Consider the following 135,368-nt stretch of genomic DNA (forward strand, 5'->3'; position numbering starts at 1 on the left):
TAAATGCCACCAAGTCAGAGGAGGACAAAGACCGGAGGTGCAGACGCAGTGATTCACTCAGTCACACTTGTTAACGTGTCATGAGGCATCAGTCTGGCTCTTCCACCTTCGACACAGAGAAAGTGAGCTCAGATGTATTTATATACTCATTAACTTGCTTTTAACTAGTTGCTTTTATGTTTAATGTTGAATACAAGAAGCCTTAAGCTCTGAAAACTTGTTGACCTTCAGGTTAATGAAGCTTTTTTAATACAGAGACTCCTCCCTGTTCAGAAGTGAATGCCAGTGTCAAGAAGCCTGATGTGTTTAAGGCTCGTCTTTAGTATTAGAAATTAAAAATAAATGTCTAGGTTCTACGATTACCTCTATGCAACTCAACAATATTTTTTATTCTCTACACACGTCTTAAGGGTGAAGTGTGTCACATCCTTGTTTCTGTCAGAAAGCACTTCAGAGTCACATTATACTACTACAAAGTGTTTTAGTCCTCAGATGACTAAACTAATAAATAAATTCATATGTTCAAGAGCTTCTTTTCAAATCTGCTTGTCAATTCACCATCACATTCTAGTCCATTTTTCTGCAGTCTGATGGCTCACAGTGAGTCAATATTGTGTGTATTGTATGTCCATTTTTCCCCTCAGTGCAGCCCGTCCACATTTTGTACCTACTGAACTGTTTAATAGAAGACCACAGCTGTGTGTGTGTGTGTGGGTGTGTTTGTGATCTGCTCCAAGAACTCATCAATAAGTGAATTCCTGCAGCATGATGGTGCCACCGGTAAATGTTTCCCTCTTTTATGTGAGTGTGCACGCCTCACACTCACACTGAAGCCAGTGCATTCTGTTCTTGGGTCGTTTCCAAGTCACACGGAGTGTAATTGATGATTTTGAGTGAGCGTTCCGTCCATATCTGTCTTTGTCGTGCTCGCTGTATTACAGTCCTTCTGTGCAAATCATCCAACCGGGGATTGATTTGAGTAATGGCTCGATGACACATTATATTCATGTTATCCATCCTTTCTCAATTGCTCATTGTGGCTCTATAGTGCTGTCCGTGCCAAGCACCCTACTGACCCCCGGTGGTAAGGAATTTATGGTGCAATGTTCAGGACCACGGACAGTGTCAGAGTTTATGAAACTTATCGGCGAGCTAATAGAGCATTGTAGGTGCTTGATGGGCAACGTTTTCCCGACACATATATTATCATGAACCACATATTTTAATAGGCTGTTGTATATTTCATTAAGCTTTCATCTGTTAATACGCTGCACTGTTCTTTAACAGCTTCATTACAGAAGTAACGGAACAAATCCTAACTTGAGAGGCCGCAGATTGTTCAAGCAAAACTAATAAGAGCTTTGATGACAGTTTAAAGTGTCTGTGAGGCTGATATCAACATTTAAAATCAGCTTATTAACTAGTGAATAATTTGTTTGTATGAAAGTGTCATTTTCACCTCTTCCTGCAGAGAAAAAAAAAGTCTTGCCCTTGAGAATGTGCAGCTGTTTGTGAGCAGAGGTGGTGCCAATAGCGGCGGCCTTTGCTGCAGCACACAGTCAGTAGAATATGTGAAGCGGAGAGTTTGATTAGCGCGGAGGCTCAGCGGGGGATTCATCTGCTGCCAACGATCAATAAGCAGGCTGCAAAGCATGCCAATCAGTTTTATTGGTTTCTCCTTGCTTTTGTGTTACCACATGCATCAGCGCCACCGATATAATATTCCCCTTTTGTGGGGTCTATAATCAGTCTGTGAGTCCAGCACTTTGATCCAAACTGAACAATCTCTACAACTGCTGGATTTATTACAATAAAGTGTTGTACAAGTGTTCCTGGACCCCAGAGGATGGATTGTACTAACTGAGGAGCAGCACAGAGGAACTCCTTTCCTCTTGTGCTACCATGAGGTTTTAGTTTTCGGACCTGACTGTACCGTGTTCTGCAGACTCCTGGTTTGTTAGTACAGTGCATGACACAGGGTGTTATTGAGCGGTGTAATTTAGTGTCTCGTCCTGTGTAATAAGGGTTTTACATCATTAGTTGGACGGTGTGTCCTCTCAGCGTCCTGCCCTGCGTCAGCAGTGCCCTGATCTTCACGTCCTGTGCTGTTAAGTGCTGTCTTGTCCTGAGCCATGTTTCAAACAATCATGTAGCATGTAACAAGATCCAGTGCTTAATGAGTCTTATCGTTAAAAAAGGTTATATAAAAATCAAGGATTCCAAGGTTAGGGGCTGTATAAGAATCACCTGACATGTGATAAGATGGAGGGGCAGCTAGAACAGCACACAAAGGACACACACACAGCGCACAGCAGCCACCTATTGGTGCAGTACAGTCATTACACAAACAAGCAGACTCAGGTATCCTGCCAAAAACTGAGACTGTTTAAGAAATACACAAGTGTAATCCAGCTACAAACTAATCTTTGGTTAAACAGCATGAACTGTGGAAAAAAAACACCCGCAGTACAGAGCAGCATGTGACAGAAGTAACATTAATACAGGGATCGCCACTGGTAAGCAGCTCAGCTGTGCAGAAGGCTCAGTGGGAAGAGAAATACAGACCCTGAGGGACAGTCTGACAGCCAGGCTGAAATCTATAACTCCACTACAATGCTTAAGAGCAATTTCATTTTCTGTTAAAAACACTTCAAGTCGGGACGGCAAAATAAATATATAACAAAACACATTTTAATGGTCTTCTTGTTCAGCTTGTGTATGTGGAGTGTGTGTGTGTGTGGGGGGGGGGGGGTCAACTTCAGTTGGACATCTCCTGATGTACATCCATTCATATTTACTTTTTTTCTTATTATTAGTGATTTATAGTTTTGAACATGTGTTTGTGCAGCAGCGTGTTAAATTAACAGGCCTATTGTGTCAATGCATGGCTTCATAATTTCAGTGGTTTAATTTGCAGCTGTAGGAGGAGCTGACAGCTTTTCATGCAGATTTGGCACTGATTAAATCTGGTGTTCAGCTGCCATTGTCTTGTTGCAGGAAGAAGGTGCAGGCAATAAGACAGGAGGACATGTTTTGTATAGGCAGACACTTGATTTCATCCTTCGACTGCCATCATCTATTAAATCCTTCAGCAGCAGCCAGAGAGACCAGTGGGTTCTCCATCCTCCACACTGCCGTACTTCATACAGCAGTGTCCTGTGCTGTGGTTCTCCAGGTGTTTTTGCTTGTTGCTCGATTTCTCTTTGAGCACTGAAAATCTCACACAGCATCACGCAAACACTGGCACACCTTTTACTAACACAACACAGCAGTTGGAGGAACAGCTGGTCCTCTGGTGTGGTCAGTCAGTGTGGAGGAGCCCCATCATCCACCTTCTCCCAACACCTGCTGTGAAATGGACACCCCACGTACACTCTGCCATCAGAAAGGCCCAACAGCAAAAGTACAACTGGTAAATGTTGGACTGTCGCAGTATCAGACTTGCTGTAAAGCTCCAGTACAGCTCAGCTCCAGCTCGCTTATCCAAACTTTGGGCAGCAACATGTAGTATGCTAACCATGTTCTGAGCCACTGACTGAACAAGTCTGTGAACACACAAACACAAACACGTACAGCGACACAACAGCTGACTGGCTATGGAGCGAGCACAGGTTGGTGTGCGTGCACCACAAAGCTGAACATCGCGACAATGATACTTGATGCACAAGCACAAGCAGCACACGAAAGGTGCCGAAGAAGCCGAGAATAAACTTCTGTTTTACCTCTGTTGTTCCTCCGTGCTTCATCCACGTGTCACTTTAAAATGAGTCCTGACAGTTTTAGGCCATCTTTAGTTCCCATACAAAAAGTGATGGCAGATAAGGGGACAGTTCAGTTGCCATTAAGATACTGCTATAGAGCAGATGCCTCCTTTTTATTTTTTATCGCGGTGTTTTCTACTTTCCTGCTTCTTTCTACATAATAATATAAAAAAGGAAAATACAATGTACATGTTGAAGTGCTGGATATAGATGTGCTAGTTTAGAGACTCTGCAGAAACAGTAGTAGTGTTTATTCCAAGACAAAGTCTTTGCAATCATCCATTATGTCCACCAGGGGGCGGTAGAGGAACAAATGTGGACCACAGTGCTTCAGGATGGTAAACTGATCGCTGACAGCTGGAGTTTTCTTTTAAGTTGAAAGTTCAATAAATAACAATGAATGTAGCAGATCTGAAATGAGACACAGTGAGAGTGCTTTTGGTAACTTTTATTTTACTAAAAAAAAAAAAAGAAGGGAAAGTTCACATTGACATGTAGCCTCAATATTACAGTATATTGAAATTCTTCTCAAAGGAAGTAAAATACAACATTTTTTATTTTATTTTAATCTTATATTAAAAATATCAAATAGTACTCATCTAGCAGTGCTTGCAGTATTTTAAGATATGTTGCAGGCTTGATAGCAGAAAGGTTGGCTTTGTACAGAGCAGAGTTTTTTTGTTTTTTTTTGTTATAGTCTTAGTGAGGGCCTTGCAGAGACAACCTACCTTTGTGTTACCCAGCCTGGTCTGATTGACAAGCTGAACATGCAATGAGGGCAACTACACAAATCATCCTACAGATTATACCGGTGCAGTAAGACACTTGGAACAGGCTTGCAATGCAACAACAAGAAAAAAAAAGCTAAATGTTCCATTCATTGTGTTTTTTTCCCCCCACCAACAACCCTCGTGAGTGCCCTTCACCTCTACAACGTGATCTGAAATTAAAGTGGCAGACTTTCAGGTGATCTTTTCAGTACAGCTTACCAACCATAGATCTGGTGAATAAGAAAATTAGACTAAAAATAACATCACTACCTAAATAAACTTCAAAAAACAGACTCCTTAGAGCATTTCTCTAGTTGCACAGAACTGTACAGGCACACATATTATATATATTTAAAATAAATAGGGCAAATTTGGCCAAGAAGACTCAGTGGGGAGAGCAGATCTCTCTAGTTTGTCAGTACAGAGAGACGCAGCCTTTTATTGGGATGGCTTCCCAGTCTTTACAGCTCTTATAGTCCCTTTAACACACACACACATTCACACGCATCAGTTACTCGTTCACACACTCCAGTCTCCTCCACCACATGCACAAAGCCAGAAAGACAGAGAAAGGAAACAAAAACAGCTGTTGGACATTTTTATAAAACATGTAAATGCCATTTGTCTGGAATGCCTCTGATCAAGAAGAAAAAGGTGAACTGGTTTCTGAGATCATCAGACCAGTGTCTGGAGAGGGCTCACTAGATGACACCACCACACACACGCCCTGGCAGGATCCTGTGCCGCCGCACCAGGCTGTGGCCTTGTGGACCTACGCCGCTCCCCCCTTTGCTTTGTCGTGTAGTTGATAGGGGGGCAGCTCCGCTTTCTTACATTACAAACAGGACGTGACACGTGACTACTAGATAACCAAGAAATCTCCTTCAGGACCTCGTGCTCGGCTCCGTCACAGGACGGGGTGGAGTTTTAACAATGGGGGTGGGAATGACAGGGTGGGGGCTGTACAGTCGAGACGAGCTGCCTGCTTGGAAAGATTACTTGAGTGGTGGGGACCAAGATTCTGACGGAGTCTCTCTTTCATCTCTAGGTGAAACCCTGAGGGAGTGGGCGGGGTTTAGACGTCAGTGGAAAAGTACAGCGTGTTACGTTTCAGTTCAGCAAAGGAGATGGGAGGATGCTGCAGGTAGTACAGCAACACCTGGACCTGAGAGGAGAGAAAACGAGGTTAGAATTCAGTCATGAATGGATCCCTTCATTATCTGATACCCTGCTGTTTGTTTGGAGATAAACAGGAAGCACCGTATTTGGTACAGCTTCATTTTTTGCCTGTTTTTGCTTACAACAAAAGAACTGTTTGCCAAATAAGCCATTAGCGCTTCCTGTTTGCACCATACGCAGGAAAATGCAAGAACATACTGAAACATGTCATACTAAAAAAATTCTCAGACAACTTTTGGAGTTCTTTTTATAAAATATATGATAAGATAAATGATAAACACCCTATTGATTTTTTTACTTTAGATCAGAAGCAGCTTAGTAATATGTCTGGCTCATAAAGAAGCAGTTCTAATTCAGCTCTTTGCTGTGTTTCCTGTCTGCTCAGCACTTGTTACACTCCCCTCCAGAAGTTTTAAAATTAGTTATTTGGCCTAGAGCACAGAAGCTTTGGATAAATTCACCTCTGATCATATAAAAACTCTTTTTACTGCAACATCTGCTCCATAAAAACAGGCAGGTAGCAGCCTACTGCAGAAGTCTCTTCTAAAGAAAAAGGCACTTTGTGAATTACTGGATGAGACTTCTGTTGTAAAAATGAGTGAATCCATCCACTCATAAAAAAACATCAGGGTTGTAGAAGGATCTTTCTCTGAAGTTAATAAACATTGAGACTTTAAATAAGCCATAATCCAAACACTTAGCTTCACTGTAATGGACCTCCTGCATGTGCATGCTGCCCCATTTATTAGGATTTACTCTAAATGTTGTTTATTCTGCCAAGAAAAAGTCATTGGTGCACAGGAAGCTTTCTCTCAGCACAGATGAATGATGGCCCCCGGCCTAAATACAGCTGGGAGAATAGACCACAGTGACACGGGTCACTTAATGACATGGGAGAGAAATTCATCCAGAAGACACGTGCAGCCCAAGAAACATGTACATATGCAATATTTACTGCACACACTCACATACAACTGACTTTGAATATGAGGATTAAAAAATAAATTCAAATGTTTGTCTATACCTGTGCCATGACGTCATGTGACCAGATGTCAGAGGCGGAGGTGATGTGCTGTCCCTTGGTGCTCTCTGACTCTGAAGGCCTGAGCAGGGTGGGGCCAAAGACAGTGGCCAGGTTATGGAGGGACATCTTGTTGATGGGCTCCTTTTCAGCCACCCTGCAGAAACAACAAACAACAGAATCAGCAGTCAGACAGGACGGGTTCATTGGTTTGTCAAGTGAGGAGAAGGAAGATGCAGTCAGTTAGATTTAGCCTAACATAACCTGTGTGTGTTTGTGTACCGTTTGAGGTGCTCAAGCAGAGTGAGGAAGGTCATGAGGTTGGGGTCGGGCAGGGAGCGCAGGAGGTGCATCATGCAGTTCTCCTTGGCTGCCGGGTCAGAGAGAGCTGCAAGGCAGAGAAAAAAAAAGATGTCAGATCCAATGACAGCATTTTTACATTCAGGTGATGACAAACAGACATTTTCAGGTTTAGGTGTGAGTGCTGAAAGGTCGCACCTATGCCCTCCATGAAGGCGGGGTAGAGGCGGTCGGTGAGCAGAGGCTCCGGCAGCTCCCTGAAGTACAGCTTCAGCGTCCCTGCGATGGCATTGATGTCCATGTCGCTCAGCATCACCAGGATGTCTTTGGTATCTAGGGGACAGACTCCGATTAGAAACCACTGCATTATTAAAGTCTCACAATAACAACACAGCTGCTGTCTCCTCGCTTTGTCTGCTGAGATAGACATGCTCAGTTTTAGAGTTGATACCGCTGCTCTCTGTGATCTGTAGTAAGAAAGTAAAAGCAGCTGTGACCAGACTGACTCTTATGCAACATAGAAGTTGAACACTGCTCCTCATTTGTCCTGGATTCCCTGACAGACCGGGTCTCTTCTCCCATAAATCGTGTTAAGAGAACTATCTTATCCACTTATATACTGCTATGAACTGCTGTACTGTCAGTAAACAATTTACATTATCTGAGTGTTAATAGGGGCATGTGTTATCTACCACTATGGAACAGAAGTGACAACAAGCATTAAACTGGATGATGACTGCAAAAAAAGTTAAGAGAAGCAGTGAGTGGAGTCTTACTGGTGTCGAATGCTAATTTGAGGGCCTGGATATCAGTGGCCACCCCTGAGATCCTGTAGATTCCCACTTCATCGATCCCTCTCTTCTCCACTTCCTCAATGCACTGACGGACTATGTAAGGCACCTTGGAGCGCTCGCGCCTGTGGACGTCAAACAGTCAATACATTTTGAATGACAGGAGTGAAGTTAGTTAGAACTCAAACTCAAACAAAAATCCCATTATTAACAAAACCACTTTGAAACAGTTTCACAGTACTCACAATGCGTCCACTGTTCATGAGCTTTGTTACACATTGGCTGTGATTTTTAGCTTAAATTTGGTATATTTTCTACTGACAACATACATCACACTTGAGGCATTCAAAGACCACTGAGACTGTGTACACTACACGCAGCTCCCCACTGAATGTGTTTAAATCTGCAATGACCCGTTTTGTTTTCAAGCAGCTGAGATTTAAGCCCGATGTCTCAGTACCATACTTACTTTGTAACCACGTTGATTTTGACTCCAAACACCCCACTCTGTTTTTTGGACGGCGTTCTCTTTAAGCTGAGGTCCCGACTTGTAAACTTCATGGAGAACTCCACTTTGATCTGATGATAAACAAATAACAGCTGAAACAGACTGCACTGCAGAACTGAGGCCTGTTGAAGTGATGTTCTGTCATTTACATCTTAAATAGAATTTTTTTTTTCCTTTTCATACGCTTGACTTTGACTGTAATGTTCCTTTGTCGAACATACACACTTTGCGTCATAATCTAAGCTAAAATTCCTTTTAGTTCCTCGTGTCTTACCCCATTCATCTCTATGACGTCCATGTGCCAGTTCTTGGACTGCACCGTCTGAGGATCCAGCTGAAGGACACAACACACAAACACACAGTGGTTAAGGCTTTTGCAAAGTTTCCAACCAAATAAGGACACAAGACTAAAATTCATACAGACATTTTTTTAGGAGGACAAAGCTTAATCCCATCATCAGATAGCAGTGCATTTCTGCATGACTGCATTATGGGAAAATAACCTTTTCAACCTGTACATTTTTCTCAAAAAGAGAAACAGGTCACAAAAACAGGTTTGACACAATACAATGCACAGCTGGCTTTTTCTTCCCAATGACAGCTTGAACTTCATACTAAAAAAAAATATTTTCAGGCAAAACCAACTCGCCCTTGAACTGTATCTCTGTGGCGATAGAATAAATTTATACGTTTGCGGTAAATAAACATTGTTCCCGCCCGGTTTCGAACCGAGGACCTTTCGCGTGTTAGGCGAACGTGATAACCACTACACTACGGGAACTAGATGGAGAAAAGTCAAGCCTTCCACAGGTCCAATCTACATTAGCTCAGTTAAGGAACACTTTATTAACCACAAGAACCATGTGAAGGTTGAGAGGGGTCATTTTGAAACTTCATATTCACTCTGCCCAGAGTTCTTCTTTGAGCTGCCTCGATTTTCAGATCAAAGTCTGACCATGTGCCTGAGTAAAGCTGCTTTACAACAACACAGTCACTGAGTCTACTTTGGTAAAGAATGATGCCTCCTCTGTTCCCCACACATGCCCTCAGCAGTTCTCTTAGGGGTCAAACGGGGCTCCAGACGGGTTTAGACTCTTGGCCTACTTCACAACACACATTCTTGAAGTCTGGATCACATATCCCATGATGCCCTCTGAGGCACCAAGAATGGTAGCTTGTTGTTGTTGTTTTAAGTCTCCTGGAGTCTGCAGCAGCTAATGCCTTTTTTATAGGCTGTTTCAGTGTCTGCTCTGCACAGCTATGTCATTACAAATCTGCACAGCTCAACTTAGAGGAAAATAATGTTTGTTGGGTGAGCACACTTCTCTTATTGTCAGCATTAGGCTGCACCATTAAAAGTTCTCAGTGAGTGTGTTTCATTACATCGTAAAAAGGCCATTTGGCACCAGTTTCACGCATTCCTATTATCATGAAAGCTTGCTTTCCCAGCATGGTTTGGGTTTGAGACAAGGGACAGGTAATCACTGCAACTAGGTCTTTACTCAGCTACTCCCAGGAACTGGGCTAAGATCCAGAACTAACTGTGTCCCCTAGAAGCACAGAAAAAAAAGAAATATCTTCCTTTATTTCCTCCCTATTACTCTCTACTAATTGTAAAAAAAAACCTGATTAAAAATGAATGTACTCAAATAGGGTTGTAAAAACAAAGAGGGTCCATTAAAGGCAGGCACAACACAAGCTGACCCCTCACAGACCTGCATCCTCAACAGGGCTCCCTCTTATTAAAAAACACTTAGCCCATTTCCCCTCTGTTTGCTTTCCTGGAAAATGACTCACTCTGGATAAAGGAGGTCTGCATGTACCAAACTCTGTTGGTTTGGACAAATATTACAGAACAAAATGTTACATGACAAAGCTTTGGTGGAAATGAATTGTGACTTATTGGAGGATATGTCGAGTCAGCTGGTTTAACAATGAGGAAGGAGGATTGTATCCAGAGTGACGGCTCAGTCAGGAGGCCAGCACAACAGAAATAAAGCTTGCTGTACTACTTGCATGAAAGATGTGAGGAGGAGAAGGTAGGAAATGGTGAGCTAGGAGTCCTCAAGGTAAATAAGAGGCATGGCATAGACTAGTTTCTCGCAGAATTACAGCATATTAAAAGCTTAAAGATCAGCATAGCTTGCTTTCCCTTTCATCCAAGTTCACAGAGATAAAAGACCCAGTGACTGATTTTCTTTTTTAAGAATGCTTGAAGGGGCTTTCAAGCACATGAGCATCCAAGCTACTAAATGTGTGCACATTGATGCATGTGTCTAGGAAGATATAAAAGCCAGAAACTGTCTCCTTTCTTTTTTCCCCCTCTGGTTTATATGGTTCTGATTAGGATCACATCACTCCAGAGTCAAAGCTGTCTTTGTTGGAACATATGATTGCCTAAACCAGACACACTGTAAATCTAACAGAGCGTTATGTACTCTGCTATTTCCCAAAATAGAAAACAATATGTACTTGTGTTTTCTAGGATGGAGCCAGTGTATTGCTTTGTTATAGTTCTGTAAGTGCACCAGATCTAGGGCTCAGCTGGATGCTGACTGGCCCATTTGCTCTCTCATATTCGTTAGTGTGGCCCACAAAACCTGACCTCTGTATGTATATGCTCACACACACATCTATGAGCTCTTCCATGTTTGACTTCAAGTGCAAAAAAAGAATCTTAAGTAGACTACTTAAGTAGAATCTTAAGTATAGAGAGTCACCTCGAGTTATTTATACTTCTTTCATTTATTATTATTTGTAGTTATAAGTACCTTTTTAGGTGAAAATTTATTTGGGTTGTTAGTTTGAAGACTTTTTTCCTCATAATCAAAATGCAAGACTTTTACAAATAATAACAAATGTGAGATAATTACTTAACTGTTTGCCTGTGATAAGAAATTAGGTTTTTCTTTAAAAGATATTAATAAATGCTGTTCCCGCCCGGTTTCGAACCGAGGACCTTTCGCGTGTTAGGCGAACGTGATAACCACTACACTACGGGAACTGACTGGCCCCACTCAGCCCCTCCTCCTTTCAAGTACTAATCTGTGCCCTCCTTTACCTCCAAGAGACATGAGCTATGCTACTAAAGCAGCTATCAAACTGAAAACAAAGAGTGTTGTGCCCCTCAGGAGCTGTTTACACTTCCTACAGTACACACACATTGGACACGTGTACTTCAGCACATGCAGCAGCACAGTAACAACTGTCAAGCTTCTAAATGTGAAAAAGCACAAGTGGTCAGTGCTGCATGAACACGTCGGCTGCAGCAGCCCCTCTGTGGCATAACTCATCCATTAGAATACTCTACATAACAGCATTTCTTTCCTGACAAGTACAAGACAAATGCACATATGCAGTATTAAGTGTTTTTAAGTCACAATGTAAATGGTTTAAATAGGACAGTTTGCAAATGAGACTGTGATCCTGCACACAGAGAATTTTAAAGTGAGAAATGTTCACACTTTCAGATAACGGTGTCTTGAAGCAGAAGAAGACATTGCGCCAGATAGTAACTGAACCAATGTATAAAGCCTTAATAACAAAATCCCTACACATTTAATCAGCCTATAGTAATTATTCCAAAAAGCACAACTTGATCTTTTGATATGCTAAATTAATGAATTGCTGTTTAATTTGTCCTTTGTGTTTCATTGCAGATTTCCACTGCTGCTCGCTAGCTGATTAAATATTCATTCAGCTGCAGAAAGCTTTTTATTAGTCCTTTAATTAGAACGTAGCTCAAACTGCACAGCTCCTTGGTTTTAGCAGGATTACAGGAGCTGTTTGTGCAGCGATTGAACCTCTTTTTTTAACCACCAGCTAACACATTGCACTGCAGCGTGTTTACTTCACAGAATACAAGCAGCACAACTATTTTTAGACTCATGAACCACATCAGCATAATGTTTACATGTTCACCAGTAGTGAGTCTCTTTACTCAACAGCTGTTGATGTCATCATGGCCACGGGAGGTCTTTGACTCGGTTACCATGTTGCCTTCTCCCTTTACGTCCCAGCCTGAACCAATCAGTGAGGATTTTTATCTGGACCAGAGCTGTGATTTGCAGAGTCGTCTAGCATCTCTGTTGGCAGTTTAAACAGTAACTCACAGACGAGTACTATGCTTACGCAACATGACCCTGCCTGCGGCTAGGATGAGTAAGAGTGTTGATGCACAGAGAACTGGAAGAAAAAGAGGGAAATATTCCTTTAATGTTTCTAACTTGAGCTGAAGAAGACGATCACTCCCTTCTTGTTTTTCCCTTAAAAAGTCACCTGGTTACTATTTCTACTACTATATCACTTGCTTGGGAAATTTCATACCAAGCCTAACAATGGACAGATGATGTTTTTTGCACATAAAAGAATAAAAGTGATTTAAGGAGCATGTTACTGATAACTGTTAAGTCTTTCAACCCCTACAGTACATAAAGACTACATGGTGAAGACCAAGAAAAACACTGTTCATGCTAACCACCAAATTCCTGATTTAATCTGGTGCAGCAAAGACAGAACTCACACACTGTATGTTATCAGGATCTAAGTGACATTTCAATCTGGTGATGAACCCTCATGTTGTTGCTTTTGGACAACTCTGCAGTGACGTCAGCCTCATACCAACACTGCATAGTTTAAAGACCATTACCTCACCATTCAGGTCATCTGTTATCTTTGCGAAAAAACAACATGTACCACACCTGATACATTACATCATCTCTATATATGTTTGCTCAGTGGAGTCCTGAAACTTTCACTGAAAAAGAAGTATGATGTGTCAGTTTTGGAGCACTAGCAGTGAGCACAGGGTCCTACTTCAGCAGTGATGTAACGCCACCACGGTTTTGCACACCACTCGAATGTGTCTCCTTGGTATCTGATTGGACTTCTGATAAATGCACCCAGTCCTCCTATACACATGGTATTTCATTTAAAGCATGTGAGGATTAGAGCCTTGTTGTGTCACCATAAAGAAATAAAAGCCAACCTACACGCTGCCTGCTGTACAGTCAGGACCAATGAGTTCATTATGAGTATCACCCTGAGAATGCTTTACTGACCTGCCGATCCCCTCCTGCAGCTCATTAACCAATCAGAGATCCAGCACGCGGGGGCATGAATTGGGGGCAATAAAGAGCTATGTCCTCCGGCGGGGACAGACGGAGATTTATGTGGCCCATATAAAAAGGCCATTAGGGGACTAGCTGGCATTTTAGGCACGAGCGAGGGTTGCAACCCTAATATCTCATTTGCACTCATCAACATCCTCAAATGGAGGAGTATAATTGTGCATGTGGGATAAAATGCTCCAGGTCGAGAGGTGGGATAAAGCGTGGTGGAGGGTGGATGATAATGGTTGAATCTCCTACTCTTCCACGGCTAAGCCGGCACGACAGCTCCATTGTTCTCCCTGCTAAGCTGGCTAAAATTCCCCAAAGAAAATAAAACCAAACGTGCCCAGAATACAGGTCATCAAACACACAAAAACAAAAACACCCACTCCAACCAGCTTAATCATCGTTTGTTCTTTTGCTGGGACGCATAAGATACATTATGTCTGGTACTTGTCCAATTAGTGTTCCCAGCCAGCCTCCCATCTCATCACAACATGTCTTAATTAGGTGCCGCTTTAGGCTGAAGGAGTGAGGACAATTCCCTGGTGTGCTTCCACAGCTTCATGCATCCTATAACATCACATTCCAGTAAACACCCCAGACGCACACAAACAAAAAGAGAAATATGCCCTTAAGTCTGTTTTCCTGGCCTATTTCAACTAGCGCAAAAAAAGGGGAATTTATTTTTTTGAGTTTTTGAACAATTTAAAAAACATTTAAAAACATGAAAATAGCTGAAAAAGCTGGATATCATGAGGGGAAAATGCTGTCCAAATGATTTTCATACCCTTTCATCTCTTATCATAAAAGCTGTGCATTTCAGCAACACCTTTCAGCCTTGGTATGTTATGGTTTCGATAACGACGCTGGTCTCCACTATCAAACAACCATCACCACAAAGCAGAGGCAAAGCTGCATGAAAGAAAGGGAGTATTGTAGACAGTCTGATTGGATCAAAAGACAACAAGCGCAGAGAAACTACAAGTTCACTCATAAAACCTCCTGTTCAAAGCCTCATTCACAAATGAATGAATAGGACTTCACAGAGCTGAGGAGATCCTGTGCAGTGTGAGGGCAAATTTAGACATCATGAAAACACAGCAACCTCCTTAATCACGTTCTTTGACATTAAGACATGAGGACAGGAATGAATCAATATAGGACCTACGGGTCGAATCAGTAAACTCTGGGCTTAGTGTGTAATCTTACTTTTATTTCACTCAGTATACCCAGTGGTCAGCTCTCCTCAGGCTTCTGTTGAATAATGGAAAGCACGGAAGCAAAGGTCAAGCCCAACTCTCAGCATGGATTCTTTGTTCTGACGCGGTTTATTATGCACACAAATTACAGCTCAAAATGCTGGCTGTGCACTTGTGATGAAGATGAGAAGGACTGCTGAATAAACATGTGCAAACACACAACATGTAGGGTTTATATCTCCATTAGTCATAGTTTTTACCGAGTGTGCACACAGTAGCTATGCATAGAATCAGAACCGGCCTTTGTGCTCCTTTGCTATCCTTCAACAAACAGAAAGCGTCTGGAGGGGGGAAAAAAAGCAAGTTTCCTATTCCTGCCAATGAGTCACAATCCAGAACAGGCATTTAAAGTATGCCACACACCAGACCTGTGTGTGTCTGCACCAATGTTTTAGTAACCCTTCAACATAATAACATATTCATTTTAACCTAAACTGACAGTAATGGCCTCAATCTTATACCAGCACACAGTGATCACTGTGCTTTCAATTTCTCAAAGACAGAGTGACTCTTTAACCCTTATTTGTCTACCTTTGTTACCCAACACTTCATTTTCATGCGTAAAACAAAAAACCCAGAACACATACCAAATGTTTTACACAAGATGCCCATTTTAGACTCATAATGTCTGTTGAAATAAATGTGATAGAAAAATGTGTGTCAGAGGCTATGTGGTATAATGTGACAGTTAATTAGTGGAAGAAAAAAATGCATCTGTGCTTTAAATGCCAAAGGGGCATTAGATCAGTTCACTCAGAGGATGGCACTACCTGAAAGGAACAGCAGAGGGAGCTGGGCTGATGGTGAAATAGCTCTGGTTAGTTAGAAGTGCCATTCAGTTATTGCTAGCAGCTTTAAATGGGGAAAAAAAGAATGGTGGATGTAGAAAGTCACAGTCAGGAGAAAACCAATTCTGTGGTTTCTATGGTGATTTCATTTCTAGATTGTATTACTGTGTCTTCCAGCATCCAAAGAAGCCTTCTCAGTTCTGCAATTTCTCTTAATATTAATATAATCTTCCCATACAAGCAAGTGTGCTAAATCCTCCTTCACACCTCACTGTAATGAAAATATATGAATATGAAATCTTTAAAGCTGTAATAGTAATACTGAGAAAAAAATGTAGATTTACTTTATTAGTAACAGCAGGTCACAGTTTAGCCAGAACTACATCACTGTCTCTACCGCAGTCAGTCAATAAACCTATCAGATAAGAACAATAGTCAACTCTGCACTGAAAGAAAGACACCCGTGGAGAGAGAGAGCGCACATATGGATGGAGATACACAGCATAAAAGAGAGGCAGAACAAACAGATGGAGCTGACACAGTGATAAATAGGAGAGAACAAATGCAATGCAGAGCAGATAAAAGACAGCAAACACAGCTTGTGTATGTATGTGACGTGTCTGTGTGTGTGTGTGTGCATATGTCAGCCAGAGACCTTTTGTCTGAGCAGCTTGCTGCGGACGCGGCCCCATAGCTTGGCCCCGGTGTTGGTGTGCCTCTTAAGCACAGGGGTCTGTGGCTGGCTGGACAGATTGTGCTGGTTCTGGTCCACGCAGCAGTGCTGCTCCAGGCGCTCGCAAACAGAGTTCAAGTTTACATCCGATACCAGGATCTCCGTCATCACAATGCCTCTGAACTCCCCTTCCACCAAAACACAGGTGGAGGAAGTGCGCTGCTTACAACTAAGAGGACGGATCCCCACGTAACCTCTGACTGATCACAGGACCAGGTGCTGCTTCAGGAATTCACCGGCACAAAAAGTCTCTGATATTCACTTCAAAAAAGGAATGAGTGCTGAATGAGTGGAGAACAAGAGGCTGCCATGGTTTCTTTGATAAGCCTGATAATAAATCCTCTTTCTGTGAGCTCATTCCAGAGTCAGCCGCCAGCATCTCCTCGCTGCTGTGCAATCTGACTTCCACAACGGCAAACACAGATACAGAGCAGTAGAGCGAGGAACAGAGAGGGAGAGAGAGAGAGAGAGAGAGAGAGAGAGAGAGAGGAAGAGAGAGGAGGGAGGGAGAGGTGGAGATCGGGGGAGTGAATGAGCTCCTGTTGTCACTGAGCAGCCTGCTTCTCCAGATGTTGATGGACACACCTCCAAAGAGAGGAGGGAGGGGAGCAATAAAGAGTCAAAGAGGAATGAGGAGAGAGGGAGAGTGAGAGGAGGGAGGGACTGCTAAATGCTGCACTGTGTTTAGTTCAGCGTTCTGACCCTTTGTCAACCTTTCCCAGAGCTGGTCAGCACACTCAGGAAGTGAGTGGCAACACAAATGTGATGAAGTGTGGAACTAAAACATGGAGGGGTTATGACAGAGATGTTTGCTTTTGAGAAAATGTAAAAAAAAGATGCAAATCTAAAAGGCTCTGCCATCTTTATCGCGCTGTATCACCAAGTCAAATCCCTGTGTCAGTTCTGTGTGTTTAGCAATTCAGATTTAAAAGCTTCTTCATGGTCATATCCTCTTAAAATCTGACAGGAACGTCTTCTCTGCTCTTTCCACCCTCCTCCTCCTCCTCTTTCTCACCACGCTCTTACAGTTCTTCAATTTCCACCATTTTCCCTCCTCTCGCTGAGAATGTGTGTATCTCTCCAACACAATGCTTAACTATTTTTTCACTAAGCCTGTCTGTTGACATTGGAAAGTCACTCAAAGACATTCACATGCGCTCACATCCTGGGAGACACACTGAGCGAAGCACCATGTTTATTCAACAGGACAGCCAGAGCTGGCTGCTCTTAAAAGGCGTATTCCTCTGTAATATGGATCGATATGTGCCAAGGAAGTCTGTGTATGGCTGTCAAACTCCATCTCTGTACACTGTGTCCCATCCCATTTGAATTAGAGTGGGGAAACATATTCTGATGGGGAAAGGTTACAGACACCAGGCTGAATTTTAAAACATGGTAAGACAGACTCTCTGCTGGGCTGAGTGGTGGTTGTGATTCAGAGTCGGTGTCTACTGATAAGCAGACGGCTGAGCCGGCTGATCGTACAGTGACTCATTAAGGATAAGAGAGGAGCATGTTACACGGTTCCCTTGATCTGCTGAGATAGTGGCAAACAGCTGTGTTTACTAGGATGATAAATAAATATGAGATCCAAAAAAGTCACTCTTCTTCCAGCTCTCTAAGATCACACTGAAGTGATCAAATATTTTTTGAATTAATGTGTTGTCTGTTTGTTATTCCTTTTTTAAATTCATCATGTCGCCACAAGGAGTCTGAGATAAGAGCAGGCAGTACGATACCATGGTGTAAAAACATGCGGGCTAAGTGTGGGTTCTGTGGTCACAATAAAACAGTGAGCACATAGGACGGGCGAGCCGGACGCCCTGTATGTCTGACTTCTGTGACAAAAAGTGCGGGTGGGGGGTATAGATGAGACCTCAGCCAACCCTCACCACAGAATATTTTTAACTCTCAGGGTTTGTAACTATGAGACGTACACACTTCATGCGTCACATCTGGGAAAGAATGTCTGGGAAAACCATGTTTTGAAAATGGGAGAGAGAGAAAAAAAACCAAGGGGAGACGGAGAGATATTTTTAGGGCAAGATGAGAGAGAAGGGGTATCACAGAAATAGATGGGTATATTTTAACTGTACATATGTTAACTGTTATATACTGTATGTTTCAGACATTTTTGTTGCCATGGGCTCCTGCTGTCATCTGTAACAAACTAACATGAGCAGAAAAAATAAATCAGGGACACTATAAGTAAAGGCCTGAAAGGAGCACTGCAGTATTTATATGAAGCAACCAAAAAAGTCATGTATCATTCAAACAGTAAACAGTAAGCATGACAAACTCCCATCATGTCAATAACAATGAGGTCATCTGATATCTTATTTACTGATCTAGTCCAACCAGTAACAATAAGCACACTTTTCTCAGCTCTTGTCTACAATCTGTCCTCAACCATCTCGTAACTATCAAAGGTGGCTGTTAGCTTCTCTTTCAAGTGCTGAAGTAGGACCCTGTGCTCACTGCTAGTGCTCTCTTTCAAGCCTGAACATTTCAAGGCATCCACCGTAGTGCATCAGCAGGCACCTACACAACCAGTTCAACCAGAGTCCAACACTTCACATCCCATCACATCAGCAGATCCATCGAGTGAACACACATGGATGTATGCACATGCAGGACACACACACTGTACATTCATATATCCAGAACTCATAGATTATTTATGGCATTAAAACATGCCTACATACATGCAGACATGTTAACCTAGAATCCTGTGGCTTTACACAAAACAAGGCTGCATGTAGGCTACAACCAAAGCATACATTTAGCCCACGTAACATTTTAATTCAAATAACTGTATACCAGCGTACCAGGATAATAATTGTCTGTATTAAACTATTTCAGTCCTGTAGCTCTGTTGGTTGAATGATTTTTTCCTCCGTGGAAGAAGAGCATAGACCTGCACAGACAAACTCTACTGCAGAAATAAATTAGCCATTTGAGATGATGAACAGTGTGGGGAGTGAGCTTGGAAGACATTTGGAATGATAAAAAGCAGAGAGATGTGCGTAGGGGAGATAAGATTAGAAGTTCCTGTGGGAATGTATGAAACAAATGAGTAAAAAGTAAAAGTGTCAATCCTTAAGATGTGTTTTTTTGTACATGGGTTGGCACTGCTGTAGCTTCAGGTCAACAGACAGCACAGTTATCAGCTTGACTTTTTTAATGCTAAGTATAATTTGCTGTGGGTAACACATTTGTTGATTTTTTTAACTGCAAAAAACTGTGTCAGACATCCAGGATTAACCTAGTTTACACCGGCTTATTTTAAAAGGGCATTTTCATTCAAATTTAATTAGATTTAATTTAAAAGATGTAGATGAAAACATTCCTGTAACTCTATGAAAGGTAAGAATAAACACAGGTTCTCAGCCCTGGCTCTTAATTATAGATGGTTTAGGTTGCACAGCCCCTTGTAAAGCCGCTGCATATGAGCAGACTGAGATGCTGGGGTGTGTAGAACTAGGTCCATGTGGGAGTGTAGTCTGCCTGATGAGCACCAGGATTCTGTTGATTCTGCGATTCTCTGGCCTGCACTCCTGCACTGCCCTGCCAGTCACTGAGACCTTCAAGAGCTGGAGATAAATTAATGATCAATTTAACAGACACGGTGCTCCAACATGAATATGGAGCAGCTCTGAATCCATGCTTGCCTAATGAACATGAAATAGCCTGACTGTCAGTCCAGTGTCTGCCATAACAAGCTGCTGTGGCTGTAGGTAGACATCCTGAGTTTTGTAGCTGACCTTCACTCAACAAACCTTGAGTGTGACAGTGAAGTGGTCCTTGACTACCTCTGTTAATATACAGTGAGTAAAAGCTGGAATAACTGACATTAACAAGACAGTGTGAGCTACAACAGCAGGTGTTTAAATGGGAAGTTGCATAGTGGCTCAGGAAGGAGGGCCTGGGATCAAATCCTGTCACAGCTTTACAGCCTTACTGTGTTTGCATGTTCTGTCCTACATGCCCGGAAGGATGGTATATTCCAATAAATGAATAATCTGGGAGGATCTGCATTCATGTACAGTATATGCATTAATTATAAAGCTAAAGATGGCAGCTAATTAGCTTAGCATAAAGACTAAAGGGGGAAGAGACTATTCTGGACTTCAAAGTGGATTAAACAAGATATAAATGAGTGAGTGTTAGCAAAAATAAAAATAGATTGCAAGCTATGCACTCAAGCAGCTCCATTCATGCTTCACCAGTTTGCCTGTAGTCAGAATAACCAGAATCTAGGTGAACTTAGGTGCTGTCAACATAGTGGTGAAACAAACTCTCTCAAACAAACTCTCTTTTTCTTCTTCTTCTTTTTTATTCTTCCGTACGTTTTTTGACGCAGCATATCTTCAGCATACATTGACCGATTTCAGCCATTCAACTATCAAAATGTTCATCTTACCGAGGACATTCCGAGTTTTTTAAAAAAATTAGTTTTTCAAATATTAAGCAATTTCATCAATGTCATCTGCCAAATGTATCTCCTCCTACAAATTTCAATCTACAGACTCCATTTTAGTCTTAAAACGCTCATTAGATGCTGCTCTATCAAAACTGTATTCAGAATTTTCTAATTCCGAATCATTTCCACATGCCAGGCTCTCAAAGTTGAAGTGGTTTTTGAGGTCTCCTCTGCTGTTACCATGGTGACAGGATGACACACAGAGGCATACAAAGCTCTGAATTGCTCTGATTCTCCAGCAATTTAGAGAAATCTAGCTTGTTTTTATTTTTACTAAAATAACTACATTCTTCAACAAAGCATGGTTCAGAGAGGTTTGTTGTTTATTTCAACCTTCTTTCAAGCTTCTGTGTGCATCCTCTGATGGCGGAACACAGGTGATCATTTAGGAGTTGGGAATTGAAAAATAATGAAATGAAAAACAAAGAGAACACAACTTTGAGCCTACTTGACTTTCTCATCAAAGATGACAAATTGCTGCATGTTAATCTTGTGCTTCTCTCTGAAGCTGTGTGAGCGACAGCGGCAAACAGAGCAGATAATTCAATCAGGTTTAATTCGATGGGTCTCTCTAAGCATGTTTACGGGATGACCCACTGCACCTCTTTGATCTTTCCTGCTGCTCTTACTGGAGCTTAGTCAGGAGGAAGGAGAAATAGGGCAAAAAAAGAGGTGTGCGTGTGTGAGAGAGGGCTTTTGAGGGAGGGTCCTTCAGGGTACAGTGAGAGTGCTAAGATGGGAGAGCAGAAAAGGGAGGAGGTTTGGCAGGGTGGGAAATCACAGCCTTAGGGTGCTCCACAGATTATTCCTGCTTCTCTTTCATCTGAGCCGTTGGGGGTGCATCTTCTTCCGATTAACCGCTCCATCACTTATTAAGCACTTTGGAAACAAAAGTAATGAAGGAGAGTGAGGAGGGAGGAAACAAGAAAGGGCTAGAAGAGGGTTTCATTAGCATGTAGCTTGTGTGTGTTGTGTGTGTTTTTGGGTGTGGTTAGGATGAAGAGAGGGGGACAGTGCATGCTCTTTTAGAGCCAGAGAGTAAATGGAGGAACATTCAGTGTGAATGAAGTGAGATACTAAGCTACACACAGGTAACTATACCCACAAACAAAGACATTTCTTGCTAGAGTCTCACTAGTAAATGTGGTCGCAGGTAAGGACAGACGGCAAGTGAAAAATAAGACGAGACAAAAGAGGCTAAGAAGCGGAGTGATGCAACAGCAAACGTTGGTGCAGTAATGCTGCTGGTTCTGCATGACAACCTCCATCCACACAATGAGGTCACACACTTCATGTATTTTAACCATAATGATTTACACTGTGTACACCCACTTCAACTGCTAATTTTCACGTTTATTGCACCCCTCTTTATTTATGCTAACGTCTATAGTGATAATCCTTCATTATGACATAAATCACTGGTGTCGGCCCACATGCAGAGGCAACACAGCTGACGCTCTATTCTTTTCACCTGATAATTACAGTAAGTCAGAGCTTTGCAATCAAGCTCATTCCTCTGCTTAAAAAAATCCTATAACATTCAGCTGACTATGTTGTTGCTTGGCTCACAGTGTATTTGTTCGCCAAACAATAGAAAAATCATTTTAGTCAAAAAGACAAACAACAGCCTCTTTGGTGGAGATAATTACATCTAAACAACACAGTGAACTTTCTTTAATTACAGCCAATCCACCCATCCCTGGCAAATATTACAGTGTACAGTCTGAGCTGAGCTGAAACTCGCTTTGAATAAACACTCATGGCTCAAAATAAAATTAAAGCTGCACGAGGCACATTTGCATTTGTTAAAACCCAGAATGGTGGTGCCAAAAAGTTTTTTCATATTTTTTTTTAAAAAAAGTTTGACTGCATTATTTATAATATATATACCATCAAGAGACTACATTAATCCTGAGTGTCTTTTTTATTATTACTGGAGGACACAGTGATAAGAAATCTTCCACAGCAGGTGGTCTGTGACCAGACTAGATTTACACTTGCTGTCATATCTGAAACAAGTTGAACATGTAAATAGGGCAAAACTAAGCGTGAGACATAAGTGAGGGATGACACATTCTTCTGTTTCAACAGTTATTTTTGTGATTCAGACTGGAGCTAGGTGTTTTTTTCATTAAAAAAAACAAAAACATGCTGCACTGCGGTGTGATAGGGATGTGAACTCTGATGTTGTGATCTCTGCTTGACTGGGACAGGTTGTGTGTTACATCTGAACAGTGTGACCCAGTTCCAGTGATGAAGAGAGTGTGGCCTCACAGGACGACGCCGCTGCTGACCTGCTTGAATTATTCACTCTTTTAAGTGTATACCAACGGCTGACTGGATGCAGCCACCTGGAAGGCTGCACGAACAGAGAGAGAGAAGGGCGATGGGAGAAACGCAGACGAAGAGGGGACGGGATGATTGTGAATGACATGAGAAGATGAGAAAGCAGAGATGAGAAAGTATTATGCAACTGTGGTTTGTAGTTAAGTGGGCTCATAGAAAAGAGTTTAAAAGTATGATTGTGTGAATGTTTATGGAAGGAAATGGATAAGAAAGTGTTCATAATTCCAACTGCCGCTGCCTTCTTTTAATACTGTTTTTCTCTGATCATTAATGAAGAGGAGGTGAGGGTTGTCATTTCACACTTTCATGGCCAAAACACCCACCACCTAACTGAACATCAATTCCATGTGGATTAGCATATTATCAGTGTGCTCATGCAACATTTTATTAATTTTTCAAAACAGTGACAGCATTCCCCAACCTTGAAGTACTGATACACCTGTCACACGTTCCACTCTAACACAGCAGAACCAGCATATTTATCTCACCCCAGTTTACAAAAGCAGACTTCTGCTTTCTAGCTGGTGTTTGTCTACTTTTTTCCCATTTAACGACATCTTATTGATGGTATCTATGGCAACCTATCATCTGAATTAATACGAATTGACATGACCTCTGTTTCTCTCTGACTTTAAAATGTGAAAATGTACAACATATTCTCATACATCACAGAATAAAAGACTCAGCTACCTCAGTCAGAGCCAGTTAGTGCTATCTAAGTATAAGACATAGCAGTGTAGACACAAACAGCTACTTAGCTTGCATACTTGTCCAAATTTCTAGCAGTTAATTAAGCACAATTATGCTAAAGACCTGTCCTGCAATTTCTCAAAATTATAATCAGCACAATTGTGGCCAGATGGTGCAAAAAAAAAAAAAGAAAAAAGAAAAGCTGATGACTGACGAGTGCAGCTTAATGAAGGGTGTAAAATCCTCCTCATCAAAGAATCAGCTTTGAAAGAGCTGACATTTTCTTGTTCCAGTAAAACCAGGTCAGCGATTCTGTCACAGAAACAACCACCCCCCCACCCCTTTACTTTACCAACAATCATTGAAAAAAAAAGATTTAAAAAAAATCATTTCGGGATCAAAGCCTTCTTGGTTGGTAAAGAAGCCATCAACGTGTGAGTAGAAAATCAATTACTCAATCAATGGGTAACCTGCCATCTTCAGCTCAGACAAATATCCCAGTGGCTAGTTTGTTATTATACCCAGTGTGTGTGACAGTGTTAGCAGAGCAAGAAAGAAGACAAATGTGTTTTCCCACTAACGACTGATAGCAACCAACCAGCGGCAGGATTAGTGATAGATCATGGTGGCATCTATCTAACCAGAGCTGACTTGCTTTCTTCATGCGTATTGAGAGAACCATCATCAGGTTTCTCTGGAGGGAGAGGACGAGATAAAAGTAGGCTGAGATGCAATCAACCCAAACAACTCCCCCACAGCTCCTGTAACACACACATACAGTACATATCCCTCTCTTGGCTATTATACAACACACATTACATAATTCAAACAATTTGTGACTCTGTTAAACAGACTTTTGAGGTGCCCTCGCTCATAAACACCCACACGGCTCTTTGAAAGCAGGACTAGCGGAGGGAACAGGTACACGCTCCAACCGGCGCCCCCGCCAGAGCAACACATTTTATGATTCTGCTAGGGACAATTTAAAAAAAATGCTCAGATGAATTCAGCACGACACGCTGGTTATGCAACAGGCTGCTTCAAGCACAGAGACAAATGCAGTAATCTGAGAAGCAGTGAGAGATGGTGAGACTGTGTTGTTCGCCAAGGTTATCTAAAGATGTACTGAAGTCAGGTAGCGTATTTCTCATTGTATCCAGTTTTGAACAACAACAGGGAAATTTAAATCTCACTCACTCACTTCAGAGACACATACAGGGAGTGAACCATATGCTGTTCTCCTCTGTAGAGAGTAACATATTTTCTGTGGATAAGGCAATAGATCAAGTTGAGGCTTTCATCCCTGTCATGTTACAAGTGGTGTCAGCCGGCTTTGCAGCACCAGAATCTGGTGCCATAAACAATAGATAACCACAAGAGTAATGACCTCATCTTTTACACTACTGACAAGTTCAAAACATCCTCACAAGGAGTCTGGGAGGCTTTAAAAACACTTCCTCCACATGAAAACAATTACATCATCATTAGTCTAATTAGTGTTAGCGAAGGCAGCCCAAAACTGAGCTCCTATAACAGCGCTGTGTTATTAAAGCTGTTAAAGGGTTAAAGAAAATGCCAAAGAACCTAATAGCCATTATCATTATATGTTTATATCATTTCAGCTCATTAGAGTGTAAAAATCTGGCAAGAAAGAAGGTAAACACCTGCTGGAGTGGCCAGCTGTCACTTGGCTGCACATTTCTACAGTAGGAATCGGAAAACAGCAGTATTAATAGCAATGGCGACAGCGAGACCACAGTTTTTAACGCTGCAACACCTGATAGTAGGTCTAATAAAGCCTATGCTTTAGATATGTTCAAGAGTAGGTAGAGTGTTTTGTCAAAAACAAAAAACAAAAAAAAATGTTGGAATTACCACACAGTACTAAAGCTCGTGTAGTCTACACAGTCCGGACAGGAAACGGGCAGTCTCCCTCCCTCGCCCTGGGACAGGAAGTCATAAAGCAGGATCAAACGCCTGGCAGTGCTCAAAGTCCTACCATATGAACAACATAATATCATGAGAGAATGTACCCTCAACAAAGAATTTGCAATAAGCAACTTTATGAAAAGTTGATCCATCGGGTAGCAGAGGATTTGCGGCATATAATCTGTAGATTAAACAAGAAGATTATTCACAAGTTAGCAGGACAGTAACCTACAGCTTCAACCTTTTACTTTTACATTAAACAAGCAGAAGCCTGCCCCATACTCTGACAACTGGAGTGGAATGTATATGAAAAGGTCATCAGAATGTGCTGAAATGTAAAGAAAGACAAAACACAAAAAATATGTAGCTTCAATTACTGATTTACAAAACGCCATGCAATGTTTAGCTACTCTATTTAATCAGTCAACACTAAAAATGTTTTCTGACTAATACATACAATACTATAATCAATGGTCAAGCTATTTTCTTGTGACCTACTGCTGCACTGTGTTCAGATATAAATCGGGATACGTCTCTACCACCGTACATCAACTCATGCTTACATGTGTTCAAAGGTCAATTTCTAGATAAGGCCACAGGCTAAAAGCTCTATTTCAGAGCCTTGCACTCACTTTAAATCTCCCTACAAGCCTGGGAAGATACTATTAATAAGTATTTTCCTCAGCCAGTAGATTACATGTCCACTTGTTTTCCTCTCTGTCTCACAGGCATATTCAATGTGTGTGTGTTTGTGGCTAGGGGCTTATGAACACGGCTGGATCACTACAGGAGCTGAGCAGATGCCTCTGCAACACTCTAGCATGCAAAAACTGCGTGCACTAACCCAAAAATAACAGCTGCAGTACCTCAAGCTACTGATTAAGAGTCAGCTACTGTTCCATCCTCATATGGTGCAGAGGAAACACAAGCTTAACACCAGGTATCAACCAGGCATCTATGAAGCTGACTAACTCACATTTTCATCACATTAGAAAGTAGACTTCTATTATATTACCAATATGCAACAATGAGAAGCACTATATACCTTTGTTTTTAGTCTGTAACAGTAGCTGTGTCAAAGGGGCTTCAAGGGCCAGGCAGAGTGTATAGATATACAGATGTGACAGTCTATTGAAGCATGCACACACACAGTTCCAGTTTGACTCTCTCAGGGATAAAGCTTTCACACAAAAGGTACTTTGACAAAGGGACTAGAACATGAGGAACTGGAATAAAGACACAGGCACACAGTTCTTGGTGGACAGCAGGGTTGAGGCCCATCCTTCCAAAAATCACTGGAATTTTCAATAAAATCAACTTGTGGAAAGTTCTGACAGACAATTTGAAAACCTGGTGACTAAGCCATTTGCCATTTTCCCTGCTGTTTCTCCCATCTTCATCCCTCACCTCCTCATCCTCCTTTGTCTAAACATCTCTACATCTGATCTGGTTCTGTTAATTCCAAATACAACAGGCGCTGTACATCTAAAGATTTTACTGAAGGTGTGGGATGGAAATCCAGGATGTCAGAAAGTCCTCTGACACTTTATACTATCTGACAGATTCATAAGGGACACTTCCTGGAGAAACACTTAGTGAGGTAGGTCAGGATGTAGTGGGGATTTGTGCAAAACAGGGAGCAACTGAAGCACCCACTAGTCTCTCCTAAGCATCTAAGTACATCCTCGACAAAGCCGTGAGCCTGAACTTTGACCTCTATGTAGTAAGGATGAAGTTCTCTGAAGAAATTATCAAATTTACCTTTAAGTTAGGTAACCTAGTTTTTTAGTTTTTAGTGTAAGTCCCTAAGTAGGTTTTTCAGTTTACTTAGGGAGGCTCATAGAGTTTCAGTCCTGAAATTAGTACATTCATCTACCCTGAAACAGCTCTGAAAAAAATCCTATGACAGAAGTTCCAGTAGCAAGAAATCACACAAAGGTATGGGTCAATCCAAAATGACCCTATAGTTCCTGCAGTTGAAAAACACCTACTGTCTCTGATTCAAAACAAAACAAAACATGATTGTAATTGTACTTTTTCTGATGCAGGCCGGTGCCACTGTCCTCTCCACCACTTCCTAGAATAGCCTCCCTGCATAATGAAGTGCAGAGCCACAGTGGGTAAACGCTTGCTCAATCTCAAACCCCAGCTCTGGCCATGTGGAAAGTATTGAAGTTCCTGCACAGTCTAAACAAAAAAACAGAAAGGAGCATTTGAACAAAGCAGCATTTGGGTATATGTTACAGCTTCATAACTGTCCAACCCCATCACCAGCTTCCACAGAGTGTGGTGTTCAAAATGCTGCCCAGAGCAAATGTCAGACACAGATGGTTATCCATCATAGCTAACCACTGCAGGAACAACTCTGGTCCCCTGACTGACCACTTGAAAGCCAGAACAGACTCTCCAAGCTGGGATACAGTGTGTTGCTAAGGCCCATTTACTTTAATATTGGCCAGACAGCTGCCAACAACAACAAGAGGAAAAAGGGAGAAAGTATTCTGGTCTCACTGGGGTTTGGGGGGGATAAAAAAACAAAAACAAAACAGTTGCATCTGGTGGTCAGAGACTTGGTCCTGCCAGGGATGTTAAATCTGATTAAGCAAGAAGGCAGAGAGACACTGAGGGGTGTCTCTGTAAAGCTGTCCCACCAATCAGTCAAGGACAAAGTAGGATAATGTGCGGGACAGAAGGGAATCTGCTTCACAGACAGAATCTTTACTCACTTTGATGTAGAAATTAAGATGAGAAAATTGATTCACAGTCTGGTTAGCATGGTATGTGATTTACATAATCCAGTACTACTTTATATTTTTTATGCAAGCCTAAAAAAGCAGGTACACTCTGGTAATAGATCAAAGAGGACAGCACAAACAAAGGGCATATCTCCAGGCTGATACATGACACTCATCCAGTGACCACAGAGGGATTTCACAGACACGCGGCCAAGGTGGGCCTTAGACAATCCACAGGGGTAGAGCCTCGCTGTGTGCTGGCAGGCATAGCCGGGAATGAAATGAGCTTTATCCCTCAGAGAGTGAAAGTGGGACTCTGATGAGAGGAATGAGGTGATTCTCTTCCCCCAATGTCATCTGTTGTCTATAATTCCACAGCTTGAGGACAGCCGGGGTATGTCAGGTTCATATGTGAAGAGGAAAGAGGAGAGCCCAGACCGATTCTTGCTTCTATTTCTGCCCTTGTCTCAATCTACATAATGAGCTTCAGTGTTACTTAACAGCTGAAAGAATGAGAGAAGCACTGGGAAATCTTAACTGATCCGGATTGGTTCAAAAACTGAAGCTCTTACGGCTGGACCAAGAGGCTCTCAACCCTCTCACGATCTTATCTGAACACAGCATTGACGGTCTCTCTGTTCAAATATGACACCCTTTGTATGATTCTGAAGCCCCCTCTTCAGACTGTTACCAATTATTTCTGAACCCTGACTCTTCCGCATGACAAAGGGGTGATGGAAACTGTGTGGAGAGATTCACGGTGTCTCTCTGGAGAGCCTTTCATTTTTGCAGCTCTGATGAGCTCCTTTGTTCTCACTTTAACTCCCAGCATCCCATAATTGGCCACCATCTGGGGCTCTCATTTCTATTCTTCTCCCTATCTTTGTGTCTCTCTGACTGCTTCTGCCACATGTGCTGCACATGCGTGGTCATGGTAGGAAATTATACATCTGTTGTCAATCGCTTATACTTTGCTGAAAGATTATGTAATGTTATAATGAAGACCAATTACCAAGCTGGCTGGGCTGTGACATCTCAGTGGTTCACTGCATAGCTGTGTGTTTGTACTTTTTACTGCAACAGAGAGAGACAAATGTGGTGGTAGGGAAGAGAGAGCAAAGTGAAAGAGGTCCCTCAGAGATCCTCTGGCCTTTTTACTTTGTCCCTTGTCCTCTTCATCATCCGATAACTACAGTAGAGCTTTTCTGCTTCCTACACAGTTCACTCTTCATCCTCAGCTTAACCAAAGCTTTAAAACACAGAGCTGCATGATTCCAAATAAACTTCAGTGTTAAGTACATGCTAATTGGCAGCCAGAATATTTGAGGACTTTAGGACTAACAAAATTTTGAGTGCTAACAGTACATGTAGTTATGCCCTCCCTTGACACAATCTGTGCCTTTAAATATTCATTTTAATCAATAAAAGTCATAAAGATTTAAAGTTCTCTACACTTACTTTATTCTGGAATACATCCCAGTCAGTGATTTATGAAGCTTGCTTTACTTTATTTGCATGTTTCCATTGATCCATATTTTCTTTTATTGGAATACAAAGGACATTTGTTTAGCTTCCCAGCTTAGGACACCTGAATGCAAAAATAAGCATAAAGCTGGATGACAAATGTTTAGTCTTCAAGCTAAGACGCTAACTAGGTCTGGCAGGTCTGGGGTTTTTCCTCTTCTACTCCAAAAGAGAAAAATACTGGGTATCTGCGATTTTGCATCTAAGGGTGCGTGTAGTTATTTAGGGCATGCAAATCCCATGTGGCAGGGAGTGAATGTTTTACGCAGGAACAAAGGCTGTCTAAGTGAGCGCCGTGACGGAGGAGCTTCTTTATAGAAAGATGACAAGGAAAAAATAAAAATCCATCAAAGAGCAGCTATCAGCTTCACTGATCAAGGGTCTTCTGATGAGGAAGTCAGTTTAATTGGGACTCATCAATAAAAAAGTACCATATGCTCAAACACAGAGATGAGAGATGAGACTCATTAAAAAACAGTTAAAAAAAGCTGTATGTTGAACATAAAGAATAATGTAAGTGAGGACTTGGATGGTCTTTGTTTCTGAATGAATGTACATCCTCCACCTATCTGCAACCCCCCTCCCAACACACGGCTAGCCAGACAAAGGAGGCACGATCTAATAAACACCAGGTGATGTAGCAGGCTGAAGTTATTGATATCATTTACATTGCATTAGCCCATCACCCAGTTGTGTGTGCATGTGCGTCTGTGGTTTTGTCCCCAGGGGGGCTGAACACACACACACACACACAGCACAGTCCCATCTGTTAGTGCTGTTGACAGCTGTGTGTGTTTGTGTGTATGTCTGCAGGGGGTGTGTAGGGTGGAAACATGACAGATCACATCCCTAAATGACACAGGGCAGAAACAAAATAGATGACACCATCTATTAGACATTCATTTATATTAATACCCACACACTGAAGCGTGGACACATGCAGACACACACATACCCTCATTAAATCCAATGAGCTCCATGTTCAAGCAAACACAGGGTGAAACACTGCTTTGCATGCCCCAGAGGGAAGACATTTTAAGAGAAATTACATCCTGTGAAAAAAAAGCTGGGAGTCCTACACATGAAATTTAATTTTTAAAAAAGAAAAAATATAAAAAAAAAATATAATTTTTCACGAGTGTTAATATGTGCTCAAGACACTGCTTTTTTTTGTTCCTTTCCCCCTTTTACTTACAAATACTTTCACTGTTTTTCCATTTTACTTATTTTACTTATCTACTTATCTTTTATTTATGACTATTTATACATATTGTACATATTTCTAAACTCTTCTAAGTCACCGGCATGTGTTTCATTCTCATGACGGCCTGATGTTGGCATGATGTTTGATCCAGCGCTTGAGAGATTAGATCAGAACTCGAGGCCTGCACTCTATGCACTGGCCCGGCGCCACAGGTCCACAAGCTTCACCGCTAATTCTCCAGATGGCCCGCCTGCTATTATCCCAAACAATGCCACTTTCACCAATAAACCCTTCACATAGCATGTAAATGTCAAACTGTGCATCTAATGCTTCACTCAGAGGAAGATGCTTTGGCTCTTTAGTGGGAACAGGAGTGCATGAAGATGCTCGTCTAAAACTTTACAACCCCACTGCACCCACAGCTTTACAGCAACACAAGGCTAATGCATGTATGCTTGTCCAGATGAAGATAAGAGCTGCCAGGAACTAACAAATTCATCGCCCCTTTCTCTTGTTGACCTAATGCCCAACTTCTCTGGCTCCCATTATCTCTGGGAAGCAGTTCAAAACAATCTGATAATGCTTAGTGAATCCTGGTAACACTGCTGCCATGGGGGGGCTCTAACATACTCAACCTGGAGCACAAAACAATAAACTCCTTTTACGAGAAATAAAAGGAAAAGGGCACAAAGGGATCCCTCTGCTGGGGACAACTCTCTGCTAGAGATGTTACATGACTCTTGAGCAATAATTAGATCATCAGAGGCGGCAGCAAGATACAGCAAAGGATACTGAAAGTACATGTAGCTCCAGGAACACTATGAGGAGCAAATTCGGTACAACTTTTAAGACATGGATTCAACAATCTGATTTCAGCAATATGTGGATTTTTTAAATCTACCACAGGCGGTGTTAATTGGCAGTGGACATCAAGGGTAATGATGGTTAGTAATTCATGTGACCATAAAAGAAAGGTTCATGTTGATGCCAGAGGCAGAACTTGAAATCTTTCAATGACTTTATGACTGACAGTTTTACCTTCACTGTCCTCAACAGCATTGACAGCTGGCAGAGCACACTAAATGGCTGAGGGTGCTTGTGGGTGTAAGAAAGACCGCAACTGACCCCAGGGGAGGCTGGGCTGGGGTGCATGAGGGCTGGTTTACCAGATGAAAGCATTGCTGTCACGCTGGGTGATATGATGCATTTCTGTTACACAAATCACTAGGGCTGTTAACCTAAACACTTACATAACTCTGAAGACAAGTATTGCAAGCCACAGCCAACGTGTAAGGCTCACTTGGGAGAACATTCACAGTGCATGTAGCAGTACAGAGGGTTTGCACTTTCCTCTAGTAACCAGTTCAGGACTTGGCGTCCTCTTTCAAGCAAAACTGAGAACAATCCTGGCAAGAAGAGATTTATGCATAATCACACAGATAATGGAATATTATGAGAATTTGACTAAATCTCATCAACTGTAATTTGGCGTGTACACATAGTGCTTAGCTGGAGGATAATCAATGGTTTAAAAACAAGCATATCACTGACAGCTTGCCAAATAAATCATACACAAGAAGCAGTGCTTTTCTGTAACTGCCAACTTTTGGGGCTGATACTGATCAATTTTTCCAAATCGCCTCCTCAAAGACATTTAAGAATTTATTTGTGTTGCCAGTTTGAAAGACAGGGGAGTGTAACACCGACTTTGTTGCCATTTAATGGAGGATTAGCACTGTGACCTTAGAGATCAGAGGTTATCTGCACTGGGGATATTGGCTGTAGGGCTGGAAATAAATGGTATTTCCCATGTGGACAAGCAACACAGTCAAGCTACTATACTGTTGCTTTAATCCTATGCTTTCACCCACCCACACACACACACAAACACACAATATAACCCTTGAAGCTATTTCCATTCAGAGAAAAAGCTGTAAGGACAAAGACATTAGACTGGCTTCCTTGTTCACTTTCTAAATAAAACCTTAGGCCCAATCATAACATCTTCTGATGACAGAGGCGATCAGCTTTCTCATAAGTAACAAAGTAAAGAAACAGCAGTGCGTAAAAAAAGAAAACTTCCAGCCCGATATGCCCATGTACGGTACAGTCAGTCAGTATTCCACAAGCTTGTTAAATAAATCAGAAGGTCTCAAGAGAGGAAAGCAAAACAGTGAAGGCTCCTTCTAAAGCCAGCTTCACCAGGAAAGCAAACAGCTCAGGTCTGAGTCTCTTTAGGTATACACTGTGCAATGCTTAGCATACCATATCCATATGATATATCAGCATAATGTGATGAAAGTTATACCATGTTTGACATATTCTCTGACACAATGTGGTCAAATAAAAAAAAGCTCTTTACTCAAGATTTAATCTTGCTTCAAAAACTATGTTTGCCAGAACATAAATCCTTCTGGTTCATGGATTACTGTTTATGGCCGGAATACAAAGACTATAGATGCAATACTGTAGTTGTCAACACGGTGCATATTAATAGGTAATATTAATAGACTTGCTATTGACTATATATCTACAGCCAAACTCACTACTGGTCTATGAATGTCATCCACAATCTCAGCAACATGCACTGCAGAGTGGAAGACATTCCCACCCTCTGTGAGGCTGGGACAGAACATGCCATTCTCCATTTCTGGTTCCCTTTCTATTACCCCTCCACTCTCACAGTGAGCCAGCAAACATGTGGCGTCTTTATTTATTTATTTATTTATCTATCTATCTGGACTGTTGTTGGCTGGAAGTGGATTTTCCCAGGAGCAGCAGCAGCAGAAGAAAGGCTGTGTATTACTGTCAAGCAAGTCACAATGCTGAATCACTGATGAGAAGCCACGACCTGGGAACAGATGAGATGTTTCCTTACAGCTTAGAAAAAGAAATCAACTAGTTGGTAATGAAATCTATCATCTGTGACAAAAACAGTAGGAGCTTTTCAATTAAAGCCATGACCTATCTAACTTTAAACATGAACGTATATATGATTATTATTTAATCATAATTCAGGAGTTAACCCACTTAACTCAATCTCAAAGGAAATACAGATAAACCCTTAAAAATAACAGTCTTAAAAGTTTAACTATTAGCTGTTATGATGAGAATTTCAACGCTTTTAGAAACTAAGAGATGCCACATTAGGACACACGTGCTGCAGCGACCTCCTTTTGCTTTTTAAAGGGAATCAAAGACACCAGTCAAGGACAAACTGAAAGAGAAAAGCTGGGAGAGTAGTCGTGACAAACAGGAAATGCTACAACAAACATGTTGTGGTTGTTTTTTTTTTCTTTTCTATCTGAGGCCTGTATGGAAGATGTGCAACAGGGACATAGGTCTGAGGAGAAACAAAATACCCACAAAAGACTTATAAGGATATTTTGGAAACACATCTTTCCCTTTAAAATGCAGCTTTACAGACATGATTCATGTTTGTCCCACTTTCTTGATATCTGAGACAGGAGATGTTTATTCCCAGTGCATGTGTCACTGCTTGGGTAATGCTTTTACCTGTGACTACAAATGTTATGCTATCTGCAGCAGCTACAAACAAACCCTGAACTGTTTTAGCTGATCTTCTCTCAAATCTGGAGAGTGTTAGAAGTTTCAGAAATAACCTGCTACCTGGTCACCTCTGGAACAGAAATATGAGGATCTTAATTGATGATAAGAGCTTTTTAAAACCCTCAGTACTGACCCAAATTCATAACATGAAGCTCTATCAATTACAGGGCAACAGAGAGACGGAGAGAAACTGCAGCAGCAGCTGAATGCAAGACTTGACCAAAATTATTTTCCAGAGGTGCTTTGGAAAAAAATGTAAATACAAAACCAAAACGCTGATGTAGAGTAGAGAACAGAATTCTGTCTTTATATCAAGAAACCACATATTCCACTGTTTAGACAGTATCTACCTAATAAGACTCTGAAAGGGACTTTTATAGTCACATTTCTCACAACAAGACAGGGAAACCCCCCTTAAATAAACTGTTTCAGACTATTAATCCAACCAACGTCATTAGAGGCCACCACTACAAAACCACTCCATTGTGCGCTGAGGCTAGACAGCTAATTAAAATGAGTCACATGTTGGAAAATCCACCCATGAGGACAGAGACACTCCCCCTTTGTGTACGCTTCACTTTTTTGATGGCCCATCAGCATCTGTCTTCCTACCTGCACTTGCCCTTTGCCCATGATCTTGTCCACGATCTCATTGTCGTCTTTGTTTAGCATGCTCTTGTCGTAGCACTTCTCGTAGCACAGTATCCGCAGGTACTGGGAGCCCTCCAACTCTATCTCAAACTCCTATAAAATGACACAGATGCAGAAAAGAAGAATAAGAGGACTGTTCTGGGGGAAAAAAAGGACATAAAGGAAGATGTGCTGGTGACTGACTTCATTCCACTGAGGCTCTGTGGTGTCTCTGAAGACTCGCGTCTTGGCCTTGCTGACAAAGTATCCAAAGGAGTCCACTTCAAGCGTGCAGTATAAATCTAACAGAAAACACAGAAGGCGGACATGTTCATTAGAGAAGATAATAAAAAGTGATGGTAGCATGAAATTATAATGTTTGAGTTTAATTATCACTGTGACATGATGCATCTGTTTTACAACCATTAAAACAGGATTTGAATTGGTAATGATGTCAAGAAAGGTCAAGATCATAACAGACTAACACAATATTTCTTTTTAATGAGTCTCTCTACACTAAGATCATGTTTATTTTTAGCTAATACTCATGTATGCTAATCCTCGACCACTAACAGGCCACTTTTTTCATTACTGAATAACCTCTACATCTGTTATTATTTCCATATAGTATATTATTCAATTCCTGGAGTCAATATTGATGTGTTCAAATGTCAGAGTATAATCACATTTGAGAACAGGGATAAAGATAAAGTTCCTTAATAAAAAGTCTCATTGGTAACAGAACCCATTTTCAATCAAAAATGTTTAAAGGTAAAGTTAATTTAAATGAGTGAGAGATTGAACTGGCAGCTGATTTGATTCCCAAAGTGAAGCAGCCCTTCATTTTGTCAATTTGTCTCAGTCTGTCAGGTGACCGACATCAATCTCCTGCCTGTGTCCACAATCAGCGCCACCAGCACCCCCTTCCACTTTTAACATCCTCATACCACAGCCGGCGCTCCCCTGGGATCAGCTCACACTCGGCTCTTACATGGAGCAATTAAGTCTGCTAATGTGTTTCTTTAAATGCTGCTGAAGCATTCCTGTAGACTGCTACGGCCTGTCTGAAGAGTGTCTATATGCCCTGTAGCCTGGACCTGGTCCCCTGGGTTAACCTCAGTCTGACAGTATGATGGATGGGTGTATGGTTCGACCTTTTACCAGGACAGTCCCCAAGATGAGGTGATGGGGGGGTATATGTATCTATAAACACTTATAGAGTGGAAAAGCAATGTCATCATCATTATCATCAGAAACAGCAGCCTGACCTCAGCCTGGTGATGGAGAGATACCAAACATACCACCTGAGTGAGCTTTGACAGACTGGAACAAACCTTTACACATGTAACTAACAGGGCTATACAGTACAATGGAATTTCAATCCATCTGGTTTCATTCCTTCCTTCTTTGTTTGTTTTCTCAGCATCCTGAAAGGTTCTGCCATAATTACTTCCAATGAGGAAGAGATTAGTGGTGGTGGTATGAGGGAAGTTCAGGCGGGGAATTCAGTGTGACCATCTGGGGGATATTTATAAAATGAAGCAGTTATCGTACGCTTCCGCTACATACGGAAGCATAACAGCTCATGGCTGTCACCCTAACCCAACATAAACTACCTGTCAGAGTCTGCAGTTACATCAAGTTTATACTGAAGCACACTTTAGTTTGGCACTTTAACTTTCTAATAAAAAGGCAGGGCATTTTTTTTTGAGATATGGTTTTTTTTCTGATCTTGATCTCATTCAGGCACAAAGAGAGGAGTGTATTCATAGTCCTGAGCAGCTCCTACTTTTCTGGAAGTTGATTTCCTCTCCATCTGAAATAGATTTATGTGCCCAGACCTAAAATTTAAACAAGGCCAGAGAGAGGATATTTAGAGAGGTTTTTTTGTGTCCTCGCAGTGGATCCAGGAGGGCTTTGAGAAGTAGGACAGCTTAAAAGAGGCCTGGAACTCCATGAGTTTTCATTTTCCTGGCAGGTCACCATCAGGCTCAGAGTATGGAGGGGATAAATTGGCCAGCATGGGGTCTCTGACCTCTAAAAACAGGGGTTAATGGATACCATCCTTTTTCATCTCAATTAGCAGAGAGCTGCAGCCCTTGCGATGTGCGTGTGTTCTTATACAGGAGGCTAATCTCTGCCCGAGGCTCTGCTGAATCCTGGGTCAAACTGTGGGTTCACAGAATTAGGAGGCAAGTGATAATCAGTTAAACTAATCAGCGTCTCTACAGTTGCAAGCCTCGCTTTTAGAATGGTTGTTTGTTTTGAAGTTTAGCTCAAAGGCTTCAGGAGAAAATAACCTTCTAGGAGAACAAACGGAATGAGCAGGGAACAGGCATAATGGAAGTGTTTTTTATAGAATCCAGAAGGAGAAAACTAATAAAAGCACAGTAAACAATGAATCAGAAAACCTGCAGCTGGGGCTGGATTGGATTACACACAGAGAACATGTGAGCGCTCCGAGCAGTGTTTTGCTTTTAATTTTTATGGGAACAGTGGCAAAGTGTTGGTCCTGAAACTTCTTTAGTCCTGTAGCATCTGTTCAAGACTCCATGGGTGACAGCAGAGAAGCAGTGTGAACTGCATCCTCTTATCTGGATCTGTACACACCGTTCCAATAATATGTGGCGCAGACGAGTGCAATTTTATAGCACTGGGTTGTAGAAAGTGTTGTCTTCATACAATGCACCTCACTGACACTCACATACTTAAAAATAAACCTAGAAGTGACATGACACGTTTTCCACCTCTCTACTAGGTCATGATTTCCACAGGCAGTTTTTGGGAGATGCTCGACTCCCAGCTTTCTCCTCTGTGACCCACTTTGACAAACTTTGCCCTGGGCTGAATTTAAAGCCTTTTCCCACTGGGGGAAGATTGTTGTGACATAAATAACAGATCCAATAAGCTCCCCCATTACATGCTTATAGGAAATTTCAGGGGAAAAGAAATAAAGACGGTTGTTAAGGATTTCGTGCCTGCTCAACAATCTGAAACAGTAAATAATGACTGCTATTTCCCACCAATACACACTTCTATCCTGATGTGGTAATAATTACCATGCGCAGAGTGAGAACCTAACATGAGGCTATGCAAAGGAGCTGCTTCATAATCTTTGTGCAAAATGTTTAGGGAAAGTAGGTACACTGAGAAACGCCTCGAGCAAATACAGTACACAGAGCCTAAATTACACAACAGTATCCACATCAAAACTACATAAAAAGGCTGAATGGATGCCTTCATTAAGCTGTAACTGGAGGAAACCATAACTTTGGTGATTTTTGGTATTTATTCTGGCAAAAAGCTCATTCCCTATTCATAAAGCAGGGCTAGGTACTGGTGAAATTGAGTTCTACTGTAGCTGGGTTTGGTAAAGTTCTGACCCTGTCAGAATAAAGAATTAATTTATTTAACTTTTGTTCTTTTCTGAATTAACAGAGTATCTGACATATTATATTATATATTATATAACTCCTCCATCATGAAAACTACAGTGACACACTAATAACACTGACACATCCTGCAGTGCCTCCCTGGCATGCCTGCCCCACCCTGGTTCTGTACGCTCCACCAGACACATTGACATCAAACCGTATCAGTGAAACTTCCCTCCACACACATAGACCCACACTTTCTTCACTTGACGCGCTCCATCAAGGATCAAACAGGCTTTCCGGGGAAAGAGCTTTCCAATCCATTAACCAGGAAATTCTAGTGGGCCAGCTTTCACATGCAGGACTGTGAGCTGTCATGGTAACAGAGAAATCACATTTCTCTTCTCCTGTTATTTGAGATTTGAACTGGTACTTGGGCAACACAGGGCACAAAGAGTGCCGGGGTAACAGCTGTCCACTACTGACACGCCTGAAACAGCCTCTGTGGGTTCTGCCAACATCTCACACAGCTGATAATAAAAACACACAAAGCTTTGTCTTTGTCTGCTGTTGTAGAGCAGCCTGCAGTGCAAAATGTGTTTCTTTCCACATGCATGTCATCTTTTGTTTTTATGTTACTTGTCTAGTAAACATTTTTTTCTATAATTCCTCAATGTTCTTTTTCCTTTATCCGCCCATCTCTTCCTTAGCTATGGAATAATGGAAAGTGCATGTGCAGGCTGCAGTGATTGACTGAATCATGTGTTTTGCTGGCAGCAGAGCAGCTATGTGTGAGGGGATGCTGAATGTGTGCACAAGTGTTGTTAAAAAAAAAAGGCAGTTTCTGGCCGACTTACTGGCTGACTCCTTAAATCCTTTGGCAGAGTGGACGATCACATGCAGAAAGCCGTACAGGCCAGGAGTCTCCTCATCTGGAAAACAAGCACACAGAGGAGAATCTAGTGTAAATATGGCAGCACGCTGCATTTAAAAGATAGAAAGGAAGTTTGTGTGGATAAATCAATAAATCAGTGCATTAATAAGGACATATTATGACACGAATGACTGTCCTGCATATTGCCTGTAGCATCATCACTGAGCTAGTGACTCATGGAGAAAGAATCAGAAAGAAACAGGAAATCATCCCGCTGAGCTCACTGTATCTGTAGTTTCCATATCAATCACTTTGCAACTGCAGCACTCATACAGTAGATTTTTGTTTAGCACTGTGGTATCTTTATATGGCAACTTACATTTAATACTTTGCATTAGATAAATGAAGAAACAACTCTAAGGATGTTAAAACTAACTGTCAAATCAGTATCAGACCACACAATAACAAGCACATTCTTCCACTGTAACAACTCAGCTGGCTGCTGAGTGGGTGGACTTTTTTTGGGTGGCCTGCTATACCCCCCTTGATGAGAGAAACATAAAGAGGATACAGTCTTGCTTTAGTAGAGGCCTGTGAAGCCTGGCTGTTTCCTGATAAATAAACTGCAGTGGAGGGTAGCAGGACTGTTGTGAGCCCCACTGTAGGCGGCTGAGAGACGGGCAGTCAGCCCTCAGGGTTAACTGTGTGTGTGTGTTTAATATAAGTAAAGTTTCACAGGGAGACAGTTCAAAGGTTCAGCTTCGAGGTGGCCTGTGTGCTGCTTTTAAACTGAAACTGAGATCCTTTTCTTTAAATGAACATCTGACCAGAACAATTCATTTGATTAAATCCTTACCTAACATCTGACAAGTAATATTTACTCAATGCATGCAGTCAAACAAAAAAGTATTTCTGTCTTTTCATCCATTCTCATAGTTCTGACAAGCATTCCTCCACCAGCTGGTCCCCATTTAAACGCCTACTGCGGTTCTTGCATGTCACTGAGGTGTGTGTATGTGTGTTTATGTTTGCTCTATATTGAGGGTGGGTCAAATGTCTCAGACACAGGGATATCACTCCCCTGGAACAAAAGGAGAGCATCAACAAACTGGAGCAAAACCAGCAGAAGAATAACATTTGTCAAAGCATCTGACATCATTAAGCAATTATCTCAGAACTATGCATGACATTACTTTAAACCTTATTAATTTGAAAACTGGAAGTTACATAAAAGCTGTCCCCTTTACAATTTTTTTACAAAAATTATCTATAAAGACCAAAACCGATTTTGTATCAGGCTGTGAAAATATGCATTTCTGTTGACTCACTTTTGGCCCCAGCCTCAAGTGGCCACTAAAGGAGCTGCAGTGTTTGGCACTTCTGCAGATTAATTCCTAAGCCTGCTCGAACATTAGCCGTATTTATAGTCATGTAGTCATATAAAATACTGCAATAAAATAACATGTGAACACATTCACAAACTGTATAATTGTTATTATTTCTCACAAATTTGTTATGAATATTTAATGAATAATGTCCTACAACCTAGAATTATTATTTTTAGTGACAGGTTTAGATCAGGTTTACGCATTTTAAAGACATTCCTCTCTCTTGTGTGACTAATGCTGAGGTCTTGGATGCCCAGCAGGCAGAGAAAAGACACAAAATGAAAAACATTTGCATTGTTCTGTGTCTTTGTCTGCTGACAAACTTCATACATTTGCTGTTAAACTGTCAGATGACGTTCAGGAAGCTCAGAGCAAAGAAAAGCACAGCAGTGACTTGTCATCACCCCTCAAAGTTTACCAGAAAACCAAAAATTCCTACGATTACCACTTCAGAGATTTTAGATGTCAAAATAATAGCTCACATAGAGTTTCTGTTATATAAGAAGCAAATCCTTCTTCTTTATATGTTCAGGACAATGTGTCGTCTGTCAACTCTGTTTTTATGCGTGTGCACTGTGTGTGCATGTGAGACCCTTGTGCCACTTGAGGAGATCAGAATAGGTCGCACAGATGGCTTTATTGTCACCGCTGCCTCTGAAAGCGGTTGCAATGTAAAATTCTGGAGCAATAACAAACATATAGGAGCTGAGAGCTCACCGGCGACACACTGCATTGCATTGACTGCTACAAGCTAGATGAGAAACATATTGTAACCCAGTTTCATCTCCTGAAGAACCCCCTCTCTCTTATTATGTGGCTTTTCTGTGCTGTGAGTGGAACAGGCTCTTTTGTATGAATTTCAATTTAATACAGAAGAGAGAAGACGGAGCAAAGGCTGTGTGATCACAGGAGAAAGATGTGTGTTCAGTTACAGCTCTCACCGTCTTTGTTACTGGTGACAGGAATGTTGTGGACAGTTCGGAGTTTGAAACAGGAGCTGGTCAGGACCTGGAGCTCCACAGAACTTAATACACATGCCTGGAGATCTGGGGAAAAAATAAATGCAGCCAGCTACGGTGAAACTTTTACTTTCCTGTGGTACAGCAGTTAAAAAGTGGTTTTAAACTACTTCAAGATGAAGCAAGTAGAACAATTCAATCCAAAGCCAGTGTTACCTTTCTTCTGGAGTTTCTGGATACTTTCTCTCCACTCTGACCTCTCATAGTCAGAGGAAAGGAGGAACAGGTAGCTCTGGATACACACACCGACAGACAAAAACACATTATACATTAATCAACTTTGCTGTGATTTAAAATGATGATTTGAAAGGAAGATGCCTCCCTCTAGTGGTCATTTGAGAGCTGCAGAGTCAATAATGCAGTGGCTGTAAAGATAGGACCGGGTACCTTTCCGTGTTTGTTGTAGATGCGAAAGGGGATGGTGGGGGAGTGCAGGAGCAACCAGGACTCCTGCTCATTCATCTTCTTCCTCAGGCGCTCCACGCGGCTCTGACCCTTTGGTGCTTTCTATTCAAATACACAGCAGCAAACAGATTCAATTAAATTGCTTTCAGACTGTGATAAACAAACTCAGATACACAGACATAATATGCCTCTATTTAGATACTGTGTTATACTGTCAGACTATTAGAGCTCCAGCTCTAAAACAGGAGCAGGGTGCTTTTCATTTTTTCTGTCGATTGGCAAATAACCGACTTTGCGTTTTGTTTTGTTTTCTTTGCAGACAACACAGCTTTAGACTTAAAATCTTTCCTATTTTCCACAAAAGTCAGTGGATGAGTTTCAGAAAGTGAGCTCTGTGCTGTGGCTCTTTATATATAATTTAAGGATCTCAAGCTTTTTGTCAGTATTTAAGGAAAACAAACACACTCAGCCCTCACCAGGAAGCCATGAGTCAGAGCCTGCCAGAGCCTAGAATCAGCTTGATCTCCCCCCACATTGGCCTCCTGTGACTAAATACCAGCCATGGTCACTCACTGTGCCCCGGGTGGGCGCGTTTTAACGCCATGAGAGGGGAATAACAGGAACTCTGCTGCTAAAGCCTTTAGAGTGTCTCAGCCAGAGAAGTGGGGGTGTAATACTGACTGGAAGTAGAAGTTTATATTATCTTTTAATGTTGATTTCAACAACTGAAATTTGTTTCTGTAGTTGTCAGGGCAAACATTTTACACATTGTTGATGACACACAAAAAGGACTTTACCTTTACTTAAAGCTACATGTTTTTTTTAGGTTTATGTGTTTCCTCAGCTTGATGATCTCTGAAATAGATTTCAGGATTTGTTTACGTAATCAGGAGTTTCCCTATATGGGTCATTAAAGTCTGCAACTGAGTAAGCTGACGGGAAGTTTTAGCAATTCCAGTAAGGAAGGATTGATATAGAAGAGTCTTCTACAACCTGTGCATGCTATAAATAAACACTTATCTAAGGTTTTACTGGACAATCACTCAAAACTTCCTTCTGATTCACTTGGGTGTAACAACAGGAATGGAGGTAATAATAAGTTCCAAGGAACACTGGAAAGTCCAGCTGAGAGAAGACAAGTTTCAATGACTTAATAACTAATATTCCCTTATAAAGTGAATGCTTTATAATGTATTTCATAGATAATGTACATTCTCTAATAACGGAACTACCTATTCCTTTCCTCCTTAAATAAGCTCTAAATCCTGCACTTGAGTTAAACCCATGATCACTGTCTAAGCTTTTCTAAGTCGCAGGAATACACTGGATTTGTCGCCGCATGCCACAAAAAACAACAGCAGGATTACCTTCTCTTTCTGTATATCACTCTTTATAGCTGAGATCTTTATCTTCATCTCCTCAATCTCATGCTCAGGCAGCACTTGGATGCTCGGGCAGGAGTCGGTGTCGTCCAGGGTTTGGAAAGTTAAGTCGGCCAGAGGTATATACCACTTGCACTCATACTGCTGATGGCGGCTGCGAAGGACACAAAAGGGAGTGATGATGAAACAAGAGTAACTAGAACACTTGAAACTTATGACGTGCTGAATTACACTAATTGGCCTAATGAAGATATTAAATTCTATTCAAAGGACCATTTCACCTCAAAGCTAATTTTACCTCTAATGAATCATTGTCAATCTTGATGCCACAAAGACATATTAATAAAAAAGATGCATGCAGAGCGCCACTTCCACCAGAGCCGAGAAGACTAATGAACACTGTCACTAATGAGAATTTAATACGCATTTCTGAGTGCTGCACAGTCAACCCATTAGCAGTGCCACACCTTCATCAGACAGCTAATTTCAATCCATACAGAAAGATTATATTAATATTACCGCCAGACGTCCTTACTTATATTATGCTTCTGCATGGTATTCATTTCACTCTTTTATTGTGCACTTACCAGGAACTGTGAAAATATCAGTATCAGGCAGTAAATGCAGGTGTTTTATATAAGGATTACTTGAGACAGATTACTGATGTATTTTTCCACAAAATTGGTTTGTGTCTACATTTTAAGACAGACTGTTTTTTTTTAACAGCAAAAATATAGCCACTACACTTATTTGTACTTAAACCTTGTTAACGTGGCATCGTCATTACAATTTTTTATTCCTTAATCAATAGTCTGAGTACATCTAATTTGCTCCCCTTGAGGCTTCTCCCCTCCCTCTTCTAGTTATGGTCTCCTGATCTCTTGCCCTTTATTATCATTTTGTCTCACTGCTCTCATGTCTTCTGGAAAAGCTCTGTTTTACAGACAACCCATTATTTTTTGTTGACACTCAAAGACACACAAATACATAGAATTGACTGAATCTGAGTAAATCACCATATCCAATCAGCAGGGTGCAATATCTCTAAAGAAAATTAGAACATGTCCATATGTTGGAACATGTGGCAGTGGACTCTTTGGAAATACAACTAAATCCAAAATAATAGAATAGACATAATCACAGGATTTGGAAGAGATTATTGAAGTGGCTTTACACAAGGTGATAAGAGTTTCTGGGTGGTTGCTCTGCCTGTGTGTGTGAGTGCAGCCTGTAGGCGGCAGCTGAGATAAGAGACAGACCATAATAGTCTGATTTACAGGTCTGCTAGCTATGGCAACACTGTGCATCTCTCGGAGGCGGGCGGCTGTAAATGACAGACCAACGGTGAATGTCAATGATCCAATCATCCAACAGGACCTGCCCTGCTGAGGAGGCCTGTAAATGTGACAATCTCCTGACATGTGTCAAGCATTTACATGTAGCATTACGCATACACACACAATAGATGTTTGTGTCAACTCTATTTACTCTGCCTGCAGCTCAAACCATCTGCTTACGCTCACTATTTTTTTCAGATTAACACCTTCAGCATGCTCACCTCCATTCCTCAAAATACCACACTTGTTACTGAGGCTCCAACACACCATATAGTTTGCAGAGGCAAGATAACAGAGGAAAACCTTCAGTAATGATTCAGATTTTTTCTGGTAATTCCATTCTATTTTCTGCTTGTGTCAGAAGATATACAGCAAAATGGTAAAACAGACTCACCCCACAGCGGTCTTCTTCATCTTGGCACAGAGCAGCAGATCGGTGAAAAGGAAGACGTGCCGCAGCTTCCTGGAGCTTTCCGACACCTCCACCAGAAAGCCATCCTTCACTAGCTGACGGGCCTACAAGAGGATCATACGTCAAATCTGGCAGCGCCACAGATGCAACGCTGTTAACACTTCACTCAAGCTTGGTGCAATGGTATTTAGGTTTGACAAGAAAACAACACTTTACTGTGACCAGCCAAACATTAAACAGAATGAAAAACACATATTCATTAAAGGTAGGGTAGGAGATTTCCTTCTGATGCACTTTTTGTTAAATTAGTGTAACTTCTCTTTACAATCCCATAGCAACCAATTAGTTCGGCAGTTTCGCTTTAAAATGAAGAATATTAATCATCTGTGGAAGCTATAAAATGCTAAAAACATCAGCCAATCCTCCTCAAACCCTGCACGGAGTATTGGCTGGTTGTCACTCTCTTCCTGCTCTGCGCGCACCAGAGAGGTACGTGTGTGATGGCCGAAGTCACAGACCGTAGCTCGTCTTCAGGTAATGTGCGTCCATGTGATTGGGAGGTGTGGCTTCAGGGTGAGCTCCGAGAGAAAAGGGCATGTGTTTACTTTTGACATCTGGCTGACTCTCACTGAGTTTTCAAAATCTCCTACCCTACCTTTAAAGTGTTACTACTAACTGTTACTACTTACACACTACACACATATACACGCACACACACACACACACACACACACACCTCTCCCTTGGGTGTAGTGACAGCTGTCCTGCGGGGATCAATCTCCTCATTGATGGAGGAGAGGAAGTTCTGAGATATCCGCAAGGCGTCCTGTAGGAGTGGGAAGTCTGGGTGGTCTTTAGGAGTGTGTTTCAGCAGGTCCTGTCCAACCACAGACATGAAAAATCAACTTCCTGTTTATACTTTTTCACCAGTACAGTTACTTACTTTGCATATATGAGAGGATCATGACTCCTCTGACAGCTTTATGCAAACATATTCATACACATGCCAGACACATCAAGGCGTCTCTCCTTGCTTGACTAGCAGTTTCTACATTGTTATTACTCATCTAAAGAGGATGGTTTATTTAGGCTGAGAGCATAATGTAATAAACAACAAAAATGTGGAGTGTGTAGCCTAGAATTAAAGTGCAAGTCTACTCTCGAGGATGGAATTTCAATGCAATCTTTGTTTCACTGACATATGTATGTCTCAGAAATGTCTCCACCTCAGGACAGTAGACATCCAGAATTAGCATCTGATCCATTATATCTGTGTACTTACATGCAGGACCAGGGTGCTTCTGGTAACACGGTCAATCGGCTTGTAAAGAAGAGCTGTGGGGGAGAGAAAAGGAGTATCCTGGTTTTAATGTTTCTTATACACATACACACTCTCACACTCCAGGTCACAGTTCCACCGCTTAAACACCGACAAACACTCCCACACAGCTCACACTGAGTTAAACACAGCACTTATAGTCTGACTGATGATGATCGCAAGGCTGACATTCAGTTCAATGACAACAAGCGTCCACGCCACCTTTTACAAGACATGCAGTTCATCCTACACTTCTACTTCCATACAGGGAGATCAACAGTGGACCGTGTTGTTCTAGAGGGAATGCATCATTTTGTTACTGAACACACTTTTTGTTGGCTGTTATGTAGTCCAACTCAGACACTGATGCTGCAACAGTTCCCTGCTAGTTTAACTACAGTCTGGCTGGACACTGGACTCAGACAGTCTTCAAAACAGATGGATTTACACAAAAGGATGATGGTATCTATAAAAAGTCCAACGAGACTGACATGCCCACACACACTGCTCCAATCTTGTTTCTAAGCCTGCACTGCCACACTCAGATGGTTTCCCCCGGGGACGGCTTGGCTGCTGAGGTGGTGCGAACAGCAGCATCAGATATACATGACAGCTTTAGGTGAGAAACTCCCACAGACAGGGGAAAGTGGAAGCTGGAGCGAGAAAAAAAAATGACAGTGGGTAGACAGGCAGGAGGAAAGATAGCAGATGCTAGAACCTCTAAGAGGAGACAAGGAAGAAGCAAAGAGACACGGATGTACAGGGAGGCTCAGGCTGAGGACTCAGGGACCCACCAGACATGTAATGAAATGCAAAAATGTCTCAAGGTTTCAAAATAATAATGCCACCAGTTTCTATTCTATGAGAATGTATAATAATGTTGCTCTGCACATAAACTCAAAAAACAAATGTAAGGGAGTGCAATAAAAAAATCCACAAGGGCATTTGGAAACCAGCTGACTGTGTTCCACTGTGATCAAACTAATCCAATTATCATGGAGTAAATTGCACTGCTAAAGCAACTGATTTTCAGAAAAGCTAGCCAAGGGAGACAGAGAAGGGTGATATGCCTTCTGTATGCGGGAAAGGTCCCAGGCTGACAGAGCTCAAGTCCCAGAAAGACGTAAAAGCATGGCAACACATCCCCTTGAATGTTAAGTCTGTATATCTGTATAAACCATCCCACAATGCTCCCGTCGTCTGTGCAGTCATACAGACATGTTATCTCTCTCTGTTCTTCTTCCCTTACTTTGAAGTGTTCAGTCTCCTTTTGTCTCGCCTCCTCCTTTAACTCTAACAAATGAAAGAGGGAGAGCAGAAAGCTATAGGGAGCATGTTCGGATCTACTGATAGGGCTTGTCATATTAAACTTTATGCACTCTCTGTGCATCAATATATACACACACAGCCATGTATTAGACCAAAGAGAATCTTCTAGAGGGTCTTTCTAATGCTCTTTGAAGTTTTTTTCCACCCTCTGGTCATTAATAATGCGGCCTCCATCAATGGTTCTGGCTCAGTGAACCAATATTGCTACCATCAGGAGGATTAGCACAGAGCCGGCTCTGACTGTGAGGGCAGTGAGCGTCTAATTATGTATGAATGTGTGCACAGGTTTGCATTCAGCTCAGGTACAGGTGCTGCAGGAAGGATTAGGTGACTTTAGGCTACCCTAGGTGCAAAACAAGTATCAGATATCTGCACAGTGCTTTAGGAGATGTTGCATAAATCAGTACATCAGCAGTATTGATTGTGTCAAAACTTTGGTTTGGCTGAACCTGCTCTGTATTGAAAAGGTTTAACAGTTGCCAGGTTTAATGGACTAATGGTGAAAAGTTTTAGACCCTTTAAGTTCGGATCCCTTTTATCTTTTTCCAAGGATATGATTCATTATATTCTGAGGGTATCAGGGTAAAAATGCCTGAGAATAGTGTCTATTTAGAGTATAAATTGTGTTTCCACTTACCAAACAAGGCTAGAATCTATAAAAAGAAGTGAAGCTCAAAGTCTAGTCATTATGACTATGGAACAGAGAGAGAGGGAGGAATATTGGAAGTCGATGTCCTCTCACAGCAAGGTGCCTCTGATTGGTCCTGTTGTCAAGGTCGACGGGATGACATGGCCGACAGTTCATCTTTGCTAACGAGGAGCTATACCATGTGGATAGAGACTTTGAAAAAAAAAAAAAAAGTCTCACAAGCACTTTGAGTCTGCAGGTAGGGCATATGAACTGTCTGTGTTTAGTGCTCAGAATTTGGCAAGGCGGGTACCAGCCAGGCTTGAGCTGTGAAGGAGGGCGAGAGGGGTAGAACACGTGCAAGAGGAGAGGGGAAAATAAAGAAGGCAGGATGAGAGGGAAAGAGAGGGACGGGACATGTAAGGATTGAGAGAGAAAACAGCAGCGGTGCAGAGCAGGAGACCTCATGTACGTCAAACAGGATGTCAGATGTTTGTTCAATTTAGCACTTGTAGCAAAGTAAGAAAAATGAATGGACATGTACAGGGTGGAGAAAACAAGATGAAGCAGTTTCACAGCTGAGGCCAAAAAATCCCACAACAGCCTGAGGTAATTAGGGAACTGTTATACACATAGCAATCAAAGCAATTGCCTTGGGTGCAATCCCTGATTGCTGAGGGAATGTGAAACTTGTTTATGGCTACTTAAAAACCACGTAGAGCTATGGTAAAGCAATCCAATCACTGTCATCTCAAACAATATAGTGCAGTCTCAGCAGGGAAGATGAGAAAACAACGGGAGGGGATGTGTCTTCCCTCATTTAAGACGCATAAATTAACACTTCACAGGTACATGAAGCTGAAAATTAACATACATATGAATGCGTCTGTCTGCCCGACAAAGCCACAACATTTACTCATTATATTACTCTGCCTCACAGCACAATGTCTAACTAGAACATCAGACTTGTTCCAATCCTCTGATGGTAAGTATTCTCCGTGAGGAGCAGCCCGGGGTCAGCAGTCCATTTACAGACTAAACGTGCTCTGCTTGTTAACAATCACCCACTCACACAGAGAGACTGCCCTCCTGTATGTTAAGTCCAGGTAAACTCCATATTTCACTCAGCAACAACTGAAAAGCAGAAAAGTTAATTTCAAGTCTGAAATCATCCCCAAGCAGACACATCATGAGCATAAAGGTCCAAATATCCACCTGCCTGCTTTTTATAACTGTCCTAAAAGCACATACAGAATATTAACAATCTACTGCAGAATCAAGCACGCACATATCTAAGATCACAGGAAAAAAGACAAAATGCTCCAAGTTTCCAGCAGCTTGTCTCCATGCAGTCATTACCGTATGTGCAGTTACAACACAGCCTGAGGACCAGAAGCACCTCCATATCCCTCTTCTCCTCTCCTGACTCAACCCTCCTGCTCACTGCCTCCTTTCTCAGGCATTGGCAGGCAGAGAGAAAGAGAGAGAGCAAGAGAGAGAGAGAGAGAGAGGGAAAGACATAGAACAAGAGGGTGTATGTGTGTGTGAGAAGGAGCGAGCAGGCTCACACATGCACCGGTTTGCCTCCCGAAGCCCACCACTGCATACACAAGTAGAAGGGAAAGGACTAGATTCTTAAAGAAGCAAACCAGCCTAGATAGATGTCCTCACACAACAAACTGATACATACATACATACATACATACATACATACATACATACATACATACATACATACATACATACATACATACATACATACATACATACATACATACATACATACATACACAGACACATAAACTCATAAACTCACCCTCCATTGAAATAGTTGTGGTACAATCTTTGGAGTCTTTAGGTCCTTTGACTTTGAGGTTCTGAAAGAAGAAGAAAATGAGAAGTGAAATTAACACACATACAAACAGACACTCTATATATGGTTGAGATTGGGATATGTTACAGCTAAAGACCCTTAAAAAGGAAATCATACCATCAACACACCACAGCATGGTGGATGGTGAAGTGTTAATCAGGGATTTAATTAAAGTCTAAATTAAACTTTAATTAAAGGAACTGATCTCAGTGGTATATTTGCATGACTTAATATTTTGTGTTTTATATATATATATATATATATATATATATATATATATATATATATAAATCAACAGACTACAAATCCTGCATGAATGAGAGTGTGTTTGACATTTCTGGTTACTTCTGTCACAGATTTTCTGTTAATTAACATCTATAACACCCTCCTTGCAGCCATGATGATTTTTAGCACCTACACTCCCATCCTCCACATTTTTCAGAAATACTAAATATATCCACCACACTACAACTAGTATGTGTTGACGTACAGTAAACCTAAAGTAGTCCAGACCTTCTGTTGTGAATGACAGTGTCGGCTTGTCCACACACTAATAAGCTACAAACTGCTAATTCAAGAATTTTTTTAACTGGGCTGTGGTTGTTCCTCATAACTGAACCAAAATCTCCAATGCAGGCTGTTGCTTCCTGTCAAAAACAGGATGTTTCATCTCACCATGCTTTCCTCCTGCGTTGTTTTCATCTTCACTTTACTGAAAAGCGTTAACATGACAGTGACACATCTTTCTATGGACTTCTTGATCCTCTCTTTAACTTATGAAGGATATCCTCCTTACCTCTGATATCTTCTGGAACTGGCTGTTTGCTTGGCTGCATTTCTCTGCTGTCTCTAATGCCACTTTGTAGTTGTCCACAAAGGCTTTGTACACTCCCAACTGGCTGGCCTGGAGAACATAAGAAGACAAAAGACTTATGGTAACAAGATGAACAAGATGGTGTGAAAGAAAAAGAACCAGTAGCAGAACAGCTGTTTTCTTATCTAATAGATTTACAATGACAGCACATGCACAATTTCATCATGTCACACAACTCAATTAAAAATCATATAACACTCTAGGAGAGGAATAATAACTCTCATACACATCAGAATTTTGTCTTAAATAAATATTTGCACACACAGTTACAGATATGGTCATATAGTCTGAGCACATTCCCATATTGCCACTCTGCTCTGTGCAGCCCTCTGGTTGAAACAGAATGCCCCTCTCTTTCTCTTGCCTCTTCGCTTTCATTAACAGCCACTCTGCGCAGCACTGTGTGTGTATATTGTGACACAATCTGCCCAGCAGCAGTGCATGAATATGCATCCTGCTACAGCTATGCTTGAACACCTTGGCTGAAGACCTGACTGCATCCTATTAAAGAAATGAGATTGGATTCAGCTGAATAGAGTGAATGAGTAAGACCTGTTACTTTTTGCCCATAACTCCCTGTCCTCCTATTTTCATTTCCTAGTTGTTGGGCTCAGGCGAAAAGCTGTGAAGGAATCATCCAGGCTCATGTAAAATTATTAAGACTACTACACCAACAATTTGTAAGTATATACAGCATTATGTCATATTGATACAATTAAGGCAACATCAGAAATGAGACCAGTCAAACAAATGTCTGTATATCATCTTATCATAATAGCAGACTTCACTATGTCAAACCAAACGGTTGGACAGAGAGAAGAAACCACCATGTGTGATGACTGCCTTTCCAAGGATAGAGATTTGGCAGCTTGGCTGGAAAGTCCAAAACTGAGCAGAATGACGTGATGACGTGATTTCATCACTTTATTGAGTTGCTGCTTAGACATGAAGTCTCCATCTGTCATTGTGAAACTGGACTTGATGCAATGTCTGAAACAAAGTGTCTACACTCCAGATCACAACAAATAACTACTGCATCACTTTGCAGTACTCTGTTTTCTCCAGTAGGTCGTTGTTCCCCTTGTTGCTGAAACACATCCTTTTGTACAAATGAGCCACATAGCATGCAATCATGACCACTGAAATTTCACCACAACGCTTGGCTACTGTGAAACAGTGTTACCACTGGCTTTGTGCAAAACTCACATAAAGGAGGAATAATAAAGAAGAGTTTGGACCCCTTAATTTTGTCTAATTTTAGGTAAATTTCCAAACTCCCTTTTATCTCCAAGGTTTTAGAGAGAGCTGGTTTAAACCTCCATGAATTTTTAAAAACGGCTGATGTTTGTGAACTGTTTCAGTCTGGTTTTAGGCTCCACAGCACTAAGACTTCTCTTTTAAAGTTTTTTTAATGATCTATTGGTGAACCTTGATTCTGGTAACTGTAATTAATCCTGTTTGACTCGAAAGTGGCGTTCGACACAGTGGATCATAAAATTCTTCTGTGGTGCCTAGACCACTGTGCTTGGGCTTTTTAGGGCCCAAGCACCGAGTGGTGCGAAGGCCCTACTGCACATGTGTCAAACTCAAGGCCCGCAAGCCAAATCCGGCCTGCACCACAATGTCCAAAACACATATGATCTGGCCCAAATCTCTTTTGTAAATGGGGGTCCTCCCCCAGACCCCCACCTCTCCATGTCTAAGATCAAAGGTAGGTGCTCCTTAGGCTCCTAGGCACCGTTGTAGGTGTGAGAGCGAGTTCAGAGCTTTAATTGTACGTATCGTACGTTTGTTTGCGCATCCCCTTCATAGCCACCTTAGCGTGGTGGAGGGGTTTGCATGCCCCAGGATCCTACCTTAGAGTCAGGATGGGACAGGGACTACTCCAGGGCAGGCTCTAGGTCCCTGCCATATAGTAGTCATATAGTAGTATGAAATTGTTATTCTATTTATACAGCTGTATCAAAAGTGGTACTTACACTCTGAGTCACTGTTGCATGAGCAGATCTCTGTTACTTTACACAGACCTACAACTTATTGTATCCACATCTGTGATACACTGCAACAACACAAACACTCTATTTTAATCTGTCACATTTTAAAATACATCTGGTTCTAACTTAGCACTGCCAGCCCACAGAGAAAAGTGGTGAATCAGAGGTCAGGGGAGTCAGAAGAACATTTCATAAAAATAGACTCTAAAGTCTTGCTTGAGCTGGAACAACACTTGCTCTTGTCCTCCACTTAAAACAACAATGTTGTCATGCCTTGGCAAAACATGGCAGTATCTGTCATAATGGAACATTTCATTAACTCGTGTCTGAATAGAGCAAATAAATAATAAATTCAAATGAACTCTAAAATCCTCCAGTGTTTTCCGTTTTTCTAAGCTTCTGATAATACAACAGTTATACTTTGTTTTTATTTAAACTAAACTACAATCCAGGATTAAATCTGATTACACCATTCTATGTTTTAACACAAATTTAATAATATGTTTTAATAAAAGTCTGTCTGTTGAGTTTCCAATCTAGGATAATCATGAAGCTAAGTATTCTGCCAATGCCCACAGTGAGTTGCTCTCAGAGTGAGCTCATGGGAAAAAGGGTGCCACTGTTTATTTATTTCAATTATACCAGCTACACTGCTGCCCACTATACCAAAATGCATTCGACTCGAGCATGTTTAATAGTGACACCCTCTGAATTTTACACACTAAATAATGCATCTTGCATGGATTTATATTTATACTAGAAGTCCAGTTTTTTACATCTCAGCAGAAACACTATTACAGCATGTTGCATCATTGTATCTACAGTATGCCAAACAAACACACATACTCTACTGATGTGCCCACATCTAACATACTTTGAAACGAGTTGAGGCCTGCACCCGGTCAAACCCGACACACACACGTCAGCACACACATAACAATGAGGCAGTTCCATTATGTACTGAGAGCACCTGTCTAAGCACCATAATCCAGTGCAAATATGACTGCATGATGGACCAGAGGCTGCACCACTTTTACTATTCTGGCCACAGACATGGGTGGCGCGCACACAGTCATTTACGCACACACGGTCTAATTTAGACAAGTGATTCACTAAGCACAAGCAGTGACAATTCCCCACTTAACAGCCCTTTACATGTACTCTGTAAATGATGGAGAAGAGTGGGAGAGGAAAAAAAAGAACCACACACTGAGCCCACGTCACACTCACCAGCTTCTGGAACAAATGTCCCACAGTGACCTTCTCATCCCACTGCTGAATGTTGGGTAAAAGGGAATCATAGAACTCTTTGTGGATCTCAAAGATGTCCTGGATTTTGTAGAAGATGGTCTCTATCTGCTGAATGGTCAGGACGGGCTGGGAGGTTGTGGCGGTGGCTTTCAGGGGTCGCATGGGCTGAACAGGCAAAAGACAGGACAGTCATGAGTGAGCGGTCAAGTATCTGAACAAAACTAAAGAATGATGACATTTCATGCCAAAAAGGGGCTAAAATCATGTGCAATTTCAGAACAGGTTTAATTGGACCAAGTAATTGGCCAATCAGTGGCCTAATTGTGCCTTGAAGAAAAACAGCCTCAATGTGTCACATGGTGATTATCATGTACTATGAGTCATGTATTATGACCAGGCAGATTGCACGCCAACTCAGTTAATGATAGAGATGTGTGGTGGAGCGGTCACAGTGGGATGGAGGGGGTCTACAGTCTAACAATGATTGCTGGGGCAGCAGGAAGGTGCATCAGACAGGCTGGCTCTTTTTATTTTATTTGAAAATGGTACCAACAATTTATCCCTTAAACACTTTAATAAAATGTGCCAAACAGATTTGAAGACTAGCAGACTGCATCCTGGTGAATTCTTAATCTCTCTCATGAGTTAATCTTTAGATGTCATTGCTTGTATGTGTATGTTGTCCATTTACAGAAGCTACAGAACACAAGCTTCATTAGCTATGATAAATTGCTTTAAGGGTTAATATTTGTGTATTGCAGCTATTGATACTGAAAATATGAAAGAATATGTAGCTGTATAAATTCATGTTTAAAACACTGTAAACTGATTTCATGATCAGTTATGGTCTGCAAAGACTTTGCTCCTGTCTCAACTTTTCACAAACCCATAAAGTCTCTAATCTGGGGTAAGTGAATTGGGCGTGAGATGTCATACTGTACAGTCAAGGGGCTTCTTGGCATCAATTATTGCATGTAAGACTTTGGAGATGTGTGTGGGCTGTTCAGTTGTCAGAGAGCCAGACATTAAAAAAAAAAAGATACAATTGTGACGTGGAGTTGTAGCTAGAGCAGATGAACGGTAGACAGCTGTGTCAAATACTTGAATGTATGCCCACATTCAACAACCCAATGGGACAGCCAAACACTGTTCACATGTCTGGGTGATCATATATCCTGGGCACCCTGCTCTGGAAGCCTTACAATAATGGCTAACTATGCTTACAGAGTTTTCATAAATGTACAACACATAAAAATCAATGTGTGTATTTTGTTTATAAATCTAGGGTTTATTTATGTCAATAAAATAAACTGTTAACGTATACGTTTGAGAAAATCTCTCAATGACTGAGGAAGTGAATGAGGACTGGAACCAAATCGTCATTGATAGTGTCGTCACAGGGTTTAAATGAAGGGAAGTGAGAATCAGACCAGATTGCTGCCATTATTGCCACATTTTCCTTTGTTCATCTTTGACTAACTGACCACTAACTAAACGTTTTGTATTTGTATTTAACTGAATTGGATGACTACATGTTGGTTAGCATGTAGCATGTAGCTGGATTAACAGGATATGACGTATTGTCTTAACATGGGGAAGTGTGTTCTGTTAGTGTTCAGGAAACTGCAGTGACTAAGGACCTGCTTTCATTGTAACTATCACCCACTAATAGTTCTGACAGTTCACACAGGGTCCCTGCACTGATGCAGAGGCAGCTCTGCAACAAGCCGGCGGCTTCTTGAACATTACATCGTTGTGTGTTGACTCTTACCAGCAGCAGAGCCTCCAGTTGATTGATGTAGATTTCCTCACTGGCCAAGAAACCAGACAGCACCAGTTTCTTCATCTCTAGTCCTTTCTCGATGTCACCCTGCAGGACAAGACAGACTTGACTGTGATAATGTTTTATGCACGCATTCATATTTACATCCATGCTTCTTTTCTTACCAACAACACATTTGTGGTGCATGATGCCATGGCATTTACCACATCAAGTAAACACCAGATTAAAACACAGTGTAGGAATGCATAGCAGCTAAGTATTTGGAATTTCATCTGAAAACATCTAAATAGCCCGCTTCCTCTGTGGAAAGTCCTCCACTGCTGCTTCCAGGCTGTTGATGTATTTTGACTTCAATATCAGGGAAGTCGCCACCCTAATTGTGTTTAAGAAACAAAGAGTAAAACAGTACAAGTGTTCACTTTAGGTCAATATTTTGTTGAAAAACAATAATTAAAACTGAAGTATTGAGCCAAAAAGAAACTACAGACTTTTCCTTATGAAGCTGGTATACTACAACAACACGGGTCCACCATTGTCATTTCAAATGCATACCACTTGTGTGCTTTACCTTTAAGTAGAATGACTTATTTCTAATAATGTCATTTTTTTCCTGGCAGAGTGAAATACACGGGCCAAAAATCTCATGGACAAAAAGTGTCTCTAACTATTCACTATTTACCATCTTTTAAAGACACATGTCCCTATCCACAGCCAAACAGCAATAAATTGGAGAGAGTGTCAAATAATGTGTATGTACTTTAAGGGAGTCCAAAGAACAGCTATGAGAGCAGAAAGATTAATTATTAACACAGCCAGGTCCTTACAGTGATAGCAGCACACTGGCAAGATCTGATAAGACATGGAAGGAGCCATGACCTCATCGTTTAATCCAATCACACCCAGCCACAACGCTGATGGTACACCCTATAACAAGGTGCAATGTGTGCACAAAATACACTTTTTTAGTTTTTTAGTTAATTACAAATCTGTTCTTGACATTTTTCCCATGCCATGAAGACACCTTCATACAAAACACACAACCTGCAGTAGCCCTTAGAAAGAAATGTCAGATTTTTATGAAGTCAAAAACAAACTGTGTAAAGTTTTTTAGGGAAGGATTGTGTTCCTGTCTGTCACGGTGCATTTAAATATTACAACCATTAACAGTATGGACTCCCACTGAGTCTGTTTTACTCTTGGTATTCCTTGAGAGAAAGCTAAAAACTAAAAAAGCATACCAGAAGTCACACCTCCAGAGTCACAGTCACACCTGAAACTGATCTTTTGATACTGCTGCTCACCAGTTATTTTAAGCACCACAGATCATACAGAGCAGCTTCCTCACCAGTCATTGTTGGTTGTTTTTTTTTTTTTAATTGACATCCCATAGGATGAGATTTAATGGCCTTTTCACAGCATGAGCTGGAACCCCACAGGTGCCCTGACCTTTACATAACGTGTTGGAGACGTGGCTCATTCACTCCCTAAGTAACAAATATGTCACAGCCAGATGGAAAAAAGAATATTTCCCCTCTGCTGTACAAAGAGCTACTGTGTGGCAAGAGGGACAAGATGAGAAATACATGAGTGGTGAAAGTATTTTTTCCACAGCGACCTGCTTCAGACTGAATGAACCTGACAATTATACTTTAGTACAGAGTAACACTGCGTGCTTTCCTGTCATGCCCTCTGTTCTCACTTTGTGTGATAACAGAGTTGATATCATGAGTGACCAGGGACAGTGTTATGTCGGCCCTGCTTTCTGTCAGTTCCTTTGCTCAGAGGAGTGTACACTCATACACACACAGACATGCACAAAGAGAGAAGTTAGCATGAGAAAGAGAAACCAGCTGTCGGTAAAAAAGCAGCACAGTAAAAAGACATGTGCTCCAGAGGAGCTGCCTCATCAGGCCGTGCTGACACACCAATGGCTGTCACACACACTTTTTATTGCAGAGCAGATGGCGTACAGAGCAGCACATACTGATGCCACATCACACCAAGACTCTAATTCAGACTTTTCCATTTACTGACGGAGCTTTCAAGCCTGATCACTGTGTTAGTATTGCTGAAGTGTACATATCTGTGTGTGTGTGTTGTCCCTGCATCCAGCCTCCAGCCTCTGCCTCACCTTGAACTGTCTATGTGTCGGAGTGATGAGATCCAGCTCCCCATCTCCGTATTCAAACACCTCCTCCTCCTCCTCCTCCTCCAGCACCCTGTCCAAGTAACACAGCACCTCCTCCTCTTCCTCCTCCATGGTTTCTCTCCTTTTCTTTCACCTCCTCCTCTCTGCCTCCAAATCCCTTCTTCAGGGCCTGCCTGGACACATCAGTGTTTTCCCTTCAGTGCAAGTCGTCTGGACACCGAGAGAGAAAGAGAGAGGACCCCGCCTACACAACCCCACCCCCTTCCTCTGCTGGGCTTCCTGGTGTTTGTGTGTTCTCTATATATGTGTGCGTGAGCCACTGTTCCACCTCGGTCGATGAGGTCTGCCCTCCCTCTACATCCGCCCCTCCCCTCAACAACAAATGCTATCCAGCCACTTCCTTGATGGCTACACAGGCCATTTCTGTCTGCGCTACACTGGCAGAGTTGGTCTCTTTATTTCTTCTGTATTTCTGTCTTCCGTTCTTTTCAGGCAAAAGCCACTTCCTCATTATGCACAACAGTTTCTCTCTTTCTCGCATCAGAGCATGCTGCACAGCTGGTTTCTCTCTCCTCTGTCCATTGTGCCTTTATTGATCTTCCTAGATGTTGAGCTGGGACAAGCATATGTGCTGCTACTGCAGCTGAGTTCAATTACAGTTGACATAGTTCATTGGAGACAGAGTTACAGCAGTGTCAACAGCAGGACACAGAAGCCCCATTAATGAATTAATAATATAATATATGAAACTGAAGCTTATTGTGTGTATTTATGAATGAATAATGTTCCTTTGCCCTGACCTCTCATCCTAATTTTGACCTTTAGGTGGCATTTTACAGGAAGTGACAGCCACTCTACATTCTTTTGCCTCTGCTATACAGATTCTCTGCTGTTGTAGATGTGCAGGTCAGGCTAATTTTGCAGAATCTAACCAACCCCCAAGTGTAGGTCTGACTATTTTACTAGCTAACAACTAAGAGCAAATGTATGCTTGTGGTTTGTATTTCTAGGTCACGACCAAGCCATTAATATGGGTAAAAGGCCTAATTTAGGTAGAGGCAATGAGGTAATAAAATAACAAGAAGAACAAAAATCCTAACACCTAAACCATCTTCCAGCTGAGGTAATAGATATACAATACAGCATTTTGAGGTTAGTATTTTCCTCACGTGCCTATACATTTTTATCTTGCTGAACGCATACATCTTAGCAAGGACGTGTCAGCGTTGCCGCTCTCATGTTAGCAGATGAAAGGCCCATGCAGACTCAGTGGAAAGAGAGGCCAATTTAATGAGGGAGTGTGGAGAGGAGTGGAAAGATGTCTAAAGTTCATGAGACAGCGGCATCTCCACAAGCAGTCTTTCACAGCAACTCGTCTGACTCAGTTTATGAGTGGGAAAAGTGAATGTTATATGCAAATGTTTTGGGCAAACTACACCATATTTAGAAGTAAAAATACATAATTGCAACCATTGCAACAAACTGAAAAATGGGACAAATCTGTGGCTGTATGGTTGGAGACATAGTGCATGGGTTAGGATACAACTAACAGTCCCCAGTTTGACACCTAGATGTTGGCCCTTTCTCAGGGGTTTCCAGGATTGTGCATGTAGACAGTAGACACCATCAATAGGGGAGAAAAGTAAATAATAATGTCAAAATGCTAGAATCGTGATCTGTTTAAACAAACATTGAACACTGCGCAAATGTTTCCAGGGGATTCCAAAAAAGCAATTGACATCTGCTCCTAAAGGTTGCTGCTGTTTCTTTACAACATTATTGTCTTACGTGTGCTTACTTGGGAGCTCATACATGTGACAAATCGCCAGAAATGTATACTGGCTGGAACACAAATGGAACCAGATGTAGTAGAACATGTGGTAATTTTGGCATAGTACGGCATACTTCATCTGACATAAGCTTCTTATTCTTTTTCTACAATACTATATTTTATAAAGTATGGCCATTGTGAGGTAGACTTGTTTCATTGTATAAAAGTTGGACATCAGTGTTGGTGCCCCTTACAGATAACTTCTGTATTGTCTTTGTGTTATATTTGCAGCACATGTGTTGTCAATTGGATCAAGTATGTGACCTCTCTCACCACCATATGGCAGGATTAAATGGTGTCCTAATGAAAGGCCTATGAGTTATTATAAAGGATATTCACTTTCATTTGAACCACATTAAAGACTTGCCTTGTATGTCTTTATAGTAAGCTGCAATAATAATAATACTACCTCATTTCTCATGAGGGTAACTATTCTTATCAGTTCTTCTTTTCAATGTCATCTCATCTTACGTTCTTTCCTGTCTGGTCTGGTCTTACCATATTTTGCCACTAGATGGAGACACATTTTTATTTACATGAGATGAGCTCCTCACAGAGCATTCACAATAAGCTTAACCATCAAGGCCACAGTGTTCTTATAATACTGTGATCTGATAGTTGTAAAGTTTGGATTTAATATAATGAGCCAAAAAGAGTGGCTCAAGAGTCATCAAGCCACCTCTAAGATACAGGATAAAAAAGCATGATGTAAAAACATTCTGAAGGGTATCAATAATAAGTTTTGAGATAAATTCATCATTTCTGATCAGTGTGTGCATACGTCATTCCTTGTGAGCTATGAAGGTATAAAATTACACAACACAAAAGAGGACTCAATGACTGGTTCAGTTGTCATTTAGCAACAATATTGTGTATAAACCCCTGCCAGCCTCTCTCCCTCCCTCTCTCTGTATGTGTGGGTCATATCAGGTCAGGGGCATCAGGATTCAAACTGTGAATCACTAGGGTGCTGAGGCATCCAATCACACTGTCACCCACATGCCACAGAGAGACACAGAAACATATACAAACACGCTCTTTAAAATTCCTAGTAAGTGTGGGGAAAAAAATTAATTTCCAGGTGCAGCTTATGTGGAGTAAATGGAGGATAAAAACAGACAGACAGCTATTTACAGTGTCTGAAATCTGAGTAGGGACTGTAGATGTACAGTAATATACAAGGGATCCAATGAAAAAACACCAAAGCCACAACAATACCGACCACTGACTGACTGGATGAAAACTGATGATCAATGCAGTGACTAATAAAATGTATTTAATTTTTCAACAATAGTAAAACATAGATAAACACAGTCCTCCCATCTATGCCATTTACACTCAGTCTGGCAGATTGTTGCTGGTGGCATTAAAGCCCATCTGGGTCAGTGGTCGTTTCCTGCTGCTTTGAATGTGCCACCTGCAGTGTGCTGCAGGCAGTCCAGCTATTGTACCTAATTGTTCACCATTTTCAGAGGGTCAAGATGTGGCAGCTAGACTGTGTCTGTCACGCGGCACTCTCATTGCACAGAACAAAGTAGAAAACTTGTAGTAAAAAATTCCAGTGCTTGTTGAAATAACTTTAAAATTTCATAAAAGTAATGTTGAGGGTGTTTACAAAGGATGAATTCCTTATTTTCCACAGCAGGAGGAACCTGTAGCTAGCTCAACCCTAATGGAAATTGTTGTGGAGACTCTGGACAGAAAAGTTTTTGAATAAAAACAGGAAATGCTCTGGTGACAAACATCACTTTCCCGCAACGCTTACCAAAACAGTCACTACTGCAGCACCAAGCCATAATACACAATTATAAACACAAATACATTTGATAATCAAATTATTACTTTCAGATTTTAAGCAACACTGAGTATCCTGAAACCAAATTTAAATATATAATAATAACAACCAGAAATATATAGACAGTCTGGTGTTGTATTACCCTTCACTCCCACCTATCTCATTATTTCCGCGTAACTCATATGAACTTTTCTGTCAACGATGAAGCAAGTAGGACTGCCACTACATTGTACTTTCATCTGTGTGTGTGTGTGTCTTACCCCAGTCAGCAGGCACTCTGGTGTGGGGGAGACCGTTTCTCCATCAGGCCCTTGGGGCGCGCACAGCTGGGGCGACATGGTGGGCGATTCATCTATATAGGGCAGCGTCTCGGAGCCATCCTGGGACTTGCCGTCCTCTGCTCCGTCCCCCTCATAGCCATCTGTGTTGTAGTTAAAGTCTGGAGACACATGGTGAAGACAGACAGAGTGGGAGAGGTGAACAGAGAAAAAAAAGGGATATACTGGTTAGCATCACACTACAAGGAGTATCCTGCTCTTATAGGTGTCATTGTATTGGTTCTAATGATATAACGCTAGTGTAGGACACACAAATGTGGACTGTAGCAGCTGGTGGAAAATGGCATCAACAAGCTGTCATCATGCCGACAACAACAACACATGAAACAGTCTAATGCGGCTAAACTCATTCCAGGGCCAAACTATGGAATGCATCAAAGCATCACATTCCACATAGTGTGTTTAATTCTACAGTATCAACATTTTATATATTAGGCTTAGTGTCAGTATTGAGGTCAATATTCATGTCCTGTGACAATACAGGCATTCTGGTCTGAGTAACAGTGACAGCTCCAGTGGAAGAGAACAACGCTGACTGAACTGACTCCTGTCCTGCCTTCAAAGGAACACTGTGAGAAAAACAGTGGAATAACAAATAGGCACAGGGAGATCATAAAAAACCAGTGTCACAGAAAGAATATTTGGTTGACACTATTGAGCAAACATAAAGAGAATTTGCTCATTCTCACATAAGTTAATGACTTAGGATGCAAGGAGTGTCTTTGATAAAACCTTACACACTTATCACCATGTAGCATTGATCTGATGAAAAGGAAGAACCAACCAACCAAGGAAGAGCCTGGAGGTGTGTAGGCGTACCTATCTGCAGGCATCGTCCCTGCTGCTCTTCAAAATATGACAGCACCAAAATATACCACCTCTGCACAAAAACATGTGCTCAAGAGGATGTGCACGTTGCTGTGTGCGTGTGAAGAATATTAGACAACTCTAACGAGGCACAAACGATAACTAATTAGAAAATAAAAGCGGGGGTCAAACCCCACTGGGATGACACAGGCCATGGAGTTAATGTCGCTGGGTGCCCAGACAAGCAGTCTGTCACCTCCTTCGACATGCACCATAACCCACAGTTAATGGAGCATCCACCTGTCAATCAAAAAATCCTCCATCTGTTAGTTTCATACAAGTATGTGTGTAGAGAGCGGAGAGTCACAGATACCATATGGTTTATTTGTAGCTGCTGGGCAAATAGCTGACAAATGGTGCATTGGGCTGTCTATGTTCATGTGTGGCAAGATGACATGAGCAGAACACTTAGGTGAAGAGGGAGTTAATGCACTGATGATAAGTCATTTTCCCAACTCCAACCGTGCTGTGATCATGTCTGCTCTTCCCATAGGCCAGCGTGCATGAATTTGTTTTTCTTTCTCCCATCTGTTCCCTCTCTGACTCCTCTGAACACCTTATGGCCTCCTGTCAGACTCATTTGTACTAATCTGCTGAAGCTGAGTGAGTGTGTGAAGAAAAACAGCAAACTCCAAACTATTTACCTTATCTGACAGTATAGTATTTAAAAGTGATAGTTGGAGGCTACACATCGAGCACTTAACAAAACAAAACTCATGTCTAGACAAGTATCAAGGTCTGTTCCCTCTTTCATAAAGATGCATGCTGTGATTCATTTCTATTTGCAGAAATATCAATAGGCAATAGCAAGCATTCAGAAGTATCCTATACTGAGAGGAGAGCCAGTCAGTCAAGGAGAAGAGTTAAAACAATGATAACAAAGCGGCGCAAGTGGGCTGAATGTAAATTCTGCTCATTGGCTCTGTGTGCTCCTCTACATCTTTCCAGCAGCCTAAGCTCTTATGCATTTGCCTGTTTAAAAGTATGTGTGTTAAACTGTTAATGTGTGTGATTAGGCTCATTTGTGTGTGTATGAATTACTCTGAGAGCAATTTAGCATGTGAGTGGTCATTACTTTTACTCATTATCTCTGATTAGCCATAATAATGCAAGACAGACAGTGAGAGAGAGAAAGGAAGACAAAAGAAAGGGCAACTGTGGCAATGTCTCTCTCGCTTGGCTGAGCTGATGCGATACTGCCTTTCAGAAATGAGATCAGACCCAACAGAGTCACACAACAGGAGAGTCAGTTACACAGGCATATTAAAAGTATGTGGTGTAACATACAGAAGGTAGCAATAAACACCACCTGCAAAGGGTGAAACACAAACTATGCTCATACAACCTAAGGACCAGAGTTCCCAATATAAGTAGCATCTGCACAGGGAAAGAAGAATGTGAAAATATATTATGTCTACTTCTGGCAAAGAAATCTATAGTGCAGCTGTATCTCACGATGTAACAGAAGAACAGTGAAGTCCAAAATGTGTCTTGTTAAATATAAATAAATGTTTCCATCTATATATAGTTAATAGATAGTTAGTTAGGCCAGCAATTGTAACTTCATGATGGTGTTAAATAAAAGTTCAAATGTTACAATTTAGCCATTATATATATATATATATATATATATATATATATATATAATCATTACATCCCGGTGTTCAGGATGGCAGGGATGCCGCAGCCTTGAACGATTATGTCTTTACATCTCCAACATTCTGGAAGACATGTTTTAGATGCACCACTCCTGAGATTAGCAGTGTTGTCTGTAGTTTCTCCCACTTTCATCAGACAAAGTTTACAGATTGCTTCATTAACACAATCACATTCCCTATTAGCACAGAGTAAATGAAGGATATTTCATCCTCTGAATGAGGCCTGATGTCAAAGCTATTATAGCAACATTATCACAGTCAAAATGCTCCCATGTGATACACAAGTCCTCACGTGCACATGTTTATCTGCACACACACTGACAGGATAAAATGTGGACTGACTCAGTCAGCTAATGCACCCTGACAATCCCCATGCGTGACAAACGCAAAAATCAATGCTGCACTCATTGTCAGTCCATGACGAGAGTATTTTTCAGTGGAAAGGATTCACCAGCCCTGACCCGCTCTTACTGCTCAATAATAAACAAATACTGATGTTTGAAAATTAGGAAAAGCTCAACATAACATGTGATTAAACTGGAGATCACAACAAACAAAAGGGCTGACATGCAGAGGAAGAAGAAATCAATGAAACCTGGGCCTGACACATCACTGTAGTGTAGAGAAACTACATACGGTTGTCAGGATCAACCTACGTGCTAACACATCCACAAAGCAGAGAAACTGCACAGTCAAGCACAGAGCAACCTGACTCACCATCACTGGAGAACAGAGATCGAACAGCACACACAGCCTCAAAGAAGAAAGCCATGGATGTGTTGGAGGATGCTGGGGTGTCGTCTGTCCAACACACCTTTCACTGCCAATTATCCATGTCACAGTCGGGCAAACATCACGTCACACCTCCAAGGTGTCCAACTTCCTCAGCTCAGATTCAACAGTACACAAACAGAGATTCTCACTCAAATGTAGCCTGGAAAAGCGATTTCAAAATAAGAGGGCCAACCTAGAGTCGTTCAGTGCTGAATACTTCCACTGTTTTAAACCATTCAGATACTGTGGCACTCATTCAAATAAGGGTGACAATGTTGTATTCAAACACACCCACTGTCTAGGAGGAAGCAACAAACGCATACGCACAACAGCAGTTACTGTATGAAAGCCATAAATGTATGGAAAAAATGTTTCTCTGTCCACTGAATATGTTCACGTCACATGGAAAGCATGGCTGCCCTGTTACCATTCATGGGTAAAACTGCTATACAAAATAACAAGTGAAGGTTTATGTGCATAAACTGTAGGTACACAACATGCACTGTAGCATGACGAAGCTACAAACATTGGAATTCTGGATGATATACTCAGCACATCCGCTTCTCAAACATCATGAAGGAAAACTAATCAGCCAAATTTAGGCTTGCAGTGAAGCCAGCAGTGGATTAGTGAAGTATTCATAGTTGGAAATGATTCAAATCAATGTGTTGTTGCAAGTCTCACTGAATCCAGCAAACATATGGAGCAATGAAATGAACTGTGATTATCTCTTTATAGAACTACGGTAACAGAATATAGTTCAGTTTTTTTCTGGCGACTCCCAGGCTGTTATCAAATAGGAACAGGAACAACACGCTATGATTAGCTTATTCTTAAATACACAAAACAAAATACACATTTAACACTGTGTTAAAATGGAAACACGTATGGTCACAATGAAAAGCAAATATGGAATGCTCAATTTTAGTTGTAAAAAATGTGATATTATTCAGAAAAACATCGTCTGTAGTTTCAAAGGTCGACACACAAGGTGTGAATAAAGATGTTCTTTGAAAATTTAGAAATGAAAAGCTTACACTAAGTGACAAAGCAAGGTGGTCAGTGCCCTATAAATAGGCACAAAGTTGACCTTTAGCATACAAATAACAAAAGAGCCACACTCGTACATAAAAACATAACTCTTTTGTGCCACTGAAATGTTGCACAAGAAGATAGTATCAGAATGTGATTGGGTGCAGGTAGACCATGCTCCACTGCTGACAGACAGACCTTTTTGATTTTCAGCGTCTGAGCTAGAAAAACCAGACGCCAAAAACAACAAAAACCTAATCCAGAAATGCAAAATACATCACTGAGATTACAGGTATTTCATGGTGGATTTTCCCCAATACTCAGAAAGCCAAACACACTAGTGTGCATGTTTCATGTGTTACATTACTCCTGCTCTGTCCCTCAGTCTCTCTCTCTCTCTCTCTCTCTGAACTTCCTTATACACGCCATATAATGCATAGGGAAATTCATGCAGCCCATGAGGAACACAGGCACTCTCTGTGTCACTCATACCACATGGAATTACTCATATACTCTGCTGTGGGTCAGCTCAATGAAGCCCCAGTCAATACGGAACAGCTAGCACCGGAAAACCTTTCAAATTAAGTAAATACACACACAGCACACTCATTTGCAACTTTGAATCTCTGTGAGTCTGAGTGCAAAAGCCAACCATTAAAATCTACTATAGCAAAGTAAACTAGCTCAGCAATTTCACGCCAAATGAAATTTATTATATTAGTAATAAAGCGAATGCAATGAAACAAATTAGAAACATGATTTAGATGTCAAATAGTTGCCAGTGTTTCTATCCATTAAGACATAACAGCAATTTGTAAAAAAAAAACATAAAAATAAAATAAAAATGATGTTTTTTGATGATGTAATTTAATGTATCTTCAACAAATTTCCTTGCTTCTTTGATGTTACATTTGAGTAAGCACCAAAGTACCATGTGTGAGCCCTGTTTTTGTCCTACGTCTAGCAACAATAAAGTGATGCTGAAGTTCAGCATCTGCAATTTGTTTATGCTGATACAAAGTCTCTTTCTGAAGCCCTAACAGGAAGTAAAAAACATGTTATTTATAGTTACAGAATTACACATGCAAAACATGTGGTCAGACATAAAAGGTGTGAGTAACACAGTTGTGTTTTTAAAACAGAATTAGAATTCATTTTATTTTTTCATTGCATTTAAAGAATGGGTCCTAACAATGGCTCAAAAGCTCAAAAAAATTTAGCCTGCTGTGAGGCTAAATATTGTTACATAACCCCACCAGTTAAATCTGCTTCCCTGCTGCCACGTCATCCACTCCCCCACCCACCCGTCCAATGACCCCAGCAGGATGTCAGCTCCCATCCCTTTCACTGTTAACCTCTCCTGACGGACAGCTCTAAATTCACCTGTCACCCTCGATAACCGGCCTGGGTTTGTATGGGCAGGAGCAAAGGTTGCCATGACAACTGGTCAGGTTGATGCACATGCTCCCTGCTTGCCAATAAGCTGTTATAATGGTGTTGGGAAGTAAACAGTGCTCTTGTTGGCTGGACTGTGTTGCTATTTATACAAGAACTTTAAAAACTCAATAGCCTGAGTCATAAACACTCTAAAGGCTCTAGAGAGGAGAGAGAGAGAAAATAGTGTCTCTAGTGTCTGCGTTTTAGTCTCCACTAAAAAATAAACATCTGCAGGCACAACTGACCATGGACACAACAAAAGAAGATGTGTGCATATGCATGATCTTTGTTTGCATATACGTCTGTTACTGCTGCTTTTTAGTTAATAGAAAAAAATACAAAAACAGTCTGTGCCGCTCTGCCCCTAACACAGTTTAATAGAGTTTTTGGGTTAAGTGTTGCTGATGCACATCACACGCTGACTCTTTTTAGAATTTTTTTTTTAGAAGTTTTTTAGAAGTGATTTTACTAAATCACTTCCTCTTTCTTTAAAGTGGGTCTCTCAACAGGAAGGTTAGCTTCACAGAAAAACTTTGGACTAAAAAAATAAAAACACGCCTTTCTCCTCTGCCGTCTCAGTTTCTCACAGTGCCAAGCGACATCACACACAGGCCCCAGCAGAGCCGCCATGGCAGCTAGTCTCCAGCTGTTTAACTACGCTGAGCATTCATTCGGTAATAACGCAGTTTCTGTAACCTCACCTTTATTCTCCACACATAAAACAGTTTTATTGTATCTTTCTTTTTAAGGGTGGGCTGCAGCTGTGTGTGCTTCAGAGTGGGACTACAGAAGGCTGCATACATCACACAGTCAACACGTCCAATGGGCTCACACGGGACTGACAGCAGCATCCATCACACAGATATACTGCTGCAGCAACACACAAGGATATTGTTCACTAAAGCACCTATACAAAAGTGCTTGAAAAAATACACCTACCAACTCTACTAAACATGCTGCTACATGAAAACATAAGAAACACCAAGGATATGTTGGCAGTTTAAATATAGCTACTGTGCATAAATATTGAGATAACTCATCTTTATTACCAATACCTGAAAGAACCTTTTACATAAAAGTATTATTATTTATAGATATTATTTATTATTAACATTAGTTAATATTTACTCTATAAATTGTAAAACGTGAAAGATTTTCTTGATGTCTTGTTGCATTTGTAGCTAAAATGACCCTGGGTGTGAGTAAGAAGTTTTAAACCAGCACTGGGTCTTTTGTATACAGTCATTCTCTCATTTCTCTCTCATCCATCTAGAGAAGCTTGGATGGTACAGTTGCGAGCTAAAGGGAAGAAAAAAAAGTTGCTGCAGCAGTGTGAGAATTCAATCAGGGAGTTGTTGCCTTGCTCAGCAATTTTTCCAAAGGAGAAGAGGGATTACATCACACCCTGCAGTCTGAGAACAGTGTGTGTGGGTACAGAGAAGCAGCTGCAGTGAGTGAGCAGAAGAGATGTGTGTTTATGAGCCCGGGCTCAGGGTGGTAATTAAAGGAAGTTGAAGTGTGTGCATGTTTATTAATCAACCATCTTTTTTTGTGCATGTGGATGGCAAGATATCCCTGTGTCCTCTTCAAAAAGATGTAAGTGAGCTCAACCATAACAGATCCAATTCTCAGAGGATCAGATCAAACACAGAGAGGGAAAGTGGAGAACAAAAAGACTGAGTACTGCCTCCTGTCTTGTACTCAGCAGCCTGGCCAAGCCCTGTGGAGCCATGACAACATGACAGAACACCAGTGACATGACAGATCTCTGGTCATTGTGTGTGTGTTGACAGAGTACTGTACATGTAGGCTTTTACATCTCCCTGCCCTGCACTCATCAATCAGGAGGTGACACAGGGGAAATTAAATGCTTTTATGAAGGTCTATTGTAAAGTATTTCAACATGACATTAGGCTCATGAGGAAAGAACCAGCAGCAACACAGGATTGCTGGAAGCCTATTTTATTCTACCGTATGGCACATGCTCCAAATTTAACACTATGAAATGTTAAGGGAAACTTCAAAGTGTGGATAAAAAATTCAATATGCAAGCTTGATTCAAACTCGTAATGGAGCTCTAAGGGCAGAAATGATAAATTGTTGCTTTTCATTTGCTGCTTAAAATCCACGCAGAAACCAAAGGAAGCGGCTGCTGCCAACCCGAAGCAGGTGTTCATTGTGTTCTTTAATGCATGCTGCTCTAGCTCAACTATGATAAGTCTAGCTTGATTGATATGTAGACACACCCATCCTCATACAATTATTACATTCACTTGCACGTGAAAGAGCATGTAGCCTCATGTTCACAGTGGTGGACCAGCAGGTGTTTGAAGAGAGAGAAGTCTCTCTGCACACCTATAAATAATAATAATAAAGTGGAGTTTTATTTGACACGGATGTCAATATCTCAGAAATGACTCAAGTATTGGTGAAGCACATATAATATATAACAGATGTTGTAAGATGCAGATGCTGCACATTTCGTTTATAACATGATTTCCACCAGGAATGCTCAATGTCATCATGTGTAAGGCAATTTTAAACCATTTGGGCTAATTAGTAAACAATGTGAGATACAAGCTTTGGTAAGTGTGCACAGCTAAAAAAAACAGGTGGAGCAGCTGGAAAATATTTTATTTATGTAGGCGCTTCATTTTCAATGCTACACTTACACTACTAACTCAACCTTGAATTGGCTGCGGCTCATAACAAAACTTGGTTATCTTCATCCATCTGTCAAAACATAACATTGGTTACCACAAATTTGGTTTTTGGTATTGGAACAAGCTAAATATATGTAATACTTATCCTCCTGAATAAACTACATTCACTGTTGTAGGTCTATGTTCTGCTATAAAAACGGTATCATGCCTTAACTATAAAGAATGAGGACCTGTTCACCTAAGAGCTCTATGGCTGCTAACAGAGATCCACTGCAGTCTGCTAGATCAAACTATCTATGTAATGCGGGTATTTTAGCTGCTCCAAAAATAACCAACTTCATCTGAATTCAGGATGTGGTATATATAAAACAGCAATTACCACGTCACTGAGTCCAGGCATGGGCGGAAATGCCATACTGTGTGAATGTGTCATGGTCACCTGTACCCACAACCTAACAGATCAGGGGTGCGAGGCTTTTTTCATCTTGTAAATGTGCGTTCTCTTAGTGTGTGTAAGGATAATAATAGATGATCAAGTTCAAATCGGATTCAAAGCACAGTTTCACAAGTCTGAGCTGTGAGCAGCTGTGGTCTCTAAGTCTGCGTGAGTCATACCGTTAAGCTGGGGTCTTTGTTTTCCCTCATCCAGCCTGATCAAGATGATAATGTTTGACTTCTCTGATACAGCTAAACACTGTGCTCAGGAAAGAGGCTGAGCACACTTTAAAGGTCAATAAGCTCTAGGACTCCCACACATTACTTATAGTGGAGAGGGAGAAATAAAGGCAGAACAGAGTAAAAAAAGAAAGATGGCACCAAAAGAAGGACAGTTACCCACCCAATATCTAAATCCTGAACAGCGTACGAGTGTTTTAATGTCTTTATGCTGTGTATTCATTCCACTACAAGTGTACTGAGAGGTGGCTAATAAAGAGGTGTGCCCATTATCTACTCCACAACCTGTGCGCACACATCCACAGCATCTGCCGGAGGAGAGTCTGATGAAAGGCAATATTGTCCCATATTACCTCAAATGAATGACAATTCTACTACAGCTGCATATCTTCATGTGCCATATGCCTGTAGGAGCCCAGAGATAAGGACCCTTCCACAGCAGATTCACATGCATGAATTGCCCCCCCACCCCCTCCTCCCTGTCCCCACGGCCCCAAACCCAACCTACCATTGTAACCATGGCAGCCACTATACATTGTAATTAGCTGCTCTAAATCCCCAAGGCTGAGCCTGACTGGGTACAAACCGCTGCCTCCATATATTAGGACGTCCACTGTCACACACAGGGCATGCACCACTGCATAGACACCTAATGAATTCAGACAAACATCTACACAGCCCTTACAAATCCACTGTAGTTTATAGCCCGCTTCCAACCTTGCTTCTTCTGTCTGTAAGCAGGTGCAAGTAGTTCTAGCTTTCACATGGATTGTAGCGCTACTCACAGCCAACATACACACCCACAATATAACAGTGCAGCAGCTTCAGTGTGTGGTCATCTACACCTCAGTGCGTCGCTGTACCCTGTGTCGTGAGCATGTGCTAATGGAAAGTGTATCAAACCGTGCAGCGAAACAAAAGCACTACAATGAGCGAAGCTATTAAAATGCAAGCGGCTCTCAATAGGGCCTCAGGCAACCCTAGCAGTGATTGCACAGTCTATTTATTACACTCCACAGCCCAATTAGGAGAATATGATGCAAATTTAAGGGAGAGTTTGATACACCTTAGGTGTGTCAGATACAAGAGGATGCTCTAAACTCAGGCACCATGCAAAACCTAATAATACTGTTAGCACAGTTGGAAATACATGATAAAAGAATGACGATAAAACCACCACAATGTGGGCGAGCAAACATTTTGAAGGTAGTTTTCCATGAGAAGTCAGAGAACACAGTTTTGGTGTTAACTGTTGCGAAGACTACCAGGAAACTTTAAAAAGTAGTCAACATCCTGCAGAATGATGTCATTTTGATTACTGTGAAATGTTAAAAACAGAAACAACGAAAACCCAATGTGAAAACAATTGCATGAGATTGCACCATACAGAGTTGGATATTTATATACTATTTTCCAGCTTTAAAAACCCGAGGCCAAACAGTTAGTGCACTCGGAACAAGAGGCATTGGGACAAGGGGCCAAAAAAGCTTGTCACATGAAACCTTTTCGAATACAAAACTGTGCTGTAATGACTGCACATTTAATGCTGAAACCTGTAAGTAGGTCATCTATAAACAAGTATGGGTCAAGTATAGAATATGATCCAGGAAGTCCTAAAATAATCTTGTTTGTAATACCTATATAATATCTTAAGGTTTACTTATTTATCAAGGCAACATTTCATCCTTGGCTGGGACAATTGTACATTTTTTTAAACATTTCAAATAACATGCACTTATTCACTTGCACACTTGTGCTGTTTTTCGCCCTTCTTCTGGATTGAACACATCAGTCTGACACTAAAGATCTGACAACAATCGAATGATGTGGCAGCTTGTCTATTAGTGAAGAGATGAGAAGAGTGCAGGTATAGAGAGAAACTCCAGCACAAGGGAAAAAGATACAATGTGGCTTTGCCACAAAAAATGCAAATCAACTTAAAAAGCCCCTGCAGGTTTTTACTGCTTTAAACCTGTTGTGCTATCAACAAACATCCTGTTTATTTACTCCTACATGAATTTATGCAACCTACTCTACAGGCAATGAGTCTGACCTTAACATTTGTTGTGAGGCTTTATTTGGGGAGATTTCTCTTAAATGAGACGCAGGAAAGAGTGACAGGATAGATAAGAGAGATTGCGGGGATGCAGGATGATGCCTGATAAACTGAGAGAGCACTTGGAACACAAGGCCATCTGGCATGATGTGACACAGCACACACAAACACACGCAGTAGAGAGAGAGACCTTGTGGATATCTCTCCATTGATTTTGAGTTTGGTCCACTTCCAAAAGGTCACAGCTAAGTGGTGAATAAAAAGCAGACAGTGATTTAAAAGAGTGGCCTTGCCTTGAACATCGGGGTATGAAATAGTGCTTGCATCCTGTTTACACAGAAGAAGATTAAACTAAAGATTAAACTAAAAACCCCGGTGAGATGACATGTAAACAAACACAAATTAATAAACTTAACAAATGTACAACCAAGCATCTTATTCATTTACAAACGTGGGAAACAAGCATGTGTTCCCCTGCTCTTACTGTTATGAACAATAAGCAACAAGCTTACTATATTATTTTCTAACAGCCCTAGGTCCCCTATCAATAAAACTGTGCTCCCTTGAGTACCCGTCAAAGACCTCTGCAAATATTTGTTAACCCTTTTACTTGCTGTTGTGCTTCTTCACTTCTGGCCTTTTTACCCTTTTGGTTTCTCTCATGTCAAACACACAATGAGACTAAGTGTGAACATCTACTTTTGACCCAAGCAGAAGGCTACATACTGAGACCAGAAGGCCAACGCTTGCTGGGACTATTAATCTTTAATGACACAGACAAACACACATGTAAACATACCCACAAGACAAGAAAGAAATAGGACTGTCTGCTGGTTCTTGGTTTAATGGCTCCCAATTCAGGCTGTAAATATGTAACCAAACACCTTTACAGTTAAAGTCATAACCATGATTTAAGAATGTTATAGAGGTCAATTTCAGAAATCCTTAAGTGATATATAAACCTATATGTGTTTGTTCACCTGAGGTTGGTTGGAGTGCATCCATCAGCCCTCTCAACCCATTATGGCTTCATCTCCCTTTCCTGTCTCCCCCTCTCCTCCCCCTATTTTTTCCCCTCCACCCCTCTCTTCCGCTCGACTACACTGAATGCTTAATGATGGCCCCTGCCTTCCGGGAGCATGTAAACATGCCAGCCGCACCATTGGCCCAGGCAGAGGAGTTATTTTGTGCCGATTGGCTGAGGCAAACAGGGCATGGTTGGTAGACAGAGAGGAGGTTGGTGGTTACCATAGCCCTACAGGATGACTGCAACCCATAGGGACATACCATGCACGCACAGAGAGCTTGAGCCCCTCAGGACACGGTGAGGGTCCCCACAGACTGCCAGAACACAAACACACTCAGACACATGACACACCCTCTAACATCAAGTAAGACAAAGGATTTCAGAGCTTCACCCACGTGCAGACATTTGGCAATGAAAAATCACATATTTCACAGTTCTGCTACATTTTACCTGTTTAAACTGGTGATCTGTGAACAAATGAAGTCAGTGTAACATGATTTAATATTTCATGAATGAAATTTTGAGTCAAAGAAACTACAAACCAGTTCTCAGTTCTCAGTTCCAGCAAGAGCCTCATAAACAACATATACAAATATATAACATCCACAACTGCAATACTGGTCAGAGTAAACCGTTGGCCCAATGAAGTTTGTTTACTGTCTGTGAAAGAGCCCCAATAACACACTAAGGTGATCCAAATATTTCATCAATATTTCACAAAGTTATTACTCAGAGAGCCAGGCCGTCACAGTACAGTAGAGATGCAGCCAAGTTAGTGTTGACTTGGTGCCAGATCTCTCCTTCGCTTTTTTCAGCTGGACTCACTCATTCGGAACGATGATAAACTAACCATAACCACGTAATGAGGCCACCTCCTCACTACAGCTGCACACTTACTCACTATGTTTTCCTGTTACAAGTAACATGGTCTCAGGTTAATGATAATAAAACATGCTTATCTATTGCAACCAGGATATAAAACATGTGCTTAATTAAATTATATTTATGATACACAGAAAATCTTGGGCTAGTATCTTCACGAGTATGAGTAACTTCCATCTTTATACTAAGGAGCATCTGGTTCAACAGCATCATGCAACTGTTTCTGGTCGGTTTTGGAGAAGCAAACATGAAGCCCATTACATAAGCATGGACTCTTTAACAGACCCAGTGGGAAGAAGATGCTACACAAAGTGGTGCAGCATGGCACTGAGGAGGCAGTAGAGATGATTGTATTACATAACATCAGTGCTTTGGGCTGACTGGTTCTTCACTCCCAATATGTGTGTAACAACAAGCTGTAAATGTGTCTGTGTACAGCTACAATACTGAGAGAAAAACAGATTTATCTATTGATCAGTATAATGGAGGAGACTGAACAGTGGGAACACTGCAAGGCAAAAACCCTTTCTCTGGCTGTACATTTAATGCTTAGTGATTCACAACATGGTAGCAGCAGCAGTGCTAACAGGAACTGAATGATTAATGTTTTAATTAAACAACATCCTTCTTGTGCTGTAGTCACATAAGCTTTTTGTTATGACCACAGAATGCCTGCTCTCAGGCAGAGTGACCATATTAGTAAGTAATTAATTCGTAGTAATTAAAGAAAATGAATGGATTCCCACCTAAGCATTGTGCCAACAGTGAATACACAGCACCTTTGTAGTGAAAAGGTGGTTTCAGTGGCTTGTTTTGTGTTCTTGTATGTGGTCGGGGCCACAATTGACATGTTTGGAAACACTATCAGATTCCATTGATTTAGACGTTTCTGGCGGCACTGCTGAAAGAGCTGCTGGCTATTCAGAGAGAGAAAAGCGAAGCTACAGTGGGTATTTTGGTGCAAATGTAGGACTGATAAGCGAGACATCCCTGGTCATCATAAACTCCTCTACAACACTCTGCTGGGAAGCAATCCAAAACCACTTAGCTGTGCCCTCATTTGCTGAAGCAAGACATGTGACAGCCAACTACCTACTAACATTAAACGCTTAAAGACAGAACTGGGACTGCGTCAAAGTCTACCAGGAGCCACTAGCCAGTAGCCTATCCATTACAGTTTATGTGTTGCAGAGGGAAAGCAGGCCAAAAGTTTGACAGCCTGGAAAATCCAGTGTGATAAGGCACAACCCGAAAACTGTATGATTCATAGCCAAGACATCCGAGTACATGGTCAGGTTTTTTTATGTTTTTTGAGGTATGTGGTTATTTGTCCCACATTTCCCAAACAGGATGCACTGTGCTGTACATATTTGGATTTTCTGAGTCCACATAACATTTTATGATTAAAGTACCGACGCTAGTTGGATGGCAAAAGATTACTTCTCACTAGAAACATGCTATTCCATATTACTATCTGCAGAAACTGGCAGCAGAAAGCAGGGATTATAAAGCACGTGTTAACCCTCTACACTTTGCTAAATGGTGTGGTTTGCTGGGTGGAACACACTGACAGGATGTACCAAAATGAGAAAAGATGTTTTAATGCCCTTGCAGAGCTGCACATAAATTGGAACCCTCCTCACTGTGACTCGGATTAGGGAAAATCGTTTTGACATATATGCATGCGTATGTCTCTGCATGTGCACGTGCCACCTCTGCTCTGCCTATGCCAAAACGCCCAAAATCTGGCTATTACATAATCTAGCTTTCTTTTGATGTTGCTTTAGCAGCACGCGGCACTGAAGGGAGCCAGAGAAGAGTCTGGCTAATTCTCTGAAGGTTACAGTGCAGCCTGCCAGAATCAGAAGTCAGAGTCTGTCTGCTAGTCAGCCTGTGGAAGTAGCAGTACAGCCTGGAGGCAAACATTCCTTTGAGAGTTAACAAATGTCCTGCAAATCTGAAAATGAGAGAAATAAGATGCCAATGTCAGGAATTAAGCAACTACATTAGAGTTTTATACAGGGTGTGTTCAAGTTTTTCCTCTGCAAATGAAAATAATTTTACTAGTAAAGTTTACTACAAGATTTAATTCTTTAAATAAACATGTTGCAACCTCCGATTCATTTTAATGAAGGCCCTAACCCTAACCCTTGTATTCAACATTCTAACATTCTATGCTGTATTTGAAGAAATACATAAAAGCATTTTCGGTGAAATGTGAGTAACAAATGTACCGAATTTCCACACAGAAAAAGAAAAAAAAGAGAAATGAAAAACAACTGATATGAAACACTATATCAGGTTAACTGATGGAGTGCTGGTTAAAGTCAGAAAATGGAGCCAGCAGCGGCAACAAAATGCTTCTAAAATCAAATCATAGGTAAAAAAACCCTTTTACCCAGCTCCAACTTCTACTAAAACTGATTAACGTCCCGCGTATTTGTGAGAAACACACTTGAGACTCTGATCAACTACTCAGATTAAGAAAATAAGAAAGACAAAAAAGGATAGAAGGATTTTGTTGAAGGATTTGTAAGTGACACACACACACACACTAATAGCCGTCTGGGAGTCTACCACTTATGCTTCGGACCGGACAAATAGGGCAGAGCATGACTGATGAGAGGTCTGGGTTGTGGATTTTGTTTGGGATTGTGTACTTACAGTGATGTGAGTGTAAAAGCCCTGCATGCAGCTTTTATTTTAGCATGCGCCTATACTTGCTATATACTAAAGCACTGCACAAAAAGCACAGTGCTGATGTTGTGACCTCAACAAGAGACTGCAGTTTCTCAGGGAAATGATGTTGCTGTTGGTTTGTGCATCCACTTCCTCTCTGCTCAGAGAGTTGAGGAAGTGTGGTTACTTCTTAACATTTAGCCATTAACACAGTTTCAGTGGCTGAAGAGAGAGGATGCAATTACAGCCTTGTGCTTAGTAATCCACTAAAGAACAGAGGAAGCTTTAGTGCTGATGTATATGGAGGGTGGGACTGGGTCGTTTATATACTATTATAAACCAGGTATGAGTCACCCACCACAGTTGTGGTGTGTAAGCCTGTGAACTGTTGATTGAGCTGTTTCAGGGTCAGTGTTGTAGTACAGAGGAAGTGTACTCAACAGTAGTGTTTGAAAGGCCCACAAAAGTGGTGGTGCTTTTTTATTTTCCTGAGTGGAGGAAGTGGGTCAGTCCACCAGCCCTACACAACTGACACATACAGGCACACAAAGAATAGGATAAAGGGATGGCGAAATGATGAAATGACAGGTGCGTTAAAAGGACTGTGCCCTTTCCTCTCAGCACAGGTCATAATGAAGTCTGAATAAAGTCTGTTGTTATGTTAATATCCTGCCTCCTCTAGCACACATCCGGCCTCTTGCAGAATTTCAATGCACATGTTCAAGCACATCAGGTCTTAAGTTATAATGTATTCTACGCCTGTTCATGGAAATGCAGGAACCAAAATAGCCACCATTAAAATAGTACAAGCGATCAATCCCTGGTGAAAAAAAAAAAATAATTATCACACAGTTATACTAACCTAATCCATTTTTATAAGTGGGCTAATGCATGCACCGAGAATGTCCACCTCTGATGCATTTGCACATCCTTCACACTATAAAGAATTTGTATTTGTATCTATTAGGCTGATATTAACACACATCACCATCCTAAATATAAAACCAGAGCCTGCAAGCAATAAGCCCAGCTTGGTATAAGGACTGAGAGTTAGACTCATTGGTACCATTAAGGTGGCAACGCCACTGGTTAGCTAATTTGTGAGTTACATTTAATAAAGGTCAATCTAAAGAAATGGGCACATTTCTGTAAGAAGTGAACATGTGTATGTCAGATTTTGAAGCTAACCAAAAGTAATTTTTAAACTCCTAAAGTGACATTTCCATCAACAGTCTGACACATTTTCCTAATAATAATTTAATTTCTTCTTTCTTTGGAAATACTGATGCTTCTACTCAATTGCAGAAGTAAAAAAGTTAAGCTACAACCAAACCAGTCATGTGACATCGATGTCACCATTACTTTCCTCATGGCGTGACTTATTCAGCATGATGACAATGTCCTTGAGAACCTCTCCAGTTATTTTTTTTTTAACCAGAAAATCTCCAGAGCTTGTGATAAACACAGAGTCAAAATAACACATTCACTTAACTAGCGAACCACCACCACATCATTCAAGTGTAGCTGTCTTCATTTGCCAAACTGCCATCACAAGAACTTAGACAACAGCTGCTTACCAAACACAACATGCTTTGGGCTTCTTTCCGTTTCCATCCTCACCTTCCTCTCCTAATCAGTCCGTCTCTACAAATTAAGGCAACAACGGTGACACAGCAGAGCAAATCCCAAAAGGCTGTGTCATGTGCCCAGCGATCGGAACACAAACACACAGCACCTCAACAACACACCAGCAGGGAATCACAGCTACGCCTGACTGCGTGTGTAGCTGTTGGAAAGTGTGTTAGTCACTGCAGTCCACATAAATCATCAGTGATAAACAAAAGCACTTATATTCAGTTGATTTCACGCTGTGTACAGTATGACAGTCTGCAGCGCAGCACAAAGATCACAATAAAGAGTGGATTAAAAATTCAACATCTGACAGCTTGTGTCCTCGATAGGTTGGAACATAAAGTTCTACCTCCAGGTTGTAAGCGTGACTCACTCTCCCTAATACTGTATGTCTCTGGGCTTTCCCCTGCTTCTCTACCTACTAGCACACAGGAGTTGTTACCACTATTGGGGAACAGAGGCAAATAAGTGGAAAGGGGGGGCTGGGGTTGAGCGTCTTGTTATAGACAGCCACAATGATGCACACTAATTGGAAGTCCTGCAAAAAATGCAAGTGTTCACTGTGCGCATGTAGCTGTTGTTGTAATCCGAACAGGCAGAGCATGAGACGAAGAGGAGGGGGGTTGTAATGTAAAATGGCTTGAGGTAAAGCCAGGCGCATAGATAAATGGGAAGCGATGAGTGTAGAGGAGTAAATAAATGGAGAGATACGTACTGCTGTAGAGGGTGTCGATCCAAGAGAGCCGGGGCAGACCATGAGCACTGAGGGGCTCCATCCTCCTCTTCCTCTCCCTGTCTCAGTCACTCTGCTTTTTTTATGTCTCCTTTCCTTTTCTCTTGTTGCGTTCAAACCTTTTCTTTTTCTTATCCTTGAAAAACAGCCTTCATCTTGTAGGAAGAAGCAAAGAAAACCATTTGGGGGGAAAAAATGTCAAAAGACACCCCAGGGTCCAACAGGCTGACAGGCAAGTGAGCCAAAGAAGAAGAAGTGTGTAAGGTGTGTGTGTGTGAGAGAGAGAAAGAGAAAACAACAGGCTGGAGACGGACACCGCCGACCGTTGCTAGGGGAAGGGAGAAGCACTCCCTCTCTCTCTCTCTTTGGCTTGCTCACTCACATCCACCCCTCCTCACTCTCTTGATTCTGCGCGAATGACTCATCAGCCTCTCTCGCAGTCTCTCCTCCTCTCTCTCTCTCTCTCTAAGCAGAGAGGAATTCAGAAGTGGTGCATACATAATAACTGAACCAAAAGGCTCCTGACAAATGTGAATTATCAAGCAGATTGTATGTTTCTCTTTTTTCTTCCTCTCTCTTCAAGTTATACAAGGAAATATAAAAACTGTACTTGTTCTTTTTCTTTGTTTTGGGTGAGCTGCTTTTATTTTTACTTCATGCATACTTACAGATCTTGTCTAGCACATGATGCATGCATAAAATCGTTTGTGATACACTTGCATCAATTTATTCAGGTAAATGTCACAAAGGTTTAAAGAGAATTTTAGCAAAAAGTCACCCTTCATGCAATATAACATATAACAATCAAAATCAATAAAAGAGATTAAGTTTCTTCTTACCGTTTGATATTAAATTAGGTGTTTTTCATTGACTTTACATGTTCTTTATAAAGAAAAACAGACTATTGGTCAATAAGAATGGGCTTTCTAAGGGTTTTTGAAGTGTAACAGTAATCGCTTCACTACATGATGAGCTAAAAGATCACTGCTGCTTCACTGCCACACACAACAAAGAGATGCTTTGTGTTAAACAGTCGGTCATTCAGTTCAGTGAGAAAGAGAGACTCACTGGTTCAAAAGTCATGTTTCAAGCTAGTCTTGTCTTCTGTTCCCGTGGCAACTCGATATGCCCTCCTCGTCTGCACAGACACACACGCTGGAAGAACATGAAAGAGTGTTTCACCAGTGTGTACACACGTGGGTTTTCTGTGTATGTGCTGCAGAGAGGCAGCTGGTCAGAGCTGAATGCTTATGTACTGTATCAGCTGATAGACAACACAGGAAGTGAACAGTAAAATGTTTAACCTGGAATAATTTTTAAGTTTTAATGATGGACAATAAATGTGCATTTTTAGACAGTGTCCACTAAATGAAGAAATTCAAAATTTTGTCACTATGCAATTAAAAATTTCAATCTGATTATTGATTTTCAAATTAGCTCTCTGTCACGTTAGCTCATTCAGCACATAAGCTCTCCTGTTGCATCCTGTCACTGAGACGGAGATGACAGCATCACCACAAAGCATCTCTCCCTTCCAGGCCAAACCCGTGTTCATGAATGCATGTGCTACAGAGGAGGGCAATCAGAGACAAGCATCGTGCCAGCAGCAACAAAGCCAGATATAAAACCCACCCCTCAAACCTCTGTCAGGTCCACTCCTTCCCCCCACTCGCCATCCTCTAACCAGCATGGGGGGGAGGAAAGATGGGAGGCAGAAAAACTTCAATTAGGATACAAAGGCTGACAGGAGGAACCCTGCTGCTGCTGCCTCCCCCCAACCTTCACAGGCAGAGCACGGGGCCCCGAGCGTCACTCTTTGTCTGGCTATAGAGCTTGGATGTGCCAGCTGGAGGAAACACACACACACAAACAGGGTGCCCTAAGAGATCATCTAGCCAGAGGTCATATCTGTGTCTGTGTGTGTCTGTCTCAAGGCATTTAATGTAAGTCTGCATGTGTTAACGTATGTGGAGGGCATTAATGAATATAAATGTGTCTTAATGAAGGTAGGAAATCACACATGCTTGCCAAAAACATGCACAGACTAAAGGTTCTGAGAGCAGGCACACACAAACACACAAAGAGAGGTTCATGTAACGAGGGATGAAGGAACGAGGGAACACATAAGCGGGCAGAGAAAAACACAGCGGTGATGAGTGGCACCTCATCAAAAATAGATTGATATACTGTTCAGCCTTACACCTCCTTTGTCTTAAATCTGGGACAATAGAGTGTTTCTTTCACACACACACACACACCTGATATGAGGTTTTGAGGGCAACCCATCCATCTTCTCCACCTAAATAGCTCATCATTCAAGGAAAATAACCAAACAAAGGAAACACATGCCATTCTGAGACACACACACACACAGCACATACAAACACACCAAGCTGCATGTTAGTCTTCCTAGAGCGTCACAAACTACATTTATCAAATATTAATAAGCAGTCAAGCTGTGTGGTAAAAAGGGCCATTACAAACTGTCTCTACAAGCCTTTGCCCCTGATAACACACACACAGTTGGCTCAGGTCCTGTAGAGAGCAGATGAAGAATCCTTCTTGTTATAGATGTCGGCCTTTTTACACAACTTTAACACAACAAAGAAGCTCAGCACATCAGCCAAGGTTCATTCTCCTTAAAGGTCAACATTCAACAGTCCCCCGTTTAGTGTGTGTGCCAATATAAAAGCCTAAGGCGCTGAATTAAGTGTAACGATAAATCTTGGCTTCAGGCAATCATGTTTTTAAATGTCTCCGTACAGGAATAAGATTTCCTCACATAAAAGGTGCACTTTGCCTGATGGTTTAAAAAAATCCTCTCATTGTTAATTTTACACATTTATACAGAATTCTGTGAGCACAACAGAAACAACAGATCATTAGTCAGTCAGTAGCAGAAAATATAGGCTAAAACAAAAAAAGCTGGGAAAAAAAAATCAATGCTTGCTTTTGATCATGCAAGTCATCCAACTGTGGGCAAATATCACGTGAACAAAGGACATCACTGAATCACACTACTGCATGATGCTCTGAGGCATAGTTAGCCTTTGTAAAATCAAAGCCGGACGTCTGTGTGGGACTTGCTGACATGCCTTGTCATTTAACCAACATGAACAGAAAATAAGCATAGAACACACTGTCAGCCCTGTAAAGTCAAAGCACAGGATACTTAAAAAAAACATTGAGGATTTCTTTGTAGTCTAAATGTTAAGAAGGTTATTGTCATTTTGACAAAAGGTGCAAATGTCAAAGGTTCAAATTGAAACTGTAACCGATAGAGATTTCCTGTCATGATGCCTGGAGGAAGGTGGAGGGGGGGGGGCACTGTGTGTGTGTAATTAGGCACATACACCCTCACAGTGTGGCAGCATCCCACCAGCCAATCAAGCTGCCATCCACCACTCCCCCCGCCCCTCTGCCCTCACTATTCTACCCAGATACCCCCTGCCCCATCTACCCCACCCAAATCTACCTCTTTTTACTCCTCTCTAACATTTCGACCACAAACACAAGCCTGGGGGGGAGTGACAGTGTGATGGGTGGAATGAGGAGTGTGTGTGTGTGGATGAAGTGTGAATAATAAAAAAGCATGAACTGCCCCTTTTAACCACCTGATCCAGCACAAAACCCCACACACTTCAAAACATTTTCCAGCACCTCAGGTTTGTGTGAGTACATGAGAGTGTGTGGGGCTGCACACACAGAAAGTGGACAGCTGTTTCCATGTGAGTGCCTTGAAAAAAGAAAACCCAATGAAGCACTGGAGTGAAACAGAAATATAAAAAAAACAAAGAATGGAAATGTTCATGATCAGACTGAGAATATGTAATAATTGAAAGAGGGTTCAGCCATAAAAAAAATAAATGCCAGGAAAACTCAAAGAAGCTCAGTGTCTACTGTATTTTTCTCCACCTACTCTTATACTCTGTGTACAGAAGTGTAAACGCAATCCTCAGACATTGATGACAATATTGTTTTACTGTATGTTTTTTTCCCACACACCTCTTTGTTTTGGGGGTAGGGGGAGATAGCAGCAGGGACAATGCATTATTGAAAAGCCCAAAGTGCACCAGTGATGAATGTCTGCTTGTTAAACGTCTGAAATCATCTGGGGCGTCGTTTTATTGTTTGTTATTGTCTGCTAGGTTCATCATTTTACAGTGAAATTGTTTCTGTTGTTCTGTCTTCTGTCCTTCATCAGTTTATAATCTTTGTGAAGAGAGCCATCTATCCAACAGTTACTTCTAGATTTCCATCCTTACTCCTTTTACTCTGTGTGAATGTTTTGTTGTTAGAATAACCACCTCAGCAGGTTTCCTATTCACCAAGCCACATCCTTCACAAGAAAACCAGGAGAGCTAAGCCTGAGCGCTCTGCCAGACGAGAACCCCTCTCACCTCATTTGCCCTGGATCGCCCCCTAACTACTCTTTCACTATCCAATTATGTGGAACGATCATGTCTAGCAGACCACTGTGACTTATCTGTGTCTGACGGCTCTTTCGATATTAAACCAGTGCCTGATTTATGATATGATAAAGCTTCCTTAAATACAATCCTCAGCATGTTTGCATCAAAAAGACATAGAAAGGAACAAAGAGATTGAGGAAAATGTGTCTGTGAGAGAGAGAGAGAGAGAGAGAGAGAGAGAGGGAGAGAGAGAGGGAGTATTCATCCTATGCCAGCTGAATTCACTTTGATCTATTGAGGTCAATGTGGAAATCATCTGAATCATGCTGTGATTGGACAGACACCAGATAAGGAGAATTGCCCTGTCTCACACACATGCGGCACTTGTGCAAACATTCTTGTTTTATTTATGCTGTTTGCTCATAATTAGTTTCTTGCATATGATTCTGTACAAAATATGATTTCTGTTCTGCCTGACTCAACATGTTTCAAAGACAAAAACCCACACCATGAATGAGATGGGTAGAGAGAGCACTGAGGCTACTGATGTCCAGATAATAAACTACTGCACTCTAGTGTTTATTTTCTGTCAACACAAGCTCTCGAGCCAAGAACAAAAATGAGACGATGCATTGGATTTTTTTTTATGTCAAGATCAGACAAAATCAAGACAATATCTCCTTGCTCCCTGTTCATCGTCAGTGCCTCCTCCCTCATCCTTCAACCTGCTCAGCTTAAGCCATTCTCCTCATATCTGGGTCCTTTTATCCCCACTAAAATTGAGTTGTTTCTTGCTATTTTGAGATCTTTTTGATTACTGTGTAAACATACATTTCCCACAATTCATCTCAACTAAGGTTTAAACAGCCTTTAAAGTCTAGATGCCTCCCAAAATACAGACCTCTTTTTTCCTATACCCCTTGTGGTGATTTAGAAAATTAAAATCAGATTATCCCTGATATTTCCAAGAGTTTAAATTGATTTCGAATTTGAAGACTTTTCGCCACTCCCCCAAGTGGCTTCCTTAGTTTTGCCACATGGGGGAGTGGCAAAACGTCTTCAAAAAACAATCCTTGAGTCCAGTTGCCTCAATTTAAACTCTTGGAAATGACTATGACCTGAACGAATGAGAGCATCCACAGATTATCCCTGACAGTGCCAAATTGCTGTGATCAGGGTATTTTACAGTATTTGATTGAGCTCCTTCAGAGCCCCTGAAACATTACATAACATGTGTCTTTACAATCATCACTTCATCCGCACCATCTTTACAATCATATATGTTTATAAAAACAAAGACTAAAACACAACATAAGAAACACATGACCGCCACAACACTACTGTTATTGTTACAGATGTCCACATGAGGGTGCTGTGTCCATCTCCTCAGCACACTGCAACCCCACTGGATCTCCTCCAGGCATTACATCATAAAATGTAGCATGTAGGACCTTTACCTGTTTACCTTAAGGAAGGGTTTTGGTACAGCACAGACACAATGATACAGGCAAAGAAAGGCACAGCATGTCTGAGTTCAACCCACTGTCAAAGTGATGCCTGGACAGGAACATGAACACACAGCGAGTTTGATTCTGGAGCTGCAAATGGATTGGTTGTCCACTTAGCGCACACACACACACACACACTCATTGACACATGAGAGGGACAAAGAGAGTGAAAGCTGCTTTGTAGAGGTATCAGCAACAGATCTCTCTCTCTCCATTCATCCAAATCAAGCTATAGCAGCTATCAGTTAGCTGATAAATGTATAAGCCTGACATGCACAAAGCAGAAGGTGATTGCTATGAATGAATGGCTGTGACACTAAAAACCATCAGTCAATAACCCACATTGCAAAGCTCTTAATACATAGAAATCATAGCTAAATAAAAAAAACAAAGCATTGGATTTAATAGATGTAGGTAGTGAAAGTTGCACAATTACTGTAGCTTAAAATTGAATCATGAGCGTAAACAGCGCTGTGTGTAACATCGCTCAAGTTCATTTGCCAAGACCTTGCGGCTAGAAAGCAATTATGACAGTGAACCAACAACAGTGTCTGGTTCTACAGGGTGTCCTCAACACTGAGCAAACAGATCAAATTCAAAGGAAGCAGCCGTCTTCAGGGGGGACCTGCCATCAGGCACACCTGTACTTTTAACCCTCCATCTGCAGGTTCTGAGTATCTAATGTTTCTACATAGCCTTTACTAGACTGACACTTAATACCCACAACAGGAGCTCCTGTGACCTGACAGCCACAGACAACTCCTTTCCTTTCACTGCCACAGGTATGAGTCAGATCACCAGTAAGCAAGTCTACAACACATTATAACACTACAGTGCAACAATTTGGAAATTCAACTTTTACCTGTTTACTTTTCTGTTTCTATTTCCATGTAGAGGAAGTGAAATTGATGAGTGCAGCAAAGCGTGTTAAATAACCAGTGCAAAACAAGAATCAAACAACACGGAGAATGCTTCATTAAGCAGGTGTTTTGACACCGTTATATCTGAATATTTATATACAAGTATATATTCAGAAATTCTCTGGGGTGTAGCCAACAACCGTTTTCTTGAGAAGGATGCAGAAGTAGTGGAACGACATTATATCTGTAAAAGAGAACACATCTCTGTTCAGGGAAAAAAATGTCATGACATGAAGGCCTCACCTGCTGTGACAGGTGCAGAAGCTAAAAAGTGGGAGCCCGATCGAAGGCTTCTTTTTCTGGAGGTGTTGGTGGAGGCCAGTCATTTCTATTTTCTCAGGTCTAAACATGGTTACCATCTGACAAAGTAACACTGTCGCCACAACGATTTCACACACCAGCAGGGAGAAAACAAGCACAACCAAGAGTGTGATCACAACTTGCTACTGTCCTCCTGAGATTTAATGAAAGTTCTTCATCTTACTAGCTGATATGCTCTTAACAAATAAATAACGGCCTGACGTGTTGTTCTGTCCTTTCTTTTTGTTATTGCTGATCTTATGTCACATTTACCCTCCTGACCAGTCTGAGTCAGCAAATGACTTTTTGCATTCAGCTTCCTTTTGCAGCATGTGACTGTCTGAGGCTTACGCAAGTTACGCAAGTAACACAAATTAAAATTAGATTACTCGCCTTTTTAATTTTATTCAGTTTCAATTATATTTGTATAGCACCTTTTAAATTAAAATTGTTTCTAGATGCTTCTTTTTATTACATACAGAAATTGTCATGCATTACTAATTATTAAGAAATACTTTAATTCAATTAAAAAAGTAATTAAGAGATCAAAAATGATCATCAATAGTACATTTAAGAAGATATATTAATTAAAATACAAAAAATGTAACATTTTTTTTTATAATTTTACATCTTGTGACAGTGCTTAGTGTCATTACCCCCACAATACACAGTTAACATACAGAGGGACTGAAGAAGGAGTGAATAACTAGGGAGCTAAAAATCGACAACCTTAACAGTTGAGTGCTGTTATTTAATGGCTGCAAGGTCTGTTGAAATTATTAGTAATAGTGAACTGATAAATGAGGCCATCACATCCACTGACAGTGTGTCAGAATACCAATTTTTACCACATATATATACCACAATGACCGTCTCCATGGCAGCCATTGCAGTCAGCCAATCACAAGTGAGTTTGTGGTGGTTCCTATGTCTTTGTTTCTAAATGTTAATAATAAACAGCACATTAATTCACTTTTGTTTGAAGACTTGCCATTCGCTTGATGCACAACGCCAAGGGCTTTTACTGTTTCCCCCAAAGATGTAACAAGTAAAATATTTACTGCTCAGGTTAGAATCATTGTTCTGACAGACGAATGAGAAAACTACTGGAGGAAGTGGAGGAGTAAGTCTAAAGGTAATCTTTGGTCATTACTTTAACTCACAAGCCACAAACAGACGGATGAGGTCATTAAAAAAAATTCCAGTATCAGTCAGTCAAATGTACAAATTTCATTTGTATGTACAACAGTGGTCTGTTATTCAAAAGAGAGCATGTCTCAATAGCTTTTCACAATTTCTCAGCAATACAGCTATTGTATAGAAAACAATAAAAAGAACTAATCGAAACACTTTACGCTGGTAAAGTGGTTTGCTCATTTAGCAGGGCTGGGGCAGATCTATATATATGAATCAGTTAACTGACAGGAAAACCACCACTCTCTGGCGCTCCTAGACCTTGCAGCTGTCTTCTCAACTTGATTTGAGCAGACAGAACTTCACGTCAAGAATGGCTCTGCACACTTCCTGTCTGTTTCACCCTGTGTAATTCCAAGCCCCGAGCCATGATCAGAAGTCATGTTAGTGAGATAGCCGCTTTGTATGTCTTAGTCTCTGTTTACAAAACTTAGGGCAAGAGTGAGAGAAATCCGGCTCTGCCCAGTCCCAAGGGGGATGAGAGCAGTTATGCTGGTCTTTAGCATGGTCTTTTCAGAGTAAAGCTGTTATATTCAGGGGCCCACTACAGCCTTTATCGTTTCTTTTTCCAGCACATGTTTCAAACCCCTGCTGTTGACCATTATTGATTCTAGGATTCACACACACAAACACACAAAGAGTAGTGTGCTGGTAAGTCCTATAAATTAAGCAGGTTATGAATACTATTAACTCTTTTAAGGCCTTTAAGTCACGTCATCAGGATAGGACTGCAATGAAGCTATCCTCATTTTATTAGTAAGGTACTAGCAGACACAATGCTGAACAGCAAAAAAACACAACCCTCCAAACACCTAATACATGGTATGACATCAAAATCAACATCACTGATTTTCTAGCACTTCAACCACTTTCAGTCTTTGTCACAGTTTCAGCTGTTTCTAATGCTGTTGACGTCAGCAGACATTGCATCACAAGACTTCTGTACAGTGACAGCAACCAATCTGCGTGTCATCTAAGCCTGAGATTACACAGAGGGAAAGCCTGCTATGACAAAAAGTCCCATACAAGACGCCAGGTCCAATTTTTTTGGTCTGTGACACAGAGAAGACACAAGGGATTAAAAGAAAGCAGAAAACATTTTTGTGCATACTGCTAACAGTAAAGTTTTAGGCTTATTAGCAATGTGTTAATGACCCCAAATGTACACTAAGAGTCATCTAACACACACATTTCTGCATGTTGCACTCACTGTGTTAGATACTATCGATAAAAGGAAGCCAGGCAATGCTCAAGCTGTTTGCATTGCAAAGCCTGGTCTTGTTTTTCACACCTATCGGATAGGACTAAGGTCAAAACCTCTGCACACACAAAAATTCTGAGTCCTGCATTCATCTCATAAGCAAGCATAGATACTGCAAAACCCACACCTCCTCCTCCATCACAGATACAGCCTGCCTGCTTCCCCGCACAACCACCACGACACATTCATCACCAAGGTAACAAGTCAGACCATAAATAGTATTTTAGTTCTGAGGATTTAGTCATAGATTTTGAGAATGTCTTTATGATGAAGAGCTTTGTCTTGTCCCCTTGATCCCACTACTGCTTCACAGGAAGTTATGGGAATGTGCTGTGTACAATATAATGTGAAGTTACCTTAAATCTATTATTTTATTTTGATTACTTCCCTCACTGACTAATCAATTGATTAATGTGCAGACAAGACCAGGCCACAGATATTTCTGTGCTTCCCTTTATGTGTATGTGCTGCAGGGAAAGGAAGCAGACATACTGCAGGAGCAACATCATGTCTGATCTCAACAGCAGTGTTGCCTAGGAAATAACTTAGATGGGCCAGAGTTTGGGGAGTGATTTTCCATGATTTGTGGGGATTTTTTGTTCCTCAGAGGACTACCTGCCACAGCATAAACCTTTACTTTGGATTAGGATGGCACACTTGAGCTGTCAAACTGTGTGTCAAACTCTACAGTCTTATTCCAATCTAAACCAAGAGTGAGTGCCCAGTCAGTCTGAATACTGTACCTAAGCCTCAGTTTTTTGAGACAAGCACCAACAAATGGGCCTCCTTTTACACCACAGAGCATTAAAATGGTAACAACATGACAGGCTCATAGCTCCACTGCTGCACATGCTATTCAGGACAGGTCTGAACACGCCTTGCTTATCTGAGGGAAGAAACAACTAACCCATAGGAGAAAAGAAATATGTGTGTCATATTTACCAATCACTACTCTCCAATAAAGAACAGTGGCAACTCTGGTTGTCAGATATTTAATTACTGGACATTTTTCCAATGCTTTTTATTCAAATAAAAAAATGACTGCAAATACCAATTTAATCTGCTATTTTTTTATTTGTTGGCACAATTTCAAAAAGGATTCCAAGTTTGTGTTTCCAAATATGTGTTGTTAAACTACGAGATGCTCCTATCCTTTCACACAGCAGGTAGTTACCTAGCAGTATGTTGTGACATGACACTCACTCCAAAGTCTTTAATTCCAAAAACATATGCCACAGTCCCTAAACACTTGTTAGCACACTATACTGTATCTGTTATTAGTAAAGCTATGACTCACCTGGACATATTGCCCACAAGGTGTTTAAAGTAATTGTTTCCTTATGCTTTGCATAAATTTTCATGTGCATAGCTTATCTGGTATGAAACTGCTACACAATTGAAGGAGACCTGTGTGCACCTTTTTTCTGGCTATTTTCTGGGATACCAGATGCTTAACAGAGAAATGTGTTATAGGTAAGCAGAACAGGAAACAGCCTTCTCTGAGGGGCCATCCTCTTGGCAAATCATGAACTTGATTAACCAGCAGTCTTTTAGCTTTATCTCTATTGAAATCAAAGTGGCTAATGGCTAAATAAAGCAAACATAGCAGTCAGTATAAACAACTGATATGATGAATCAAAATGCTTTAAATTAATAACATCAGATTACTCGGTTTAGACCGAACAGTGAGGTGAATCAGAGGTGAATCAGGAACCATGCAGAGAAGTCACAGCGATGGCCTCAGACTCACATGACCTGATGGGTGACCTCTTCCCAGCAAAGGCAGGTTACACAAAGACATCAGCATGAGCAAGACCCCTGGCATGCAAGACTGCTTATGCGTATGACAGAGTGGGAGTAAGATGTGGCCACATCATAATACAATGAGGCCAGTGGACTGCTGTTACATCAATTGAACTGAAAAACCTGGCCCCTCAGCCAAATGGGCAATGGACCTGTGAAAATGCATTTCGTTCTTCCCACAGCTCCACACACCCTCCATTGTTTTTAGCCACAATTAAAGCCTTTCCACTGATTATCCCTGTTGTCAGAGCAAAACATCAATTTCCTGTCAAAAAACAAACAAGTAAAAGGTTAAAAGACTTGCAGTTAAGTGCTTTTCCTGAATGACCCACGGGTTTACAGGAAAGTACAACCCCTGACCTGCCACCATAGGAAAGCAAACAGTGTGTCATTACTGGAAATCTCTGCGAGATAAGGTGCTGTCCGAACACTCCCTTTTGGTCACATTTATAAAGATTCCATCTTTACTTCAATTGATTTCAACATCTAATCTGTCTCTTGTGTTTTACCTTGCACTCCTTCCTGGTTGCTGCTAACACTTGTCTATTTTAGTGCTTTTGACCCAAATTTTAAAACCTGTCAGTTCTCTAAATCCGTTTATATCATCCAGACCTGTTAATATCCACCAAATCATTTAAGAACCTCGAGCAACTATTAGTAGCCAGCCAACCATAATCCTGACATAAAAAGGACTGAACAGTCAGACGCATGGGGATGTGTCACAGAAAAAGATCTGTCTGCTCAGAAATCCTTCCTCAGTCTATTCTCATGTAGTCATTCACTCTTGACTCATAACATGCAGCCCATCTCAGTCAATACTGCCACACTTTTTTGCGGAAGTAATGGCACCGGGTTTGTGTGAATCCTGCTTTCAGGATTAGCCAACCAACTACTATTTTAACTAACAGAGCCCTTCTCTCATGGGGCTGTGGAGGAAATGCATTGGTAATCATCTCATGTCTGTCTGAAGTTAGCAACATCCACCAGCCGCCACCTCTAAAGCCCTTTCATTAGCTTTCTACAGCCACACTTTTGATTTCCAGTGCAAATTTTAAGAGATCATAATGGTGCTGTCAAATCCCACCACACTTTACATTTTGTTGACATTTATCAGGATATTTTCTCCCAGATTGTTTCTCCTCTTCTTTAGTATTGCTGCTATCTTTTCCTGTTTTCCCTGCACATGTGAAGTGCGAGGCTGCAGCAGACTGGTGATAGTTCCCTTAAGTCACTCTGAAACCTTTTAACTTGAGCCGTGTTTTATTTCATAGTCATGGAGGAAGAAAGGGCCAGAGATAAATTAATCACATAACACTGTTCAGCAGCTGGACGGTCAATTTGGTTGTATAATATATTGTGTGTGTGTGTGTGTGTGTGTGTATTAAGCCAAATGCAAGGCTTGCAATCGTTGATAATATAATCTCATATGAACATATCCCATTTATTTCATTACATTTAGAGCATGCCGTTTTGAAGTGGTTCATGAGGGCCTTCTCACATTTAAATGCACCATCATCATCACTGACTGCAGTTGTCATGCTATTCTGTTGGCTGAGGTATAAGTATATAGGTGTTATGTAGTGTTGGCTTTACCTGCAGAAGAGGAGTCGTCATGGTCGGAGCTCAGGTACCCATCACTCCTCCTGTCCGGGGTGCTACGCCCGGAGCCCCGGTAGGCTCTGCTGTGAAACAGTGGGAAGGACGGTGACAACCTGCCGTCATCGCCGGAGTCAAAGTCCCTGCTATGACGAAAAGGCCGCCGGTGGTCCCGGTGGTCCCGGTTGCCGCTGGACGTCCTCTGGATGTCCCTGCAGACGCTCTTTGGTGCTAACAAGTTATTCCTGACAAAATTCTCATTCAGCTCCGCATCCTCGTATTCTCTGTCGCTGCTCTCCTCGTTGTCAATCGCTGGGGAGACATTGGCAGGCGCAGTGTCTCCTCTCAGGAAGACGGGTTTCACTGGAGGGACAGGGATAGGGACGGGCTTACCTGTCTTCCCGCTGAACCTGCCCCGTTCGCGGGAGAAGGAGCTGGGGAACCCCGCTACGTTACCTGGCGCGTGGAGCTTCACGCCTCCAGAGTCGGACACCTTGGTCCTCTCCCCGCCGCCCTCATCGTCCCTCCGTAACGGTTTTTTTATATTCCCCGTTTTCGAAAAGGCAAAGTTTTCATTTTTGCCTGCCAACCTTTCCGGGTCGTGTCTCTTCTGTCGGGCCATGGTGGTCTGCAGGTAGATCACCTTGAATTTCTCCTCCGCCAGAGCCTTCTGGAGCTTCTTCAAATTGGCTTTACACGACTCCAGCTCTAACTCGATGTCATCTACTGAGTTTAAGTCCATTTTGGGGACTTCTCCGTCAGGAAATTCATTCCTCCAGTGTTTTGCAAATTCCTCTTGTTCCCACATATTGATGTTGACGCAGAGTTTTCCGTCATACGAGGGAGAGAAAACGTTAAGGCTAACCGTTCTGTCTCCTCCGACAGCTAGCGCGTCTGTCGCATTAATTAAACCTCTGTTTTCTGAGAACAAACACTGTCGACATTAACTTGACCACTTTCTGAACATCTTCACCCTCCCACGCTTACATCTGCCAAGCGTACGTGAGCTGTCTCTGCGTGTGATGCAAGTTTGCCACTATGCTGAAAACTTTCGAGACTTCCTGTATCCAGGCGTGCTGCTTTCAGGTACTGCTGGGACAAGGCAGTATTACGACTAGCCACTTCAAATCAATGCAGCATATCTGTGACGTATATTGCAGTGTACGTGCGTGTATGTGTGTGGGACTGTGATTATAAAAGCACTGATTATGTAGCTTTCAGATTTAAATAGACACGTTCATAATAGCGTGAAGATGTGCAACAAAAATTCCACCATAAACAAAAAAAAACATATAATATAAGAAACAACCCACAACATTATGTTAACCTATTGAATTCTTTATCACACATTTTCGGATATAATATCAAATTTGACTTGCGTTATCTACGATAATATATTTTGTGTAGTTTTCTAAATTCCAACAGCACCTGAATGCAACAGCCATTAGTGTAGAAGAGGAAGTAATTGTCAATGCATTCTCAGTGTTATAACAATCAGGGATTTATCCTGTGGGTTAATGTTTACACCACGTTGTGCACATTTTAAACGATTCAAATATTGCTGAACAAAAAAAAAGAAAGGAAAATAATTTTTGGGCTCAAGTCAAAGTCACTGCTACAACTTTTTTTAATCAATTATTGGATTATATGGACTAGTGAATACTTTTATGTTCAATTTTATACAGAGAGATGAAAATGTGCAATTATGTGAAAACAAATGTCTTTCCGTTTTGATATTATTGCACCTTTCAGCTAAGATGTAGTCTATCTCTCTTAGTCTCTTGGTTTTGGGTGAAAGAAATGTAGTTCAACATTTTGCAACACTACTAATCCTATTGAATTCTATTGTATTTCTTGTGATTTTTATCCAAGCACAGATGACCTATTGTGCAATGGCACAGAGCTTTTTGTGTCTCATCAGGTCATTTCTGAAATAAGTAATATGAGATCCAGAAATCACAAAAGCTGCATGTTTTTGTCCCAAAGAAGACAATAAGACCCTTAGGCTCACGGGGCCTTCGTGCATTAGGTTTACAGAGATCCATTTCTATTTTTATTGTGTCACTTAATATTTTAACTTCATTCCCCAGATTGCAATATTGGATTTTTGACACCAGCCTTATTCCCTATAGCTTCTCGTGTCTCCGTGGTTTGACATTAAGAGTTCTGAGTCTGCTTGTGTTTATCAGGATACTTGCTATATACTTTCTGAACAGGAAACACGCTTTTTTACATGCAACTGTCCACCAGACAGACAAAACAGATCAATACATCCTCACTCTTTCACTGGTTTTGATTCCTCCTGTTTTATCACAGTGGAAAACAATGTGCAGAGAAATGGACAGTGGTTCTATTTTAGTCACTCTAAACAAACTTAGCTTAATGTTTTTTGTTTAAAAAAAATGAAACCTCTCTTACCTTGAAAACTTTTCATCATCATGATTTTCATATTGATAAACATCATCTCTCAGGAGTCAGTTTAATCTCAGCAGGATTCATGTAACTGTGTCCAGACCAGATAAGTTCAACAGACTTCCAGTAATATCAAGATGTAAGGCTGAACAATAGAAAATTATCAGTACAGACAGAGAGAGGAGGGTGGAGGAGGAGATGGACACTGGGTATTTTTGAGTGTCCGTTTGGATTCCTGCCCAGAACTGAAAGATCATTCTCCTAAAAGCTTTCAGTAGCCATTGATCAGCACTCATTGGGGGGGATGAGAGCCCTGATTGGGTTACTGTATGAATAGACTGGAAAGGTTATAACCAGCCTGCAGTCATGAAATGAATCACTAACCAGAAGTGGTCTAGCAGGAAACAAGTGGAATGTTTTCTGGTTAGTCTAGCAGGCAGCTGGTTGAGCGCATAACTAACTATAATGGCCCAGATGACACTCTCATACTTCTCATACTTTACTGGTCAATGTCAACAGATGGAGAATCCTGTCTAAAGATAATTAAATGACACATGGCACCATGTGCACCGAATCATGTCATTAACTGTAAAAGCATGAATGCTGCTGTTGTGTTTTCCTAAATTATTAACACCTCCTGATATAATGTACATTTCGATTCAGAGATGATACCCAGCCCTGGCCGTGCCCTGAGAATTTCACCACACCCCTCAGCCTCCATCACCTCCAATCAATTCCACTAGTCCCAGACACCTGTGACATCTAACTTAGCTGCTGAGTGGAATTCAATGCTACCAGTGAGGAGAAGGCAACAGTTAAGGATGAAACAAAACTCCAGCTATGCCATAATTGTAGCATTTACTGTCACTGTAATCACGTCTGTATGTTTTCCATAAACTGCAAATCTGCTTTTCTGCAACATACTGTATACATGCACATAAATATGTCTTGTGTTAGGCAGCCAAGTGTCTTTCTGACACTCAAGATGATGGGCATTCTTAAAAATAGAATTTCTGTGCAAATGCTAAGGCACTTATGCTGTGATTCAATGTGTGAAATACAGACAAGCATTTTAAAATTGCATCGAAAAAATATATTTTAAACAGCATTGTCCCTATTAAATAAATATACATTTGAACTAGTCTAGACTAGTACAAGTCATAATTTCTGACTCCAGGAGAGTGCCTGCTTGCTACACAGTGGGCTGCTGACAGTCTCAGCACCACTGAGAAAACATGCAGCCACTGCCAGCAGGTCATTCTGCTGATTCATGAGGAACTTCAATCTAACATAGATGTGTAGTGCCCTCTAGTGGGTGCAGGTGACATAACCTACATGGAAAAAACAACAGCACCAACAGGATCTGAAAACAAGATAATTTATGATGCTGAAAAAGTGTGAATACACAGGATTCTTTTCTTTTTGATCATAATCATCATTTAATATTTACAGGATACATGACCAGCACTGTTCAATAGTCTTATTAAACACTGTTGAGATCTCACTAAGTAGTTTTCTGAGAGCGATTCAAATTACCTGTATGGAAAAGACCATCCAAAGGGCCCAGTAGGTACCCGGGGTTCTACCTGAAGAGCCAGGATGGGGCAGGGATTAGCCAGGGCAGGCTCTAGGGCCATGACCCTGCCCTGGAGTATCAGTGCAGTGTCATTATACACATTGCTCATTCTTACACACTCACACACAAACTAATTTCTGAAAGCAGCACAGTAATGTCTGCTTACAGGCTGGTGTACAAAGTTTTGACATGCTTCCTCACTGAGAGAACATGCAGCCACTGCCAGCAGGTGGTGGTTCATGAGGACTTCAATCTGTGGTTATGTGTTGCCCTCTTGTGGTGGCAGGTGACATAACCTATATGAAAGAAAGAAATCAGTACTCCCAACAGGTACTACAGTACTACATTTATTGATTGGATCGTTTCCACAGGACAATGACTTTGACTGAAAGATGATTACTGTAAAATTCACAACATGGACATAAAAACATTAGAAAGTATGCTTTCTATGACCCAATACATCACTTATAACCAAACTTACAGTACAAGTATATCAAAATAGAGACAAATATATTATTATAAAAGAGTTTTCACACTGCATCCGATTTGTGTGGAAGAACAGAACACATATCACGTCTTATCAAAATAATATCTGGTTATTCAACACGTATAATCTACAAATTCCACTCCAAATTTGTCGTGCAGAAATCTGTATTAAGGCAACAATAGGGCAGCACCACAGACGCAACCACTAGAGTTTCAGGTAGGTAGTATCAAAGGCCACAAAAGATGGTACAAATATATATTCAGAAGAAGACAAACTACTACAGTTTTGGGTCAAAAGGTTTCAGGTGATATTCCTAAACATCCTTCCTGAGCAGCAGTAGGAAACTTAAAAAGAGTGTTTATAATGATTCATTAGCCATCGATGATCGGAGCTGGCCTGATGTATTATAAAAATGTACTTGATTTAATGTAAATATATTTAAATAACAAGAGTATCATAAATACTTACCACAACAATATACCAGTCTTCAGATCAAAGACTCTCACAGTGACTCTCAAAGCATCAATGATTTTTTTTTTTGCATAGTTAAATGATTTTTCTGATAGCATCAAAAAACTAAATCAGTGTGTAAAGGATGGTGTCTAGTCATTATGTGCAGGAAGTCTGTCATTAGCTAACAGATCCAAAAATCTATACACAGCTAACACATAATCATGATTGCTGTTGGCCTTGGGAGCAGCTCTCTCATGCTTTTCTGATGGAGCTCGCTACCAAGGTTTCTCGCCTGGTGGTTACAAATGCCTGTTGTTTCTCATAATAGGCCGCCTCGTTAATAAAAGTGGGATAGACGGTGCCGGAGCCTTGGTAGTGGATGGTCTTCCCGTCAAACATTTGGAACATTGGGTCACCGGGGTTCAGCGGTTCCCAGTCACAGTCCTGAAACAACAACAAGCAATAACTGCATGAAGAGGAACCCGAGTGTGATGCTCAGACTAAAATAATAAACTCCCATGTCTAATAAAGAAGGTTCATTTCCTCTTTCAGAGGAGCTCATATTTAGAGGTTAAGTGGGTTAAACATATGGTTAGAGAGGTATAGAGTGAGATCGCTTCTCTTACCTGCAGGTTGGGGTGCACCATGGCGATGATGTTTCCATTGGCATCTCTGGGATAGTCGATCCTTTCTGACACCCGGAAAACCTCCACTGAACAAGGAGGGAACTCCACACCTGCACAACATAAAGAAACAGGAGAGACACATCTGGTGAAAAAAGACACACAGCACAAGAGATGTATTTTCAATTCATGACACTTCTGGAGAAAAAAATAGTCAAAAGGGATCCAACAGCCACATTTCCAGCCCAGCTTAAGGTCAAACATGCTCCTGTTTGCTAAAATTCAGGAAGGAATTATATTGAATTGTAACATAGGCTTGTAGAAACAATTGGCAGAATAATATTTACTATACAATCTGTGTAAACCTTTGCTTATGGGCACTAAACACTATTAAATTCAGTCATTGGGATAGGATCAGCGGACTAACAGCATGGCCAAAAGTGTGTTTTATGAGGTTACAGTAACCTTTGATCAGTTCATTGCAGATTTCAAGTGAATATTTGTCCAAATCTGAAGAAAGTTGTGGGACTGCTTCATTCCAACATGATAATAAAATGTACTTTATATTGACTTTTCTATAGGAAAATATTCAACAATGGCAAAAAGTCACATCTATTGTTACAGGAGGTACCGCATACATTTTCTATGTACACATTTGTGCCTAATCGGCTTTCACACTCTTGTTAAATCTACACTGAAGTCTCTAATACTAATCTTAATTAGAGCCCCATTATAAAAAGCTGCAAGCCTTCACACACTCTCCAAGGTTCAACCTTTGGAACAACACAGGAAGTGTGGTAGTGCTTGGCAGAGCTCAGACATTAAGTAGATTCTTAAATTAACTGCTTTACGTATAACACCACTGAGCTTTGTTGATATGCAAGTGGCAGCACAGAACAGGAAGAACACCTCTCAGTGAACCCACACACATCAATGTGCAGGTTCTCTGTACAGAGCAGCTTCTTTTCAGCTGTAACTTCAAATGTCTCATCGGCAGCCTGATGGTTTAACAGGACCATATGGGCATATGCACAATGAGCAGTGGATGTATCTTCACTGTCCCTATCAAATACAATCTAAAAAGACAAAAATCACGTGTGTAGAACTGTTTGTTAATTCGTCATGCTGCTCAGCTTCAAAGCACAGGAACACCGGTTCATCACCATGCCAGAGCATTCATTAGCACCAGTGTGGTCCCCTGACAGACGATTACCACACCATTGGCAGTCACATCCTAATGACATGGAAAGTGACCAACTCCCAACAAGCAGACCATTCAACAGCCGGACTGTCAGAGGAAACTCACACTTGGCACGGACGGCTTGTTTACGTAAAAAAAGAGGAGGGGAAATGCACCTAAACATTGCTAACGCTGAGCCGTGCCTCTGGGAAACGACAAGGCTGAGTGGAGGCTTGATGAGCCAGATGCAGATAAATTTAGAGATCTGGCTTTAGGTACATCTGGATGAGTCAGATGATCCCCCATGGGCATTTTGTCACAAAATATTTCTCATCACAGGGACACTGACAACACACTGATTGTAAACAACCTATTTTTTTCATTACATAACATGTTATGAATCATACTGCTGGGCTTATGACGATGGTCCGTGCTGTGGTGGTGGTCTTACCTTCATTAAACATTTCAATGAAGTCCAAAGCATGTTTCAGTATTACCCTCATCGCCTCAAAGATGTTACTCCTCAGAACCCCCTGAGGCTGGGGACCCACTTCCAGGCCTGCAGTGACAGAGACCACAGATGTGGAGGTTTAATAAAGCATGAACCTCAGTCACAATGAGAGTAGGATGACAAAAAAGTGACACAAAATGAACAAAGGTGGATACAAAATGACTTAAAACAGAAAGATAATCAACAACAGGTGAAAAAACACACAAGACTAATGTTTCACTAATGTTTGTTAAAGTCGTGCCCCTTTAGAAATCCGATGTGATGGGGCCCTACTGTCGTCACAGAAAGTTGGCTGAACTCAAAAGACTCACCGACGGGGTGCTTGGCTACAGAGCGTGAAGTGGAATATTTCAGAAGAGGATGTTCATTCAGAAGAACAAGACAACTAGCTGGAGCGATGGCTTTCTGTAACACAAAACCAACGAACATAAGATCTCAGCTGGAGACTGAAGGACACACAAATGCAACAGGACACAAAGACGGATGCAGCACCTCTGCCATAGGAACAGGCACATTTAATCTGCACTAACTCAAGCTGGAACAAACACAACATATAATAATATCTGTGGAAGAAAGACTTCTAAACCTGAGACTGGTCACCGAACACAACGATCAATAGTGAGATTGTTCAGTAACTAGGGTTTGAGGATAGCTAACCAGTGATTTCTGAAGTTAATCTTCCATCTGTGCCACAACACATCGTTGTGTTTGTACAAGTTAGAAACACATTTCTCATAAGCTCTGTTTGTTTCTGTCATAAATCTGTTGCGTTTGGCTGCAGTTTTGCTCCCTAGTGTTTCTCATGCTGCTTTTGTTATGAGTTGAAGAACAAAAAGAGAAAAGTACAGACTAAGAACAACATACTATTCTAAAACTAATGTGTAGAGTTTGCAGATTTAAGCTTATGTCAAGTTTCGCCCTGCATGTGATTCTCTAAAGACATGGGTTTTAACTGACTGCACCACAAAGAGGAAGAAAGCATTTAATAATACACACCACAAGGTCTTATTGTACAACTTCTGCTTTCTGTGTAGCAGTCATAGCGTAAAGTAGGTACAGTTTCTATCATTCCAAAGGTCCAGGGGCAAAATACACTTTTATCGTTGCTTCTGTGTTCTGTAACAGAAGAGGTTTTACAGTCTGATAAACAGTCAGTCATAAATCTGTTTGTCTGCTCTCCTACTGTCAGTCTTGTTTGTGTTTTAGTCTGACTTGCACATCTGTGTCTTTACACCCCTTTCCCCTTGAGAGGTCCCCGATGGAACAATAACAATAAGCCTTTATTATTTTTTTTGTGTGTGAACTGCACCAAATAAACTTTTCACTGTTGCACTATAGTATTAATGAGTGTTTTTTGCCACATTATAACCAAAAACACCAGCTGTCCTTGGTGTATTTGGATTTTTGATCCTTTAAAGATGAGTTTGTTCAACCCCTAAAGTTAAACTCATTAACCTCTTTGTTTACTGATCCTCTACCTCATTTGAGTGAGAAACTGCATTAGCCTGATGTCAAAGGAAACCTGAGACACCCAGAAATAGTTCTAAGACTCACATTTCCTGACATATTGTGTACGCAGCACATGTGCTTTACCTCTGACTGTTGTGTGGTGTCGAATGTCAGTGTGACAGCAGGTGTTTTTCAGCAGACGTACAGCTTCTAACTACATGTTTGAAGAGTTTGTGCTGTAACGTGTTCTACAAAGTTTCCACCTTTATGTAGTTCATCATCTGCAGATTGAAGTAGTCTTTGGAGCTTTCCAGAATCAGAGTGCAGCCCATGTTGGATGTTGTGTTGTGGAGGTCAAAGATGACATCATAGGCCTCTGGGCTTCCTTTGGGTCCAAACATCCTGTTGATCTCCTGGGCTCTTTGCACCTCGTAGGGGAGGTCATCACCTGTCGGAGCACTGCAGGACACACACACACACCCCTAAATGTTAAAAAGCTTGCAAATACCTACACATTCACAGCTTATCAGACGATTCAGCTGAGGGAATAAGTAATGAAGCATGTTAATGATTTACGCAGAAACAACACTTTAACCTATTAACCGGATCAGCAAAACCTTCCTGGGTGACTTAATGCAGTAACTGTGGCACATACAACAGGACTTGTTTCTGGGGTAAATACACAGCTTGTATTTTCTCCACATTTGGATGACAGGAAAACATTAATAAGAGCAAATGATCACTTGACCATCAGCTAATTTGTAAATGTAGAAAGTCATGGCAGCTATTATACAGTGGGAACACACACAGCTCTGGGACAGTGGCCTCCTTTAGTGAAAGCAAAGAAGAAACTGTATCCACATTCTCCCCACCATTCAATGCATGTCTGCACACCAGAGTGTGTTCAATCCTCGGGCTAAACTTACATACCACACCACAGAGCCACAGACCCTTCCATGTTTCTCTGTCTCTCAGCTCTTTTAAAGCATTTCAAAATAAAACCAGTCTAGGACATTCTCCAGGCTACAGCATTATAGCACCTCTGCTGTCCATATTGTCTGGCCTGCCTCACCTCTGCTCTTTAGATCCCCCCCCCCACCCTCCCCCTGTTTTCCGCTGTTATCTGGTATGGTCTGGACATCACACAAGCCAATGCTGATAGAGTGGACACTGACTTCAGCTGAGATCCCACAGAGAGGTGTTGCTCTGTTTAAGCTGAAGAAAAGAACACCAAGGAGCTGTTTTTAGAAGAAAGTCCCCAACTGGTTAATCTTCTTATGTGTTGCCCTGAGAGCGGCCAAAGGCTGTGTAAGCTGGAGATCAATGAGAAGATCAACAAAAATCGGAAGGACATTTGGCTCATATCACCTGAGCGATCAGCACCATTAGAAACCATTAAATAATAATAACATTAAACACACTTCTGTATGTAGCTACTGTGCGCATGAAGTACCTAATTCCTTTATATAACTAAATGCTGAATGGCCACATCAGCAAAGCTCCTCCATTCAAACATTATTTAAGTTAAAACAAAAATAAAACTACACCAAACATTCTTATTTAATTTAAATACTATAACTACTTTATAATGCTTTGTTATTATTGATGTATTACAAATGTTTCAATAATAATGTCCCAAATGTGTCCCATGATCCTACCCTGTTTTTTTTTTAATTCAAACTCTTATTTTGAAAAGCAGACATGTTCAATGAATGGTGATTATAGCAGCTTAATATTATACATATTTGGAAAAATAATGATGATAATACAACAACCATAGCCAGTCCGTGTGTGTTATGGGATTCTAACGAGCATCGGGATGCTGTTATCCAACCACATTAGAAAATAGGCCGCTGTGTATCTGCGTTCATGCACGCGGATTACATGCGCCAGCGTTTGCGTAAGACCTTGGTTTTCCGCTGAAGCGCACACGAAAAACAGAGTAAAAAAAGGGTCTTAAATCATTTGCAGCACAGTCACGTTCAGCTCACGTTTTTCCTGCTGGCTGACAGTCAGCTGAAGCCCGGGAGGAGGAGGGGGCAGGCTGCTCCGCTGTTATTGGCAGAGGGGCGCGGGGAGGGGGAGACGGGGGGGGACACGGCTGATGGTAAACACGCACATCACTGTACCGGAGAGTGTAACAGTCTGATGGAAAGGTCCACGTGACCAGATCAAAAAAAAGGATGCATACATTGAAAAAAGAGTCTATAGTATTTTAATGGCTTCATCATGGATGCGCGTGAGGTGATCCACACACATGCAGTCAGTGATGATGCATTAGACTGTGCTTACGTTTCTATTAGAGCAGATCTTAATAGTACAGCACTATAGCACAAGACAAAGACAGTGTCACCATTTACGGCACAGGTGTGCGCATGGCTGCTCCACATCAAATCATCACATCGACAGGGCTGTAGCGTTTAGTAAAAGTTTCCATTCAACCTGACAACAGACAGACACAACAGCGCGCCGCAGCAGAAGCAGCGGGGACGCGGCAGCGGGCGTGTTTACCTGAGGTTCTCCGGAGTGAAGGCTCGGTTCAGATCCGTGTCCACATATCGGGTGCACTTCTCCACAGCCTTTGGGTTTGTGATAAAAGGTTTAACCTCGACCCCCTTCCTTTGTATCTCGATGCCGTTCTTCATCCACAGGTTTACGAGCGTTACGCCTGACATCTCGTTGCCGTGCGTCCCACCGAAAATAGCCACTCTCCTCGCCTCGTTAACGCGCGCGGTGTTGCTGTACGAAGACATATCTGGATGACGTGGACTGTGCAGAGTGTGGGTGAAAACACGCCGGACTCAAGTAGCTTCAACAGCGGAGGAAAAGTTTCCAGCTGGAGCTCCGCACTCACTATTTAAATGCGTTCCGAGGCTGCGCTCTTACGTAACGTGCCCGCGGGCTTGTCGCGGTCAGTCACCGTACGTACGATGGTCCTGATTTCAGCACGTACATCTCTGAAGGCGAAACTCGTTAGATGGCTTCGTCCCGATGTTTATCTGACACAACTGTCACTACGGACACGGCTAACAGCTGGTTTCCTGTAAAGTTCTTCCAAAATAAAACGTTTGACTCAACGACATGGGATACTTCCGGTATGATTTTCAAAATAAAAGCAAAAATATAAAATAGATTGAAATTAAAATGACAGCATTCACGCCTTTATAATCCCCTGCTCAGCCCCCTGCTAACAAACAAAGGCCACCTATACAGATCTCAAACCAACTGAGAACAATAATTCAATGTAATTCCAGTTTACATGGTGGTATTTTTCATTTAAAAATAAAATACACAAGGATATAACAGATCGTTTATATAAAACCTTGGAAGTTGCTTCCATACAAAATACAATAAAAACTGACAATGAATCTTGATCATGTCTCGTGGTCTTGTCTCTATTCATGTGGGATCTCTGATAACAGAGAACCAACTTTCAGCTTTTTCTTCTTCTTCTTCTTGTGTTCCTGGGCAGCTGTTTCTTCATTGAATGTGTCCTCCACCTGTTTTTTCTTTTTGTCTCTCACATTATTCAATGCTTGTTTTTCAGGCGTTTCTAAAGCCAGTTCAACCATCTGCTTGTCCACTTGTTCACTACACGTGCTGCTATCATGAACCGTTGCATCCACAGCTGAGTTGCAGGTATTCAGCGTCTCCTCAGTGGCAGCTGATTCTTGCCTATCTGTCTTCTTCTTCTTCTTTTTCTTCTTCGACGCTACATCCTCATCTATTTGACAACATCCTGCACCTGATGTTTCTGGCGGTAACACTGGTTCATCTTTCTTTTTTTTCTTTTTTATCTTGACTTGTATTTCATCTAGATCTATCTGAAGCGTTTCATGTGGTGTCTCTTGATGCTTCTTCTTCTTCTTTTTCCTGACCCCTTCTTCAGATTCCTCTAAGCTTACAACCATTTCTGCTAATTCAGTCGTGAAATCACCATTGCTGACGGCTGGCTTTTCTGCATGCCAGACATGAGCAGCTTCAGACGGAGACGGTGAAGCAGAACATTTTTCCGTGTGTTTATGAGCTGCTATTTGCTCTGCATCAGCAACCAGGAAGGAAGAGGTCCTCTTCTTTTCCTTTTTCCACACAGACACAGAATCATCACTTTGTGCAACAACATCATCATCCTCCACACTTGATACTTTCTTCTTCTTCTTTTTCTTAGTCGCCAGTTCAGCACCTCGCTCTACAAGGCCCTCTGTTGTACTTTCTTCAGCGTGTGAGCCATTCATCCTCTCAGCGATCCTTTTCTTCTTCTTTGTCACTGACAATGATGTCCTTTCCGCCAAGGTTGCACCATCATTAGAGACGTTTGCATCTGTACAATCATCTTCCTCAGCCTGAGTATCATTGTTAGAAACTGGCTGTTGCTTCTTTTTGTGCTTTTTTCTTTTAACATAGCTTGATTCTGATTCTTGAGGAGATCCAAACTGTTCTGTTGGCATGTGATCTGAATTTGGAGCTCTGTTCTTATATATGTCTGTATCATCATTCAGAGGTTCATCTGACTTCAACAGCTCAACCTGCTCCTCCTCCTCATTTCTTTTCCTCTTTTTCTTCTTCTTCTTTTTGCATTTAATCTCTGTGTTGCTCACTGAATCCTCCTCCACCCTCAGATCAGCTTCAGCCTCCTGTTGAACCTCTTCAGTTTCTGACTGCTCTTTCCTCTTCTTCTTCTTCTTTTTCTGTTTTCTCTCAGAAATGTCCATCTCCTCCTGTCTCAGCATGTTATCATCATGTAAGGACTGATTTGTCCAATCTTTCCTATGACTCTCTGGTTCATCAACAGCCTGTGACATTCCCAGAGTCTCCTCCACCCTCAGATCAGCTTCAGCCTCCTGTCGAACCTCTTCAGTTTCTGACAGCTCTCTCCTCTTCTTCTGTTTTCTCTCAGAAAAATCCACCTCCTCCTGTCTCAGCATGTTATCATCATGTAAGGACTGTTTTGTCCAATCTTTCTCATGACTCTCTGGTTCATCAGCAGCCTGTGACACTCCCAGAGTCTCCTCCACCTCTGTGATTTCCATGTTCTGAGACGCCGCAGCGTGCTGAGCCGCTGGCTCTTCTGTACTTTGATGATTTTCTCTGTGCTTTTTCTTCTTCTTCCTCCTCTGTAGCCCAGTTTCACTGCACATCGTATCATTATTAGTGTCAATCTGGAGGAGACTTTGGCTTTCAGGCTCACACTCCTCTTGTTCAGTCTGTGACAGCAGATCTGTGTGGAAAACATCAGCCTGAGGCTGTGTTACAGCTGAAGACGCTTCTCTTCTCTTTGGTGTGTATTTCTCTGGACTTAGATCACTAAGTGTAGCATCACTGTCCTCACACAGCTCCTTCTCTTTTTCTTTTTGAGAAAAGAGTGGCCTTTTCCTTCCTCTCTTTGTGTTTGGCGTTTCAGTTTGGCCAATGCTGCCACCAGTTGCTTCCGGAGGCAGCAGAGCGCTGGGGGTGGATGTCATATCTGGGGAATTACAAGATGTCTCATGGCTGGTTGTATCCCGTGGTTGCTTGATCTTCCAGTGTTGTTTCACCTGACTGTCTGTCTTTCCTCGTTTATACCAAGGCTGTGAGCTTTTTGGTTTTAATGAGGACACAAACCGTTTCCTCTCCTGTAAGACAGTACACAGCTTACAGTCATTGTGTGTTCATACACCAGAGTAATGAGACATTGCTGGAATGAACAGCGTCCTTACCACTACTCTGATGTCCTCACCTTCTGAGGTTTCTTCATCTCTGAAACAGGGCAGAGATGTTACCACCTTTGTTACCATACAATTAAACATGGCTCTTTACACAGTTCACAGGTAACAAATACAGCGACAGTCAAAACCTGCATGTAAAACTAAACAAACATATCAATTTATGTAAACTAACTACTGTCAGTGCTTGCAATGGGCTTAGATTTTTTTTTAAAGCCACTATCAGCATGATTTGGTTAAACCTGAACGTGAAAGGGCAGCATAATGAGAGGCTCGTCTAGGATGCATCATTACGCCCCTCTGTGTCTGTGAACTTCTTTGTCAGGTGATAAGTTTCAGTGAGTCTTTGTGACAGGATGGTTGAATTACAGCCAAACAGACAGATTCATCATTTGTTTCTGAGAGACTTCTGAGATACTTTTCTAAACTGCTGATTTATTTAATAAAACTAATGATCTGTATGCAGCACCCTTAAAAACAGCAACATTAGTAATAAGTGGTTACGAGTGGTGGAAAGTAACTAAGTATTTGTACTTTGTTACTGTACTTAAGTAATTTGTTTGTATTTATACTTCACTTAAGTAAAAATAATAGTGCATACTTTATACTTTTACTCCATTACAATTTGCATCTATTATCTGAACTTTCTACTCCACTACATTTCTACAGTGTTTGTAGTTACTTGTTACATTTTATGAACACAGTGCTGGACTGATGTGAGGTCAGACTCTGCATGGAGGTGGTGTCACGCTGCCAGCTGTGTTTCTATAATGAGCCTCAGTCATGATGCCGGTGCTCTGGCTCAGTTAGCTAACTAGTTAGCTGCTGTCTGCTAACACAGGTCCATCCATTAATGTCTGATTAACATGAATCATAACATTAATCTAAAGCAGGAATACTGACACAGTAAAAATGCTGAATGCCTATTTTTTTTTTTTTTATTACCAGCCTCTCTGTTCACTTGATGCCCACAGCCTGCCTCATGACACACAGACCTGTCCATAGCTGCTTCTGAGTACATTTCAAAGATGACTGTACTGAACATGTAAACTACACAATGTCAGTTTTAATTATAGGATGATTTCTTTGATTATTTTAACCTGATCAGATATCCTTGCAATGGAAATCTATATCTATTCAGTGCGTGAGTACTTTTACTTCTAATACTTTAAGTACATTTAAAAGTAAGTACGTAAGACTTTTACTTAAGTAGCACTTCTACTTTTGCTTGAGTATATATTTTGCTGGGTATTTGTACTTTCACCTAAATACTAAGCTTCAGTACTAGTGTTTGATGGTGTATTATGAAATAAACTTACTGTGATAATGGAGATATACACCCTCCATCTATGTCCATTGTTGGTGAAGAGGTCTGCAGGACTTGTCCTCTCTGGCGGCTCTGCCACAGCTCTCTAACACATTCAAAGAAGCCTGCTGTTGCACAATTCTGTGAAAAAATACACAAATTTAGCTCTAAAAAATGGGAAACATTTATTAATGTGTATTTTCCTTACATGAAGTCCTATGTTGCATTTGGTATCTGACTTCGAAGGCTTCTCTTTGAGGAAAGGGAAATCGTACTTTGGAAGGTTGATGGCCGCCCTCCTCTTTTTTTTAGTTTTGGTCCTGCTGTGAGAAGACGGCAGAGAGCCATCTTCACCTTCATCTTCATCTTCTAGCTCTGTTGGAAACGTGAGGTCAGATCTGAAGCTGGAGTGTCTTCCTGATCTTACAGCCTCAGGTACAGGTTTCTGAGTGACGAACAGGCTGTCTCCTGAATCACTGCCAAGATATAATAACACATTTAGAACAAAAACAAGCTGCTGAGATGCAGAAGAAGCTGCATCATATCTGTGCCATCAATCACTCACCCGTCTGATTCAGGGAGGTCCTCATTCGGTCTGCTCTGTCTCACAGAAGACTCAAGATACCGCGATATTTGCACCACATAATCAGGAGGAGATGTGTCCAGCACAAGATGGGACGATTCCACTGAGACAGCCTCAGCAATGGCATCTTTCTGAGTCAGTGATGTTCGCGGCTTTAGCTTTTTGATCATCGCGTATCTTTTGCAGAAGGCAGCGATTAACGTTCAAACAAATGACTCACAATAATGCTGTATCATAGCTTCATTTAGCTGAAGTTCTAAAACAACGCGCAGCAGCATCAAAACAGTGGACCAAGCACATGTGTTTTAAACATGGGGCTTTGAAACAACCAGGAAGTACGGGAACGTCACCAGCGCGTCGCGACGCACGATCATTTGACCAATCGCCAAAGAGGACAAACGCCACAAGAGGATTCACTCTTTGCACTTCCGGTTTGTTAAACGCTTCATCGTTTTTGGACTCTATAATCATGTTTTAATGCTGTTTTTATTAGTTTCATGTAAGAATCATGATATTATAAAACTTATGTTAAATATCTCTATAAATATCTAATGCAATTTTACATTATTATTATTTGTATTATTATTTGTATTCTAATTAATTATACTACTACTAACAATAATAATAATATATAATAAAGTAGTTTTTTTTAATGTAAAGGTTTCAGAACCCAGGTTCCTGAAGCCGATCTGCCGAGGCAACTTCCTGCCAGCTTCCTGGGAGGTGAACTATCTTGTCAGTATAGTCTTTGGCTGTACTTTAACCATAGATGTGTCCGGATTAAATCGACGTTTTCCTGCACCGTTAACAGACTCGCAGCTCATCCACCTTCAACCACAGCGATGGCAGACATCAACAACACCGAGAAGGTTCAGCTGCACGCTCCAGATTTAGAAGAACTGCGAGGCGGTAAGTATAGAACCCAAACAAAGTATCACATGATGGTTGTGCATAGGGTTCATGAGAACATTAATGCTTGTTGGTTACAGTTTTACAAGCTGGACTAGAAAGCAACTTTGCAGAAGTTCAGGTGAGCGTTGTGGAGTGTCCAGATCTCACCAAAGAGCCCTTCCAGTTTCCTGTCAAAGGTAAGGAGTCTTCCCGCATGTTTCTGAGCTGAGCTTCTGAAACGGAAAAGCAAATTTTATTCATAAGCATTTTGTTCAAGGCTTGTGTGGGAGTCCTCGCATCACTGATGTTGGTGGTGTACCTTACCTGGTCCCTATAGTTCAAAAACACAAGGTATTGTTCCTTTATGTGAAACATATTGCATGGACATATTGTGCACTGGCCTGCACTGAAAAAGAGGTGATCATATCTTCCAGGAGTACAACATGAACACTGTATCAAAGGAGCTGGAGCTGCCGGGAGCCTTCATGCTCGGTGCAGCAGCTGTGCCCTCCAGGATCGTTGGAATGAATGCTGAGGTGAATTAAATTTACTACCAGTTAAAGCATGGCAGCTATTCAAATAAGTACTCTCTACTCATGCAGCATTATTTGCAATATATTACACAACTGCTTGTGTAAACGGGCCGCCTGATACAGCTGTTTCATTTTTCAATTTCATTTCACCTGCATGTCTGATCTGAGAGTAAATGTTGTTTTGAAGTGAAGCAGCTAAAGTGACTCTGGTCAAAATATTATACTAAATAATGATGTTAAATATAGGCAGATAAAATAATCAGAGGTTTATATTATACATTTGAATGGAATTTTTGTGATTGAGGGGTAAAAATTCTCCTTCACAGCTGATGCCTCTGGTTCTGACTGAGGCAGAGGGAAGGCCTGCGGTGAACAGCAGCTACTTCTCCTCCATCGATCCAGTCGATGGCCAGTGTCTGCAGGAAAAGTATAGAGACAGATTCTCTGACTGCAACTTTGGGCTGCTGGGCAATCTGTATGCATGTGAAGGGAAGTCTGGAAAGGTAAAGACTCAATCTGACCATCTGAACAATGTGGTCCACAACTACATAGTCATTATTGCACATATCTAGTTAAATAGTAAATGAACTGCAAGTTAATATTATTACTAACATGTCTGAGCTTTAGTCCCATCACATCATGTAACTGAGTAAACATTAATGAAACCAAAGTGACCTGAATAAGCCGTACTGTCCTCTTCACCTTTGGTCCCCTGCAGGTCATAGAGGTTCGGGCTAAGAAGAGAACAGGAAGTCACAGTCTGGTGACGGCGTTGAGGACGACTCTTGAAGGTCATTACCCTGATAAAAGCCTGGCTCTGGGAGGCACCTTCATCATCCAAAAAGGGAAGGCTAAAATCCACATTATGGTAAATACTGACACTGTGCACGCTGTGAGAGATTGGTAAGATCAGTGCAGTCACCTGCATCCTCAGTCTCATCTGGACTATAAGTGTACATGTAGGAAGGGACTGTTTAAATGAAATATGTAATGTTTTTGTTAAATGTTCTCCTTCTGCCGTCTACCACAATCCTGTCACTCAGCCCGTGTAGATGCTGATTTATTTTGTCTCTTCTCACCAGCCAAGAGAGTTCTCAGTCTGCCCCCTCAACACTAACGATGACGTCAACAACTGGCTCAAGCACTTTGAGGTCAGTGCTCCCCTCATCTGTCAGTCTGTGCTCGTGTCCAGAGACCCTGTAAGTAAAGCAGACACATTCCAATCTCAAAGAGATGCACGACAAAGGATCCGTTTACACTTGTGCTTTTGTTTTCTGTGTATCCAGGGTTTGGACCTGCGTGTGGAGCATACCCACTGCTTCAGCCACCATGGAGAAGGTGGTCACTACTACATAGACACCACGCCCGACAGCGTGGAGTACCTGGGCTACTTTGTGCCTGCTGAGTTTGTCTATCGCATTGACAGACCCAGAGAGACCCACAAAGTTGGACGAGATTAAAAACTTTTTACCACATATCTTTACCACAGTGCCTTTGATGATCATCTAAGTATCTCAGTATGTGATTTATACTAGCTTGAATCTTCTGTGTTCACTTGTGTTATGTCTGAATTGTCTGTCATATATGTCTTATAAAAAACTAATGAAACTAACTTTTTTTTTAGATTATGTATTTGGCACCCTTCAACTGTAATTGTGCCAATAACGGAGATCAGTGGCCTAAACAAATGAAAACAGCTGTATTAGGATCTAATCAGATACATACAGTATGTATATGTGAACATAAACATGCATTTACTCTGTGTCCATGTATCATTTGTTCATGTAATATTCAATAGTCACTGTTGAATATTATACAGTAAGGACAAGACGTCATGATGGAAAAAAATAAACTCCCTCTTTCAAAACTAAACTTCTGATCAGCCAATCAGAAAGTCAGTGAAATTACTTTAGTCAGTTCTCTGTTGATGTATTCGGTCAGTGTGACATGAAGCAGTTCATGTTCATCAAGTCAGTAGAAGTGGGAGGCTGCTCTCGGTTCAGGTTTCTGATCAGACAGAGTAGAGAAGTTTAGTAGTGAAGCTGATTTCATCTTGTTCTTCAGCCATCATCATCCTCACACTTGCTGTGGACACAAGACTTAAACCTGTTTTAATGAGTGGTCAGGCATGACTTAATTTACACTAAAACATCATCTGTAGACTGCATGAATAAGAACTATAAGTGAAGAAAGAACAAACTGTAAATTGTTAATATTGAGATGTTGTGGTAGAACCTGAAACAAGCAGCTGAAAGGTTCTACTAGCACTGTATATACACATCATAAAATCAGCGCTGTGATCACACACCAGTCCTGACAGATTAAAGACAGTGAGGTTTAACGATTCCCACACGGGATGAGGCTGTGTGCTGGGGATGTGTGTGGTTCTTTTAGATTCAATAATCTACATTATTAAAGTTAAAAATAAACAAAAACTATGTATGAAATAAATTAGACATATACATACAGGAAATGGCCAAATTGGTCAACACAACAAGTGGGATACATGAATGAGCAAATGCTGGGATGTCATAGTGTGTTGTTTTTTGCCATGAATAAAAATCTCAAATACATGAATAAATGCCTGCCTGTGTCTGACTCTTTAAACTCCTGTCAGCAGCACTGAAACTTTAAATTACACATCCTAATGAAAGAAGAGGGAAATAATGAGGCTGAGACCGCTGCACCCATCCACAAGAACTACAAACAGCGAAGAAGAAGTTACAGAGTGTCAGTGACACAAACAGCAATCATAGTTTCCCAATAACAAATATGATCGGGACTCACACAGGTCATTTCACTGAATTATCAGCAGGTTTTGCTGAAATCACGTCTGTGATATGAACGCTCATTAAATACTTTTAATTTGACTTTAAATCACTTTATTTTTACTGTATATATTTACCAGTTTGCAGACTAAGATTTAACATAAACATACTTTGTTAATCTGTTTTAATGTGTCCAGCTACAACAAACCTAAAAAAATACCTAAATATCAAACTGATATTTGAATAAAATAATACAGAATGATTCACATACACAAATTCTTCTAGCAGTGTTTATTTTGAATGACTGATCATAATCTTTTTATTACATTCACATATTATATAAAACATTAAATACAATAATAGGATTATGAACTATAGTCAAAACAAGTATTTAAAAAACAGCAAATATTTATTTTTAAACTACATAGCAGCGGGCGATATGACGTCAATAGACTGAGGCTACAAGTGCTGCTGAGACCTTCAGAACCCCCCTTTTTGCACTTGGCCTCTGACCCGAGCAGACCTGCGCAAAAACCTAGAGCTGATACTGAGAGCTGATACTGAGAGCTGAGAGCTGATCGCCTACTACTGGATCATTGACAGCGAAGAGGATCATCACAGAGTGATACTAGGAGAACGTCTGGACCAGCGAGCTACTGAACACAAGAAGTGTTGAACCATCCATTGGAGATTCAACATCTAAATCTCCCAAAGACCGGATTTTGTCTGTTCTTCCAGCTAGGACATCGGCAGCTTCACCATGCCGCCCAGAGGACCCCGCAGCCGGCTGCTAGCTGAGGAGGACCACCTGCTAGCTGGTAGGACTGAAAACATTTTCTTCTTTTTAGAAAACAAAATCGAAGATTTGGCTCCATAAAGCATTTAGAAGTATCCTAGCATAAAATAATGTGTTTCCTTCACCATCTCTGACTGAATTTGTTGATGAAAATGCTGATTTGGTGAAATTTGACTTTCACTCCACGGCCTCGCTGTAAAAACGTGTTGGTTTTTGTTTTTGCGGTAGAAGGCACACAAAGTCTCGGTGAAGGTGTATAGTGTGTTATTTATAGACAGCACCCGTACTTTAATCTGCAGACGACGATTTGTTTACATCTTTTAGCATCTTTTTGGTAAAAAAAAAAGATGGCGGCCGTAGGCCAAGGGTTATGACGCACGTATGTAAACACAACGTTTGTTATTGTTTAAAATTCAAATTCAACGGTCTGAGTGGATGGCGTGTGAGCTAATGCGCAGACTGTGGTTCTGAGAATGAACCATCACACCAGTGGCTTCAAACTGGACCGAAAGATGAAATGTCTGAATCTACAACTACAGCTGTTATGTGTCAGGATTTTAGCCTCACTCAGAGCTGCTCTTTCTTCTCCTCGTGTTTATTGGAAGAGTTAGAGCAATGTGTTAATGAGTCTTTTTGGACTTATTAGATAAAAACACCCTTGACGGAGCCTGTTGTGGTGTCTGATCACAGTTTACATTTTGCTGATCATACTTTTACTAATACTGTAAAGTTATTTTACTCTTATGGTATTATTATTTTAACTGTAGTAAACAATTTTCATCCCTCCACCTTTACATGTCAGCAATAGTTATAAGTCCCTCTCATGCCATCATCTGTTCAACAGTAGTAAAACTCGCACTCTGATTTATCATTACTATTCGGACTTGTTTTCTCTCTACAGACGTTTTGGACATCGTCTTCGGGCTTCCCCCTGCAGAAGAGGACGACCCTCAGGAAGAGGAGGACCACAGGCTGTACCGGTGGAATAACTCCATGGACACTGATTTTGAAGAGGAGGCTGATGCTGTCCATTTCGCCTCTTCTTTCAGTGACCTGGAGTTCCAGGAAGAGGTTGACTGGTCTGACGACCTGGCCAGTGAGAGCACCATGCAGTCCACCTTTCCTGATGGAGAGGAGCCTGAGATGGAGGAGGAGGACTGGTGGGATGACACGCGGGGCGCATATACAGGGGTTGATGATGTCATTATTACTTCCTCTTTTAGTGTCCCGGTGTTAGAGGAGGACGACTGTTGGGTTGTCCTGATGGGTGAGGATTCTAGCAACAGCTTCCTGCCCAAAGTAAGTGATGACATTAGTGTCCCAGTGTTAAGGGAGGACGACTGTTGGGTTGACGTGACGGGTGAGGATTCTAGCAACAGCTTCCTGCCCGAAGTAAGTGATGACATTAGTGTCCCAGTGTTAAGGGAGGACGACTGTTGGGTTGTCGTGATGGGTGAGGATTCTAGCAACAGCTTCCTGCCCGAAGTAAGTGATGACATTAGTGTCCCAGTGTTAAGGGAGGACGACTGTTGGGTTGTCGTGATGGGTGAGGATTCTAGCAACAGCTTCCTGCCCGAAGTAAGTGATGACATTAGTGTCCCAGTGTTAAGGGAGGACGACTGTTGGGTTGTCGTGATGGGTGAGGATTCTAGCAACAGCTTCCTGCCCGAAGTAAGTGATGACATTAGTGTCCCAGTGTTAAGGGAGGACGACTGTTGGGTTGACGTGACGGGTGAGGATTCTAGCAACAGCTTCCTGCCCGAAGACTCCGAAGACAGTGATGACATTAGTGTCCCGGTGTTCGAGGAGGACGACTGTTGGGTTGACGTGACGGGTGAGGATTCTAGCAACAGCTTCCTGCCCGAAGTAAGTGATGACATTAGTGTCCCGGTGTTCGAGGAGGACGACTGTTGGGTTGACGTGACGGGTGAGGATTCTAGTGACAGCTTCCTGACCAAAGACTCTGAAGACAGTGGTGACAGGGACAACGTGCATCCTCCTTTTCCCGTCCAGCTGGCGGATCTGAGAAGTGAGGGTGCTCACGCTGTCCCTGTTATTCCTGATTCTGGTTCCTCAGAGCTTTCGGTCAGTGCTGCCGCAGGAATTCCTCATGTCCCCACCGAAGAAGAGGAGCTACCCGCCAAGCGACCGAGGTTGGACCTTGCTGAGGACTCCTCGGCCTCCATGTTGTCCTCGCCCTACTATTTGACCTGCAGTTTCCCCAGGCGTTTGGACCTGGATGATTAGACCACAGCGACTTACTGACAATGAGTGAGGCGCTCATTGTACAGTGTTTGCTGTGGTCTTTCATTCAAGGTAAGTTAAGGCAGAGGTAAGTTAATAGTGAATGACAGCAGTTGGAAACGCCTCCGTGAAGACTCACTGATTCTAACTGAATAGTTCACTTTGTTCCCTTTGGCTGAGTAAAGGTGAGTGATGCAACATACACATTTCATCATACTCACTATGTCTAAGTTTTAATCTCTTGTTTCACTCTCTCTCTCTCTGCCTCTCTCTCTCTCTCTTTCTGTTTCAGTTGTCTGGTTCCACGTGGAGGATGAACAACCCTGATCCTGGTCCTGAGCAGCCCTACTTCACACTCAGCTGCTGTAAGTATGACAGACTCACTTCTTCTTGAAGCATGATGTCAGTGTTTAGACTGCAGAACATTAAAGATGTTTTTCCTAACAGGTGAAGTTTTGGTGGCTGGAACAATAAGACTCAGGATTTCCATGGCAACAGATGACCAGGTGAGAAGGATGGATGACCACAGGACCAGCTGGAGAGGAGTGGTGGTCTGTGTATCAGTGGCCTCTGTAAGTAACCCTCTCAATAAGACCAGAGACAAAGTGCTAAAGGCTAAAGCTAGCAGCTCTGACTGTATGCTGATGTTGTTTCTACAGCACCAGAGCAGTCCACCCAGCGAGTGAGGTGAGAATACTCCTCCATCCCCGTCCTCTCCAGCCTCCAGCCACCAGGTGGATGAGGAGCGTCCCCACCCTGCCCGCTCAGAGGAAGCTGTTTCTTGGTCTGCTTCTTCTGTGCTGGTGGCTCTGGGAAGCTCCTCACACACTTCACCTCCAGACAACAGCGGTCCGTGAGGCCACGTGTGGTGGGTTATCAGACTCTTCATGCTCCTCACATTTGTACTTCCTGTAACTGTTCAAACTGAATCCCTGTATTTGTGTGCAGGCTCCATGGACAGATGCTGTCCAGTGAAAGACGTGTGTTCCTGGGACAAAGTCAGCAGAAGATGCAGAAACAGGAGCACATCTGGACAGCATCAAACTTGTGCTGGCATGTGGTGCAGTGGTTAGCACTGTACCTCACAGGAAGGTCAGTAACAGCAGCTGTCAGCTGGCCTCTTCCTGTGTGGAGTTTACATGTTTTTCTCCACGTGCCAGGTGGGTTTTCCCCCGGGTGCTCCGGTTTTCTCCCACAGTCCCAAACGTGTGCATGTTCTAAGTAATCTAATCTAAGTAAATAAAACATTTAACTGCACAACATTCAATCTGTCATCATTTATAGTCATCAAGGTTTCAGGGCTCTAATTATTTTATTTGGTTCATCATATCACACATTCTCAGTTTAATTTATGTGATAATCATCACCTGGAAGAGATTGGAAGGGATTCACTAATGTATGGCAGAGAGAAAAACAAAGTGTGACATCATAATGTGTCCATCCATTGTAAAGTATAGTAAACTGATACTGAACTCTGTCTTTAATCATGAGAACCTCTGCTCAGCTAATCAGAAAGTCAGGCAGGTTTACTTCTAACCCTTATCCTTCTGACTCAGGTACATGAGCTTACTGACATCACAAGGAGGCAGCAGCAGTTCTGTGTAGATACAGTTGGTTACTGTGACATGAAGCAGTTCATGTTTATCAGGTCAGGAGATTTGGAGGCTGATCTCAGTTCAGTTGTGTGATGGATGAAGTAGATTAGTGAAATGACTGAAGCTGAGGTCTCATTTTGTTGCTCAGCCACATGTCGTCCTTACACTTCCCTTGGAACTTACAACAAACAAGCCTGTTTTAAAAGAAGGTACACCTTAAGACCACAGAGGTCTTAATGTGTACCGGTAGTTCAGCTCATTTGGCCTTAGTGCAAACAAAGTACTGCTCTTGGTATTGGCTCTAAATACACACAATGTATATGAGTAAGATCAACCTTCAGTAATGTCACATGAATGACATTCTGAAAACACAACAGAAAGCACACAACATACAATCAATCCCACACCAGAGCAGCATGATCCTTTCCCAGCTGGAAAAGTTGCAAAGACCCATTTAAATCCCAGCACCAGTCTTCTGTCCAATCAGCAGCCACCACCTGCAACTCAACACTGGAAAAAGAAACTTCAGGTGAACAGCCTTTCTACAAGGGGAGGAGGAGCAACAGTGTTGGAGCCACAGTGGTTGACCTCTGTCTGGTTTAAGATGTGTCAACTTTTTGTTTGACCAGAAGGTGGAGCACGTGTGTTGTGAAGATATAAGGGGTGCAGGAAGTTTTCATTTGAAGGTTGTTGGCCGGAGGAAGCAGACAGTTTTTTGACCGTCAGGTAGCGTGTCAGGATAGATTTGATCTTATTTCAGCATGTAACTTAACTAATGGTTCTCGTTAATTATATGTGGAGCAATGATCAAACATCTGAATGGACATGACGGTATCACAATAAAATTATTAATCATATGAAGTTTGGACTGTGATTTATGACACGCTGGACAGGAGACGCGTCAGAAGAACCCACCGGCATAACAGCACGCAGTGACTGATTTGGTTTTTGTTGTTAGGTTAGGGTGAATCAAGTCACTATATTAAGTCAAAAAACTTTGCTTATAACTGGGATATTGGAATCGGACTGGTTGATCATGGTTTGGAGCGCAACAGAGGAGGATGCGGAACGCCGGGAGCTGTGGTCACTGTCGTGAGAATGCAAGTCGGCGCATACAGAGGCTACAGCTGATTCGCCTGACGAAGGACGCCGATCGTCGGGAGCTACAGGGAGCCACGTTAGAACGCCGAGTGTTGGGAGCCACGCTAGGACGCTGAGCGTCGGGAGCTACAGGGAGATCACCCGGCCGGAGCACGCAGGAAGGACGCTGATCATCGGGAACTATGGGAAGTGCACCCGGCTGGATCAGTTAAGTGGTGCCCGACAGTGCTTGAGGTATGCGTAGCGCTACTAGTTAAAAGATGGCAATTTTTCTAAAATAGGTCTATGTGTGCACACAACATTGAGCGTAATTTCAATGCATTGGTTGCCATATAATACCATTCATTTTACGTGTTCGTGACTTTATGGAGACGCAATGGCTCGTCAGAGGTTATAATAAAGACAATGACGGACAGTGATCAATTAAGTTTGGACAATGTTGCGGCCTGCGCAGCCGCGTCTGAATCCAATGAACGTCATGCTGAAGAGGAAACGGCGGTAAAAAGTAAAAGGGTTCCTAAAATAACCTATAAAGCCTTGGTTGATAAGTTGGACAAATTGCAAAAGGAAAGAAAAGATAAACTTAAAAAGGTAAAAGGCTTAAGGGAGCTCATACCAGGGCTTATGCTAATCAATGATGTGTCTGAGGTGCAATGTGTACTTAAAAAGATCATTAGTCTTTGTGAAGAAGCAAAGGGTGTTCATGAATCTGTGGTGTCTTTAATGCCAACTGAAGAACAGGACAAACAAAATACATGGTTTGGGGCAAAGGTTATTATTGAAGATGGTTTCATTAATGATGTAAAACAATGGTTGGTAAATAGACCCAGTGATTACACTAGTGGTCAAGGTGATGTGCTTGATGATGTTAACCCTGATGACAGTATATCCAACATAGCGAGTAAGCATTCTAACAGAAAGAGTGTGGGTAGCCATAAGAGTGACAAAACAACATCCTCATCACGCATCAGAGTTGAAGCTGAAAGAGCTGCACTTTTGGCTCGTGCTGCAGCTTTAAAGGAAAAGCATGCTCTGGAGGCACAGGAGGAACAGCTTCGAAGGAAGAGGGAGCAGCTGGAATTGGACTCGGAGTTGGCAGCATCTGCAGCTAAGTTAGCTGTCTTGCAAGCGGCTTCAGACTGCCATGTGGGTACCCAGGTCCTAAGCAATGGAATGAATTCATATCTTGAAAAGAACATTGGCCATCAAATGTCTTCTAAGGCACTTAATCCAGCAGCAAACCCATATGAGCCACGAAGGATGAGTGCAATGTCACAGTGTAACATGCCATCTTGGGATAAAGAAATGAAGCAGGAAATACATTGCAATGAAACACATCAACAGCTACACTTTGAACCAAATCTGAATAGGAAGGATGACAAAGGTGACAAGCAAAAGATTGAAACGCACAGAGTAACACAATATCAACCTCCTTCCATATTATCCAAAGATGTGCAGCCTGTGCCAGGAGATGACCAGAGACATGGCTTCCTCTCATCAATGCAGGGAGAAATTTGCACAATTTTGCACCGTCAAACTGAGATAACGGCTACACTGGTGGAACAACAACGCTCTATGTCCTTGCCACAGAGGGACATCCCAATATTTGATGGGGATCCTCTTCAGTACAGACGCTTTATAAAAGCATTTGAGTATGGGGTGGAGTCAAAGGCCAGTAAAGCAGACTGTTTATATTTTTTGGAGCAGTTCACCAGGGGACAGCCACGAGAGCTGGTGAGAAGCTGCCAGCATATGGCTCAAGACAGAGGATATATTGTTGCAAAGGAGCTTCTCCATGAGAATTTTGGAAATGAATACAAAATTGCTACAACATATATAGAAAAGACTCTTTCTTGGCCACAAATAAAGGCGGAAGATATAAAGGCTCTGCAAGCCTACTCTCTGTTCTTGCGAAGCTGTTGTAATGTGATGGAAGAGCTGCAATATATGGAAGAATTGAACCTGCCCACAAACATGAGAACAGTCATGATGAAGTTGCCCTTTAAACTGAGAGAAAGCTGGAGGACAACAGCACATGACATAATGGAAAGACACAAGTACCGAGCTAAATTTAAAGACCTGGTCATGTTTATCGAACGTCAAGTTAAGATTTTAGCTGATCCACTCTTTGGAGACATTCAGGATAGGCGTCCTGTGATGGTTGGAGCCAGGAGTATCAGCAAAGCCAAGTCTCACCCAGAATTTAGCAGGGGCAAAGGTAATAGTTTTGCAACTACTGTGTCAGCCGTGGACTCATTCAAAAAATCTGTAACATCAAAGGCTGCACAGGGAGTTCGTGATTCGGTGCTTAAGAATTGTTACTTGTGTTCGCAGAGCCACCTTCTGGAAGAATGTCCACAGTTCATAGGAAAGAGGCACCGGGACAAAATATCATTTCTGAAGGAAAGAGGACTTTGTTTTGGTTGTTTGCATACTGGACACATGAGTAAGGAGTGCACTAAGCGCTTATCTTGTAAGATTTGTGGAGAAAATCATCCCAGTGTGCTTCATATTACCAGGAAAGTTGATGACAGTTCAAGGAAGGAGCAGCAAAAAAAATCAGCATGTGATGTAGCAGTTGTTTCAGAAACTTGTGGGCTTACAGGGGCCGGGAAGGCAGATGGCATTCTGTCTATCTTACCAGTACAAGTGAAATCTTTTAAAGGAGACAAAATAATACAAACCTACGCATTTCTGGATCCCGGTAGTACTGCTACATTTTGCTCAGAACGTCTTATGCAGGAATTAAATATTACTGGTAAAAGAACTAATTTCCTGCTGCGGACCATGGGTCAAAACAGGATTGTGGCTGCTACTTCTCTACATGGCCTGGAGGTGGCTGGATTGGAAGGAGACTATTTTTACAGACTTCCAGAAGTGCTCACTCAAAGAAGGCTGCCTGTAACAACAGACAATATAGTTTCTCAAAGTGAGCTGAAAAGATGGCCGTATCTCTCAAAGGTCCATATTCCTTGTATAGAGTCTGAAGTTGAGTTGCTGATTGGTACCAACGCCCCCAAAGTATTAGAGCCTTGGGAGGTCATCAACAGTTGTGAAAGTGGGCCATATGCAATAAGAACTGTATTGGGCTGGGTGGTTAATGGACCCCTTCGGGAAGGAGATGATAGCAGTTATAGGACAGGGCTCCCCCTGGCTGCCGTCAATAGGATCTCCATGTGTAAGTTGGAACAAATGTTAATGAACCAGTACAATCACGACTTCAATGAAAGGAATTTAGAGGAAAGAGGGATGTCACAGGAAGACAATAAGTTCTTGGACATCATGGCTAAATCTGCACGGCTGCAGAATGGACACTACAGCCTGAAAATGCCATTCAGAAAGGACCAAATCACCTTCCCCAATAACATGCATATGGTTAAACTACGGTTGCTTGGATTGAAAAGGAAATTCATTAAAGATGAGCTGTTTCATAAGCAATATGTCAGCTTCTTTACCGACATGATTAGCAAAGGCTATGCTGAAGAAGTGCCTCGGCATCAGTTGGATCCTGGAAAGGGGAAATTATGGTATATTCCTCATCATGGTGTATATCATCCCAGGAAGGGCACATTACGTGTGGTGTTTGACTGTGGGGCTGAGTTTGGGGGAACCTCACTGAACAAACAGCTGTTGCAAGGACCTAATCTAACTAGTTCTCTTTTGGGAGTCCTTTTAAGATTCAGACAAGAGCCCTTTGCATTTATGGGAGATATACAGGCTATGTTTTACCAGGTAAAGGTGACTGAAGAGGACAAGGACTTTCTTCGGTTTTTGTGGTGGCCTGAGGGCAACACAGAAAGGGATGTGGTACAGTACAGGATGACTGTTCATTTGTTCGGGGCCATATCCTCCCCAAGTTGTGCTAGTTATGCACTCCAGAGAACAACTGAGGACAATAAAACCCACTACTCTGAGGAAGTCGTTGAAACAGTTAAAAGAAACTTTTATGTAGATGACTGTTTAAAGAGCATGCCTTCTGAGGAGGAAGCAGTTACTATGGTCCATGACTTAAACAAACTTTGCCAGAGAGGAGGTTTCACTCTGACAAAATGGATCAGCAACAGTCGAGCTGTTCTGCAAACTATTGCAGAGGAGAAAAGAGCAGAGAATTTGAAGGAGTTAAACATGGACAGAGATGAGCTTCCAGTGGAGCGAGCACTTGGGCTACAGTGGTGCGTCGAGAGAGACTCATTTAAATTTAAGATGCAGTTAAAAGAACAGCCTTCTACTAGGAGAGGAATGTTATCTATAATCAGCTCTGTTTATGATCCTATTGGTTTTCTTGCACCATTTTCTCTACCAGCCAAAATCATGTTGCAGGAACTGTGCAGGAGGAAATGTGGCTGGGATGACAAGATACCCAGCGATGTGGAGGGTAAATGGAAAAGATGGCTGGAGGACTTGGAACAGATGGCATCATTTGAAGTAAGGAGGTGCATCAGGCCCAAGTATTTCGGACAATCGGTTCATACCCAGCTACACCACTTCTCAGATGCAAGTGAGCATGGATATGGCACTGTGTCCTATGTTTGGATGCAGGACAGTAGTAGTATACATGTCTCTTTTCTGCTTGGTAAAGGTAGAGTTACCCCCCTGAAGCAAATAACCATTCCCCGGCTGGAGCTGACTGCTGCTGTTCTTGCTACCAGAGTGGACCAGATGCTGAGAGCAGAGCTGCAACTGCCATTGGAGCGGTCAGTGTTTTGGACAGATAGCACTTCTGTGCTTAAATATATCCAGAATGAGGACAAGCGCTTTCACACCTTCGTAGCAAACAGGGTGTCAGCCATTCGAGAAGCAACACAGACCTCTCAGTGGAGATATGTTAACTCCAAGGATAACCCTGCTGATGATGCTTCTAGAGGGTTGGCAGCTAAAGACTTGTTAAATGGCAGTAGGTGGATTGAAGGACCTGTGTTTCTTTCTCAGGTAGAGACGAAGTGGCCTTCATATGCCCTAGATGTCACCATTACAGGTGATGACCCAGAGGTCAAGAAGTCAGTCCTGATGAATGCAGTCATTGTTGGAAATTCACTTAATGGTGTGGATCGGCTCATCACATATTTCTCAGATTGGAGAAAACTCAAGGTCGCGGTTGCGTGGTTCTTAAGGTTGAGAACAATGCTGTTGCAGTTATGTCAGAGGAAAAGAGAAGGTGGTCTTGTGACACGTGCACAGTCAAAAGTAACACTTACAGCATGTGGTCAGACTCTGTCCCATGAAGAACTGCTGAAGACTGAACAATTTATTATTAAGTATTGTCAGCATCAGAGATTTAATAAGGAGGTGGCTGCACTATCAGCTGGTAAAACTGTGACCCGAGACAGTAGCATCTATAAACTTGATCCACAGTTGGAGGATGGATTATTGAGAGTTGGTGGGAGGCTAAGTAAGGCAGCTATGCCTGAGGAAGTGAAACATCCCCTTATTCTGACAAAGGACCAACACATCTCTGTGCTCATAGCCAGACATATTCACCAACAGCTGAGCCATAGTGGGAGGAATCATACATTGGCCAAGCTGCGGAAGAAGTTCTGGATAACAAATGGAAATTCAGTTGTAAGAAAAGTGATATCTCAATGCTCTTTTTGCCGGCGCCACAATGGGAGAGTTCAAGAGCAGAAAATGGCAGATTTGCCAAAGGAAAGGCTCCTGCCTGATCTGCCTCCTTTTACAAATGTAGGCGTAGATTTTTTCGGGCCTTTTAACGTGAAAAGAGGACGAAACTGTGTTAAGCGTTATGGTGTCATTTTTACCTGTTTCTCAAGCAGAGCCGTGCATTTGGAGATGGCACAATCATTGGATACGGATGCCTGCATTAATGCTCTGCGGAGATTCATCTGTCGAAGAGGACAAGTTTCTTCTATGAAATCTGACAACGGTACAAACTTTGTTGGAGCAGAAAGAGAGCTGAGGGAAGCTCTGTCATCTTTAAATCATAACCAAATACACAGAGCCCTGCTTCAGGATGGAATTCACTGGAGTTTTAATCCACCAACAGCTTCCCATCATGGTGGTGTGTGGGAAAGACTCATTCGCATGGTCAGAAAGGTGCTGAATTCTGTGTTGCACTTACAAGTTCTGGACGAGGATGGATTAAATACAGTTCTGTGTGAGGTGGAGGCTATATTAAATGATCGACCCATCACCAAGCTCTCCGATGATCCTACTGACCTCGAGCCTCTTACACCTAACCATATACTGCTTTTGAAGGGTAAGGGTAAGTGCAGTATATGGCAGATCTTTTTTGGAAAAGATGGGTGCAAGAATATCTGCCTTTGCTACAAGAACGGCAAAAATGGAATCAAAGTAAAGGAAACTTAGTTCCTGGAGACATTGTTTTGTTGGCTGATTCTTCTGCTCCTCGAGGATCTTGGTTGATGGGGAGAATTCTAGAGGTTTTCCCAGACAAAAAGGGCTTTGTGCGCTCAGTGCGTCTTAAGACCAAAACAAACATCTTGGAAAGACCGGTGACTAAACTTTGTTTATTGCAGGCGGTGTCAAACTCTTGAGGTTTCAAGTAGGACCAACCGTTGAACTAATTCAGGAGTTAGGGCAATTGATGTTCCCTATCTCAGTTGTATATAGTATATATTTGCGGGGTTTTCTTTCGTTGTTGTTTTTTTTTGTTTGTTTGTTTGTTGTTGTTTGTATTTTGAAATTGAGTAATTGTTATGTCTACACGCCATGAACAATTAGGGGCCGGTGTGTTGGAGCCACAGTGGTTGACCTCTGTCTGGTTTAAGATGTGTCAACTTTTTGTTTGACCAGAAGGTGGAGCACGTGTGTTGTGAAGATATAAGGGGTGCAGGAAGTTTTCATTTGAAGGTTGTTGGCCGGAGGAAGCAGACAGTTTTTTGACCGTCAGGTAGCGTGTCAGGATAGATTTGATCTTATTTCAGCATGTAACTTAACTAATGGTTCTCGTTAATTATATGTGGAGCAATGATCAAACATCTGAATGGACATGACGGTATCACAATAAAATTATTAATCATATGAAGTTTGGACTGTGATTTATGACACGCTGGACAGGAGACGCGTCAGAAGAACCCACCGGCATAACAGCACGCAGTGACTGATTTGGTTTTTGTTGTTAGGTTAGGGTGAATCAAGTCACTATAAACAGTATAACAAAGGACCATGGGCAGACAGTTTATTGTTATATATTACATTTAATGCATACACTGTGTCTGTCAATGCCTCTGCATGCTTTAGATATTTACATCTTTGTGTTTAGCAGCCTCTACAAACCAGTCTTTACTTTTAAATTCTTTACAGAAACTGTAGAAAGCTGCAGATCAGCTTCAAACTATTGTTTGTTACCTGACTGCTGCTCACAAGTGAGTCAACAAGTCAACAGGAAGGTTAGCTCAGATGGTATATATTGATTTTTTTTCATTTGCATTAGACAGGTAGAACATAATGTTTTGAATTCCCCGATTCTAAGCTTAGATTTAGTTACAACACATATGCCTTCAGTCAGATCAGACTTGTGTTTATTGCCATGGAAGTGAAGAGGTTTCACTCACAGGTTTACTGGGAATTTGCCTTCATGATTAGTGCATACATAAAACAATTAACATTTAATAAGAAGCATGCATGGCTTAAAATAAAATAAGATAATATAACAAGATAAAACAAAGTAAAACAATATGTAATCTAAAAAAAAGGCTATAAATTGACATATGACTTCACAAGACATACAATGAACAGAACATGAGTCAGGGCTGTGATGGCACAACATAGACCCTGATATGAGTGTAACAGTGTTACAGGCACCACATGGATCAGTGAGCTGGTACAAGTGTGCAAAGTACTGCAAGATGGAAAGTAAACAGTGCAAACAGACATCTGAAGTGTACTGAAGTACTGAAGTGACAGTGTAAAGGGACAGTGTAGACTAGTATGATTGATGAGTATGAGTCATTAGGGTTCACACAGGAGCCATAACATTGTATACATTTATATATTGTATTATATAAGTGGTGAAAACTGACACAGACTAAGATTTGGATTCTGTGGATGCCAGATACCAGTGACTTCTGAGCAGCTCATGTGGAGTCATTTAGTCATTTGGGCAGCAGTGGCGCAGTGGTATAACAGGGTTGTCCTGTAACTGGAAGGTTGGTGGTTCAATCCCAACTCCTTCCTAGTCACTGTTGTAGTAAATGAACTGCAAGTTAATATTATTACTAACATGTCTGAGCTTTAGTCCCATCACATCATGTAACTGAGTAAACATTAATGAAACCAAAGTGACCTGAATAAGCCGTACTGTCCTCTTCACCTTTGGTCCCCTGCAGGTCATAGAGGTTCGGGCTAAGAAGAGAACAGGAAGTCACAGTCTGGTGACGGCGTTGAGGACGACTCTTGAAGGTCATTACCCTGATAAAAGCCTGGCTCTGGGAGGCACCTTCATCATCCAAAAAGGGAAGGCTAAAATCCACATTATGGTAAATACTGACACTGTGCACGCTGTGAGAGATCGGTAAGATCAGTGCAGTCACCTGCATCCTCAGTCTCATCTGGACTATAAGTGTACATGTAGGAAGGGACTGTTTAAATGAAATATGTAATGTTTTTGTTAAATGTTCTCCTTCTGCCGTCTACCACAATCCTGTCACTCAGCCCGTGTAGATGCTGATTTATTTTGTGTCTTCTCACCAGCCAAGAGAGTTCTCAGTCTGCCCCCTCAACACTAACGATGACGTCAACAACTGGCTCAAGCACTTTGAGGTCAGTGCTCCCCTCATCTGCCAGTCTGTGCTCGTGTCCAGAGACCCTGTAAGTAAAGCAGACACATTCCAATCTCAAAGAGATGCACGACAAAGGATCCGTTTACACTTGTGCTTTTGTTTTCTGTGTATCCAGGGTTTGGACCTGCGTGTGGAGCATACCCACTGCTTCAGCCACCATGGAGAAGGTGGTCACTACTACATAGACACCACGCCCGACAGCGTGGAGTACCTGGGCTACTTTGTGCCTGCTGAGTTTGTCTATCGCATTGACAGACCCAAAGAGACCCACAAAGTTGGACGAGATTAAAAACTTTTTACCACATATCTTTACCACAGTGCCTTTGATGATCATCTAAGTATCTCAGTATGTGATTTATACTAGCTTGAATCTTCTGTGTTCACTTGTGTTATGTCTGAATTGTCTGTCATATATGTCTTATAAAAAACTAATGAAACTAACTTTTTTTTTAGATTATGTATTTGGCACCCTTCAACTGTAATTGTGCCAATAACGGAGATCAGTGGCCTAAACAAATGAAAACAGCTGTATTAGGATCTAATCAGATACATACAGTATGTATATGTGAACACAAACATGCATTTACTCTGTGTCCATGTATCATTTGTTCATGTAATATTCAATAGTCACTGTTGAATATTATACAGTAAGGACTGGTCATAACAAGACGTCATGATGGAAAAAAATAAACTCCCTCTTTCAAAACTAAACTTCTGATCAGCCAATCAGAAAGTCAGTGAATTTACTTTAGTCAGTTCTCTGTTGATGTATTCGGTCAGTGTGACATGAAGCAGTTCATGTTCATCAAGTCAGTAGAAGTGGGAGGCTGCTCTCGGTTCAGGTTTCTGATCAGACAGAGTAGAGAAGTTTAGTAGTGAAGCTGATTTCATCTTGTTCTTCAGCCATCATCATCCTCACACTTGCTGTGGACACAAGACTTAAACCTGTTTTAATGAGTGGTCAGGCATGACTTAATTTACACTAAAACATCATCTGTAGACTGCATGAATATGAAATATAAGTGAAGAAAGAACAAACTGTAAATTGTTAATATTGAGATGTTGTGGTAGAACCTGAAACAAGCAGCTGAAAGGTTCTACTAGCACTGTATATACACATCATAAAATCAGCGCTGTGATCACACACCAGTCCTGACAGATTAAAGACAGTGAGGTTTAACGATTCCCACACGGGATGAGGCTGTGTGCTGGGGATGTGTGTGGTTCTTTTAGATTCAATAATCTACATTATTAAAGTTAAAAATAAACAAAAACTATGTATGAAATAAATTAGACATATACATACAGGAAATGGCCAAATTGGTCAACACAACAAGTGGGATACATGAATGAGCAAATGCTGGGATGTCATAGTGTGTTGTTTTTTGCCATGAATAAAAATCTCAAATACATGAATAAATGCCTGCCTGTGTCTGACTCTTTAAACTCCTGTCAGCAGCACTGAAACTTTAAATTACACATCCTAATGAAAGAAGAGGGAAACAATGAGGCTGAGACCGCTGCACCCATCCACAAGAACTACAAACAGCGAAGAAGAAGTTACAGAGTGTCAGTGACACAAACAGCAATCATAGTTTCCCAATAACAACAATAACAAATATGATCGGGACTCACACAGGTCATTTCACTGAATTATCAGCAGGTTTTGCTGAAATCACGTCTGTGATATGAACGCTCATTAAATACTTTTAATTTGACTTTAAATCACTTTATTTTTACTGTATATATTTACCAGTTTGCAGACTAAGATTTAACATAAACATACTTTGTTAATCTGTTTTAATGTGTCCAGCTACAACAAACCTAAAAAAATACCTAAATATCAAACTGATATTTGAATAAAATAATACAGAATGATTCACATACACAAATTCTTCTAGCAGTGTTTATTTTGAATGACTGATCATAATCTTTTTATTACATTCACATATTATATAAAACATTAAATACAATAATAGGATTATGAACTATAGTCAAAACAAGTATTTAAAAAACAGCAAATATTTATTTTTAAACTACATAGCAGCGGGCGATATGACGTCAATAGACTGAGGCTACAAGTGCTGCTGAGACCTTCAGAACCCCCCTTTTTGCACTTGGCCTCTGACCCGAGCAGACCTGCGCAAAAACCTAGAGCTGATACTGAGAGCTGATACTGAGAGCTGAGAGCTGATCGCCTACTACTGGATCATTGACAGCGAGAGGATCATCACAGAGTGATACTAGGAGAACGTCTGGACCAGCGAGCTACTGAACACAAGAAGTGTTGAACCATCCATTGGAGATTCAACATCTAAATCTCCCAAAGACCGGATTTTGTCTGTTCTTCCAGCTAGGACATCGGCAGCTTCACCATGCCGCCCAGAGGACCCCGCAGCCGGCTGCTAGCTGAGGAGGACCACCTGCTAGCTGGTAGGACTGAAAACATTTTCTTCTTTTTAGAAAACAAAATCGAAGATTTGGCTCCATAAAGCATTTAGAAGTATCCTAGCATAAAATAATGTGTTTCCTTCACCATCTCTGACTGAATTTGTTGATGAAAATGCTGATTTGGTGAAATTTGACTTTCACTCCACGGCCTCGCTGTAAAACGTGTTGTTTTTTGTTTTTGCGGTAGAAGGCACACAAAGTCTCGGTGAAGGTGTATAGTGTGTTATTTATAGACAGCACCCGTACTTTAATCTGCAGACGACGATTTGTTTACATCTTTTAGCATCTTTTTGGTAAAAAAAAAAGATGGCGGCCGTAGGCCAAGGGTTATGACGCACGTATGTAAACACAACGTTTGTTATTGTTTAAAATTCAAACGGTCTGAGTGGATGGCGTGTGAGCTAATGCGCAGACTGTGGTTCTGAGAATGAACCATCACACCAGTGGCTTCAAACTGGACCGAAAGATGAAATGTCTGAATCTACAACTACAGCTGTTATGTGTCAGGATTTTAGCCTCACTCAGAGCTGCTCTTTCTTCTCCTCGTGTTTATTGGAAGAGTTAGAGCAATGTGTTAATGAGTCTTTTTGGACTTATTAGATAAAAACACCCTTGACGGAGCCTGTTGTGGTGTCTGATCACAGTTTACATTTTGCTGATCATACTTTTACTAATACTGTAAAGTTATTTTACTCTTATGGTATTATTATTTTAACTGTAGTAAACAATTTTCATCCCTCCACCTTTACATGTCAGCAATAGTTATAAGTCCCTCTCATGCCATCATCTGTTCAACAGTAGTAAAACTCTCACTCTGATTTATCATTACTATTCGGACTTGTTTTCTCTCTACAGACGTTTTGGACATCGTCTTCGGGCTTCCCCCTGCAGAAGAGGACGACCCTCAGGAAGAGGAGGACCACAGGCTGTACCGGTGGAATAACTCCATGGACACTGATTTTGAAGAGGAGGCTGATGCTGTCCATTTCGCCTCTTCTTTCAGTGACCTGGAGTTCCAGGAAGAGGTTGACTGGTCTGACGACCTGGCCAGTGAGAGCACCATGCAGTCCACCTTTCCTGATGGAGAGGAGCCTGAGATGGAGGAGGAGGACTGGTGGGATGACACGCGGGGCGCATATACAGGGGTTGATGATGTCATTATTACTTCCTCTTTTAGTGTCCCGGTGTTAGAGGAGGACGACTGTTGGGTTGTCCTGATGGGTGAGGATTCTAGCAACAGCTTCCTGCCCAAAGTAAGTGATGACATTAGTGTCCCAGTGTTAAGGGAGGACGACTGTTGGGTTGACGTGACGGGTGAGGATTCTAGCAACAGCTTCCTGCCCGAAGTAAGTGATGACATTAGTGTCCCAGTGTTAAGGGAGGACGACTGTTGGGTTGTCGTGATGGGTGAGGATTCTAGCAACAGCTTCCTGCCCGAAGTAAGTGATGACATTAGTGTCCCAGTGTTAAGGGAGGACGACTGTTGGGTTGTCGTGATGGGTGAGGATTCTAGCAACAGCTTCCTGCCCGAAGTAAGTGATGACATTAGTGTCCCAGTGTTAAGGGAGGACGACTGTTGGGTTGTCGTGATGGGTGAGGATTCTAGCAACAGCTTCCTGCCCAAAGTAAGTGATGACATTAGTGTCCCAGTGTTAAGGGAGGACGACTGTTGGGTTGTCGTGATGGGTGAGGATTCTAGCAACAGCTTCCTGCCCGAAGTAAGTGATGACATTAGTGTCCCAGTGTTAAGGGAGGACGACTGTTGGGTTGACGTGACGGGTGAGGATTCTAGCAACAGTTTCCTGCCCGAAGACTCCGAAGACAGTGATGACATTAGTGTCCCGGTGTTCGAGGAGGACGACTGTTGGGTTGACGTGACGGGTGAGGATTCTAGCAACAGCTTCCTGCCCGAAGACTCCGAAGACAGTGATGACATTAGTGTCCCGGTGTTCGAGGAGGACGACTGTTGGGTTGACGTGACGGGTGAGGATTCTAGTGACAGCTTCCTGACAAAAGACTCTGAAGACAGTGGTGACAGGGACAACGTGCATCCTCCTTTTCCCGTCCAGCTGGCGGATCTGAGAAGTGAGGGTGCTCACGCTGTCCCTGTTATTCCTGATTCTGGTTCCTCAGAGCTTTCGGTCAGTGCTGCCGCAGGAATTCCTCTGTCCCCACCGAAGAAGAGGAGCTACCCGCCAAGCGACCGAGGTTGGACCTTGCTGAGGACTCCTCGGCCTCCATGCTGTCCTCGCCACTACTATTTGACCTGCAGTTTCCCCCAGGCGTTTGGACCTGGATGCTTAGACCACAGCGACTTACTGACAATTGAGTGAGGCGCTCATTGTACAGTGTTGCTGTGGTCTTTCATTCAAGGTAAGTTAAGGCAGAGGTAAGTTAATAGTGAATGACAGCAGTTGGAAACGCCTCCGTGAAGACTCACTGATTCTAACTGAATAGTTCACTTTGTTTCCCATTGGCTGAGTAAAGGTGAGTGATGCAACATACACATTTCATCATACTCACTATGTCTAAGTTTTAATCTCTTGTTTCACTCTCTCTCTCTCTCTGCCTCTCTCTCTCTCTCTCTTTCTGTTTCAGTTGTCTGGTTCCACGTGGAGGATGAACAACCCTGATCCTGGTCCTGAGCAGCCCTACTTCACACTCAGCTGCTGTAAGTATGACAGACTCACTTCTTCTTGAAGCATGATGTCAGTGTTTAGACTGCAGAACATTAAAGATGTTTTTCCTAACAGGTGAAGTTTTGGTGGCTGGAACAATAAGACTCAGGATTTCCATGGCAACAGATGACCAGGTGAGAAGGATGGATGACCACAGGACCAGCTGGAGAGGAGTGGTGGTCTGTGTATCAGTGGCCTCTGTAAGTAACCCTCTCAATAAGACCAGAGACAAAGTGCTAAAGGCTAAAGCTAGCAGCTCTGACTGTATGCTGATGTTGTTTCTACAGCACCAGAGCAGTCCACCCAGCGAGTGAGGTGAGAATACTCCTCCATCCCCGTTCTCTCCAGCCTCCAGCCACCAGGTGGATGAGGAGCGTCCCCACCCTGCCCGCTCAGAGGAAGCTGTTTCTTGGTCTGCTTCTTCTGTGCTGGTGGCTCTGGGAAGCTCCTCACACACTTCACCTCCATACACCAGCGGTCCGTGAGGCCACGTGTGGTGGGTTATCAGACTCTTCATGCTCCTCACATTTGTACTTCCTGTAACTGTTCAAACTGAATCCCTGTATTTGTGTGCAGGCTCCATGGACAGATGCTGTCCAGTGAAAGACGTGTGTTCCTGGGACAAAGTCAGCAGAAGATGCAGAAACAGGAGCACGTCTGGACAGCATCAAACTTGTGCTGGCATGTGGTGCAGTGGTTAGCACTGTGCCTCACAGGAAGGTCAGTGAAAGCAGCTGTCAGCTGGCCTCTTCCTGTGTGGAGTTTACATGTTTTTCTCCACGTGCCAGGTGGGTTTTCCCCCGGGTGCTCCGGTTTTCTCCCACAGTCCCAAACGTGTGCATGTTCTAAGTAATCTAATCTAAGTAAATAAAACATTTAACTGCACAACATTCAATCTGTCATCATTTATAGTCATCAAGGTTTCAGGGCTCTAATTATTTTATTTGGTTCATCATATCACACATTCTCAGTTTAATTTATGTGATAATCATCACCTGGAAGAGATTGGAAGGGATTCACTAATGTATGGCAGAGAGAAAAACAAAGTGTGACATCATAATGTGTCCATCCATTGTAAAGTATAGTAAACTGATACTGAACTCTGTCTTTAATCATGAGAACCTCTGCTCAGCTAATCAGAAAGTCAGGCAGGTTTACTTCTAACCCTTATCCTTCTGACTCAGGTACATGAGCTTACTGACATCACAAGGAGGCAGCAGCAGTTCTGTGTAGATACAGTTGGTTACTGTGACATGAAGCAGTTCATGTTTATCAGGTCAGGAGATTTGGGGGCTGATCTCAGTTCAGTTGTGTGATGGATGAAGTAGATTAGTGAAATGACTGAAGCTGAGGTCTCATTTTGTTGCTCAGCCACATGTCGTCCTTACACTTCCCTTGGAACTTACAACAAACAAGCCTGTTTTAAAAGAAGGTACACCTTAAGACCACAGAGGTCTTAATGTGTACCGGTA

General features: G+C 41.7%; 5 protein-coding genes and 2 non-coding genes across 12 annotated transcripts; 2 read left to right on the forward strand and 5 right to left on the reverse strand.

Moving 5' to 3' along the window:
• Positions 1 to 4,227: 4,227 nt before the first annotated feature.
• abr (ABR activator of RhoGEF and GTPase) lies at positions 4,228 to 94,836 on the reverse strand. Of its 5 annotated transcripts, none has more exons than XM_028420886.1 (23): positions 93,796 to 94,836; positions 62,612 to 62,790; positions 56,565 to 56,663; positions 54,773 to 54,958; positions 51,471 to 51,578; positions 50,618 to 50,678; positions 46,809 to 46,861; positions 46,263 to 46,403; positions 45,509 to 45,630; positions 43,763 to 43,931; positions 42,378 to 42,497; positions 42,147 to 42,222; positions 41,913 to 42,017; positions 39,567 to 39,641; positions 35,540 to 35,637; positions 35,318 to 35,449; positions 8,605 to 8,664; positions 8,292 to 8,401; positions 7,808 to 7,947; positions 7,230 to 7,364; positions 7,014 to 7,119; positions 6,735 to 6,888; positions 4,228 to 5,696 (listed from the first exon to the last, which is right to left on the reverse strand). In XM_028420886.1, exons 1-23 carry the CDS (start codon positions 94,604 to 94,606, stop codon positions 5,607 to 5,609), a joined length of 3,330 nt encoding a protein of 1,109 aa, XP_028276687.1. In that variant the 5' UTR covers positions 94,607 to 94,836; the 3' UTR covers positions 4,228 to 5,606. The 5 variants fall into 5 exon arrangements, with proteins under 5 accessions (XP_028276687.1, XP_028276688.1, XP_028276690.1 ...); XM_028420887.1 differs by lacking the exon at positions 93,796 to 94,836 and adding an exon at positions 80,787 to 81,047 and having other exon boundaries at positions 4,229 to 5,696; XM_028420889.1 differs by lacking the exons at positions 62,612 to 62,790; positions 93,796 to 94,836 and adding exons at positions 58,708 to 58,767; positions 58,816 to 58,900 and having other exon boundaries at positions 4,229 to 5,696.
• On the reverse strand, positions 9,039 to 9,111 carry trnav-aac (transfer RNA valine (anticodon AAC)). The gene has a single exon. It is a non-coding gene; the product is annotated as a tRNA-Val (tRNA).
• Positions 11,262 to 11,334, reverse strand: trnav-aac (transfer RNA valine (anticodon AAC)). The gene has a single exon. It is a non-coding gene; the product is annotated as a tRNA-Val (tRNA).
• A 3,281-nt stretch (positions 94,837 to 98,117) lies between the features above and the next one.
• On the reverse strand, positions 98,118 to 105,570 carry aspa (aspartoacylase). The gene is made up of 6 exons (XM_028421089.1): positions 105,001 to 105,570; positions 102,753 to 102,948; positions 101,352 to 101,445; positions 100,981 to 101,088; positions 99,353 to 99,462; positions 98,118 to 99,170 (listed from the first exon to the last, which is right to left on the reverse strand). Exons 1-6 carry the CDS (start codon positions 105,240 to 105,242, stop codon positions 98,979 to 98,981), a joined length of 942 nt encoding a protein of 313 aa, XP_028276890.1. The 5' UTR covers positions 105,243 to 105,570; the 3' UTR covers positions 98,118 to 98,978.
• A 64-nt stretch (positions 105,571 to 105,634) lies between these two features.
• Positions 105,635 to 110,414, reverse strand: pho (phoenix). Its single transcript, XM_028421086.1, has 5 exons — positions 110,063 to 110,414; positions 109,706 to 109,973; positions 109,511 to 109,638; positions 108,186 to 108,225; positions 105,635 to 108,101 (listed from the first exon to the last, which is right to left on the reverse strand). The coding sequence occupies exons 1-5, from the start codon at positions 110,248 to 110,250 to the stop codon at positions 105,885 to 105,887; spliced, it is 2,841 nt and encodes a 946-aa protein (XP_028276887.1). The 5' UTR covers positions 110,251 to 110,414; the 3' UTR covers positions 105,635 to 105,884.
• On the forward strand, positions 110,396 to 113,203 carry LOC114445835 (ester hydrolase C11orf54 homolog). 2 transcript variants are annotated; one of them, XM_028421087.1, is made up of 10 exons: positions 110,396 to 110,511; positions 110,741 to 110,803; positions 110,892 to 110,989; positions 111,070 to 111,168; positions 111,249 to 111,322; positions 111,406 to 111,507; positions 111,831 to 112,007; positions 112,223 to 112,372; positions 112,587 to 112,703; positions 112,791 to 113,203. In XM_028421087.1, exons 3-10 carry the CDS (start codon positions 110,923 to 110,925, stop codon positions 112,962 to 112,964), a joined length of 960 nt encoding a protein of 319 aa, XP_028276888.1. In that variant the 5' UTR covers positions 110,396 to 110,511; positions 110,741 to 110,803; positions 110,892 to 110,922; the 3' UTR covers positions 112,965 to 113,203. The 2 variants fall into 2 exon arrangements, with proteins under 2 accessions (XP_028276888.1, XP_028276889.1); XM_028421088.1 differs by lacking the exons at positions 110,396 to 110,511; positions 110,741 to 110,803 and having other exon boundaries at positions 110,833 to 110,989; positions 112,587 to 112,655.
• Positions 113,204 to 120,005: 6,802 nt separating this feature from the next.
• Positions 120,006 to 129,457, forward strand: LOC114446561 (ester hydrolase C11orf54 homolog). Its single transcript, XM_028422211.1, has 5 exons — positions 120,006 to 120,011; positions 120,117 to 120,242; positions 128,315 to 128,464; positions 128,679 to 128,795; positions 128,883 to 129,457. The coding sequence occupies exons 1-5, from the start codon at positions 120,006 to 120,008 to the stop codon at positions 129,054 to 129,056; spliced, it is 573 nt and encodes a 190-aa protein (XP_028278012.1). The 3' UTR covers positions 129,057 to 129,457.
• The last annotated feature ends 5,911 nt before the right edge of the window (positions 129,458 to 135,368 follow it).

The sequence above is a fragment of the Parambassis ranga genome, chromosome 14 (assembly GCF_900634625.1).
Source record: "Parambassis ranga chromosome 14, fParRan2.1, whole genome shotgun sequence".
Taxonomy (NCBI): Eukaryota; Metazoa; Chordata; class Actinopteri; family Ambassidae; genus Parambassis; species Parambassis ranga.

Excerpts from the sequence above, each read along its gene's own strand:
- abr (XM_028420886.1), bottom strand. The coding sequence starts at position 94,606 with ATGTGGGAACAAGAGGAATTTGCAAAACACTGGAGGAATGAATTTCCT. Across the intron at positions 46,862-50,617 it reads CACAACTATTTCAATGGAGG|CTCTTCTTTACAAGCCGATT; the intron begins GTGAGTTTATGA and ends TCTCCCCCACAG. Across the intron at positions 42,018-42,146 it reads CCAGAAACTCCAGAAGAAAG|ATCTCCAGGCATGTGTATTA; the intron begins GTAACACTGGCT and ends TTTTTTCCCCAG.
- aspa (XM_028421089.1), bottom strand. The coding sequence starts at position 105,242 with ATGTCTTCGTACAGCAACACCGCGCGCGTTAACGAGGCGAGGAGAGTG. Across the intron at positions 101,089-101,351 it reads TGTAGCCAAGCACCCCGTCG|GCCTGGAAGTGGGTCCCCAG; the intron begins GTGAGTCTTTTG and ends CTGTCACTGCAG. Across the intron at positions 99,463-100,980 it reads CATTGAAATGTTTAATGAAG|GTGTGGAGTTCCCTCCTTGT; the intron begins GTAAGACCACCA and ends TATGTTGTGCAG.
- pho (XM_028421086.1), bottom strand. The coding sequence starts at position 110,250 with ATGATCAAAAAGCTAAAGCCGCGAACATCACTGACTCAGAAAGATGCC. Across the intron at positions 109,974-110,062 it reads GACCTCCCTGAATCAGACGG|TGATTCAGGAGACAGCCTGT; the intron begins GTGAGTGATTGA and ends ATATCTTGGCAG. Across the intron at positions 108,226-109,510 it reads TGTATATCTCCATTATCACA|AGATGAAGAAACCTCAGAAG; the intron begins GTAAGTTTATTT and ends GCCCTGTTTCAG.
- LOC114445835 (XM_028421087.1), top strand. The coding sequence starts at position 110,923 with ATGGCAGACATCAACAACACCGAGAAGGTTCAGCTGCACGCTCCAGAT. Across the intron at positions 110,990-111,069 it reads TTTAGAAGAACTGCGAGGCG|TTTTACAAGCTGGACTAGAA; the intron begins GTAAGTATAGAA and ends TGTTGGTTACAG. Across the intron at positions 111,323-111,405 it reads CTATAGTTCAAAAACACAAG|GAGTACAACATGAACACTGT; the intron begins GTATTGTTCCTT and ends CATATCTTCCAG.
- LOC114446561 (XM_028422211.1), top strand. Across the intron at positions 120,243-128,314 it reads GGTGCCCGACAGTGCTTGAG|GTCATAGAGGTTCGGGCTAA; the intron begins GTATGCGTAGCG and ends GGTCCCCTGCAG. Across the intron at positions 128,796-128,882 it reads TGCTCGTGTCCAGAGACCCT|GGTTTGGACCTGCGTGTGGA; the intron begins GTAAGTAAAGCA and ends CTGTGTATCCAG.